Genomic DNA, 138469 nt, shown 5'->3' on the forward strand with positions numbered 1-138469 from the left:
AAAATTATATGATTGAATGTGGTCTGGCATTTGCTTTTGTTAATTGTTTACCTATGTAATCATTTTTAATAATCTTCCGTGTTTTTTTTTAAAACATTTTGACAGTCCAACCTCAGACCCAACCATCCATTCCATCCCGTAAAAGAGCACTGTCAGAATTTTGGTTCGAATCTCCAACACTCTTTCTCTTTCCCAACTCTCTCTAATGGCGCGTGGTTTTCGCCTCTCATCATTTTCAATTATAAACTATAAACCCCGCCCACAATTTCCTAAGTCATGCACAGTAAAACTCTCTTTCTCTCTCTCTCTCAGTTTCAAAGCCGAAGTACTACATCACTTTGGTTCTATAAAGACACGCAACAGATGCAACAAACCCAATAAAGCAAAAAACTGAAACAAGCCCATAACCCATAACCATAAGCAATTTTCTCTCTCTCTCTCTCTCTCTCTATCTCTCTGTAAAGTAATAATGGGGGATATGTACGAGTATGACAAAAAGGCTTCCTGTTCATCTTCAACTTCAGCTCCTCAGCTTCAACTTCAGCAGTTTCCATTAACTTCTGCAAGTGCTCCAGATGAAATCTCGCTTTTTCTTCATCAAATCCTTCTTCGTTCATCTCCTTCTTCTTCATCTTCTCTCATGGCCAACACAGTTAAACAAGGGACATCGAATGTAAATCCTGACCGTACTTGCCGATCAGCTCTCCTCCAAGATGGGATCTCAGCCGTTGAGTCTTTAAGTGGTGTCAGCACTGGCTTTGGTGGTGTTTTCCTCTCCAATGTGTCAACCTCTTCACTTGGAGGAGCGAGTGAGAATGAGACTGATGAGTATGATTGTGAAAGCGAGGTATAGTACTTTAATTTGTACGTCTTAAAGTTTGGAGCTTTCTGCCTGTCTGTCTGTTTTTTGTTTGGTTGCTCAGAAAAAAATTGATGTGTCTCTTTCTTTGGCGGGCTTGAGGAAAAGAAAAAAAAAAGTTGACTCTTTGATCGCTTAAACATGTCTTTTGCATGTTTTGTAATTGGGTTTTGTAGAGTTTCTCAACTTTCTAGGAATACCATGCTGTCGTAGAGATGGAGTTTGCATTTCGGTTAGTCCTCCGTTTGGTCTCTGAGAAAATATCTGAAAAGAAAAGGAATTAGGAATTCTTGTTCTTTTTTATATTTTGGGACCCGGGAAAAGTGTATAGCTCAAAATTGGTATAGTTAACCAAGGTTTTTAGTTTGTAGAAATTTTAACCAAGAGATCATAAAATTCAAAGTGTTATATATAGAACTTTACTTGGGTTCCTCTGCAATCAGAAAGAGAACTAAAATTCGTTTTGTTCTAAACCAATGGTGATTTCTGAGCGCAGGAGGGTCTTGAAGCGTTGGTGGAAGATGTGCCTGACAAGCCGGTTCATCCTCGTGGATCATCAAAGAGAAGCAGAGCTGCAGAAGTTCACAATTTGTCTGAAAAGGTTGTCTTGCATTTTGAGCTTTTTTTCTTTTTTCCTTCTAAATTTATGATAGGATGTAGTTTTAATTTTGCTCATTTTCCCCATGTTTATGTTTTTGGGTTTTTATGTGTGGGGTTGTTGGGCAGAGGAGGAGGAGCAGGATTAATGAGAAAATGAAGGCATTGCAAAATCTGATTCCAAATTCTAATAAGGTACACAAATACATACCCTACCAACTTTGGTCTTTACAAAGTTTGATTGGTTCCAATTTATTAGGATTGATTTTTTTTTTTCTTCTTTTTTAAATGTCGGCAGACAGATAAGGCTTCGATGCTTGATGAAGCTATTGAATACCTAAAGCAGCTTCAGCTCCAAGTACAGGTTTGTGGCGCTTTCTCTAAAACTTGCATCCTTTGTCAACAAAAGGATTCATATTTTCTTTCTAGCCTTCTTATTGTTTCATGGATACCTTATAATTTAATGTTGAGCACATATATGAATTGGTGCATACCGGTTTGCACCCATTATATATGATTTTATAGTGGAAAAAATTTCTGTGTAACTTTCTTAATGTAAGGGTCATAATCCAAGATTTTTATGGGAAAAAAAGTGTAATCTGATCGCAAAAGCTTCAATCGGTAATATAATAATAAGAGTCATGCTAGAAGATTTTACAAACTCTAGGGGAGGATGCGAATTTTTTTTACCTCAGATACAGAGGGTAACTGTACCACGAGAACTTTGAATGCTGTAAGCCTGTAGCACCTTTGTTAATTAATATATTTTATCCTTTTTTTTAATAAAAAAATTTGTGATGTATTTTGTGGTACCAATAAATCCAGTTATACAAAACTTTTCACAACCTATTGACATGGCTTGTTGCGAGTGGTACTAAGTGGTGTTAATGGTGGACCAATGTGAAAGTGATGTTCCTCAATCAAAACTTAACACCTTAGTAAAAAGGTCGTACCCAGTTTATATAACTTCCCACTTTAGTAACTTGTGAAAATTTTTGTGTTCGTGGTACTCAACTGTTGTGCTCTCCACAATCGCCCGGCGGGGGGGGGGGGGGGACAATTCAGCAGCCACATCAATTTGTAGGTCTTTTGCAGTATCTGAACCATTAGTAGAAATAAGTCATACAACAACACAAGTGACATGATTTATGTGCTTACGCCCTTAGAAGGGCGTAAAAGAACCCGTATACAAGTGAAACGGGTCACACTGTCACAGAGACTCACTGCTCAGTTTTTTATAACCCAATTTAAAAGTTCCCAATAGCATTAAGGACATCTGCTAAAGAAAATAAGCATTTAACCTGGCAATATTCAAGTCTTCATCACTCTCAAATCTCCTTACCTGAATTGGAAAGACTGGGAGCTAATTGTTTTCAAAGAGTTTTTGTTGAAGCTGAAAGAATGGAGTCAATGTGAGAAGCTCTTGCATGCCACCCCTCTCTCTCGGTAATAACTTTTTAATTATCCGTACCAATTTCTTCAGAGGGTTGATAAGGACAACATCTAGACTATTGCCCCTTGCTAGGTTGGATGATGTAGTCAATTGATGATCAAATTTGAAAGTGATGAAATCTCAGACAATGATTTCATCCAATTGCAGTATTACAAACTCTTTGACTCCCTATTTCAGCCCTGTTGGCATAGCACTTAATTATCTTTCTCTCATAAGCTGAGTACAGCTGCTTCCTAGTCCTGCCACTTATTTCCATCTGAATCGTAGATAGATTGAATTTTTTAGGCTCTGTGATATGTCCAACATAGTTCTTTCAATAACTTGCAGATTTCTAGACCAAAATAGATTTTTCTTCACTGTAAAAAATATCAATAATTACATCTGGAAGTTATTTTTGCATTATGCAGTTTTTCCAATTTTACAATAACTGAAGCCAACTGAGACATCTGTGTTAAAAAATTATCAGAGGAAGCTATTGGGAAAAAGGTTGTACCCCAGTGCCCCAGGCTCCCAATTCTGTGGGGTCTATCAAAAGACATGTGTGCTTAATTGCTGAGCTCTAATGCCGTTTGAGTTAGGTGTTGTTTTGTTTCTTACCTTGAATGTTGAATATCTCAGTTAAGGCTTGTTCCTCTGCATTGAAATGCCAAAACAAACACGCTGTTGATAGCATACTAAGTTAATTCTAATTTGTTTTCACTGTGATTCACATTTCAGATGTTATCAATGAGAAATGGGTTGAGTTTGCATCCTATGTGCTTACCAGGAGCACTGCAGCCCATCCAGTTCTCCCAGATGAGAATGGACTTTGGTGAGGAATATAGGCCCCTGCATTTGGACATGACAGGCACAAATCCTTTGAACAAAGAAACCCCATTGCACGATGCATTCACTCTACCCAACCAATGCACTGCATCAAACCAGACATCAGTATCTAATATGTCAAATATAATAAATTCAGAAACCTCATTTGGGCCTATTCAGGCTCATTTAGGACCCTTTCAACTGCACACCTCATCTGAGGTAAGTTAAAACCTCCCTGAATAAAGCATGCGATCAGGGAAATGATGCTAGCCATCTTACATTTGTTAAATGTGAAGGATCTTTGCAGGGAAGACATTTTGCGGCATCAGCAATCAATTGTGAACCATCCCGATACCAATCCAGTAGGTGGGTGTCCACGTCTCATTTCTTTTGTGTAGTTGAAAGATATGCTTGCTGCATATAGGAGCTAGACCCAAGGGGTGACATATATATATTTTCATGCTTGCAGTATTCTTAAGCCCTTGGTCTGACATGTAAACTTTTTGGGTGTCTGAAATGTGTTTGTTTGTTGAAAGAAATTGACATGGGAGCCCCAGCATCAGAATCACTTCCCTTTAATACACAAGCATCTAATCTAAAGGACAGTGGCTCTCTCCAAACATGCATTTCAGGAAGAGAGCGGTCAGAAGGTGTGCTTCTAAGGAATATAGAGCACAACCTTATACTTACGCCACATTTGAGGTGAGTATACTTTGAAGCATGGTATCTTACGTTTTCTTCATGATATGCATGCCTTAACTTTTATTCATGTGTACTTAATACCAGCATGAACACAGGAAGAAGTGCCTCCAATGACGATGTGAAGATGGAAAAATGAGAGATTTGAAGTTTGCTAAACTGTGCGTCACTCCTTAACTTTTTGAATATGGTTTAGCTAGCATAGCTTCTGTAATTCTTCATATTTGCTTAAGAGAGACTGGTATTTTTAACTTATCTTAAGCAGAGCCGTGATTGAGCAGAATTTGTCTGTCTCTTCAATGCATTGGGCAATGCTTGTAGAACTAATGGTACAAAATGGGAGATGAGCCATATATAATGTTATCCTCAAGCTGAGAATTGTGTCCATCTATGAGGATATAGGTATATGAAAAGATGTTAAAGTTATTGGATTTAGCCTTTAAGCTGAAAATGATGCATGATTATTGCCATTCAGTTTTACTTGTAGTTGGGTAAACCTGTCAATGACAACAGCAAAAACCTAACTAGGTGTCATCAAGGCACCAACTACCCCTTGCTATTGCCACTATCAGTGGGATGATTTTCTAAGACCCTGCGTGTATTGAATTTGTATTACTAATCTTTTATGGCTTTTCTTGGATGTGTTTGGGGATTCTTAAATTTTGCATAATTAATCTTTTTAATTTTTATTTGTTGAAGACATGGTGGTTCACTGGATCTTAAGACGAATGCAGCCCTATTGAGGCTATGTTGCCATGGGTTTCATAGGTGGTCCAATTGAATTTTTTTTTTTTTTTTTTTTTAAACTTCTGTCAGAGGTTGGGAGTAGAAATAATAACTGTTATCCCTCCTACACTTTCAAGATCAATTGTTTTAGAGGTCATATAACAAGTGTAGGAGCTAGAAATTTAATTTCCTTAAAAAGGGCCCAGCTAAAATATAACAAAAATCTTTGAGTGAAAAAAAATTATTAAATTTTGTGTGTAATAGTATGCCTATTAACACAATTCAACGTGTTAATTATGAATAATTTTCTGGTATCTTTATGATTTGTTATAGAAATAATGACACTTCACAATTAATTTGTTATATATGTTAGTAAGTTATGTTACATTTGAGTAGTTTCATCTAAAAAAAAAAAAATGTTACATTGAGTAGTAATTTCATGGTTTTGTATCATTTTTATGTCACGTCAAATTCAATGAGTTTTTAATTTTCATTTTTTTTTGTCAGGCAGTACTAGGTTCACGGTAATTTTGTTTTTTGTTTTTTGTTGTTTTTTTTCGAGAAACACACTCACGCGCATGTTGCATGAACACGCATTTTTTGGTTTTTTTTTGTTTTTCAATTTATTTTCACTTTGGACAACTAGTAACATGGTTATATATGATTGTAACTTTCTCACATCCGTTGATAACTCATGTCATATAAAACAATAATTCCATGTATCATACCCTTAAAAACATTAGAGGTTACCATGAAAGAACCCATGTTATTATTTCATATATGTAGTAAAATTTAGGGAAAAATATCATTTTTCATCCCTAAACTTTCAAAAGTTATTTTTTCATTTTTAAACTTTGCAAAAACTTCTACTTTTCACCATTTCGTTTTGACTTTTCAAGTCACATACCATGTCAACATTCCCTTAGACTACATAGGTAATAAACTAACAAATATAAATAGAAGGATGAAAAGTAGAAGGTTTTGCAAAGTTTAGGAATGAATTTTTTTTTTTTTTTTTTTTTTTTTTTTTAAGTTTAGGGATAAAAAACAAACTTTTCTAAAAGTTTAGGGACAAAAATGATATTTTATCTTAAAATTTATATCAGAATAATCTTTTTATGACTTTTACGGTAGATATAATCTTTTATAAATTAGTTTTATGGTACAAGTAAGCACACGCCTAAAAAGGAAAAAAGGAAAGTGGCGGCTTTTGCTTTTATAAGAGTTTTTAGAAGGGATTGGCTAATATATTTTTAGGGGCATATGTTTTTTGATGCACCTTCTTGGAGTGATGTTCATATGGCACAAGAGAATATGACATTAAAGGTTGGTTTGGATAGTGTTGAACGCGTTCAGCGTTTTTTTTTTTTTTTTTTTTTTTCCTTGCTGCCCGTTTCTGCTTTTAGTAGACAAGTCACTATGCATGCACAGTGTGTACTGTTCATGTACTGTGCATGTACTGTTCACGTACTTTTCAGTAATTTTTTAATTAAAATTGGATCTCATGGTATTATTTATACATTTAAAAATTATTTTTTTACAGTGTTTTTAGCTTTCAGTTTTTAGTTTTCAATTTTCAGCTGTATCTAAACGGACCCTAAACTTTTGTGGAATATGCTCGTGATTCTTATCATATAGGATTTATAAAGCATTGACTTAGAAGGTGACCCTTCATGACTGGGTAGCTTTTGCCAAATTTGATTTTGCGAATGGCATGGCAAGCAGGTCTGATTGTGTTTCACTTTTCAATTTCATGGAGTTTAAAAAGACATAATTATTGGTGCTTGAAAATGAAGTCAGTGAGGCACAGATGGAAGAATTTGTATCAGTTTTTTTTAGAATCCTTAAAAGATAGTCAAGTACAATTATAATACATTGAAGACGGCATGAGCATTTTATAGTGCCTGAGCCACTAAAACAAGAATAAAGCTAGCTGAAAAAGAATATGGTTTTTGTCTTAAATGTTAGTGGTTGCTGCTATGCTATGCTATGTTATGTTGCGAATCCATTATTTTCAGCTAAGCACAGCTCTGGCCTCTGAGCATGTGGGCATATACCCTTTGTTCAATGCAAGATCAGTAAATTCCTTGACAATAAATTGAAAGATTGCTTCTGAGATATTTGACCATTTTTGTGTTGCCGCGTTTTGTTTCAATTTTCAACCCAAGAGACAACCATTACTTCCAACTCGTCTTTCTCTATCAGACCAGAGGATAAATAAGATAAATTTTTTTTGTAAAACAATCAACTTCTCTGAAATTTTGTCTCCTCGTCACGATGAAAGGTCACCAGTTCATTGGATTCATCCCGTTCAATTTTAACATGATAATTTAGCGGAATAAATTGTGAAACAAGAGTCAGCGATACAGCTCTATTCTGATCCATGGGTTATCAAGCCATGATCAAGACAAATAGAATAATACAAAGCTTAATGAAAACTTACAAGTTTCGTTATAATAATCAAAGGGATAATACAAAGCTCAATGTCTTCCCAAGGTCCACGCTTCTATGGTAAAAGCCCATTTACTGTAGACTTGGAGAAAAAGGCTAATAATAATGATCAAGATAAACATGGAAAGAAAATCAATCTAAGCATCCTAATTTGAATTCAACTTCAACTAAGACTCTTAATCAACTAAAATTCTAGTGTTTGAAGTGCAAACCAATTTTAAGGATGTTTTTCTTATTTGGAAATTGCTCAAGAACAATTATACTTCGATCAAAATGGTTGGGTTTGGTAATTGTTGCCTAACTTAATAGGACTTAAACACGCACAAGTTACCAAAGTGAATGAGAGAATTAAACCAAATCAAGTGCACAAATGATCAAGCAAGGAATATTAAATAGGCTAAAATGCAAATTGCACTCTCTAAATTTGAATAAAATTTATTTTAGTCCTCTAACTTTACTTTCATTCAATTGAGTCCTTTAAGTTTTAAAAATTTTCAATTAAAGCTTTTCATCCAATTCCGTTAAAAAAAAAATGTTATTAAGTATGCAATTAACTAATGAAAATATATTTTATGGAAAAAAAATTCTCACATAAAAAACTATAAAATATTTTTATTTTATTTTTTTTAAAGATTTTTTTCATATGAGAAAAATATTTTTTTAATGGCAATTTTTTTAACAAAATTGGATAAAAGACCTTAATTGAATAAATTTGAAACTTAAAAAGGACTTAATTAAATGAAAGTAAAGTTAGAATACTTAGATGAATTTCAATCCAATTTAGAGAGTGCAATATGCATTTTAGTCTATTAAATAATGCAACCCACTTGATATTATAATAACATAAGTACAATGTCACTTGATTACAATAGAACACAAAACGATATGAAACAAGTACAAATCGAATTTGACAAAGATTAGAGTACAAGGCCTACTCCTAATTGATAAGCCTACTAAATTAAGTTACAAGAACCTACTCCTAATTGATAAAGCCTTTGAAGATGGATTGATCTCCCTTAATTAGAGGATTACACTGTTGAAAGATTTGTTGGAGAGAATTTGTTTGTAGATTTTAATCTTTCATTAGTAGACAATAGGTGTTAGTTATTTTCCTTCAATAACTACCCACAAATCAAGGAGGGTGGCTTATGTGTAGGAAATAACTACGACTTAGAAGTATTATCTTAAAATATGCCCTTATATGTTTTGACTTCCGCCGAAGATAGATAAGACCTTCTTAATTATTGTTTTGATTTTTGCTGTAGATAGATACGATTTTCTCTATTTTTTTCTTTTGGCTTAAAATGATACGATATTCTTAATTGTTGTTTTAACTTCAGCTGAAGATGGATATGATATTCTTAATTGTCACTTATCCAAATCTCTTTAAAAAAGGAATGTTATCTTGTTGATGTGCTGGCTTCCTAATATTTCTCACTAATTTCTATTGCATATTGCCATAATCTCTTTGATTCTTGCCGATTTCCAAATCTTTAGGATTACTGTCTTAGAACTCGTCTTTCTACCCCAATGTGGAATAGATACCCGACTTTTTGGACAAGCTTGTCTGATTCATCTAACCTGATTTGTTTATTTGTAATAAAAAAAAAAAAAAAAAAGAGGTCTTTGCTTTTGAGAGAGAAAAAAATCATAATAATAAAGTCCATTATGGAATAAAGTGTACACCAAAATGTTGTTGAAATTCAATGTTTCGAAATCTTTGAAGTCGTGAGCTTAGTCAAATTCAATTGAGTTGTCGACGAAAGAAACAAGAAAGAAATTTCGAATCAAATTAGTCTGATTCAAAACTGTAGGATCTAAGGTAATTGTCCAGGAAGATGGACCAGGGACTCAAAACGTGACTAACGGGCTTTCATTTTCAAAATGCGTATCCAACGGATACAAAGAACAAAATGCCAATGGTACCGGACCAGGATTTGACCACCAAAATATCTAAAAAAAAATAAAAAAAATGCTGAAACACATTTACCAATTCTTTGCTTCCACTCAAAAAAAAAAAAATGATAAGTTAATTCTGTAATCCTGATATGAAAGCCTCTTCCGAAATTTATAGTTGTATTGTGCCCATTCAAATATCATCCCAAAAAATAATGATTAGAAATATGATTGAGAAAATTAGAGACACGACAAAATTTTCACAATAACATTGTTTTTGAGCTGCGGGAATTTTGGTATAAATTTTTTACTCCTTTTATTATTATTATTATTTTTTATATATAAAATGTGATAATTATGATAGTTATTATTTATTAATAGTCTTTAATTTATTTTCTAAATATGAAATTTAATTATCATGGTAGTTATTAATAGGTAATTAAGGTATTTATTAATAGTTTTTATTTTAATTATGACAAGATAATATTAGAGATTTAAATATAAAATAATTTTTAAATGGAATTATATTATTAAAGTTTCAAGAAATTTAAAATTCCACACCAACTAAAATTTTATTACAAAAAAATTCAAGAATTTTTAAATTAAAAATAACTATTTATTTTAATGAGTTTATTTATCATAATTTTTTTATTTTTATATGATAAAACTCCTATAGTCTTATGTGTCGAGTGTTCCATGTGAGGAGGGCAAATAATAGAGTCTTTTGGGTAAATATTGGTAAAAATGAAGTTTTTTTGGGTTATAGTCACTGTTCGAAGTTATTTGGAAAAATGAGGAGAGAGAGTGAATTTCGGCAACAGTGTTGCCGAAATTCGAAGAAAAGTATGAGAGAGAAAATCCAAACTGAGGAGAGAGAAATTTTGAGAATTTCGGCAACAGTGTTGCCGAAATTCCTTCTGCCCAAACCCTGCCCGCTTCACTGAGTGCCCATGCGCGTGAGTGCCAAAAGGAAAAAATAAAAAAGGTTTGTGGCAATCCCATTGCCGAAAATGGAGGGAAAAGAAAAAAAAAAAAAAAAAAAAAGAGAATTACAGCAATGGGATTGCCGAAATAGGGGGGAAAGAAAAAGAAAAAGAAAAAAAAAAAAGTGGCCATGTAGTGCCGAAATAGGAAAAAAAAAAAAAAGGAAAATTCGCAATGAGTTGCCGAAATAGGGGAAAAAAAAAGTGGCCATGTAGTGCCGAAATAGGAAAAAAAAAACAAAAAAAGAGGAAATGTGGCAATGGGATTGCCGAAATAGGGGGAAAGAAAAAAAACAAATGTGGCACTACATAGCCACCTTTTTTTTTTTTTTGCCCCTATTTAGGGAACCCCCTTGCCAATTTTTTTTTTTTTTTTTTTTTTTCGGTTTTTCCCCCTATTTCGGCAACCCCATTGCCAATTTTCCTTTTTTTTTTTTTTTTTTTTTTCCCACTATTTCGGCAACCCCATTGCCATTTTTACTTTTTTTTTTTTCTTTTTTTTTCTTTCCCCACTTTTTCGTCAACCCCATTGCCAATTTTCCTTTTTTTTTTTTTTTTTTTTTTTCCCCCTATTTCGGCAACCCCATTGCCAATTTTTTTTTTTTTCCTTTCCCCCTATTTCGGCAACCCCATTGCCAATTTTCCTTTTTTTTTTTCCCTATTCGGCAACCCCATTGCCAATTTTCCTTTTTTTTTTTTCCTATTTCGGCACTACATGGCCATTTTTTTTTTTTTTTCTTTTTCTTTCCCCCTATTTCGGCAATCCCATTGCTGTAATTATTTTTTTTTTTTTTTTTTTCTTTTCCCTCCATTTTCGGCAATGGGATTGCCACAAACCTTTTTTATTTTTTCCTTTTGGCACTCACGCGCATGGGCACTCGTGAAGCGGGCGGGGGTTTGGGCGAAGGAATTTCGAACATTGCGAAATTCTCAAAATTTCTCTCTCCTCGAGTTTGAATTTTCTCTCATACTTTTCGAATTTCGGCAACACTGTTGCCGAAATTCACTCTCTCTCCTCATTTTCCCAAATAACTTCGAACAGTGACTATAACCCCAAAAAACTTCATTTTTACCAATATTTACCCAAAAGACTCCAAATAATAAACCGGCGTATATTTTTTTAACTCAATATGTCAAATGATTAGATAGTTAGGTAACTTGGGTAGAGAAATATCTAATTATTATTGAGTCAACATTGACTTGTGGTGTATTAAATTTATCTTCATCTTAATAAAAGTACGAGTCTTTCAAAGAAATTTGCAAAAATTATTTTGCTTTATATAAAAATCTTTAATTAATTTGTAAGTCGCATTGACTCACTACTAATTGGTAAGCTAAGAATATTCAAGAGTGATATTATAAATTACAAATTACCATTGGTTGAGGAACTGGTTTGAAAGCAAGTTGATGTACATTGAACTTATGGCTAAATAAATAAATATTTTTGTAATTTTTAAAAAGGGTATTAACGTGTACTTTTAGGGATTTGTAAATTATTAGGTAAAATGCAAAATTGACCCTCTAAGTTTCTTCATATTTCATTTCAGTCCTCTAACTTTGCTTTTATTCATTTCAGTCCTCTAACTTTCAAGTTTATTCAATTAAAGCTTTTCCATCAGCTTTTGTTGTATATTGTGGTTAATTTTTCAATTTTATAAATCTTTCTTCAAATATTTTTAATTAAAAAATTCAATTAATGATAGAAAAATATTTTCCATATTTTTTTTCCAAAAATTTATAACAAAAGTTAACGAAAATCTCTTAATTGAATAAATCTTGAACTTAGAGGACTGAAATGAAATTTAAAGAAACTTAGAGAGTCAATTTTGCATTTTAGCTTAAATTATTTTAGAGAGCTTTTTATAAAAAATAAAAAAGTGATTTACTGTTTTGACAACTTTTTCAATTTTCCTATAAAAACTTAAGAGATGCTACGTCCACAACATTTTTATAACAAATCACAGGTCACAAGTGGTTAGTTGTTATTGGTTCAAATTTGAACATAATACAAATATTACTTTTTTACCCCAATAATAACAATCAATAATAACCTGCCACTTAAAATTTGTTATAAAAATATTGTAAAAATATTCGTAAAATGGATGATTGAATGTAAAATGGATGATTGAATGTATGGTCTGCATGACACGCAGAAGATGACGCAAGCGTCTAGGTTCACTCTCAGCCACATCAGACCTTGTCTATCTTTTTTGTTCTTACTAAATTTAAGTAAAAAAAAAACAGAATTTAAGATTTTTTTAATTTTAATTTTATGTTTTTGGTTCTTAACTGTCTCTCCCAACAACTCGCACCGTGAACCTCAAGGAAATACAGACCCGTGTTTTTCTTTTCTTCTATTCTATGGTTCGTGTCTCCGTGATTTTCACGTTCGCGTTTCACAGTCTAAGTCGTTCACAAAGTCGCATGTATATAAATACTTAGATAAATCGCATAAACATTAAGAAGGAGCAAGAAACAACAACAACGACTACGAAGAAGAAGAACAAGAAGCCCTAGTAATCGTTGAAAGAGAGAGAAATGGAGAAAGCGACAGAGAACGGTCCGAACGGAGCTCACTCGGGTCGAGTTGGACCCACCAACCCGATGGTCACGCCTCTCCTCACAGATCAATACCAGTTCACCATGTTCTACGCTTATTGGAAAGCCGGGAAACACAACGAGCGAGCCGTGTAAGTTCTTTCTTTTCTTATGTTCTGTTTGGTTCCTGGGAAAAAAAAAAAAAAACATATTTATTAAGTTTAGGTTCCAAGATTTGAAATTTTGAATTCTCGAACTGCTTAAGCCGCCAAACGGAGAGAAAGTTGTTAATGTGTTTGTTTGAGTGGATTAATTCTATTCAGTATTGTAGAAACTAATTTATAAATTTGAAATTCGCCGTTAGTTAATCCATCATTTTTAAACCTTGCTTTAGTTTTTTTTTTAGATAGAGATTTTATTAATTGATTATTTAAATTTAAGTTGCGGGTTGACTATTTAGAATGAGAGACACTGAGCATTTCCACTGCTATGTCGACAAGTCTTTTAATTTAACTATGTACATAGTAACTTAATTTTTTGGTTATTGGGTGTGGAAAATTTGTCAATTATCGTTAAATAACGAATCTTTCTTTTCCAATTGAATAACACACGTCTAATTTCTTGCTAAGATCAATGGTTTGTATTTACCCCACTTGACTGGATTCCGGATTGATTTTCAAAGAAGGGTTTTTCAAGTGAAAAAAAAATGGATTTTTAATCAGTTAGTTATTGGGAACTTTCAAGAAGCCAAGCCCCGCTTTACTATTAGCATCTCATATTCTTTGTCCCTAAGCCGATAATTCTGTTGTTGCTTCCATATGGTGTGGCTATCGCCTTCAGGTTTGACTTATATTTTCGGAGAAACCCCTTTGGTGGTGAATATACAATCTTTGCTGGTTTAGAAGAATGCATAAGATTCATTTCTACTTTCAAACTCACAGAGGAGGAGATTGCTTTTGTCCGGGAATCCTTACCTCCTTCATGTGAGGTAAACTACATTATTTAACTCCTTGGTGGTATAATATTCTGGTTTTAATTCGGGAGAGTCTTATAATAATTATACCAATCTATTTTTAGAATTATATACTATTCATATAAGACCGGCATTTTTGACCTTTATAATACATATGAAGTGAGCTGAGTTAATCTTTCTCTTTTACATGTTATTGACATTATGACTACAAAGACCAACGGGTGAGTTTTACATATATTTATGTGTAGATAAAAGGAGAAATGCCAAAAGTTATGCATAATTATAATTGTGTAGAACAACATAATTGTTAGTTAATGTTTCTCCCGGAATCGTTGCAAGAAAGAACAACAGTGTCTTCCTGGTAGTGCTAAAAGTTTTAAAAGCATGCAAAGCAGTGCATCATTCAACATAAATGTTATTGGATTTTGCTACTAGGCTATCATAGTTTGTGAAGCATGTTAATTGCATAATACTTAATAGGTGCCACTATCTGGAGATTCTAAGTGCTTTGGATGTGAACAATGGTTGGGAGGAGCTTTACCATGCATTATCTTAGTTTTCCAATTGTTTTTGTTCTTCAACTTTGCACATCATTTTATTACATTTTTTGTTCCCCTCAGCAGTAATATAAAATCAGGTGTATCTCCAGATTGATAAGAAAGAACTCAAAATGAAGATTTGAAACTCATGATCTCTTTTTGGCGGTGGTCTCAAAATGCAATTTTGAGATATTTTGGTGCCGTGTTTAGTCCATGAATCCTAGCAACACCATAAGTGGCTGACTAATCCATTTCTATTTTATAAACTATAGGATGGATTCTTCGACTATCTTAGAGAAGTTGACTGTTCTGATGTTGAAGTATATGCTGTTGCAGAGGGATCGGTTGTTTTCCCAAAAGTCCCATTGCTAAGAGTCGAAGGGCCTGTTGCTGTAAGTACCATGAAACTGGTTTTCTCCACATTTTTACATTTTTCATAAAATTCATATCATGTTTCAATGCTAATTTCACAAGGATAAAATAGGAATTTAATTACAAGATGTTTTACTAATTTAAAAATGTTCCAATGCTAATTTCTTCTCAAGACAACACATATCTTACATAATACTGCTTTTTCAGGTGGTTCAATTGCTGGAAACTCCATTTTTAAATCTTATTAATTATGCGTCATTAGTTGCTACCAATGCTGCAAGGCATCGATTTGTTGCTGGAAAAGAAAAAATGCTTCTTGAGTTTGGGCTTCGAAGAGCTCAGGTTGCTGATTTGTTTTTATTTGTTTTGAAGTGCTTATCTGTGTTTATATTAATCAGAAGGATGTCAAAATTTTGTACGTAGGGACCTGATGGTGGAATAGGGGCATCAAAATATTGCTACCTTGGAGGGTTTGATGCAACAAGGTAGTAACAGATGTGAAATTATCACTACTTGCATTTTCAACTGCAATAGTTTTCATCAATATATGTTTCCTATAGCTGGAGTTCAACAGTGTTCTTCTTTTTTATATACTTTCTATGGTATATGTCGAATGATGCACTGTTTTAGCGTTTCTTGTCTATGCTAAGTTTCATTTGACGTAGCACCTCTGTATTTCAAATCAACTCCTAAATTTTTGGATGATAAATTTGGTTAAACAATGCATGTCTCAAACATCATAATTTTTTTGTTTATTTTAACAGTGTTTGCATTTCTTCAAATGATGAAGTGCAGGTGTATAATTAAATTAGATTGATCCCAAAATTAATGCATCCATGTAAACTCACAAGTAAAATGTGTTGTTATAAATTGTTCACTGAAATTCATAGAGTTGAATAAGGGATAACAGTAATCTCTTTTGAATCATCGTGTTTTTTTGACTTAGCTCATTAAATGTTATTATTTGACCATTCGATCTCATCTGGCTAGATTGACATGAAGAAAAGAAAAGATATAACTGTCCCTTTTTTGCTCAGTTTGGGGATTACTAGAGCCTCATTCTCTTTATTTTCTTCAGTGCTTTTGCTGTTGATCTGAGTTAATATTTGATACAGTTTTTTCTCTGTTTCTGTATTGTTTATTGACAGCAATGTTGCAGCTGGGAAGTTATTTGGAATACCACTTCGTGGAACACATTCCCATGCCTTTGTTAGCTCATTTATGGTTTGTATTTCTTGCAGTCAATTTCATTACACCTTTGTATGCCATTTGCAAAGAGAAAACTTTGATATGCATAAATTTGATTATACTAAGTCTGTGCTTTAAGAAATATGTTAGATTTTTTTTTATCTCAATTAAAAATGATATTAATTTGCCATAGATTTATGTCTACCTTCACACAGGAATCCATTCTTTGTCTGATTAATTCAGTGATTTGCAGAGCCCTGATGAGATCATAGATAAATCACTTCATAGCAGCAACAGGTCAAGTATCTGTGAGGATTTTGTAAGTCTAGTCCAGAAATGGTTAAGCAAAATTCAGGTATTGTTTTTGGCCATCAAATTTCATTGTTGTGTATTACATGGTTTATCAATATGTGTCCATGTTATTCTTGCTTAGTTAGGAAGAGATCAGTTTATATACTACTATTTTGAACTACCACCTAAGCTATTACTTGTAAGAGCATTAAACTTGGGCATGATCATTTACTTTTTAATACATACCAATTGTGTCTAATAGATTTAGGTTGAGATGCAATTTGTAGACTAGTGAAGGGGGGGAGAACATTGGTTGAGCCCTTGAGGTGATGAGATATGGTTGAGTAAAGGATGTGAACTTGAAAGAGTTGTGTGGCAAAAATAGGATTAGTGCAGCTGGAATGTAATGCTTTGTTGAGTTCAGTGTGTATAATTTTGGTTTTATGATTCTTTTCTTTTTATTTCTCTTTACTTATTAGAAAAGTATATGCTATGGTTTTTCTTTTAGATGATGTCCCATATTTGCACTTGCAGTTTGTAATGCATGAATTTTATACCTACTTATATTGCTGGTAATGTTTTTGTTTTGCCCTTATGAATTCTTTAAAATCATGATAACATTAAAATCTGTGCTTGCTTTACAGTGGTCAGGCTCATCACATGGTGCATTTGGTGAGACAAATCAAAGCGAGTTAGCAGCTTTCACATCATATGCCTTGGCATTCCCTAATAACTTTTTAGCTCTTGTAGACACATATGATGTAAGTGAAAATTTTGCTAATTATCTTCAGATGTTTAAATAATGTGGATGAGATCTACTTATCTTGCCTTGTTTCCTCATCATGTTTTAGCATCTGCTTTCAAATGTTTTTGTGTTGTAGATGATGCACAACCTAGAATCTTAATCTCCCTCATTCCATCTCTCTTTCTCTCTCATGATCAAATTTGGCTGGACTGGGTGCTCAGGCTGGTCATTTTTTTGTTTAAAGATATGGACTATGTTGCATTTGTCTGTAAGAGCTAAATCACTCCCCCCCCTTTTACCTTCTTCTTCCCCCCCAAAAAAAAAGGCAGCTCTATAACTTGGTCTCAAATTTTTGAAGGAGATCCTGAAATTTTTGTGTCCCACACACTAGTCTGATGACTATGGTGTGTGAAAGCTTAAGGTCATGTTTGTTAGGGAGGATGGAAAATATAGGGAGGATTGGAAACTAGAAGGTTTGAAAAGAAGGAAAGTAAAGATTGTTGTTTTCCTTCATGAGTGTTGGGTAGAGGGGATAGAAAAGTTGGAGGAGAGAAAATTTATATAACTTTCCCTTGTTTGGTTGGGGGGGCAAATGAATGAAAGAAACTATAATTGAGTTTATTACTATAATATCCCTATTATATAAGAAACTATTTTTTATATTATTTTCATAGTATTTAAAATTTATTACAACAATATATTGTATTCACATGAGGGGAAAACTGTAATTATGCTCCCTCTCCCTATTTTCCTTCCTCTTTTCTCTCCATTTTTGGGGGGACTAAATTTTTTGGGCCCACATGGAAAATGCCTCCCATCCCTTTTTTCTATCCTCCCAGTTTTCTATCATACATAACCTACAAAAATTTTAATCTCTCCCCCATTTTCCGTTCTCTAAAACCTTCCCAACTAAATGGACTCTAATGGTTCACCAAGTTTTGCATGGACAACTATATATTTGTTAATATTTAAGTTTTTTTTTTTTTCTAACTTAATTTTCAAAAAAGTCACTACATTGAATCTTTGAATGTTACAATGGTATAAAGTGCTAATTCTCAGTTCTTGGTTGTACTATTTGTTCGTGGATAGTAATACTGGTCAATATGTGCTATTTATTCTTTTGTTTTTCATGTCAAAAGACTGTAGCTATATATTAAGATTTCCACTCTTTTATCAGTTATACTTCATTTAATTGCAAACTGTATTTACTTGTTTAAAATGCCATTATTTAATAGCATGTCATTGACATTCATTGTGCCAGGTTATCAGGAGTGGGATCCCAAACTTTTGTGCAGTTGCTTTAGCACTTAGTGATCTGGGGTATGTCTGAAAGGTTTTGATGTGCATTCACATATTAAATCTCCTAATGTGAGCATGATCAGTGAACGATATCTTTCATTTTTCAATTGTCACTCCATCCATCCCCTTTTAGTTGAAGAGTAATGTTTTTGTTGCTTGCTTTAAAAATTGAACAAATCAATTGGTGAACTGGTACATCAGTACAATAACAAATGAGATCAAATAGTAGTAACAGCAATGAGAACAATAACAAAAGATGATGATGACTTCAACAAAAATTGTTTCAAAGATTATGGTCAGACTTCCATAGTTCAAATGTAAAATTTGGCCAGTGAGATCTAGCACAAATGGCACCTCCTCCTCTTATATGAGTAAGGTGGAGGGTAAGGTCGTGGGTTCAAGACCCTCTGGCTGGGTGGGTATTTACAAAGAAATAAATGTTGAATTTTTGTGCAATCTCATTTCAAAGCAAAATGAGGAAGGAAACAAGAAAATGGCTTAATCTTAGAAGACAATGTGGTATTGCTTATCGTTCCAAGGGGTTAAAGACAAAATGTGGTGCTGAAAACATTAAGCGTGTAGAAACTGTTCATTCCTTTTATCTCAAGGTGAGTTAACTGTCTAGTTTACAACTTCATTTTCAAACATGCCTTGGGTGTGATTCAGAAGTATCCTGGAGGCCGCCAAACCATAGCTCCCCTCCCCTCCTCTGAAAAATCTAGACTCCCCCAGGAAAAGATTACTTTCTTGTGGGGTGTACTGTATTGGCAGCACCATTAAACAAATGGTTACTGGTTCACCATTTGTCATTCTTAACCATTGTGTAGGCTTTAATTAAAAAAAATTTTGGGATAAAAGTAATGCTATTTTGCTTGTCCATTGCAAATTACAGTATTCCTTAAAGCAATCTGCCTATACTTATGCTTCTTAGGAGCCAATTTATTTTCATATCATGTGTTTTTTTTCCATATTGCTATTATCTCTTTTTTTTTTTCCAGACATTGTGTTGTTTTGCTGTTTTAAGGACTTCATGTGCATAAAATCTTGAAGACTCCTTGCTTCAGTGATTTGATCCTTGTGAATAGTAAAATATTTCTATTTCCAGTATGAATTTGGATGATGTGCTGTGCAGTTACAAAGCAACAGGGATTAGGTTGGACTCCGGTGACCTAGCATATTTGTCTTGTGAAGCCCGGAAGTTTTTTGTTGCCATTGAGAATGACTTTGGAGTGCCTGGTTTTGGAAAGACGTCTATAACAGCTAGTAATGACCTCAATGAGGAAACTTTAGATGCTTTAAACAAACAGGTATTGATTTTAAAACAATTTGGTTTAAGTAAATTATATTCACTTATTTCTCAGATCTGTACCAAATCCATGCAAAACCCTGAGGGAGTTTGTATAATAGAAGTCTTCAACTGTTTAGAATTTTCTGTATTTCATCTTTGCTCTAAGTAGGATGACCAAATTAGATTATGATATGCTACTAAACAACAGAGATCTCTCCATTGACAAGAGTGTTGCAAGGCAGTTATCACATTCAGCTAGCATGCTGAGTAAATGATACATTTAGCTGTTGTCCTTTGCTGATTTCATTATAGTGTACTCACTCATAGCTCTGGTTTTCTGGGTTGTCTTATTTATCCCATTATGTTATAAGTATGCAGATAGCTGTCTTAGCCCCTGAAAGTCCTAGAGAAATGTTACAGTTGTAATCTCTTTTTAAACCAAGATTGTAGTTACCCGACAAATTGATCACTTCTATACTTTCTCAAAAAGCTTGATTCCCTTAGAAAAACGTTGCAGGGAGAGTTCTTTTAACTGCTCATAATGCATGTATACATGATATTCACCTGAGCAGGTAGTTACTTGATACTCCCACATTCCACATGTAAGTTCTTCCAATAGTTCATAGCTTGCTCAAGTGAATGTCATGTAATTCAGCTTAGTATGTTGTATATTTCTTTCTCGTGTCTCTTACGTTTCTTCTTGTCTATATTTTCTTTTCACCTCCTTTCTCATAAAGAAAAAGAATAAAATATTTTCCCAAAATTTTGTGCATCCTAAGTGTTAGCCGAATTAGGATGTTATATCTAGATTTAAATTATATCAAAGTTGAATTGTGTTAACTGTGCAGGGTCATGAGGTTGATGCATTTGGAATAGGAACCCATCTGGTTACATGCTTTGCTCAACCTGCTTTAGGTTGTGTTTTCAAGCTCGTTGAGATAAATGATCAGCCACGCATCAAACTTTCTGAAGATGTCTCAAAGGTTTGATAATGCTGTCAAGAAATCTCAAGTGAACATCTACTTCATCTCTTAATGTTTTTCTTATTTGGTTCTAGGTCTCTATTCCATGTAAGAAACGGTGTTTCAGGTTGTATGGGAAAGAAGGTTATCCCCTAGTAGACATTATGACGGGGGAAAATGAACCATCCCCAAAGGTATCTTGTCAACTTGGTCTTCCCATTAATCATCCTCTGTGTGTGTGTGTGTGTGTTTGTGTTTATCCTATTAATTATATTGTATACATTCCAACTCTTCTTGGTAAATAGATGTTGGTTTTGTCATATGTATATAATTGTACTCTTTTATCATGATTCATATGAGCTGTAATTAGGATTAGGCAACCTGAGAATATTTTTTAATCACCATGTCAACTTGCGGATTTTGGCTGCATTGGGTGTTATGGAGTAACAGAATGGAATGCAAGAAGAAAGGCCTCTTTTTCATTTCCTTTTCAAACAAGTAATTCAATATTTTTATTTTGGTGTGAAAAAAAAAATTTGAAAGAATTAATCTACCATGCCATGCTCCGGGGTAGTTGTTCTGATGGTGCTTAAATATATGTTTTATCTTAATTCTCCTCCTGATTAGGGTGGCTAAAGTACACCCTCATGCATATTTTATGATTTGAATCCTTTTATCAAATATAAATGATTTTGAACTTTTGATGAGGAATACTGCATCCAGCTACACTTTCTGTTATGAAGCATTAGTGTTACCTATAGATGAATCATTTCTTTGCTTTTATTCTTTTACCTTTTCTAATCTGTAATTAAAATTTCTAGCATTGTGTAGTAGTCTCTAGTTTATACAAGTAGAAAAAAAACTGTTAAAAAAAGGGAAAGAAAAATTGCAACCTGCTACATCTGCTTCATTTGTATTAAGTGGACAATTTGGTAGTGTCTCAGCGCTTAGCAGTGTTTGGGGTGGGGCAGACCATAAGTAGAATTGAGAGGTTAGCAGTTCAGGAGATATACACGTACCCAGAAACAAACACATGGACTTCCAAATGAAAGAGCTGGTATATAACAGGGGATGGAATAATGACAATGTTCTGTGGCTGCCTCATTTTTAAATCTTTTCTAATAATAAATATTTTCACAGATTTTTTTTTTCCCCTTTTTGAACTTCTCTCCTGGTGGCAGTCAAGAAGTATAAAACTCAATCTTGAGTCCACTTGTGTCATGCTTTGTATCTTAATTTTTAAACTGCTAGCTCCAATCTGGGATAGAGAAGGGTTGCAGTAGGTTGACGGAAAATGTAAACAGTCACATCTTATGATCTTGAATCATTTTGAAGATGTTATTGAGTATATGACATTGTATAGGATTGACATATAGTCGATCAGAGCTACCGACGCATTGACTACTATATAGCCTTATTGCAACTTGTTTTCTTATGTACCCTCTTTTTTGCTTGCCCTTTCAATTCTATATAAGAGTTTACAGCTCACCCCATATTGAATCTTGTTAGCAGGAAGGTTTCATGTTGTGTCTTTTCTAACATACAGGTTGGAGAAAGAATCCTTTGTCGTCACCCTTTCAATGAGTCTAAGAGAGCATATGTGGTGCCACAGCGTGTTGAGGAGCTTCTGAAGTGTTACTGGCCTGGAACGTCAGGTGGGTGCCTAAGAATATGTGATGATCTATAATGATAAACAGCATCAAATAAATGGTTTTGACTATGGAGTCCTTACCCTATTTTTCTTCACAAAGTTGTGTGCATGCATATGCATGTGCATGTGCATGTGCATGTGCATGTGCATCTTTTATTGAGAAATTTTCCTAGAATGTTATCAACACCACTGATCTTTCTCTGACATCCAACTGGTCCAAAACCACTTGCCGCTTGTGCAAATAATGTTTTACATCTTCAGGACTTCATCAAAATATTAGGTTTGTAGTCTTGGTATTTAATGACTTGCAAATTGCCTTTGGAGGACAAGAAAGGGTCATCAGTATTTTATCAGCTACATACTTTGGATGCAGCCTGTGACTGATAATGCATTTTGTTTAGTGTCTAAACAATTTAATAACTCAAAGTTTTGTTTTTGAAGATAAAGCAAAAGAAGATTTACTACCTCTTAAGGACATCAGGAAACGATGCATGGAACAACTGGAGCAAATGCGTCCCGACCACATGAGGAGACTGAACCCAACACCATACAAGGTAGTACATGCTTTGATTTTTCTCATATATCAATTTTTATACTATTGCTACTGTTAACTGCTCCTTAGAAAAATGGTTTGAAACTTTTGACTTTTGCTGCTTAGCAGGTGAGTGTAAGTGCAAAATTGTATGACTTCATTCACTTCCTATGGCTCAACGAGGCACCTGTTGGGGAGCTACAGTAAGGATATCAAGCTGGATTGCATGAAGTAGGGTACAATTGCAGGGCAATTAATTATTCCAATAAGTTTGGAGGAATTTCAAATAGTCAGCCCAAACACATGTCCATATTACATATGTACATGAGATTGAGAAACAATTCTCTGTTCTTTTGTTTTATTTAATAAAATAATTGGGTTTTTTTTTCTTTCTTACTTGTAACAGAAAAGTTACTAAAATAATTGCTTTCTAGCTTCCATCTCTCTCATACAAAGAGCACATTGTGAGCCTCGTCGCTAACTCAAACCATTGCAAGTGGGAGCTGTAATTCAAAGTCGATGTGGCCCGGAAACTTGGTGGGCTTAAGTGTGAACTTCGGTTTCATTCTTGATGTAGCCAAACTCTGAATCCCAAAAAATAAGAGAGAGAGAGAGAGAGAGAGAGAGAGAGAGATTGCTAAGACATCCAGTGATACCCAAAAAAAAAAATTATACTACAAAAAGCTACTTTTTCTTACCATATTTCATTATCTTACTATTTTATTTAAATATTAGGAGAAAGTACCCTATTCCCTCTTAAACTATACCATTTTTTTACGCAAATTTAAGAACGCACACTTATTTTCTGAACTATTATCCACATAACACTTGTCCTGTTAAACTATGAGAATACATACTTTTCTCCTAAATTATTCCTCATGTAACGCTTTGCACCCCATCCTATAGATAATAGTTTAAGGAAGTAAGTATACATTCTCTTAGTTTAAGAGAATAAGTGTACAAGATATATAGTTTAAAGGATAATATAAGCATTCTCATAATTTAGAAGAATAAGTGTAGAAAGGAGCATAGTTTAGATGAGTGCATTGTAATTTCTCCAAAATATTATTGCTTTTATTTTGAAAGGAGAAAATTGAGAGATTGCTACAGTGGAGGGAACATGAAAAGTCTAAAGAGAAAGAATGTTTTATGAGATTAAAATAATTGGGGGTAGAATAAATAGTACCAGCATTTATTTAAGATATAGATGTTGCTACCGTGGATAATTATTTTTAGATGTTACTGTAGCAATATGTGAAAGTATTAACAGTGTTACATTACCGGGTGTGGGGATCTTTTTATGCATTTGGTGCTACAATGAAATGCTTTAAGTTTCTTAAAAAAAAAAAAAAAAACACTTACAAATAACAGATAAATAACTTGATCTAGAATATCTAATATATCATATCAATTATACTTCATTAAAAAATAATCGCATTATTTTAAGAATGGTTTGGAGGTTAGAACTAACATTAACAAGTCTCATCTCATCTACTATTTTTATTTCACTTAACTAAAAACAACAAATCATGATATTTTTCCAAAAATCGAGCAGCTCTGGGCCTAGTTCAGGCTAATAGCTTGAGCTAATAGTCATAAGATTAAATTAGATTGCAGCTCAGAATTTCCTTTACTATCAACGATATTTAATAAAGTGTCACTACGATTAAAACTATGTGCCATGTGCTTATTAATATCAACAGTATACAAATGATTTCTAATTCACCAAACTTGTTGAGTTTTACAAGCTCTCTTTGATTTTCCAGGCCCTATATTGTATAAATTTATATCCAATATATACAAAGCAGGAGGTAAAAGAAGAATAATCTATACTAACACGCCAAAATCTGCATCATTTAGAAATTCAAACTGTGATGATAAAATCCTGCAGCTGTACCCACCCATAGGCACAACGATCCCGTATCCCTTGAACAGTTGATGCAGCCAACTGGACCATCGGCCGAATTTTGGCCAACTCTCTCTCAAGCGGTAGTCTAGTGCTACCCTCTATCTGCAAGGCCAAATAGCAATAAATAATACTTGATGCATAAATAGATAATAGTGAAATTATAAAAATGGGTGCAAAAGGAAATAACCTTTTCCATGCAGCGTACAGTATCTAACAAATGGCAGAAATATGCCAGCTGCTTGTACAAATCTGCTTCAGTGTACTAGTGAAGGTATATTTTACACCCAAAAATACAGTAGAAATTAGTAATGGTGTTGTATAATCCTTAGATAGGAAAAAAAAAAAAAGGAGATTATTGCTAGAGCATTTTTTGTTATTGCCCAGAGCAACTTCAGGCATGCAATGTTTTACATTGTCATGGCCATAACAAAATATGCCCTTAACATGTTCACTAAGTTTGTGATGGATACCTTTCTAATGAAACGTCCATTACAGCGAGGATAGTTTGGACAGACTGTTCCTTTCTCAGAATCACCAACCAGATGGAGGTTGAGACTGCGTGTGGTGTATTTGCAAGTTTCATCATCACACTAAAACAGAAAAAAATTAACCCATGATAAGAGCTAATTAGCAATAACAAAAATTATCACTACTACATAGTCCAATGTTTTCCGTAGTAATCTGCAAGCAGTAGCTTACTGTCATTACGCCCTTGTAGTACTTTGACACGAACCCCTCTGCTTGCCTTTTAACCTGGCAGTTAAGCATATATTTTCAGTAAATATTCCACAAGGGTATCCAAATTCCAAAACTCAAGCACGGGCTCCCATACAGTGTAAATATTGGACAAAAATAAATTTATACAATCTAAAGTGTATAGATAAATGTTAGACTAAACACACTCCAAGGATAAACTAAAATCAGGCAATCTAGAGTTTCAAAGCAAGTGCACAAGATGAGGTTCTCATTAATTTTTAGGTCAAGATTCTACAGTTAACGTAAATACCTGGTTGGCAATCAGTGCAGGAGAGATTCTACCCACTGTGCCTTCTTCTGGGCATTTGGGACAGCGCAACCTTTGCCAAAAATTGCAGGGGGGATCCTCTACTTGTGGCTTTGCTGGCTTATCACTGATTGACATACAAATGGAACTGAAGACAGCTGGACAGTCAAATGTACCAGAGCAACTAGGACATGACAAGATCAAAGGCTCACAACCCCGATATCTGCAAGTCAATTAAATTAAATTCACCATAAGCATATATTCAATAATTTCATTTTCAGAAGTTCTGCTCGGTTTGATTCGTAACCTAGAAATTAGTAAACATCATGAAAGGTCAGGGAGACAGCACAACTTTAAATAATAAAAATGGAAACATTCGAAATTAGGGGGGAAGAGAGAGGAGGAGAAGAAGAAATAAGGATGAACCAGAACGGGGTAAAACTAATGCATGTTCTCTAACTTAATGTGATGGACATGGTAACAAGCACGGTCTTGAAAAAAATATAAGCATTAAAATAAGTAGTTCAACAAATTGAGAATAATGGCACATGACACACCTCTCCTCATCATCTACAGCGAATAAGAGTGAGCTGGAAGGATCATTGTTGACAGCTCCACTTGATTTGTTTTGAAACTAGAAGAAAGCATAGTTCACATGTCAGGAATACAATCAAGAGAAAATAAACCATATCTGGCCACCAGATGTCAAGCTGAATGGTTTACCTTAGATGAGTCCAGCCCTAAGCAGTCAGCCAAGCGTTCTGGGCTTGTACCTTGAATTGAAGCGCAAAGCCGTGATACCACAGGATGAATCTGCAAGGGGAAACCAAGCCTTCTATCAAACCTTAGAATGGAAGTGAAAAATGACCATGATTGTTTGACATGGGAATCCGCCAAAGAAAACAAAACCTGCTGTGATAAGTAGTAATCAATGTCAATCATCCATTTCCCATCTTCTCTTTTCAGTTCATCAGGATGTCTAGCACGCTGAGCAATCCCTGTCGAACTACCTGAACTAGTCCCCTGTCCACACAGAAGGAGAAATTATAGAAAAATGACATCTAAAACACAAGAGCAATATTTTCTCAGAGGTCAGCTACTGCTCATTCAACAACAAAAAACACAAATCAATGCATCTCAAACCTGCTCACAGCATATTATATAAGGGACTGTATCACCAACACTGCAGCCTGCAGTGTAACCACTTTGCTTCAACCGTTGTGCCACCTAGATAGGTGGAATGCATTAAATAAATAGGATAAGAAAATTTCAATTAATTGTGGAATGTGGGACTGAACTCACTTGAACATGTGGTTGGTTTTTGGCATCTGGGTAGGCTTCAGGGGGTTTAGTCAATGTCTTTGTGATGATGTATTTCTCAAGTGACACTTGTCCACTTCTCATATCTTCTTGTACCTGTTTGACATAGACTATATGATCAACTTAAGAATGACAATGGTTTTAAAGCTTGAAAGACACTAGTCAGTTCAACCCAATGATCATCTCATTGTGAAATTAGAGGGTATTCCCATCTTCCAAAGAAGTTGAGTTAATGATAACTTCACTTGTGTAAGATCTTTTAAAAGCTTCAAATGAGCATGGTTGGAGCACCTCAGCCACAATCAAACCCACATCAGCCAAAACGTCAAAGGATGGACAATTACAATTCCTAAGGAATAGATAAGGTTCAAAAATAAATTGTCATATCAAAGTTCTTCTATTCCAAATACAATCAATGATTGACATGTCACAAGCTTACTGGGATGAGCCTGTCCAATTAAAGAATTTAAATTGGTTCGTCAACAATTTGTGGCAGTCTTAAGATTTGGGTTCAATGGTAGTCAAATGACATAATCTAGGCTTGGGCTCAAGTATCATAGAAGTGCAATCATTGACTCTACATTCCACCTCTCCCAAGAAGTTCACCAGATAAAAATAGTCATTGCAACGGGAGAATAAAAATGACTATACCTTCATTAGAGAGTTATGTATTGATTCAACAACATCCTCACACGACCTGGGAGCGTAAGAGCCAAAACATGTAACAAAACAGATAAGTAAACCAGATATTATCTTGGATTGCTAGCTCAGAACAATTTAAAAAATAATAATCATAATCCAATTTTACCCTCCCGACAAAATTTGACTTAGGCAAAAATCCCCCAACTCCTTTGATAGTAAGCTCCAGTCACGACGAACCATATCAAGACCCTTACGTTCAATAACCTGCACCAACAATATAAACCCATTGCCGCGTTTTCCTAAATGGAACAACTAAAACCCAAAGGGCATTGTTTTATAACCTCGTATGGAGACCCATCCTTAAGCTGCTGCACTTTGACAGCTGCATATTTCTTTTTCTTGAGAAGCAGCATTCTCTTGTACAAACCATCAAGATCAATTTCTAAACACCTATACTTCTTGTTAACCTAGAGAGAAAGAGACAGAAAAAACACACCTTAATAGAACACAAGACAAAAACAGACAGGAAAAAAATTGAAAATAATTCTCTTATATTCAGTTTCTAATTCTCTATCCAAGTCATTTGGACAGCAAACATTTCCCAAAGAAATATTTAAATTGTAGATCTCCTATCCTGCTCCAACATGTTTATAGCACAGGATAGCAAAATGGTAATTATTTTGAATCTAGTATCCTCAAGAATATATCAAGTGGGCCTCAAGTATAAGTTTTTAACCATAAGATACTAAGCAAATATCCTACTGGTTCCAGGTTCAAAAATAAAGTTTCACCTCTTGGATGACTTTCTCTGCAATTGCTTTTGCTTTTGGAATATCATCAAGCCCACTGTAAATCATAATGGAATCTGTATCACCATATATTACCTGACGGATACAAAGCAAAACATCTTTAAGAGCTATGTTTAACATTTAATTTATAAAACGCAGATCTGAACATTAGAGGACAACAGTCAACTTCTAAATTTCAATACAAGAAATGACCTCCAAGTTCAAATTATTCTGAACAAGATCAACTGTACTCTGCAGAATCTCCCTTCCCTGCACAACAATTACTTGAATTGCTCAATATTTAAGAGAAGCACTAAATATAGAAGATAAAATCTCTGTTTAATTGAGAGAAGTTGCAATTTATGTATTTGCTACAAGTATCTCTCTTACTTGTAGTGTTATAAGCTCTGCCAGTGGCTTCGCATAAAATCGTGAATTGGAAAACCCCAGGCACCCATACATACTGCCGAACATAGTTGACCATATAAAGTGAAAAAGAATGAATAAGAGAGTCAAGTCTTGAAGTTATTAATGGGAGAATTAGACATGAAAGGTGCAACAAAAAAATACAAACCTGTTTGCAGTGAGCTTTAATGCTTGTTGCAGAATATCTAGTTGCTGGACTTTGAGACCAGATTCAGTCTTCATTAATTGCTTCACCCTTTTCCTCCTTCCTACCAGATATTTCAGCAACTACAAAAACGCAAATGAGATAAACAATCTGCACCTACTATTTTAGATGATAAAAGGAAGCAAAGTACAGTACACTTCCACTACAAACGGTGAGCTTGGTTACAGTGTAACTGCTAATGAACCAGAATAAAGTCCCCTTGTTTTATTCAACTGTTTACACACACAAATTCTTATAAACAAGCATTATGATAATTATAAAGAATGTATCTTTAAAAAAGGATAAATCCATAATTGAAATCTAGAAAATATCATATCTATCCACAATATTCAACAGGATTTTTTTTTTCCACAATATCAATGACTGCATTGGGTACAGCAGAACATAAGTTCTAAAAGAGGGTCCCAAATACTCTTTACTGACCCTCCTGTTCACAGCATTAGAAGTTCAAAAATCCATTCTAATATTCTAGATACTCCAAATTCATTCTAATATAATACAAACCTCAAATGATGGTAAAACAGGTTCCTTCGCTCCTTAAATCAGGCTGGTCACATACTAATCAAATTATATTGTTCCACCAATGCAAATTGAGCCTCTCAAGATAAGCCAAATAGAAATTATTCTAGTCCCATTAAGAGCATTTGCAGCACCAGCTCATGCAAAAATTACTGTATATTTTAGCATAATAACTTACTTTTTTCTATTTTACATACTCACTTTTCAAAACACCCCATATCAAATTATCTATTTACACTACATTTCATTAAAATATCAATTTTTCTTAATTTTTTTAATTGTTTCTTTTTCTTCACACATAACAACCACCATCCACTCGCTTCCTTCATCCTCAAGATATGTAAAGAAATAATAAAAAACTAAATGCAAAATGAATGGTGTCAATGTAAATTTACACAATTATACACTGACTAATGTGGGTCATTTTTAGACTAAACAATGCAAATTTTACACCATTTTCTATTATACACCCATTGATGTGAGTGCTCTAAATCTTATAAAGTACATGAAGAAATGTGAAAGAACAGATCAAAAGAGAAACAAGTCACTAGATGTGGTTGTAAGTACCATCATGTGCAGAAGTGGGGAAATTCAGTTTGACATCCAAACTATGATAGCACGAAACCACAACATCTAGTGGGTGAATCATCATATCACGAAGTTCAACTATGCTGAGAAAATAATAAACAAACTGATGATTCATTGTGTCTGATGTGATTGTACCTCAGGTAGCACTCCTGTCGTTTTACTAGAAGGTAAGCGGGGAACTAATCCATCCAGAGATCTCTCAACTGTTGTGAAGCAGATATTGTATTCCTATTAAATAAGTGAAAGATAACATAATAACACAGATCAGAAACAATTTTCATCACTTATAGAGAGAGAGAGAGAGAGAGAGAGAAGATATTATAGTAGACAAGGGGAAGGCATAAAGTGGGGGGATGGATGCAAACCTGAATGATAGAAGGGTAAAGACTATTGAAATCCAGAAGTAATATATACTTGTCATATAAACCCTTCTTTGGCTCCAAGACCAAGCCACCTGCATAGGCTGGACCTTTTTTGCCTTTTCCATGATCACTATGGGGGACATCATTATCAATATTTGCATCATCCGCTTCCAATTCATCAAAATTTCCATCCTCAACACCATGGTTAATTCTTCGTTTTGTTAATTTTGTCTCCTTCATTTGAGATGACATCTTGTCCGGGACAATATATTTCTTTGCATGAAATGCATGCAATAAAAGATATTCTACTCTCTGCGCTCTAGCACCCTGGAAAAAGTACAATTGAGATGTAAAGAAAATGTATTGTCAGAAAATGTCATTGGTCAGATTGTGTAAGGAAACACATTGTGAGGACTCACCTGAAGAGTTTTTCCCCAGAGATTACCACTGATACTAGTCAGCTGACGTGTTAGGGGCAGAACACTCAAGTGAAACATGAGTTCCATAGACAGCCAAGCATCGGTCTCGCCGTATTCAATCTGTATGTATTTAAATAAAATAATTAAAAGTTAAAACAGAGAGACCTAATACTATGAGAACCAGCACAAAGTGATCAACATTTTCCAGTTAGACAAAGCTACTGTAGAACCAATATCTGGATTCTAAGAACTCATCTCACTTAGCTAGGCTAGATCCTCAATTGAACAAGTGGATTGCACACCCACCAAGAGACAAGGCTCTAATATCACTAACAAACATTATGACCTATCAAAGCCTATAGTGGTTAACAAAAAAGATACAGGAACAGGAACTGCAATCAAGCTTATCAGATAATATTTATTTAGTGAATTACATAACCACAAAACCTCTCATTTGCAAAACAAGGTGACCAAGCACCACACAAGAAGGTCAACCTACGGACCTGACTTGCCTTTTACTAACAACCCTGAACTTTTTTCCAAGGAAAAAAAAAAAGCAATCAATATTGGTCTTTAATCAAACATGACAAAAAGAACAAGTATTTAAAGTAAAAATTTAGACCCTACGAGTTCCATGAGAGATTCTGAAGTTTGAAGCATTCCAGGAATATCATGTGGAGTGATCTCCTTCCGGTCTTTGTTCAGCTGAGTCTTTGCAAGTTGCGTCAAAGAATAACTGACCTGGAAGAATCAAGGTTGCATATATGAAATAGTAACCAGCAGTACCACATGTTATGATTTCCAAGACAAGCATCATACCTCTTTTAATAGGTCACGGGAACACAAATATGTATCACATAAGAGCCGACCAGCAATGCAAGACATGATCCCTGGACTTGCCCCAGACCCAAACATGTTGCTTCTTTTTACAAGCCTAGGCATCACAGAACGCTTGAGGCGACCTATTTTGGACCACATACTGCTAGGTACTCTGCAAGTCTGTAATTCAAATCTGAGCTTTTTTTCTTTTTTCTTTTTTTGAAAATGGCAGTTCATTATATATGTATCATATGGACATAGCAGCAGAATTTGCATTCTAAAGAAACTCATAAGGGCATCTTTACATGATGGTAAAATTATGATACATGCAAACCAGTGAGCTCTAGCTCAAATGACACTTCCTCGATAATGTTATGGGATTGAGGGTAAGGTTGTGGGTCAAACCCCTTTGGGTGAATGTGTGAATTACCAATAAAAAAATTATGATATATGAAACTTAATATTTCAACGAAACTGCATCTGGCCAGTGGTTGGTTTTGCTGGGCATTCTTGAAGATGCAATTTGACAGTAAATATCATATTCCTTGTTATAAACTACAAAAATGACGTGGTCATCATTTCTCCTGTACTTATTTGAACACTAATATAAGACATGTATTATGGATATGATTAAATTCTTTTGATTAAAAAAAAAGCATTGAAAAAAGGTTCCCACCTGAGCTCTGTGGAGAAGTACATCCAGATCAAACCCAGATATATTATGTCCAACCATAACATCACTATCCAACTTGTATAACTCAATCATCAGCCTATTTAACAAAGCCCTTTCACTGCACAACAGAAAGATGAAAATACCATAACTACAGGAACTGAAATTTAATTTTAGTATCAAAACACCATACCTTTTAAGAGGACACAGAGAAATTAATCGAAAACACAGCATGCAGGTTAAACCTACCTGCTTTCAGAGCTTATAACATTTGATCCAGCCTTTGAGTTTCTATCAGTAGCCTCTTTAGTGAATCCCATTGGAAATATGCCCCCATCAAGCTTGCGGACAACAGTAAAATGGCTAAGCATACCAGGTCTCTTCCATTCTGAGGCCAACATTGGAGTGTCAATCTGTATGGTCAAACAGCACAAGTAGTGGATTATATTCTCAAATGCAATAGCTTATATAAGATAAATTAGAATCAACATACTCAGTAACTTTGCAATAATATCAGCAGTTTGAGCATAAGAATAATTGAAACTGAACCTCAACTTCAGTCAAAATTTTGCTGACAATAGAAGAGGAACATGTCAATGGAACTTTATGAACATCCAATTATAAAGAAATTTCCTCCAAAATTTTGGTCTTTCTGATAGTAAAATTTATATTTCAAGCTGTAAGTGAAAACACTTCATAAAAATTACTCAATAATCTTAACCAAAAAACCATCAATACTTTTATCCTTTTTCTTTTTTTGTGGGTACGTAAACTCAGGCATCAACATGTCAACTTTTTCATACAAAATTCACACCACTCAACTGAACATAAAATACTGACCACTCCATGACACATAAGTGATCATTATTTGTTTATATTGCGTAAGACTTTTTTTTTTGTTGATAAATCAACAGTTGGGGGTGAGAGGACTTCAATATATGCCAATTGAGCCATGAGGTTCTTGGCCATGTGTAAGACCATATTACCAGAAATACAATTGCAAGAAGTAATTAATATTTGATCATCTCTGTGAGCCCAAATTCTGACTCAATTTAGCACATCAACTAACATCAACAATAGTACTGCTTACAAACAAAGGCTCTAGAACAAACCTTGGCCTTGTGACAGCAAACAACAGATGCAGAGACAATTTCATTTATGTTCTGCTTTTCATTTATAATAGTTTTCAAATTTATTGCTGTAACAACCACTGGAGGAATCTCCTTTGATGAAGTTGACATCTGTATGTCTTTTGGAGAGTCAACAGTCACCTCAAATTTGCACCAGCTCACCTGTGTAAATTATAACCAAGCTGTTACAGCTGAAAATGAGAGCACACACACACACACACATATGCATGAGAGAGAGAGAGAGACAGACAGACAGACAGACTTCATAAGCATTAACTAAACAACCTATATGTTGAGTACCGCGACTTAAAAAACTCACCCGTTGAGGAGTTGGACAACTGGAAAATTTTGAAACTGATAACCAGGAAGGCCCCTTAATCTTCCTTTTAATAAGAAAAAGCTCCAAAGCACTGCATATGGGGATATAGTCAGTTCACTATTTCATGGGTGCATTAACTCTTAAGTAGACCACAACTATTAAAAAAATAAAATTATAGAAAAATTTTACCAAAAATAATTAATTTCGATGATAATTACGATAATTCAACATTAGTAGTGAACTTCAAGTTAACTTGCGAACAATAAACAAAAGAAAGCAAATCTGTCATAGAATGGGTTTGCGACAACAAGAAACAACAGAAAGAAACAGAGAACCCAAGGTTTCACCACCTAAGGTTGCATGGAATCACCACCAAGCTATAGAGGAACATCTCTAATCAATTTTTTTATTAAATGTACTATCTCAAACCATTTTTGAAGCCTATTTAATTTTAAATAGGCTGCAAGAATTACATTAGAGCACAATTACATCCGAAGAAATTCTCAATCAAAGTAAAAGCCAAATTCAAAATTTAAAAAGAAATTTGCCTCAAATTTCTAAAATAAAATATGGTATCTCAAAATAACAAACTCTAAAATAATTTTGTTGGTGCTCTTTGTGTCATTCTCCCCTTGTTAGAGAAAACTCGACCTCAGGTTTTCAAATTCTAAAGGATAAAAACTTTGCGCTTGACACTTTCACCAACTCTTGAAACACTTATGACAGCACTAAAAAGAAAGAAACCTTCTACTCCACCAACTCATTAAATTCATCTAGAATAATGAAGTCAATGTGTGGAGTTAGTATTGCAAATGTCAGCACCTTATCTTGATCCTCTATTACAATATGTTTGGTTGGGAGAAAGAGGATAGAAAATGTGTTTTCTACCATATGTGTTTAGTACAGAGGATGGAAAAGTGGAAGCATGGAGAGTTAATTACTATTATACCCATATTATTTTAGAAGAGTGCAGGTAATCTTGACATTTTACCTTCCTCAAGTTTTCTCCATTTTGGAGAGAAAACATTTGTGGGCTAGGAGAGAAAACTCCCCCCCCCCCAACCCACCATTTTCCATTCACCTTATTTTCTCCCCTTATCAAACAAGGGGAAATAGCATTTTCTCTTCTCTTTTCCCTCCTCCCTTAAAAAATTCCAGCCAAACGCACTGTTTAGTATCAGGCCTTTTCACTTCACACGCCACGGAGGAAAGATGAGAAGCAAATGCACCAAACTCATTATTCACAACCTGTGCACCCTATAATTATTGGCTTTCTTGCTTTATTTTCTCCTCATCAAGTAGTGATTCTTCAACAGGCTGTATTAGGTCTGCCACACTTTGGTCTAGGTTTTCTTAAGTCTAATCTGTTGGCATTTATATTTCTTTTTCAGCAATAAGTTTTGGTGGTTCTTAACGTTCCTTTATCACCAGAATCTCATTACCAACACTATTGTATTGTCTCCCATATGTGAGGTTGTGGTTTCATTGCTGAAGGTCATCCTTTGGAAGGAAGGAGCCACTGACTTGATATTCTCAGTCAAGTCTTGGACGACTTTCATTATGGCTTCCATTGATACCAAAGTGGGCTTAAGACTAGAAACTGTCCTTTTCAAATTGTGTTACATAGCCAATAAAAGGCATGTTCCCTTGTCTTTGACTGTTTCATTGATTTGAAAATTCACCCTAATAGAATCAGGACATGTATTTCTCTTTATGGGATTAAAAAACATATTTCTCTCTAACTTTTTCTTTCATTTCTAATTCTACACAATCAGTTATGGTAGGCTTATTTTTTCTAAATTTAAAGCTCTCAATGAGATACCAATAATTGTTAGCTGAACCTATGAGTTTCATTATAGCAAACCTAACCTTCTTGTCACCTAATAAACCTACTTGCTCAAAGAATCAGTCTATCTCATATAACCAATTACTATAGATCAATAGATTTTGACATCCATCAAAAGTAGAATGCTTCTAATGTAACCATCATGGACTAAAATAATAAGCATCAAAATCATCTGAGAAGGATACATGAGACACTAGTGTCTGTTTGGGAACAGCTTATCTAACTTTTTAATTAAGACTTTTTGCTAAAAGTATGCTGAAGTATATTTGTACTTCGAAAAAGTGAGGTTTTAAAAAACTGTACATAAAAGCTAAAAGCTAAAAATTGACCTTATAAGCTAAAGCCAAACGGACAGACATGAGGAATCAAATTGCTGCTTTGGAAAAAACAAAAAAAAAAGTTTGCTGCCTACATCAAAATCCATCTGAGAAGCATACATGAGACACTAGGAATGAGGAACCAGTTCAGCATACTTATATTATACCTGCAATGAGTTCCTAGCAGAGCTGAGAAAGATTCCCCTTTTAAATCCACTGGAAGTGGCGGGTCCTGAAAGAATAAAAGATAAGTATTGCTCTGTAAAATACAGCAGTAATCTCCTAAACTCATGACTAAGTAGAAAGAATCAAAAAATAAATTAAAAAATTATCTAAAGAAAGAAAGAAAACAATACATATACCATTGACATGTGAAAAAACCAACATGCATGTCAATGTTCTAAACCATATTGCTGAATTGATTCAAAGGTTTTGAGTAATATACCTTGAATGGATAATTGATCTTAAGTACATAATTCTCCCCCATAGGTATGTCAGATCGCTCAAATGCATATTTCCTCTGTAACATGTACACATGACACAAAACAAGCAACAAAGCCGAATGAAGAACAGGAAAGAAATTTTTTTTTTGTAAGACAATTGTTGTATATAAATTTGACAATGAACGTCAGAATGATTCAATTTGCAGACCTTAACCGGTGCCATGCTAAAATTTGAGACATTGATATCTAACAACTTCTTTGCAATTTCACTCTTTAATCCTGAAGCCAAATGCTACAAATATGAAGAAAAAAAATACTTGAATAAATAACAACATCAATGGTAGCAAACAAGGAAAATAAAAAGAAATCATAAAGGACCAAAGAGGAAAACAAATACATATACAATTCTACATTATTTACAAAAATATATCTTACTTGCAGCCTTGTATGGAAAACTGTGGGAGAAACCCGAGATTCTGCCAAATCTTTCTCAAGTTTTATCATCTCTTCACTGTGAAACAAAGAGCCATTTGGAATTGCATAGACACATCTTTGCATGTTCTTAACAACAACACAGCAACTATGGTATGTACTTCCTGCTTTGACCTAAATGACAGCAAAAGGTATTTACAGTCTAGTTCATTGTTTATCTATATTTATAAGAGTCACACACACCACACCCACACAAACACACACATATAAGAATAAGACATTGAATCAACATAGCAGTTATATAACGTCCATGATGAAAGATGCTTGAATGAGAAAAAGGCAAAGTAAACCAACAAGCACTAGAAATCTAGAATGATACACATGACAAGCTAAAGTATCAACTTTTCAAGCTTTATTACCAAATAAATACAAAATTAGGAACCAAATGAAAATGTATGATCACATTCCTTCATGTTCTTCAACAAATGAACAGCAGTCTCCATTGACCTTGGGGCTTAATGAAATAACATATGCCAAAATTCAAGCTTACAGAAGACATCCCAATCTGCAACAATAGCATGATAGAGCAAACACCAAACGGATAGAACATGCTGAGTCACAAACTAGGGAATAAAAAAGAGAAATATTCCATAAAAAAGTGCAAACATCACTCCAATTTTGAATTGTGCAATACTTAACTTACACAATTTTCAAATTCTACCAAATGCCATGGGACCAAAAAAATCAGCAAACTGAAGTGTTTTAATATGCATCACTTGCCTTGGAAAAGAACTCATCAATCCTTAGGGATAGTAATCAAGCAAAGACTTTTAACAAAGCTAAGTAACAATAAATACACCCTAAATAAAATATTAAAAAAAAAAAAAACTCAAGTCATTGCCTTTGTTTTGCTCACTTTGTTCAACATCAAAAAAGTCACAATCTTCTATCACCATAATTTCATGCAATGCACAATGATATAATTCACATAGAATGCTTTCAATATTATATGACAAAATACCAATATCACCATTGTGTTACCTTCCCAAACAGATATACAACGCCCATATTAGCACCATAAAACTCCTCGTGCGCATCAAGAATGTAGAAAGGCATTGAGCCATCTGAGTCCAGATCGAAATCTGTCTTCTCTTCACAGCTTGAACCATTACTGACCTCCTTTGCAACACCACCATCAATGCTCCCATTCCCTCCACTCCTCACTGCCTGCCATCCCGCAGTCGCACTCAAGGCCGGATTGTTCTCTTCTTTTTTAATCTTCGCATTCAAAGCATAACCCTTACTCTCTTCCTTCTTCACCACTGGTTCCGCATTCATTTCAACACCATTCTCCATCTTCTCCTCAACCAAACCTTCTTTACTTGACAATTTATCCAATTCCACAATTGGGTCCTCGCATTTCAATCCTCCCCCATTTTCAGATTCCTTAATAAAACCCACCTTCTCATCCTCCTCAAAATTTCGCCGCTCCGAATTCAACACAGAATCACCATTGGCAACAACCCCACTTGCCAATTCACTCCTATCTACAAAATCAACTCCTCCAACATATAAACTCTCGCTCTTAACACCACCAAGCGGAGCAAAGCTCTTGGAAACCGGCACGGAACCCGAATGCAATTGCAATTGCGGTTGCGGTTGCGACCTTCTTCGCCTCTCTCTATCGTTCTCATCCGGAGCAAACTCTGCAATCACATCATCAACAATACTATCACAACCCGAAAACCCTTTCGCCTTCTCATCCTTGCCCTTTTTGAACACTGACGATGTGAACATCGACGAGAGCCTCTGTTTCCCCATCATAGCTGCGGCGGCCGATAAAGAAGCAGAAGAAGCGGAGGGTTTCTTCGGCTGTGACTCCCTCTTCTCTGCCTTCTTCCGCTTCGGCCTCTCCGGTTCGCCGTCCGACTCACCGGACGATAAAGGGAGGCTGGACTTGGACCAGTCCTCTTCCTCGCCCTCGTCGCCATAGCCGAGGCCGTCGTCGTCGACAATAAAAGCCCTACCCTCCTCTCGCCGCTTGGCCACTAGTGCATCGTACTCGTCCTCTTCGACGGTGTCGTAAATCGGTTTCTCCAGCTTGATCTGGAACCCTACGCCGGCGCCGGACTCTGATCGGCGGGATCCGCCCTGACGAAGGGCTTTCAGACGCTCTAGAGCCTCGTGGCGCGCCGTCGCCTCTGGGCCTCGGGTCCGCCGTCGAGCGGAAGCTGCGGATTGCTCGTCCGCCATTGTCTACTCTGGTTTTGCGAGTGTGAGTGTGTTTCTCTCTCTCTCTCTATTCGAATCTGAGAGGCACTTTCTTTTCCTTTTCTCACTCCTCTTTCTTTCTTTCTGAAATCGTTAGGGCGAAATGGAAAATGGACTTCAATGGGTGTAAAATGGCGGGAAAAATCCCTGGTTTTGGGCGCGAAAGTTTTTAATGGGCAATGGATGACTTTTTTTTTTTTTCTTACTTGAGCTGCTGACATTGGGCATTGGACTCACATAGTACCCCTCTCAATTTGAGGTCAACCCCACCTTTTCAACTCAAACTTATGGGATTTTTATATGATTTTGTTAACCCTTTGTTTGTTTGGAGTCAATTTTTTTTTTTAATTTAATTTTCATTTTTATGTGTTTGTTTGTCGGTAAATTAAGGATAAATTTGTAAAGCATTTTCCGTTAACAGTAAAATTCTTTAAACAAATATTGTAAAACATTTTACTTTTACAAATTTGATAATACTTTACAAAAAAAAATAGTGACTTTCTTCACTCCATTTGGTTACTAGGTTAACGACCTTGTGGGCAAGGCAATCTGATGGTCAAAGTCACCGCTCTAACAATCAGTGCCAGGGGCCAGGTCACTAGAGTCATCATTTCGATGATTGTTGTGGCACTTTAATCACTTGAAACACTATTCCAGCAACTAGTGTCAGAGGTCTAATAACTGAAATTGTAGTTCCAATTATCTGAGACACTGCTTTGGTAGTAGTCGTAGGAACCACGGTTCCGACACTTTGGTCACCAAACCTCCCGCACTAGCAACTCTGGTAGTTTGCTTGAACAATTTTAATTGTTATATTACACCTGAAAATGATTTTATTGAATATGTTTACATGTCAAATTTTTTATTTGTAAAATATTTTACTTCAACACAAGCAATGCGTTAATAACAGTAGTGGTTGAGGTTAGGGGTGTGCAAAAAACCGTAGAACCGAAACAACCGATTGACACCGCAAACCGGGTTTGGTTTTCGGTGTCAAAATTTTGTACACGGTTTTATTATATTAAATATATAATATAATATATATTTAAATAAGTGCAAACGAAAGTTTGGCCCAAATATTGTGGGCCTTGAGTTCGGTTTTTTTTTTTGTTGTGTTTGACTTTGAAAGTGATTTTGTACACGAATACGACCGAGATAAGTGATCGGCCCGAAACATTATTAAAATGAAATATTATTAAACTAATTACCAATAATTACCTTCATTAAACTAAATATAAATTTGTAGAGTGTGGGCTTGAAACCCAGGTTAGAAGTGTGTGGGGATTAAATGACAAACTAAAGATTGCAAATACTTAGAGACAACGAGGGATATTGTAAATCGGCCTCCTCGGACGTAAGCCAAGAGCTGTTCTTATATTATATATGTCTCCTTGTCTGTTTACTTTTTTAGATTACAAAAAGTCCCCCCTTTTCTATTCCAGGTTCCTCCTTAAATACTCATCTTTTGAACACTTTGTACACGTGTTGCCCCACCTCCCCCTTAGCCTAGATATTTCCCTTCTCAGTGCCTTTGAATAGTAACCAGAAGTTTCTCTTCTACTGTTCAGGTGTCACTTCCCCATAAATGCGGCCAGGGTGGTAGGTGCAGGGTCTTTAATGTGGAGGTAGCAGCCTTTATCTTTGACATTTCTTCAACACCGGTGCTTCTTGGGCGTTCTAGGGCTCCCCCCTTTTAACCATTGGCCTTAACCATGTCATCCCCTAATCTTTACTATGAAATCCCGAGTTCTTCGGTGTTCATCCGAGGGTAAGGTCACCCTCGGCTGGATCCTCGGATCCTCGGCGTATGGGCCGACCCATAGTACTAACAAATTCTAAACCTAGGATCAGGTCGGCCTTCTTTAACACGGCCCAATAGGCCCACGTTCCCATCAGGATCTTTTTGCCCCACACAGTTTACATGTCAAATTTTTTATTTGTAAAATATTTTACTTCAACACAAGCGATGCGTTAATAACAATAGTGGTTGAGGTGCATCTAATACTTTATTAAATAATATTTGTATCTATTTTAAAATATAAAAATAAAGTCGAACTATACACATATATTAAAAAAAAAACACACACACACACAAGCACAATGAAGTTTTTGCATATAAGCCAATAAATTTGTAACAAATGTAATTTTTTTCTTAAAAATGTATTATAGCTCATAATTGAACATCTATTGACCATTAGCATGTGCCCTTAAAACACTAGTTAATAGGACCCTTTTGATATATGTAATAGGGTAATGATTATCGCACGTGGTATGTACATACACGTTATGCCATGTAAGTTGAAATTGTGTTTTGAAAAAAAAAAAAAAAATTTCAAAACACAACTTCACCATTCACAATTTTAATTGAAATTGAAATTGTATTTTCAAAACATGATTATAACATTTTAAGTGAGTGTATATAAGCAATGTGTGATAAGTTGTGTGTAACACTATTTTTTGTATGTAATAACTTCACACATAATTACCAAAAATATTTGGAGTCTATAATCCCTTCTCCCCCCACCCAAATTTAAGCTAAGAATTTCTTTGGGCAAAATGCGCAAAGACCCTCGAGTAGAACCGGTTACAAACTAACCACTAGGCTATCAATTTTTTATTTATGTTCCTAAGATTTTAGAATTATACAAATTGACTTGCCCATCTCAATTCGGTTAAGTACTTCCGTGCATAGTTTCATTTAATAATTTTGGAGATAATAACTTTGTGAAAAAACTCTATCATCATGCAAAGAACCATAAAACTCAAACAAGCATAGCACAATATGGATATTCACGAGTTTTTCTCTATTAGTTTGTATTGGGTATGTCAAGAATTTTGTAACTCAATTGATTGACATATTTTGATATTTTCAAATAAGACATTCGTGATTCAAATTCCTTCTCCCCATTTTAACTATCAAATTACTAAAATATAAAATTGTACGTGGCTTATGTGTTGTAGCCATTAATGTATGTTGGTGTTGAAGCTTGTGACAACAAGTACCGTGAAATGTAGTGTTTGAGCTTCAACATTGAGTTGATGTGTATAAATGTGGTGATTTGTAATGAAATGATATCTTGATGCCTTGAAAATTAGGTTTTGACCATGAATTTTCATGTTTTAGCTAGCTTAATTTAGAGAATGAATGAATGTTTTGCAAGGTGGCTATAATTGAGGGAAAGATAAAAAGACTCACGTGGGTGTGGGTTTCTTAATTTAGGGAGAAAATTTTCTTAGAGTTCGCGGGCTTTAATTAGGTTACGGAACTTCATTTTTTTAAATGATAAAAAATATATTTATCTTATAAAAAAACGAATCAGTGATATATGTTTTAAAAAAAAAAAATAAGTTCAAAAGCTATATGTGTTTTGAAAACAACTAATTACATTTAGGCACGGCCAATCAAGTCCAATTTGGTTTGCCGATGTGTCATTGATGATCCAATCTGTTCTCTGTGCTCAAACCTACACGAGGATGTGCTCCATTCACTTTGGTCCTGCCCGAGTTTATCAACAATATGGGAGGAAGATCCACAGTGGTGTTTTAGGTGACATACAAGGTACTCGGATTTGGCACCGTTGCTGTCTGTTGTTTTGGAATTTGATTACAACACAGAATTGTTTGCAATGCTCACATGGACCATCTGGTTTCGGAGCAACAAAATCAAGTTTTCTCCACCAAGCTTCCCATTGGATTATGTCTCGCAGCGTGCAATTGCTTCCCTTTTGGAGTTTCGGGCAACACAATCATAGGCTTAGACACAAATAGCTAGGCTAAGAGCAAGGTGGACAATGCCACAAAGAGAGTTTTATAAAATAAACTTCGATGGGGCAGTGTTTACTGAGGATGACAGAGCTGGGATTGGTGTTATTATTTGAGATTGTCAAGGTTTGGTTTTGACTTCAATGTCTCAAAATATCCTTCTTCCGTTAACAGTTGTGGAACTCGAAGATTTGGCAACTGTAAAGGCTTAGAATTAGCCATAGATTTAGGTTTTTCTTTAGTTATTCTAGAGGGAGATTTAGAGATACTAACGAAATCTTTGATGGATAACTCGTCTTCTTTGGCTTCTTTTGGACTTTTGATCCGAGAGGTTAAAACTTATGCATAACTTTTTCAATGTATTAGTTTTTCACATGTTTGTAAGGAGGGTAATGTTGTAACTTACAATCTAGTTAGACCAACCTAGTTAGACATGTACATCATGTCACTAGTTTTTCTATGTGGATAGAAAATGTCTCATTGTACACCTTTGCTGTTTACCGGACAAATTTGCCTATTTCTTAATAAGATTTATTGTTTTGTTTTTCAAAAAAAAATAATAATAATAATTTGAGGCGTAAATACCATTTTGTAAAAAATCCCAATTATATTGTAAAGCTTATCAAATGTATGCATGTTCACCATCATTTTGAACTGAATCATTGAAAATCATGACATTAATTAGTTATAATTATTATTTTTCAATGACCAATCAAAATCAATTAACATTGATCATATGCATTAATGTCCAATTTTAAAGTCACTACTTACTTGATGACAACTTTCAAATTTTATCCAAATAATAACAACTTTACCCTTTAGATTCCAAGGTGATCTATTTTCATGTAAATTTTGTAATATGTCAAATTTTAAAATTTTAAAAACATGTAGGATATATTTTTTGCCCTTGGGTATGCATGTTAAGTGATCATTTTACCCCTCTTTAAGTTTTAATGAAAATGATTTTTCTAAAGTTGTAAAATGAAGTATTTACACTTGAAAATCAATGCCATCTGACACAAAAAGTGACAGGATCCATTAGATATCAAAGGAAGCAAATGCAATAAATTTGAATAATTATTTTGGACACGATTTATTAAAAATAAAATGCCTAGAGAAATTTTTAAAAAATTCCCAAATTTTTTTTTGGGATAAGCCGGATCCATTAGATATGGAAGGGGAAAAAAAAGAAAAGAGACTAAATTGATTGCTAAGAACTCATACTCACCATAATCAACTAAAGAGAAAAATATTCAGAACCAAGTTATACGTTCTCCCAAACAAGCTGCCAAATGTGTTTTAGTTGGATGATCTCGTCGTTTGTTTCTAATGTTTTATTATAAGGGAATTGATTTACTCATTAATTTCTTGAGAGCCTCAAGAGATGAGAAATTTGCAATAGATTAAGAGCAAAAATTGCTTAATCTGTTTGGTTTTGTTTACTGTAGACTTTTACAGATAAATAGCAGTTTATAACAAGTAGACAAGTAGTAATCGCTAAACATGTATAAGATATTGGTTTCTACATTTTTGTATTTATAGTTAAATCCTCTTAATTCGATGCAAGCCTTTAGCTTAAGCATCCAGTTCAAATAGTCAAACGGATCAGTTACGTGCTAAGTAAATTATGATCAACCTTGGTGACTTGGGATTCAGATCTTCTAGATTTCCTAGAGTACTCTACCAAGTAGATTTCATTAAATCTTAGCCATTCTTAAATGATTTAATGGTCTAGATTCTACCATGTCAACATTCCATTGACAATAATCTTAATTGTTTTGTTTACAACATTATTTTATTATTTTAAGAATATTATTAGTAGAATGCTGACATGGCAGAATCTAGACCATTAAATCATTAAAGAGTGGTTAGGATTTAATGAAATCTACTGGTAGAGTACCCTAAGAAATCTAGAGGATCTGAATCCGGTGAGTTGGTGTTTAATCTAGCTTGCATAGATCGTATCGGAATTTAATTTGCATGTACCAATATATTCTCTACATGCAAATTCCAATACGTATTTCCAACATCTTATCTGCATGCAAATTCCAATACGTATTAGCAACACCCAAAAAAAAAAAAAAACTTCTGGCTTGGTAATCAATACGACAGTTCACTTGAAAAATTGGATTAGATTCCAATCCTTTCAGTGCCTGCTGTATCCATAATTGAACTAGAATCCACGTCCCATGTTCATACAATTAAACAATTGTGAATTTTGGAACACTTTATGCTTATTTTGAACCTTTTTTCCGTATAATTTCTTTTAAGCCATTTCGCAAAGAAGATTAGTAAAAAAGCAGTACCAATCTCACTAGGAAATTAAGCATCTAATAAAGGTTGATAAAGCAGCTATAATTGGTCTGGCAACAAAGTAAAGGGCTAATTAATATCTTACATACTCTAATCTTTAAAATCCTACTAAGGGATACTCCATCATAAAAAAAATGGGTGTTGATTTAGTTTCACTCCTGGCTGCTGAGAAGGATATATTAATATGATATTTAGTTTTAATTAAGCAATTCTGTGGTAAATAGTTGTTAAATATTCAATTTATCAAATAAGCTAACCTTGCCCTTAAGGAAGAAAATGAGGAAAAAGAAGAAGAAGAGGGTACTCCATCTCCATGAAAATTAAACCACCATTGTTATTATGGGAAAAAACAAATGCTAATTGTTGGAAATGCACATGTGAGTGAAGTCCAACACTAAATAATAATAACAAAAATGAATGGTTTTTTTTTATTTTTTTATTTTTATACAAGATAAAATTTTTACTCTAACCTAATTTAAGTGTATATGTGTGTGAAGCTTCTTCCTGAAGACTTGAACCCCGACTCTTGCCCCCATACCCCCACAAGCATTTATACTTGTGGAATGACCACCACACCAAGGGTACGCGGTGGTAACAAAAATGAATGGTTACTATAACATAATTGGACTAAAAAGTAAAAACTCTTGCCCCCTTACAGGGATTCATTGCCTCTCTGGGGGCCTCGAAACAAATCCTATGAGATTTGGCTTGCCTATGAGATTTTTCCTTCACCAATGCGTCATCCATGACCTCTAATATGTCATCTATGAGAATTGCATTTCAACGTTGTACGCTTATCTAGAGTAACCTCACATCATACTCTATTGAGTAATTAATATAACATTTGGAGACACAGTATTGAGCTTTTTTCCTAGATCATCTCCATGCGGGCTTTATGGGCTTGTTTTGTTCTCACTCCAATTGCGAAAGAGACCCTTGTAAACTTTGCCACCATTTTGTGACACCACTTGATCCAAAAGTTTAAGCTTGTGATTTTTTACCTAATTATATTATTTAATCAGTTGCTCTTATCATTATTACGTAACAGAAGACTTCACCTATACATGCATACTTAACATTAAAATGCTTGACTTAAGCTTTTGGGTTAATATAATATACACTTTTTCATAAGGAAATAAAAGGGGTATGATAATTGATATGGACGAATCATGAATCATGATATGGCCTGTTGAAATTTGGAAATCATGATGATACTAATACAAAAGGTAGCATTCGACATTATTTTATTACAAACACATTCACTTCAAACAAACAAAGAAAAAAATACAAAAGGTGGCAGTTTGGCCCCACTATGAATTTATATTATGGGTCCGTTTGGATAGAACTTATTGCTGAAAACTGAAAACTGAAAACACTGTAGCAAAATAATTTTTAAATGTGTAAATAGTGCTACGGGACCCACTTTTAATAAAAAATTGCTAAAAAAGTACATGCACAGTGCGCGCTTGTCCCCCACAGCAGCGAAAAAAAAAAAGGGGCAAAACGTGGACGCAGCAATAAGCTGCATCCAAACACCCTCTATAGCATGAACATAGAAACACCCTTTGCTGGATTCATTTACCACATAACGTATAGAACAACTGAACAAATGCACGGTTCCAAGATCTATCGACAAACAAGACACTATGGACAATGCAATTTATTTTTGGACGTACAACAACAAACAAGTTGAAGTAATCCATTACTCCAAAATCTAACCACCACCATACTACAAGTTATGCTATACGGTACCAAGGCAGTATGAAATATCAAAATGCTACGACATTCAACAAATGCCTTGGCCATTAAAATAAATCAGATGTTATAATTAAGAAATTGTGAAAAGCAAATTATAATAGATGATATATATATATATATATATATATACACACACATATATAATATAATTTCTCGTTGTTTGAATTATGATAATTTCTCTTTATCATTAAACTCAAGACACTAATTGATTCTTTGTGTAGGCAATATTTGAACTCTAGATCTCTTATATATAATAGATTTTACAAGCTAAGCTGACTAGAACCCTCGTAAATGACTCATATTAATGAACATGAATTTCATAAAACGCAGCTAATTCCAACGTGCATTTTGATAGCTGTTGCACACCAACTGGTTGCCACTGTTGACATGGCTTGTACACCCCACTCGCATGGCTTACACTATTTTTTTCATGCCTCTTATTGTTTGTTCTTAGTTATTAGGTTGCATGATTTTCATTTTAATGAGTACCTTCATTGAAAGCACACGATAAACAAATTAAGACATCTATGATCATTAACAAATGTCAATGCTACTTTCTTCTTAAATAGCAGCTCCTAGCTTTTCATCCCCCACTCATTTATCTTCTTATAGAGCTAGCTCTTTATGCCCTGCCCATCATAATTACAAATGGACAAAAATCAAGGTTAGGTTTAATGATTCATTGTAGTGGCATAGTCACATGACTTACTTATATATGGATGGATTATTAGAATTGACTCAATTGAGTCTCATATTGTGGTATAATGGAAGTGCAAATTGATGAACCTTTTGATGTGTATCCCTTCATGGATATATTATCTAACACCAATGCATTTTTAACATAATTGTTCTCTTTGGATATCTGTGGATGATGAAATAACCGTAACAAAGAATTAATAATTCTGTTTTTTTTTTCCCCTAGTGGGTTTGAACCAAAATTCAGCTAATAAGGAAGATATAATAATACCATTGAGTTTAACAACTCGTTGCAATTACCAGATGACCATTCAATAAACTCGCTTATTGATTCATTGTCTAATAATAAAGCCTTATGCAGCTTATAACACTTCTTCTTCTTGTTATTATTATTTTAATTGCTATCTTATACAGCTTATTATTGCTAATATTATTGCTATCTGCAAGAGCATTTCATTCAAACCAAAATTAAGTAGAAAGGTCTTTATCCAGAGTAATTAGCACAATCTCTGGTCAAGTGCCTTGTAGGGTTTAATTTCCCTTCTCTCAACTATCTGAAAATATCATTTATAAAAATAATAATAATAACAAAAAACTATCTGAAAAAAATCCCTCTTAATAGGGAATGGGAAAACAAAGTACTAACAAATTCATATTGGCTGCACATTTACCCAATGCGCGCTACACTATTATTAGATCTGCACACCCACACAAATTTGCAATCTACAAAATGACTTTTTAATAATTTTGCTTTGAATAATAATAATAATAATAATAATTTTGCAATCTACACAATAATAATATTTTAATTATTATGAAATATGTCTAAGAAGAAAAAAAAATGATGTTAAAATTAACATTGTAAGTGCACAATTGCACCTGGACCCAAGAACAGTTATGGGCTCAGGCCCAATGAGCCTTAAACAATGAAAATTTGTAGAGAGTGGGCTTGAAACCCAGGTTAAAAGTGAGTGAAGATTAAATGACAAACTAAAGATTGCCAGTATTAGGAAACAGCAAAGAGTAATGTAAATAGGTCTCCTCGGACGTAAGCCGAGAGCTGTTCTTATATTATCTCTCTCTCTTTGTCTTTTTTTTCTTTTTAGGTTACAAAAAGTTCCGTCCTCATTTCTGTTCTAGGTCCTCCCTTAAATACTCTTCTTCTTAATACTTTATACACGTGTTGCCCCCAACTCCTCCCTTAGTATAGATATTTCTTTTCTTAGTGCCTTTGAACAGTAACTAGAAATTTCCCTTCCACTGTTCAAGTGTCACCTCCCCATTAATGCGGCCAGGGTGGTAGGTGCAGGGTCTTTAATATGGAGGTAGCAGCCTTTGTCTTTGACATTTCTTCAACACTGGTGCTTCTGGGGCATTCAAAGGTTCACCCCTTTTAACCATTGGTCTTGACCGTGTCATTCCCTAACCTGTACCATGAAGTCCCGGGTTCTCTGGTGTCAGTCCGAGGGTAAGTTCACCCTCGGCTGGGTCCTCGGACCCTCGGCGCATGGGCCGACCCATAGTATTAACAACTTCCAAACCCAGGGTCAGGTCGGCCCTCCTTAACACGGCCCAAAAGGCCCATGTTCCCATCAGGATGTTTTTACCCCCCACAAACATAATCTTTTTTGTCAATAATATTAATTATCAAAGGAGTTGACATTTGCTTTAATTGTTTTTGTTGTTGTTTTTTTTTTAATTCTTAACCCAACTCAACCCACATTGGCCAAGTTGGATTGGGTTGGGTCAGTGAGTTGTGCATATATATTTATGCTTTGTAAAAGAATGGACATTCATCAATTATCTAAAAACTTTTTTCAATAAATTATTTCAATTCATATAATATGCTTAAATTATATTCAAAATTTTTAAATTCATCAAAATACCAAAATCAATTAAACTATAATTTTAAAATAAGAATAATAAAATAAATTTATATTCATGATGGGTAAAATTGAGTAAGATAGGTTGAAAAAATTATCAACCAAAACTTGATCTGACCAAAGACTTAGGCTGTATTCAATTCACCAGTAATTGATCTTTGGAAAATTTTTACACCATTGATGGTGTTTGGCATCTTAGGAAATTACGGTCAAACTAAAAATACATCCAGTTGACTATAAAATACCCCCCTTAAAGTATAAAATGTTTTACACTTTGAGATTTCCTTCAAAGCATTTCCACTCCTCACAAAAATCTTCTCCTCACTCACGCCAAGCCCAAGCCAAAGGAAGGAGAGAGGTACTGCTAGTGAAGCCCAAAACTAGCCCTAGACCCACAGCCCCACCGTTGGGTCGGGAAGCCCCATCGCCGGAGAAGGAAGTTTCAGCATTTCTTTCTTCCTCCTCTCTCTTTTTTTACTCCCCCGACCCATCCCTCTTCCTCCCTCGACCAATCTTCCTCCATCTTTCTCCTTTCTTTTCCCTCAAGACCCACATCCTTTAATTGAGATCTAGGCTTTTATGGGATTGTTCCCATTTATAATGTAGTTTTCATGATTGGGTTGAGGTAATAACAATGATTTTTTCTTGGTTGCAATTGATTTGTTTTAGTATGTCATAAATTGAAAATTACAACTGATCCATTGGTTTTATAAATCAATACGCAAATGAATTTCTGTGAGTATATAAAAATATCCATGAATATTTGTTACATCTTGTTTTTTTGCTTGGGTTGGAATTTATATACTTGTTCATTTCAAAAATTGTGGATTTGGGCATTTTTTTTTGTTCAGATGAGATATATTTGTTCTATTTGGTTGTATGATTATTGTGCATTTGTGATGTTCAATTGTTCTATACTGTATTTGTGTTGTGCTGGAATTGTTGAACTTTTTCACACTGTCTTGTGTTGCAGGCACATTTCTTGTATATCATCTTGTTGCTTACACATTTGATTGAATGGTATGTCAAATAATGTCTTATGCTAAATATGTATGTCATAAGGCTAATTTTGGTTTTTAAATTGTTTATCCTATTGACCACCTAAAGGGTAAGACATATGTGATATTTGTTAGCCTTGTGTCTGGTGTGTATGACACATGGGAAGAAGTCTGTGTCCAAGTTCATCAATTTCCTAAAGCCGATCGCTAGGCATTCAAGAATAAAAGGGATGTGGAAGTTGCTTTTATGAAATTTTGGTAGATTGATGGTGGGAATATGTAGGAAGGATTTTCATCCAGTACATATCCCACTAATTTTTGCTCAAGTTCCAGTACTCCTTCAACAGAAGAGATTCCCTACTGCCCAGAAGATGTTAAATATGAATTATTAAAATATCAATTAGAGATCACAATTGAGTAGTGGAACCACTCAATGATGATTGCAAAGATGAATGCCAAAATGCTAAACACAGTGGCATCCCAAGTCCAGTAGAATGATGAACTAAATCAAATGACACATCTAAATTTAGGTGAATGACCATGAAGGTTGTGGTAGTAGATATTATTTTGTGTTGTGTTGGGATTTTTGTATGTGGATATCTGTGTAATTGTGATGTATGCAAAACTTGGATGTATATATGTTAATATTTTGAGATTAGAATTAATAGATGTGCATATGTGATGGGTTTAGATAGTTTGAGAAATCTAATTGTATCATAGGTATTTTTTGACATTTTTTATAGAAAATGTTTTACATTGGAGAACCAAACACCAAAAATACTTTCAACTAAAAATATTTTACACTCAAAAATCATTTTACAAATTATCAAACACAGCCTTAAAATAATACATGGACAATGAGTTAAATTGAGTCGGGTTGGTGGCTTGATACATCATACTCGTACATGGCCCTCATGCGCCTATCTTGCGGCCTTCAATTTTTTATATAATCACACGCCGGCCTTACCCAATGTATAGCTGAAGGTTTTGCTAGGTCAGTGGTCTTTTTCAATCCCAGTCCTAAAAAACAAACATTACAAAGCATCTACGAGTGTCTGTTTCTGCTGACAACGATGCCAAAGAAGATGCTCTATAAGACAAACTTCTCGAATTTAGCATATGTACAATATTCTTTATTATTATTTTATTTATTAATTTTTTGAGAAAAAATTATTTTATTCTAATTTTTGTAAGTAAGAAAAGAGAAGGAGAAGGATGGATAAAGTATAGGTATTTTAGTCCCCAGGTCCACCCTAAAAGAAATACTCTACATTTTATAATTGCTTCTACTTTATAGTGAAATTTTACATCTAAATTCTAGATATTGTTTTAGAACGCTCACGTCAAACTGTAAAAGTATCGCATTTTAAGTAACCAAGTAATAAAATTTATTCACATTAATTTATGTAAAATTGTGTAAAAATATATAGTTGCTATAGTAATTTATACTTGTATCATTCATTTTACATTTAATTTTTAATTTTAGAGAATGAATGATAATTTTGTTTGTGAAAAAAAAAACTCAAAAAAATTAAGAAAATTTGGTTTTTTTTTTTTTTGAGAAACAAGAAAAATTGGTATTTTAATTAAAAGATAAGTTCAAATTACACATTTTTTAGATCATTGATTACTATAAGATCTAAGGGTCAAAAAACACTCATAGTAATGTATTATTACTCCCTATAAATTAGTGATTTAAGCATTAACTCTTCTTATTAAAGGGGAAACAAACTACAGCATTAACTCTCCATTGTCTTCCATGTCATCATCTTCTTCATATCATCCCCTCTCACATCTTTCTTCTTGCACTATGTACTTTTTAGGTCATCACTATTGATTTCTTAACAGTATTTTGTCTTGAGGTACTAGAAATTTTAGAAATATATGACCAAAGTCACAATTATTTCTAAAACCCTTATGACAAATTTTATTCAAGATACTGCCAAAACTCAAATGGTTGAAAAAAAAAATTCGCCTTTTTTAGACCATTTACTATGGTTTAAGTAATGGCAAAATGATACTCCTTCCACAATAAATGAATTTACAAAATGGTAATCATGTTTATTAAAACAAAATAAAGATAATTTGTATTTACAATTTAATATTGAGAATTTTATGAATGGTGGAGGCCCGAAAATATAGTGCAAAAAAAAAAACAAGAAGAAGAAGAAGATGATGATATGGAAAAAAAAGTTAATGATGTGGTTTTTTTTTTCTTTTAATAAGAAGAGTTAATGCCTAAATCACTAATTTTTAGGGAGTAATAATGGCACTACTATGAGTGTTTTTTGACCCTTAAATTTAATAGTAATTAATAGTTCACAAAATGTGTAAATTTTGTGAAATTACACCAAATTTAACTTGATCTCATCTTTTTAATTAAATATAATATAAAATATGAACTGATATCTCATACACAATACGCATGAAACCAACCTCTTACAAGCAGTAGGACCTCACACGTGAAAGGTAAGTCTCACAAGCCCGATGAGATTTTTCCTTAAAATATACCGTATAAGCAAAACAAAAATAAAAATTATTTTTCTAAAATAAACAAATTTTTTTTTTTTTTTGATGGGAATAAACAAATTTTTTTGGACGAAGCTTATAGAATACTTTACATAAACTATTTTCTTTTCTTCAAAAAAAGGTCCCACGTACTCCCAAACGATCCCTCAAGAAGTCCCATCATTGCCAGCTGCCATGCCCTCCATCGCTCTCTTTCTCTCTCTCTTTCACTCTCTATCTCTCTCTCTCTCTCACTCTTTCTTTGCCCTTTTTTTAATGGAACTTGATATGCACCCACTGATCCACTCTCAGTGCAGAGCATTGTGCAGTGCATTGTGTATATTTATAAGTTAAGTTAAAGCTACCTTCTTTAACTTAGCTTCCATTGAAACACAAACAAAAAGACAACATTTTTAATATGTCTGATCACAAAGCAAACGACCAGCTCTCCAAGCCGACATCAATCTTCGGTCTTAAACTGTGGGTGATTCTTGGTGTTTGTGTTGGAGCTGGGTTTGTGCTCCTTCTCTTCCTCATTTCTCTATGGCTGGTCTCAAAGCGCTCCAAATCCAAGAACTCTCAAAGACCCACAATCCCACTTGTCTCCAAAGAGATCCAGGAGATCAGAGTCGACCATGGTCGAAACCACCACCAAGAGCCAAAGCCAACAACAAGGTCTCAACTTGAACCCGACCCATCTCCCGAATCCGACCCAGTTTCCGGAATAGTTGAAAGACAAGCACTGCTTCCACCTCCAGAGGAAGAGAGCCCAATGGGGTACCATCAAAGGATTCACATTGAAATTGGGAAGGATCATAGGATTTCTTACCCTGAGCGTTTCTGTAGGTCTTCTTCTTCGCATGGGAGTGGGGAAGCTCGTGGCGGTGTTGATCAGGTAGCTATAGTGGTTCCTGAAGTTTCACACTTGGGGTGGGGGCATTGGTATACTTTGAGAGAGCTTGAGGCTGCCACAAATGGTTTTGCTGACGATAATGTAATTGGTGAAGGTGGGTATGGGATTGTATATCATGGTGTTTTGCAGGACAATAGTCAGATTGCTGTCAAGAATTTGCTCAATAATAGGTGCTTTCTTGCTAGCTTTTTGTTTATTATTGCCATTAGAATTCAGTCTGTTCTTGGGATATTAATTGTGGTGCAATTTGCAGTATAATTCGTGTTAGATTAATATTAGACCAATTGGTTCGTGTTAAAGAATTGATGAATTAGATATTTGGTATTTGGCAGGGGACAAGCTGAGAAGGAGTTTAAAGTTGAAGTTGAGGCAATTGGTCGGGTTCGGCATAAGAATTTGGTGAGATTGCTTGGTTACTGTGCTGAAGGAGCTCATAGGTACTTACTTTGTTCTTGCCTAATTACCCCAGCTTCCTTCTTTGGCCTTTGTTCTATGTTATTGCATTTGCTGGCTAGAGTTTGTTAATGCCCAGAAAACGATTTTAAGTTGATTATGTACTTTTGTAAAGGGTGTTAAATATATCATCTTTAAGTCCTTAGAGATAATTGACTGTTCCCTCAAATGATAGGATGCTTGTATATGAGTATGTAAACAATGGGAATTTGGAACAATGGCTTCATGGGGATGTAGGGCCTTGCAGCCCTCTTACTTGGGAGATTCGGATGAATATCATCCTCGGAACAGCAAAAGGGTATGATCCAAATCACTCACATTTGAGCTTTATTTAATGATATTCATTCCTTTCACTGCATCTCATCCATGGCATTGATTTATTGGTCACTTGAATAAAGCATGCTTATTTACAATAACTGGACTAATAATGTAGGCTAACTTACCTTCATGAGGGGCTGGAACCCAAAGTTGTTCACCGAGATATAAAATCAAGCAACATTTTACTTGACAAGCAGTGGAATTCAAAGGTTTCAGATTTTGGCCTTGCTAAGCTCCTAGGTTCAGAGAGTAGCTACATTACAACTCGTGTCATGGGAACATTTGGGTATGTAGGGCTGTGTATGTGTATTTGTATGTGTATGTGTTTCTGTGTGTGCAAAAGAGGTAATGACAATCTTGTTTCTGTTTTTGTAGCTATGTAGCTCCCGAATATGCAAGCACAGGAATGCTTAATGAAAGAAGCGACGTGTACAGCTTTGGGATTCTTGTAATGGAAATAATTACTGGGAGGAACCCGGTTGATTATAGCCGACCTCCAGAAGAGGTTTGCACAATATTATTGATATCAATTTTGCTTCGAAGATATTTGAATTAGTCAAAGCATTTTTCTTCTAGATTTCTTTTACATCTTTCCTCTTCTATGTTTGCTTTGAACTAAAAAGCCTAGAATTTTCAGGTCAACTTAGTTGAGTGGCTTAAGAAGATGGTCGCAAACAGGAATGCAGAAGGAGTATTGGATCCAAAGCTGCCTGAGAAGCCTACTTCAAGGGCATTGAAGAGGGCTCTTCTTGTTGGTCTACGTTGTGTGGATCCCAATGCACAGAAGCGGCCAAAAATGGGACATGTTATACATATGCTGGAAGCTGAAGACTCCCCCTTCAAAGAAGTATGTATGCAGTCCTGCTCAAAATTCAAGTTCAATGTATTCTCATTTGTTCAAAAACAATTTATCAGATCATATTATATGTCATCAATTAGTCCTCTCAACAAATAATCTATATCTCAACAGAGTAATTAGGAAATGATGCTTAAGGCATTTGGACCATTATAAATTATACTATCAGTAAGCAATTATCAAGTTTGAAAAACAAGTACTAAATGCTGGTTAACTCTTCTTAGGTCTCAAACAGAAACAATAACTCCTAATGCATATGATCAAACAGCAACAAGAATTTAATAAAATTCAGCTAATGTATAACTTCTGAGGCAGTATATTTTCAATACCTTTTTTTTTTTTTTGGGTCTTTTGACCAGAAATTGTAATCAATTACTGTTACCACAACTTCCATTTCTTTGGTTTGGTCTTTATGATACTACAATTAGTTTACCATTTCCCTTTCTTGGCATTTCATTCCCCCCCCCCCCCCCCCCCCCCCCCAACAACTCCCCCTCTCCACCCCTCACGGTCTGTTAGCATCACTCCCTTTCATCTCCTCCACCCTTTATAGTTAGGTCAGTTTGAAACGAGTAAATTTTAGAATTAGATATCAAAGAATATAACAACTTCTTTGTTTTTCTAGTCAATAGAGTAGACATATCAATTTGATGTTACCACTTCTTTCATGTAAATGTTTGCTGATCATGTTCTGGTTGTCTTGTTTCAGGATCGTAGAGCTGGAAGGGATGCAGGACGTGCAAATGGTGACAGTGCAAAGGATATGTTGAAAGAGAAGCAGGTGATGGAACCAGGAGACAGTAGTGAACGCGAAAGCGTAGTGCATCAAAATGGGGCAAGACGGAAGCATCAAGAAGGCAAACTGTAAAAATATGCCAATCTTGTTTTATAGTTGATTGCACATGTTGTCTATAGTTGAATTAAACCTCAAATTCTTATTACACCAAAAATTGTACCACAAATGCCAAGAGCCTTGTGTCTCAATGGCATTCCTGGTTGGGTTCGAAACCTGCCTTGTTGTAAGCCAAAAAAAGAAGAAGGTACCACAAAATATCTAAACAAAAACAGTGAATTTTAATAGCAATAAATAGATGAAAGTAGCAAGAAGCGCCTATTATTGACAAATTCTTGTCAGAGAACCGGGTATTGTCCCCCAAAAGTGTGGAACAACAGGTACCATCAAAGCCACAACCCTGCTCAATTCCATGTGAGGAAGAATCATTCAGGCTACGAATCCTATGGTTAGTTACACCCACGACCCATTTGCTCTTGTCCTCCGTGGGTGGAACCGTGGAAGCAGTTCCTGTCTTTTGATTCTGGGTATTGGACTCAGATCCCATTCCGGAAATGGGTTAGTTTGGATTTGTGCCTTGGGCTTGTAGGTGGTTAGGGGTCCAGGAATGGTCGACTATGAGTCTATGACTCTTAGGGTACATGTGCTCAGGCCCACAGTGGGTCAATCTAAGGACACAGTTTTGTTTTGTTTTGTTTTGTTTTGTTTTTCTTGCTTTACTTTACTTTTTGTTTAAATTTTAAAGCAATGTATGTTTACAATATTTATGTAACACTTTTACAACAAATTTTAAGTGATAAATTGTTATTAGTTATAATTTGAATTCATAATTTAAATTACTCTTTGTCAATCCATAATAGTCAATAACAATTTATCATTTAAAATTTGTTGTGAAAATATTATAAACATAATATTTCTCTTTCGCTCAAGGGATAACTAATTTGGATTTATTTTACTAATGTGTTGATGAGGGACTATCTCGATGAAGCTACAAAATCAATGGTTTGATTTGAATATTTATTTATTTGATAGTAATTACAACAAGTGAGGGAGAAAAATTGTCATTGGGTTATAAAACTCTTCTATTTATATAATATATTGGTAAATTTTCATTAATATCACAAGAAATACTTATACAACTATGATGACAATCTTCCAAGACATCCTTTTTTTTTTTTTTAGAAACATCTTCCAAGATATCTAATTATACTCGTAAGACTGTCAATAACCAATTCTGGGTCTTATTTTACAAATGGAATGGCTTTTTGACACGTCATCTCTTTTATGGGATTTGTACCAAGGATTTTATCCCTTCTATTTATGTTTAAGCAAAAAAGGCATTTAAAATATATATTACAAATAAAATAGTCTAATTAATAATGATCTCACATTTATCTTATTTATAAAGGGTTTGCCTTATTTTCAAAACTTTTTTAACAAGAGGTTTCCTTTTGTTTTATATACACAATGGTAAATAGTAGTGAGTTTTAATCTTTATATTTTATTTAGTTAGTGGGTGATGTAATATTTTTTTATTAAAACAAAAAAAATTTCAATTAAAAAAGTACTAAAAGTAAGCTAAACTCATTTATAAATGGGTATGCCGTATGTACCCTTCCATAGAGTCACAATTCCAATTCTAACTAGAAAGAGTTATTTCTCTCTAAAACATCACCAAACAATACAACCATATTGTGGAACAAATAATTCTTTAATGGGTGGAATAAAGTACGTATAAGGGTGCACCAAGTTATGTATGATTTATTCACCATTGTATACTTACACAATACACAAGATTTTGTTTATTCCTTGAGGCTTTGGGCTCATTGGGCTGCTATAGGAAGTAAAACTTTAATTTGTAGAGCTTTTGTAATAAAGAGTTATTATTAAACGACTCTTCAACATTTTAAATGTTTGGCAAATTGTAGTGGTAAAGTGTTTCAAAAGATTTACAGCCATTTGGTAACTAAATTGAGTAAATTTTTTTTTTTAAATCGTTTGTATTGTCATAATTAAATCCAATTATTTTAAGTAAATGACAATGTTTATTTAATTATTATAGTATTAATCTATATTATTAGCACTTATTGGACAGTCTCTCCATCTCTTTCAATGTGTGGGCGTCAGAAGTTATTTTGAAAAATAAACATGGGCAATTTTGTAATTTACTAATTCTATTTAAAATTGTAAAAGTACACTAAAGAGCTTTAATGCTAAAGCATGTATAGATTTAAAGCTTCATGGAGTCTTAAAGCTCTTTTTAACACCCCAAACATAGAGCTAGATGGGCTCTTTGGAAAATTTTCACGGTTTGAATATCATAAATGTGATAGTGCTTGCCCTCAATTTCCATAGGTCTTTGTAGTGATCACGATTGCAAAGAAGAGATGACGTGTATGTCTTTTTTTTTTTCTTTCCCAAATATGAATATAATTGATATTTCATCTCCACTTCTTTAAAGGAAGTGCTTCTCCCACTTCTGAGAGAAATGCTTAGTCATGGCTCATGAATAGAATGAAATGGACATACTCTCATAGTCATTTCATTCATTCCTATTATACCATAAATGAAATATCCCAATTAGTAGTTTTCTTGTCAACAGCTACAAGGTGAAGCTACTTGTGATGAATCATTTAATTGAATGGCTGACTAATGAGTAGGGGTGACTATTTTTATCTATATTCATAAATCCATCCATAACCCATCTCATTTGGATAAGTCTTAACCCAACCCATTTGAATTTTTGGGTTAAATGGGTAAAGATCCATTAGGTTATTTAATTAGATGGGCTAAATAGATAAACCCACTAATACTTGTTAAACCCATCTAAAATCTAAAATTTAAATAAACAATATAAACTCTAAATATCTAAACCAAAAAATTTGGCAAGCTCTCAGTCTCACTTTCCTTAACGTTAAAATACATTCTTTCCTTCAAATTTTCTCAGTAACCAAACAAATTAAACTTCAAATTAAGGAAAATCTAGAGAGAGATGGAAGGTACCTAAAGAGCAGATTTGAGGTCAAGCTTTGAGGTGGCATAGAAGTGAGTGAAGGCATTGTTGAAGGTCATGTCTATTCGTCTCTCTCGCTCACTTTCCCTCTCAGAAACTTGTCGAAGGCCATATTAGAGTGCAACATGAACTAGGTTTCCAATCTTCACATTAGATTTCTCAAGTAAGTCACATCAGATTGCAATGAAAATTATTAAGCATAATTACTCATTTTCATTTGTAGAGCACAAGATTAATAAAGAGATTCATAGCCTTCTAAATCCTAATGTTAAGCCAATATCTAGGAATACAACAAAGTCAGATGTTTCGAAAATTTATAAAAGAGAAAAAGAAAATCTCAGACGTGCTTTAAAGTTAGTCCCAGGCAGGATTTGCTTAACATAAGATTTGTGGAAAACTTCCACAATGTATGAATACATGGTTCTTACTTTTTACTACACACTACATTGATGCAAATTGGGAGTTGCAAATGAGGGTTTTATGTCTTTCTCCTATGTCACCTCCTCGTTCTGGTAAGATTTTGGCAGAGAGATTGTTTATCATTCTAAAAGAATGGGACATTGAGAAAAAAGTATTTACAATCACTTTTAGGGGTGTGCATGGGTCGGGTTAAGAAGATTCTTTGACCTAACCCACCATGGTGGGTTAAAAAAAATTCAACCCAACCCAACCCACATGGGTTGATCACACTTACCACTTGAGTTGATAAACAAAATATACATTAATATATAAACTAATATTCCAACTCAGTTATACATTAATATATGAACTAATATACATTAATATTGACTTTTATATAGGATAGGAGGAAGAGCTGGTTATTTAAAAAAATGTATTAATTATATAATACATTTTAAATATATATTAAATATATAGGTGGGTCGGGTCAGGTTGGGTTTGGAATTTTATGACCCGAACCAAACCCGATCCACTAAAAAAAAAAATTGTAACCCAACCCAACCCACCAAGCCCTAAAAACTGACCCAACTCGGCGGGTTAAGTTGGGTCGGGTCGGTTTTGGCGGGTCGACGAGTTAGGTGCACACCACTTTAGACAATACTTCTTACAATGATACCTTGGTGAATACTTTGAAGAAAAAACCCTTCTTTTAGATTGTCTTTGCCTTGTAGTGGTGAGTTCTTTCGTGTTTGTTGTGGTGCTCATATTTTAAACCTTATTGTATAAGAAGGTTTGAAAATTATATAGCAAGCTGTGCATAACATATGTGAAAGTGTTAGATATGTGAGAGGCAATGATATGAGCAAGTTAAGATTTGCTAAATATCTTCAAAAACTCCCTAATATAACTAGTAAGAAAGTGTGACAAGATGTGCCAAAAAGATGAAACTCAACATATTTAATGATTGAGATTGCTCTTACATTTCGGGATGCATTTCACAATTTGAGTATGTTGATGGAGGCTTTTGCACTTGTCCCTCAAATGATGAATGAGATAAGACCTAGAAGATAGCAAAGTTTTTGAAGCCATTTTATGACATCATCACTCTTTTTTCGGGCCCTCACTACCCTACTGCCAACTTATGCATTCATGGTGTATGGAGAATTCATTTATGTATTTTAGAAGAGATGGAAGATGATGATATAATAATTAGTAACATGGCAAAAATCATGAAAGAAAAATTGGATAAATATTGGGATTGTTACAACATTGTGCTATAAGTTGCTATAACTTTAGATTCCCGGTACAAGTTGCAGTTTATGGAGTTTAGTTATAGATGACTTTATGGCACTAATGGGACAAAAATGGTGATGGATCTTTGTTACAAGTTATATTCCCTTTTGTTCATTAGTGATATTAATCAATATATATTAATGGTATTTGATCCATAATCCTGTTTTTATAATCTGTGGCAATCAAGTGGGTAAAAATCAAAAGTATGATTGATCTTTGAATGGCTTTAGAAGTAGATTGTTCATAGCCTAAGAAATTTAACAAGGATAGATTAAGTATGACGGTTCTTTGAATGGCTTTAGAAGTAGATCGTTCATAGTAACAAGTGAATACTTGCAAACACATAAAAGAGCTTGCAGGGGCGCTGATGTGGCACTGTCCTAATTGCTCTGATACTTAAGTCAATAGGATTTTCTTGAGGATCAATCTAGTGAAAGCGAAGGAGTTTTTGTTTATACCTATTTCACATGTGGATTCTCAATATTTAGAAATGTTCTAGTGTATTTTCCTCTAACTTCAGCCATTTTGTTGTCATGATCATTACAGGCTTCTGTAGTTTTTGTTTTGAAAGAAAATAAGCAGTGTGGTTATATCCATCATGGCCAAGATTGTGGGCCTGTAATCAAAGTTTTTCATAATGTGGCTAATGGTTTTCTGGATATAATGTGGGTTTTCAATGAGGTTGAGGGATTTTTATGTTGCCATTTTTATATAATTCTCTGAATGTGTGATAATGTGGCACAGTATTACAATATTTTATGAAATTTTTATATATTACAATAAGTGATATATCAATGATGATGACATTTTTTTTTTGGTGTGAAATCTCATGGAACCTCAAGAAAGGAAAAAAAACATTATTGAGAATAGAGGTTATTCGCTGGACAGCGCACATGCTAAGAAACTAGGATTTCCTCCCACTGGGTCTGGGCCACCGGGCACATTCACATGTTCATTGATGCAATTTGATCTACCCACTGACCCAAGATTCCCGACACACAATAGTAGATATGCTAACTCTAACTTGGAATGGAAGTATCCCTGATTTAATTAATCTATGCAAGTACTCCTAGAATAGGATTATTTCATATTCATGCTGGACTAAAAATCTGGCTCTAAAATACTTGCCAAGCAATTTGGGCTGAAATAATCACTTATTATAGATTGCTTGGAAATCACGTTTATGTCAAATAAATTAAAATCATAAATGATAAGAGCATTCTCGTCTGAAATGCAAAAAAAGAAAAAACCCTATCAAAAAACCACTTTATCTATATTACACGATCACTTATACTACACAACTTACATCATATTCTTTATTTTGCATTCCCTCACATTCGATTAATACATTTTCTACCCACGCCAACAATAACTCATGCCTCATTGCAAAATCAGTCGCCACTACTACCACCAAAACATGGACAGACCTAGGGGGTGCCCAAAGGAGCTTGGGCCCCCTGGCCTTATGAAAAAAATGGTGGGTATGTTTTCAGCCCAAAAATTTTATATTTAGGCCACTCTTTCCAAGTAGCTTGGCCCCTCCTCTCCAAAATCATTAGCCCAACCCAACCCAATCTAGTCCAAACCCATGTAAATCCTTAGTTAAAAACATAACAAATTTTATTAAAAAACAAAACAAAAAATTAACAAAATAAAAACCAAGCTAAAACATGAAAGAAAAAAAAAATTAGAGAGAGACTGAGAGAGTTGTGTATTTGTCTTGGTTGATAGTTTATTATTACTTAGTATTATATGAATACTTATTTGGAGTTATTATTATTATTATTTTTTGCTTATACTTTAGCTCTCTTTAACTTGAAATCCTAAGTCCATTTCTGCACCAAAACCCGACCCAACAACAATCCACATCATGCCAATAACCACCAACAACATGCAGCAGCACCACATCAAAAGAACCTATCTAATACACAGTACACATTGATGCCAAGGACCAGCACAACAACTGAAATGCTGGCGTTTCGCAAAGTATTTAAAGAGGAGAGAGAGTGCAAGAAAGGAGGGAGAGGGGCAGAGATTGGATGATGGAGAATAAAACAAATAAAAAGGATTTGTATGTTCCTTAAGTAGTCATGTAATTATACATGACAATGTAGCAAATTGTAAAATTAAGATGCAAAATGCCTCATGTGATGGAGTGCATTTGTGTGAATGGTGTTATACATTTTGCATTTTCTAGAGTTTTATCAACCAATGTAAATGCTTTGAGTAAGTACTTAGCTTATAAGAAAAATAATTTAGAAAGTTCTGCATTTTCTAGAGTTTTTGACCCCATGAGAATGCTTTGAGTAAGTACTTAACTTATAAGAAAAATAATTTAGAAAGTTCTCACCTTAAAACTACCAATGTGGTCAAGAAATGTGTAGAATTTTCTATTAATTAAAACAATTATTAGACAATAAATGATCCACTTCAACTTAATACGCTATAATTCCTTCCAGTTTTTAGCAGGATATATAAGATGTGATATTTATTTGATTCTTAAATGCCACACGTCTTACATGTTAATAAAAATTGGAGGGAATTTAAGGAATCAAATGAGAGGATTCTTATCCCAAAAAAAAACAAAAGAAAAGGCACAATTTTGGTTTTATAAATCCTCTTATGGTTGCCGAGAAAATTGTCATGGTAAAAGAAGTGAAGACTAGAAACTTGTGATGCGTACCAAACCAAAATGGGCTAAAGTGTAAGAACAATTTAGAAAGGTCCGTTGGGGGATAAATGTATGTCTCCACTTTCATCCATTCTGCATATTTGACAACTTTGCGCATGAGATTAGCTTTTGAGGGTCAAATACGCAACAAAAAGGATTAGATTAAAAAGAAGAAAAAGAAAAAAGAACATGGAGTCCTGCATATATATATAACTCAATTGAGCAACGTATATTACAATGGGAACAAGTAGTGCCGTGCGTATATAATTCTAATGTCATTTTCAGTCTAAATCCCAGATGAAAGAGCCATCAATCTCATCCAAAAATTACCCACATGTGGTTCAAAAAAATAGGACAGGAAAGTTAACAGGCAAGATGCTCTAAATTGCAATTTACAACCATAATAAGGCCAAGATTGCCCCAAACAACCACCGCAGTTGCAATGGTCTACCACCCAAGAAAGCAGCGTTGGAAGTTGGACTTTGTGTGGATCCTGGTGTTCCGGATCCCGCGGAAGCAGGCGGAGGGGGAGAAATGGGAGGTACATCACACGTTCCAAATGTAGCATTTGCCTGCTCATATGTAACAAGGGTCAAATTACTGGTTACACTTTTAATTTAGCCTCCCCTTAAATTCAATCTTTTGAAAAGTACCTACAGGCTAATCTATCTAGTCATGTAATGGTATAAGATAAAAGAGAGAGAACTAAGGAAAAAAGTAATGGTTGCAAACCTTGCAGTAGGCAATGTTATCACACCCACAAGTCAAATGACCATTTGCTTCATCTACAGCTTCGGGGGCTCCTCCACCATCACTCCTCTGCCACAACAAGTCAATATATTTAGCAAATATTCCTCAAATGTGTTCTTTTTCCTAGTTTATGGTATATGATTTTTTGAAAGCATGTATACCACCACATAAGCCAATACCTGGTAAAAATCTACAGCAATGAAGTTTGGCCAGCGTTTGCCATCTGCTTGATAACAAGTTTCCATCATGCTAATTAATGGAGCTGAATTGTCTGCACAAGACTGGGATTCATTGGGATTGGTAGGAAAATAATTCTGAAGAACCAGGGATATATTTAATGTGTTCATGGGTGGCGATTCAGCACGGTTTGGACATGAACCAGCTTTCATGCCATCATCTCCATCTACAATTCAAGTACACCATCAAAATTGATTCTTACCCTTTAGTAAACAAGAAATTTTTATAAAGAGGGAAACCTTTGCAAGCACATATTTAATCTATGTTAATTTACCTTGCAAGTTAATACTTAAACCCAGGCAACAAACTCAAGTATCAACTATCTACCAAAGGAAAAAAAAAGAGAGACAAGATTTTGGACCATCTGATTTTTTCCCATATGCAATTTACAAGATGTTTCTTTTTTTCCTTATGCTAAATTAAATTATACTCTTACTGAATGTTTGATTTTTAGAACTTAATCTACCTGACTAAGCACTATTGCTCAAATTTTAACTAATGCTTAGGGTCCAAAACTAATTGACATTAACCATTCTTTTCAGTAAGCATTTATAAACAACTTTAACAGGTTTATTAAGAAAAGATAAAACTCACACTGATTTTCAACAACATATCTCCACTGATAAGCAATGCCCTCAGTGGCCTCCTTGGATGATATTGAAGTGAATACCACCAACCTCTGGTTCTTCTGGACCATATCATCCACTGTTGGCCAATCTCCGCCATTTTTGGGCATCCGGGACACTGGGAACCAGTAAGTACTCAGGCCAGAGGCATTGAAGATCTTTGTCAAGCCCTGTGGAGATGTCACATAATCCTCAATAAAAATGGTGACAATCTCTGATGGTTTTGCCTCCAAAAACACTTGGATCTCTTTGAGGACGTTAATGGCAGGTTGCTGGAAATCAACAAAGTGCACAATTAATCAATTAGAGGAGGAAAAATTAACCTTAGCAAAGTATCAAATATTAAGTACACAAATGCAAGAACAATGTAAATTAAGTACCAATACAAGACGCACTTACAAATGCAGTAAAATTGAAACATTTGCCGCCAATAGAGTGACATAACCAGATGTCATTCTCGAAGTCATACATATCTAGCATGAGCCCTCGAACGCCATTCTACAAGGGGATTAGAGTGTGTACACACGTGTTAGTTGAAAATTCACCTAGACAACAAAATAAATAGTAGCACAAACCTAAACATTAAAATAATGTGGTAGGTTCTTAGTTCTTGAGTCTTTTGGCTAAAAATTGCAAAAAACGAAGTTTATTATTGTTATAGGTACTGTTCAAAGTTATTTGGCAAAATGAGGAGAGAAACTGAATTTCGGCAACTGTATTGCCGAAATTGCAAGAAAAAGTAGAATGTGTCAGGGGAGAGAGAAAATTGAATTTCGGTAATGACATTACCGAAATTCTTGTCTCGCTTGCGTGAAGTGCCCAAAATACTGAAATGGAAAACCAATTGTGGCAATGGCATTGCCGAAAATGGGAGAAAAAAAAAAAAAAAAAAAAGAATTGTGGCAACCAAGTTGCCGAAAATGGAGGGAAAAAAAAAAAAGATGCTACGTCCACAATATTTTTCACAATAAATTACAGGTGGTTAGTTGTTATTGGTTCAAATTTGAACCTAACACTAAAATAACTTTTTTGCTCCAATAATAACAATAAGTAATAACTTGCTATTTATAATTTGTTGTAACAATATTGTGAAAATGTTGTGGACGTATCATTTCAAAAAAAATCGTGGATCCGAAATAGAAGGAAAAGAAAAAAAAAAAAAAAAAGTGGCAATGTGGCAATGCCATTGCCGAAATAGAGGGAAATTTTTTTTTTCCCTCTATTTCGGCAATGGCATTGCCACATTGCCACTTTTTTTTTTTTCTTTTTCTTTTTCTTCTATTTCGGCACCACAATTTTTTTTAGAAATGATACGTTCACAATATTTTCACAATATTTTCACAACAAATCATAAATGACAAGTTTTTACTTATTGTTATTATTGGAGCAAAAAAGTTATCTTAGTGTTAGGTTCAAATTTGAACCAATAACAACTAACCACATGTAATTTGTTGTGAAAAATGTTGTGGATGTAGAATTTTTTTTCCCCCCTCCATTTTCGGCAACTTGGTTGCCACAAAATTTTTTTTTCCTCCCATTTTCGGCAATGCCATTGCCACAATTGGTTTTTCATTTCAGCATTTTGGGCACTTCACAGGCAGGCTCGCAAGTAAGGGCAGGACAAGAATTTCGGTAATCTCATTACCGAAATTCAATTTTCCTCTCTCCCCTGACACATTCTACTTTTTCTTGCAATTTCGGCAATACCGTTGCCGAAATTTAATCTCTCTCCTCATTTTGCTAAATAACTTTGAACAGTACCTATAACAATAATAAACTCCGTTTTTTACAATTTTTAGCCAATAGTCTCTGTTAAGTTGCCTTTTTATAAAAACAGTTTTTTATATTTAAATTTATAAAAATAGAAAAACAGCATTTAAAAAAAAAAAAACCTTCTTGGAAACTACTTTATTTAGAGTTTGGGAAAAACAAAACAATCAAAATAAGTGGGCTAAATGCAGAGCTAGAAAATTACATGAATTAATATATAGAGAAACTAAACTCACTTTGAGTTGATTGGTAACCGTGTCTTCCTGGTTGAATTCAGTGATTAGAGCCGAACCCGTGGCCGACTTTGCACTATTGAGAGCGTACGAGTTATGTGTGGTCAGCCAGGTATAGTTGTTAAATGCCAAACCTTTCACCTATATTCATATTCGTCATAAAATTCATAATTCATAAACCAACAAACCCATTCTCATAAAAAACCAAAACCCACATGCCACATGCAAAACAAAACATAAAACAAGAAAAAAAAAAAAAAAACTGTAATATCAGTACTATTTTTTAATCGTTAAAAAAATGAAAAAGAGAGAAAAAGGAGCCAACTTTTGATGTGGGGTTGAGTGGTTGGATCCGAACACATCTGGAGCGGGTGTTCCCATTTGCAGCGCAGGTTTCGCAGAGTAAGCCGGCGTCACATTGACTGTTGGCCGAACAAGTCTCTCCAATCTGTTTTGAGTTCCAGTACGTACAGCAAGGAAATCAAAATCATCATCATCACAACTTGCTCTATCTTGGTATTGCTATATTTGGTTTACAAAGAATGAATCTTGAAAATGGGGAATTGAAGGGAAAAACTAACAAAAGGGAAACATGCGTGTGTACCTGGAGACCGGAGGAACAGGCAAAGAGACAAACTGTGATGAAGATGAACACAACTTGGATTTTGATATTCATGATGATGAAGTTTTTTCTCTGAATTAATCCAAAAACAAAAACAAAACCAAAAAAAAATTGTTTAACCCAACAAAGAAAAATGGATAAGAATGTTATTAAGGAGATTGTAATTGCATGCCTTCATCTGGGGATTTATGAGAGAGAGAGGGAGTGTGATGGTTATGTCTATCTTTCTCTGGAGTTCTTAAGCTTTTTAAATCAAAGGTTGCGAGGGCCCCAGGAGTGGTTTAAGAATTGACTTTGGCTCTGTTAAAGAAAAGTGAATGAGAACGTATGCGTTTGGTTCATAATATAAAGAGAAGGAACCGTGTCTTCTACTCTTCTTTGTTTGTTTGTTTTTTTTTTTTTTTTTGAAGTCGAGGCAGGTGATAGTTTTCTATCATTATGTTATGATATTAATTGATTTATTGTGTATACAGAAATTAAGTTTTAAATTTTTTATTTAACTATTAGAGACTTTATTGATTAATCTAACTGAACCTACCTTTTCTTTATCTTTTGTATTGCAGCTATTTTTTGTCTTTATTCTTCACACTATTTAATTAATTGGCTTTTACAAATTTTCATTTTGGCCAAAGAATTTTCTTTACGAGATTCTATAACAAAGAAAAAAGAAAAGAAAAAAAAAAAAAGTAAAAGAATGGTTATGAAAAATTTTGAAACAAAATAAATTTCCAAGAACTTCTTAGCTCAATTGGCAAATCTTGATACTTAAAAAAAAAAAAAAAATGTACATGTTCAACCAGCAGGTAGTGTTATTGTGGATACACCCAAATGGAAGACGCCAACTCAAGTCATCTCCTACTCATTTTTTGTTCATTAAATATATATATATATATATATATCTCCAAAAAAAATATATACTGAGTAACAAATACTTAATAAAGTTTGCCTACAAACTAGTTAGTAGCAAGGGCTACAAATTTTCCCTATATTTTTTTATTAGATATTAATTTTAATAAATTCACTATTAGATTGCTTTATAGGTTGAGACTCTATAAATATGCATAATTTTTTGTTTAACCCATTCCAAAATTAACTAAATCCACCTTCTAGAAAGACTAAAAACAGGCGCAAAGAAACTTCCAAAGGAGTCGACCAGGGACGGAGCCAGAACTTAGAGTTAGGGGGGACGGCTCTGCTGTTGGTTGTGTACAATAACTTTGGCCTTCGACTTTGTTGCTACTTAGTCGCTTAGTTAATAGTTGTTTAAAATTTTTTAAAGGGTTAAATTTTTTGTTTTAAGTAAAATTGGCTGATCAGGCTTAATTTTTTATTTTTTTTAGTTTTACTATTGATAATTTTTGTTGTTGTACTAATTTTTTTGGACTTGTATATTTCTTTTTTAGATTTTTGACATATAAATATTTTTTAATGGTCTTTAAAATGTGGAAAATGTTTGAACTGCAAACCTTTTTACAAATTGCTAATAATGTAAATGGTAAGCCCAAATGCGAATCAATAAGAATTTGTTACCTTAACCGTTTGTAAAAATATTATAGAAAAATTTGTGACTATAACAATACTCTTAAAAGAATCAATGATATTTTTAAGGGAGCAAAAGTGTAATTTTCTAAAACAAAATTGCTAAAATTAGTACCTAATATATATAATAATAATAATTTTTTTTTTTAAAAAGGGAGGGGGGCCATTGCCCCCCAAGTCCAAACATGGCTCCGTCCATGGAGTCGACTATTCGTCTTATAAGAAAAATTTTCAAATCCAAATGATCTTTGATATCTTCAGCCCATCACAACACAAGGAGAAACTTTCCCTTACGTTAATACTATGACCAACTTAGATAGACAAATATAATAATAATAAAATCCATCATACGACATTGTATTTGTAGTCTCCTATGACCGAGTTGTCTAAACTAAAAAGCTGTCTCTTTTTGATTTTATTGTTTCATTTTAATTTGACCTATTCTTCTTCATGTCTTAAGTGTTCATTTGACATGAATTATTTTTGTCAATTTATTTTACTATTTAGTTTATTTTCGCTATTATTTATGAATTCTATTGCACTTTTTAATACTAATCATGAGTTTCATTAATTGTACAATTTCACCTAACTTTTACCCTTATTTATAATACTTTTAGCAAAAAATTTTTAGTTTCAATAAAATAAACGGATTTCAAATGGATACTTAGTCAAAGAAAACAAAACTTCTCTTAGGCCCCATGTAAACTAGGGTACCTGGGATTAATTATAGACAGTTTCTAGAATATATACCAACGTCTTAGATAAAATAAGATTAATCATTATTTTTCTTTTCTTTTTCGGAGCCAACTGCAACCAAGTTGAGTAGGACTGCAATTATTAATTTATTTAAATTTTAATTTAAGCTTGAGTGCAATTAGTCGTATTATGACAAATCGGAGTATTCAATTGCATGATACAATGACAAAGACGGGAGCTGTAGACAATGGGGGAAAAAAAGGTGACATGAAAGAATAAAAAAGAATTGATTAAGGAGTTAGATGCATCTGGACTCGGGAGAAAATGAACTTTTGTTCTTATTTTTTAAAACATCTAGTGATATGTTTTTGTTTTGAAACTATATAGTGTTATATCTCTATTTTAAAACTCGCTTTTTTCAAAATCAAGTTATAGTCAATCAAACTTAAAAAAAAAAAAAACTCGAGATCCACTTGAAAATTTCAAAGAACTCGAGTTCCATGAACTCGAGTTTTACTTTGAAATTTGATTTTAAGAAAATTGAGTTTCAAAACAGGGACATATCCATATATAGTTTCAAAACAGGGACATATCGCTAAATATTTTAAAAATAAGGGCTAAAGCCCATTTTCTCCTATGGACTTGTGGTGGTTCTTCCATATATATATATATATATATATATATATATATTTTCTCAGTTGTTTATGTTATGACATATGGCTTGCCTTTTGTGTTTAAATTTAAAATTGGTTGTCAATTTGAAATCCAAGTTGTACTAGGTTTCCATTATGCCTAAGTTTATTTATTTATTTTGAAAAACAAACGCGCACACACATAAAGAAAGAGAATGCAATTCTAAAATAAAGGCACATCAGAATTGAATCCAAATAGTATTACACTACTTCAGTCATCCCCTTTTGGGTTTGGCAAATTTGAAGGCAGTAAAATAAAATTTTCAAAATGAAATGATTATAAACTAAACTACCATGAAAAACAGTTTTTAAGTCAATATAAACCCTTTAGAATATCATCAAACATGATCTGGATGAAGGCAGGATTATATCAACACTCTAGAGATGCATTAGAAGAAGGGCGTGCAACCTTCCTCTTCAATCACAGATTCACAGCTAAGTTAGTTTGAGCGTCAAACTATTTTTTTTTTTTTTTTGATAATGAGGTCAAACTAAATTTAAATTAAACAGGTTTGGGCACTGGTATAATAAAACTTCGAGACTTAAATATTAACGTTAGTGAATTGTACTTGCATTAAAGTAACTCGCTATCTAATTACAATAGAGGGTTTCTTTTTAAAAAAGTTTGATTTTTTATAGAAGAATTGCAGTGGAGACCTTTTTCTTTTTCCTTTTTTGGAGAGGAAATTACAATGGAGACTTAATCCTAATATACAAAAGGAATACTATATGGCTAAGTAGGTTGAAATATAATTGAGTATGCCCATTTACGGAATGTAAAAGCTTTATTTATATTTAGTACATTTGGTTCATTGTAATTTTACATTACATCTTAATATTACATTATTGTAATTTTACATTAACATAATCTCAATAGAAAATACTATATTATATTGTTTAAGAAGGTGATAAATTAAGGTGATGTGATATATTTTGTAATTTTATATTATAATAATATTAAAATAAATAAATTAAAAATTTTAATATCGCATCATCGTAATATGTATCACATCAAAACCAAATAAAACACTTAAAAGGCTTCAACGGTGACCAGTAATTGGCATCGATCCGTAATTAGGCACTTACTCCTTTTTATTCCAATTTCATAATTTTGAACTGCTATTGGTGCTGCCCATTAAATGACTGTCACATCATTTGTTAATTGTTTAATTTGTTGCGACCTTTTCCTTTAACGGACTTTTTAAAATTGTAATATTACGTTTGTATTTGGCAAAAACTATTTTTGCTAACTTATTTTACTATTCAGCTTATTCTACTATTTATGGACATATTGCACTTTTTAGTACTATTTATAGGTCCTACTGTATTATTTTAGTTAACTTTTACGTTTATCTACAGTACTTTCAGTAAAAAGTTTTTAATTTCAGCAAAATAAGCGGATCTCAAATAGACCCTACGACCCTTTAAAATACTTTTATTTGTGTTGCTCCCTCTAATGCCATTTGTCCATCTTTTAAATTTTATTTTTATACAAACTAATTGTCTACTAACACTTAAGTGTGACATCCAATGAAGGATGTCATACTATCCTTCATTTTAGTTAATTTGGAGCCTTATTTCTTACAAAAATTCTTAAGTACTTTCGAAGTACAAAGAAATTGTGCTCCATTTTCTTATATTTGTAGTGGACCTTACCATAATTTTAATGAGTGAACTCTCCTATGAATATGAGAGAAGGAAGTATTATTTTCCGTACTCTAGAAGTACCTAAAATTACTCTAGTTCTTCTAATCTCAATATTTTCTTTACTTCTTGTTTTCCTTAGCCTCTCCAACTATGGTCGCCACTAAATTTGTTTCTTTTAAAAATTGCACTTTTGACCTCGAGGTGATGTCCAGGTTGGGATTTTTCTTTTTTGTCTTAAGGGTTTTGGGGATCACCTCAACTCAGAGGACTTTGTCAAAACAAATTTGTTTTTGTCAAATTCATGGGAAGTAAAGTAAATTTCTTGATACAAAATGATTAAGAACTAAATTACCATGACTTAGAGTTTTGAAGCTAGGCGAATCAAAACTAAGTTATCTAGAGGCTAAACTGAACTGAAATTAAGTAACTTCTAGGTATGGAATTGCAGCAAAATAACTTGGAGACTAAAGACTACCAATAGTAACTTGCATTGAAAGAAAAATTCACTTGCATTAGATTAACATGCTGACTACAATCGAGGCTTAATCCTGCTCTATAGATGTAAAAATGGAACAAAGTGGACAGAATAGGACCAAATGGACCAAAAAGGACCGAATTGGACCAAATGGACCAAAAAGGACCGAATTGGACCAAATAGAACAAAGTGGATCAAATGAAATAAAGTTGACAGAATAGGACCAAATGGACCGAATAGAAACATGGTGGATTGAATAGGACCGAATGGACTGAAATGGAAAAAATGGCCTGAAATAGATCAAATTAGACTGAAGTAGACTGAATAGAACCAAAGTGGACAAAATGGACTGAATAGGACCAAAGTGGAGCGAATGACACAAATATGACTGAAGTAGATCAAAGTGGACAGAATGGACCGAATAGGACCAATGTGGATGGGATAGGACCAAATAGAACTAAAGCAGACAAAATAGACCGAATAGGACTAAAGTGGACAAAATGGACAAAAGTGGACAGAATAGGACCAATGTGGACCGAATAAAGCCAATGTGGATTGAATATACGGAATTGGACCGAATAGAACTTTAGTGGATAGAATAAACTAAATAGGACCAATGAGGAAAAAATGGACCGAATAGAACCAATGTGGACCAAATAAGACTTTGAATATTTATCATTTTTGTTGCATTTTTAGGGCTTATATTTCTAATGTCTAATGTCTATTTTAGTAATATCTTTGTATTTTTTAACTCAAAACTACAGAGTTTAGCCCAAATATAATAAAATTTCATACTTTTCAACCCAAAATAAAGAGCTAAATTTGAAAAGAAAACCTACAAAAAGAATCAATTTAAGACCCAATTAGTCTAAAATGGACTAATCAACGGGATTGAAATTGACCAAGTGGAACAAATTGGACCGAATACAAATTGTTTGATTTTTAGGGAGAATAAATTATCTTTAAAAAATTTTGGAGAAAAAATTATTCATCAATTATTTATTCCGACGCGTGAGTTTGAGAGGTTCCATAATTTGTGTGTCACATTACTTGTCACGTTGGCCATTAAATAGCTGCCACGCCATTGTCACGTGCTTAATGAGTTGTTGAAGTATTTGTTCATCTTTTTATTTTATTTTTTATTTTTTTATAGGTATTTGTTCCCTTATCTCATCCCCTTCCCCTATATATATATGTGTGTGTGTTTTCCTCAAAAAAAAAAAAAAAGTATTTGTTCATCTTTTAAATTTATTTATTTTAAATAAATAATTGGTGCAAATAAAAGGCAAATATATAAAATTTATAAGATTTTTATAGGTTTACATAATGCTAGCCATGTAAACTTACATTGTAGAAACAATATTGTACTTTTTTTTTTGTGTGGTAAATATGTACAATAATTATCACATTTGAGTGTCTACAATATAAAATAAGAACTTTCCAAATTTCTAACTCAACTTAGTAAGGAACTGCTAACAATTTGATATTAAATTTGTGGCGAAGGAAAAATGATATATATATATATATATATATATATATATATATATATATATATATATATATATATATATATATTTTAAGGAAAAGTAGGAAAGGAGAGAAGGGAGAGTGGCATGCCACAGGTATATTCTAATACAATATCTTAGCGCCTGGAGCTGGAGCCCAGAGGTGCTCAATTTTAGGCTATCTTCAAGATCTTTTTTTTTGTTAAGAACAATGCCATCTTTGATTCTCTTCCCATTTTACCTGACAAAAAGGGATAAAATGGAAAAAAGGCAAAAGGATACGACAATGAAGGTGGAATTTTTTTTTGCAACTGGCAAACAATCATAGTCTTGTCACTTTAATTTGGTGGTCCAGACACAACAAAGTGAATATTTTTGTGTATTTATGTTCCACATGTGAATGTGATCGAATCAAATTTTTTTCACCCATGGCCACTCAAACCCTGCAAGTTCTATGTTCAATTCTGTTCACTTTCACCTACCTCTCCTCCAATTTGGCACAACATGACACATATATCATTCACATGGATTCATCAGCCATACCCAAAGCTTTCTCTGACCACCATAGCTGGTACTCAGCCACCCTTTCTTCTGTATCAGGCAATTCTAAAGCACCCACCTCTAGTCTTATTTATGCTTATACAGGTTCTATTCATGGCTTTAGTGCATCTCTCACTCCTTCCGAGCTTGAGGCCCTACAAAAGACCCCTGGCTATATTTCCTTTACTCCAGATCGTCCTCTTACCATGCACACAACCCACACTTCTCAATTCCTTGGTCTAAGTTCTGCGTCTGGTGCATGGTCAGCTTCTAGTCATGGTCATGATGTCATAATCGGTTTAGTTGACACTGGAATTTGGCCTGAGAGCGAGAGTTTTAAAGATGATGGAATGACTCAAATTCCATCTAGATGGAAAGGAAAATGTGAGTCTGGCACCCAATTTAATTCTTCCTTGTGCAACAAGAAACTTATCGGTGCTCGCTATTTCAACAAGGGTCTACTTGCTAAGAATCCTAAGGTAAATATTAAAATGAACTCTACTCGTGACACAAGTGGGCATGGAACGCATACTTCATCCACAGCCGCAGGCAACTTTGTAGAAGGCGCATCTTACTTTGGCTATGCCACTGGTACTTCTAAAGGCATGGCACCACGGGCTAGAATAGCCATGTACAAAGCAGGTTGGAGATATGGTGTCTATTCATCTGATGTTCTCGCTGCAATAGACCTGGCAATTCAAGATGGGATTGATATATTGTCCTTGTCCTTGGGTTTTAGCTTGGATGAGAATGTCTTACAAGATGATCCTATTGCAATAGCCAGTTTTGCAGCCATGGAAAAGGGAGTAATGGTTGTTGCTTCAGCAGGAAATCAGGGGCCTTTGTATGGTACCTTAAGCAATGGAGCTCCATGGGTGCTAACAGTTGGTGCGGGTACTATTGATCGTGAATTTCATGGAATTTTAACTTTGGGAAATGGTGTGCAAATCACCTTTGTGTCCATGTATCCAGGGAATTCTTCTCTAACCCAGGTGTCCCTTGTTTTCTTGAATGGCTGCAAGAGTGTAGAGGAAATGAAGAAAAACAAAAACAAGATTGTTGTTTGCAAAGACAATCTAAGTTTAAGCAATCAAGTTTACAATGCCAAGTCCGCAGGAGTTTATGGAGCTATATTCATTTCCAATTATTCATTACCGGAATTCGCCACTCGAAGCTCATTTCCAACAGCATTTCTTGGTCTGCAAGAAGGCCAAACTGTAATAGACTACATAAAAAGGAATAACAGTATTCCAAGAGGAAGCTTGATATATCATAAGACAGTTATTGGTACAAAGCCAGCACCAATGGTGGATATCTATAGCTCAAGGGGACCATTTCCAAGTTGCCCATCTGTCCTAAAGCCAGACCTTTTGGCACCTGGGTCATCAATCCTCGCATCATGGTGCCCAACTAGTCCAGTTGCTGAGGTTAGATCACACCCTTTGTTTAGCAGATTCAATCTAGAGTCAGGTACATCAATGTCTGCCCCTCATGTGGCTGGTGTAGCTGCACTTATAAAAGAAGTGCACCCAGATTGGAGCCCTGCAGCCATTAGGTCTGCCCTTATGACAACAGCAAGTTCACTAGACAACACTTTGAGCCCCATAAAGGATAGAGCATACAACAAGAGGGAAGCCAGCCCTCTTGACATAGGAGCTGGCCACATTAATCCCAACAAGGCACTTGATCCTGGACTTGTCTATGATGCAACAGCAGAGGACTATGTAAAGCTTCTTTGTGCAATGAATTACACGGCAACACAAATCAGAATCATTACAAAGTCTACATACAACTGTGAGAACCGGTCTTTAGATCTTAATTACCCTTCTTTTATAGTTTTTTTTAATGAATATGAATCCAATTCCGAGGCAAAGGTTGTACATGAATTTCGGAGGACAGTGACTAATGTGAGAGAGGGAAGGTGGACTTACACTGCAAATGTAACAGGAATGAATGGTTTAATTAAGGTGAAGGTGGAGCCAGAGAAGCTGGTATTCAAGCAGAAGTACGAGAAGCAAAGCTACAAACTTAGTTTGGAAGGACCAAAGCCTTTGAAAGAGGTGGTGGTCCATGGCTCCCTTAGTTGGGTGAATGATGATGGTAAATATGTAGTGAGGAGTCCCATAGTGGTGACAAGTCTTGTCCCGGAATCTCTTTTAAAGGCATAGCTATGAGTAGTGAGTACTACTGGGCAATTCTAAAGTTCCTTTACTCTGTATTTTTTTTTATCTTTCCTAGTTCCTTCCTTTTTGAGTACGCAACATTTTTCGCAATAAGTTCCGTAACGCTTTAGTTGTTTATTGGTTTTCATATACACTGACATCACCTTATTGTTTATCGTTTACAACTTTTTTTCGTGACTCTAGACTTGTTATTTCCTTTTTCCCTTCTTAATTACAAGGCACTGGGGGTCACTCAGGGTGCAAATGGCTACAAGCCAGATGTTCTTGACGCAATAGACCAAAAAAATCATAGATGATGTAGATGTCATTTCGTTATCAATTGGCATAGACAGGGCTTCTTTACATGATGATCCAGCTGCCATTGCTAATTTTGAATATATATATAAAGAGGGATGATTTTGTTGGATCATTATTGAAGGACCCTTTGGTTTGAGAAGGTGCGTGGTGTTGCGGCAAAATTTAATGGCAAGGAATCATATATGTCTTGCAAACGGCGTCACAATTATTGGACGTAATCTCTCTATGATGGAAATTTATCTTCACGCCAATTACCCTTTTGTTTCATGAATCTTGAATCAATGTGGTAGAGAGAGTGTCATTGTCTCCGAATTAATAGCCATTCATATAAACAAATCAAACAGCTCATATTATTGCTAAGTCAAGAATTCCATAACTCAGTTGGCAATTTTTGGTGTTGCCAAAAGAACTGTCTAGTGTTTAGGTTCAAATTCTTCCCAACCATTATAACTATGGAATTTATAAAAAAAAAAAAACACATAAAAATCTCATACTATTGCTAAGACAAAAAGAGTCACTTTACACGATGCACTAATAAAAGTTTTGGTGATGTCTTTCTTTTCTAGATGTTACCGACGAGATTAATTACGTTGCTACCACTTTGTACAAAATTTTCAATAATTCGTGATCACAAAACAAGATTCTTCAATCCTTGCAAACTATTTTCATTAGATTAATATTTATTACTCACGTAAAAAAACAATTAAAACTATAGCTTAAAATCACGATTTTTATGAAAACTGTTTCAATTGTTTTTTAATCGAGTGTAATAGCTTTTATCATCTCCACTGTATTGTTTCATCGAGACATATGGAGGCTAGCAATTATTATGGCCCCATTATCATAGATAATATAAAAGTGCATCAAGACATGCATGTGAAAGAGCAACCCAAGACATAAATGAGTCAGCAAAAGTGGTTTTGAGGCCAATTATGTACAGTCTTCGCGGGGAAAAAAAAAGGTACAATCAAGATGGGCTGTGCTTTTTTGTTTTGGTTTGGCCCGTGGGGAGAGGGGAAAAGGTCAACCAACTTCATAACTGGTTTGTCTAAATATTGAAAAAGATGTGTTCGTTTGGATCCAGCATTTTTTCTAAAACCACCTAATATGTTTGAGAGTATTTTAATTTTTAGCTATTCCATGTATTATGATTTGGTCCGTTTTTTAAAGTTTCAAAGTAAAATCTAACTTTGTGGTTAAAAGGATGTGGTTCAAATGTCCTCTCAATTAAGAGCCCTTTTGAGGTTTAATGGAAAAGATGAAAATAACAATAGAATATGGAAAGCAAGTAAGTAAGCCTTAAGTTATCAAGTTAATTTCTAAGTGAAGTCTAATGCCAGCATACTTTTAGAAACTTTTTTTTTTTTGAGGGGGACTTTTAGAAACTTAGTCATTCATGATCACCCCAAATCTAGCAATCTGAAGCCTAAATAATCAAACTAAGAATTCAATTAAATTAAAGGTGCATAATAAACAGATACAAGCCTAAAGCTAAATTTCAAACTAGATTGAAGATGCATTACTGATCAAATTGAGATGAACTTATATAAATTGGATTAAACTACAACTTACAAGGTTGCAAAGAAGCACTTACAAAGTATGTACAAGTCATAAAGCCTTATGAATTATAAGAGAATCTCTTAAGGAACTAAAATTACAATAATCTATATGTAAAATAAGTTTTCTAGATGTGCATGTCTTTTTCTTGAGAATGACCCCTCTATTTATACTTAAGGCTCAACGGTTATTTGCAATTGTTCATTTCACTTATCTTTTTCTTGTTGGGCTTGAATGGCACTTGTCACAAAGTGATATACTACTTGTAAACTACCTTATTGACACTGATCTTCTTTACACGCACCGATAAATAACATGAGAATTCTCATCTTTGCCCCATGTTTTTCTGGAATTATTACAAATGTAATTCCCTTATAATTGTGCCACTTGTCATACCTCTAACAATTTAGGAAATTTTAAATTAATATCAACATGATCAATTACATGAACTGCGTTCATCATGAAGTTCAACAGATTATTGTACCTCAGGAAGCACTGTAGCACTGCTGTTGTTTTACTAGAAAGTAAGTGAGGAACTAATACATTTGGAGGTATTGTTTCCTGTAAAAGTAATTAAGCATTAATGATCACAAAAATGGTACAGATAACTAATGGTTGCCATCACTTTGCATTGTAGTAGAGAGTAATTGACTCTTTAAATAATGCTGAATAGGATGTCACGCCATTAATTATATATCACTGATTTCCGGCCTAGCTCTCCTCGGCAATTTTGATGTTATTTTGTTTCTCTTGCGCCAGATTCCAAAATGAGTCTGCATAAAACTTAGAGAAACGTTTTCTTCATAATATTTTCACAAAAAATTTTAAATGATAAGTTTTTATTAGTTTTTATGGGTGGGTCAAAAATAATTTAAGTTGTAGATTCAAATTAAAATTAATAACAATTTTTTTCTTATAATGTTGCATCTTTAGTAAGATGACTACTTTATAAACAAGGACTCGAAACTTTTATTCTTATATTTTATTTTTTCTTCTTATAAGACAACTTTTGTTATAAATAATTACACTCTTTTATAATTTTTTCTACTTATGTGTTTGTTGTAATTGAAGGGTGAAGATTATTAAAACATTGTGAATAATTTTTATGATTTGTGAGTAGAATTTACAAGCTACTTAAGGGGGAAAAAAAAGGAAAGTAGTTGTAAGGACCAAAAATCATGCAAGGAGCCTAAGCCCACTTCGAATACAATAATTCAAGGCCCAACACAAAGAATTTGTAGAGAGGGAACAACACAATAAAGGACGATTGCGTCCCGAGGATTCCACTCAAAATAACAGAGGAATGGAAATGCTTGTTCACAGGTTTTCTCGAGGAGAAACCCTTTACATTCAAATACCAATATTCTTTCTATTTTCAGAGCCGTGTCCCTCTTTTATTTTCATCCTAGCCTCCTTCATCCCTATTTATACTCCTTGCCTTTGTCATCTCAACTCTTCATCTCCCACCTAACCATTTTCTTTTGTTGAAACTTGTATGTTTGCTTGTAGAAAGTGGTGGAAAGAAGCTGCCTAGCTGTGATTTATACTGTTCAGGTCACCTCCACATCAATGCAGTTGATAAAGCTGGTGTTCCTCATTTAATGTGGCTAGGAAACTAGGTACAGAGCAATCAATGCAGAGTTCACAGTTGCCTATCCTCACACCCGATATTTTCACTCTCTCTGCCATATATCACCAGCTTACCCTTTGTACTTCTCCCTGCAAACACATATTCACATCCTCGGGTCCTCAGCTCTCATCCTAACTGAGATTTCCTTTATTCTTTAATCTTCACACTTGGTCCTCGGGCTCCCACAATAGCCCTTTAAAACTTATGCTATTAATTCTGAATCAAAAGCCAAGTTTTAACTTTGTAAAATAGCTTCCCACGTGCCACTTGTTTTCCCACTTGTTAACGTCTTTTCGCTTCCTATGACACGTTCCTGACGCTTCGGAATCCACGATCGATCATTTATGGTGTCAAGCGGCTCCCTGTCTCCCCACGTTCTACGGCTCGATCAGAATTGTACGGCTCAGATTGTCTTCTTAGTTATGAGCGGGAAAATTACCGTGCATTTTTACCTCTATATAAACAAGACCTGGGGCTGGCTGAGGTTCATTTTGGGCATTTTGAAGAAAAGGGACCTCCCAAGGAGCAATTTTAGCGTTCATTTAGAGGTGTGTTGGCTTTCTTGTTGATTCTTCTTTTTTGATTCCTTTTCTTTTTTCTTCTTTCCATAAGATTTAATGGGTAGATACGCCAAGTTAGTAGATACTAATGAGGCGAGAGCAGTTTTTAAGGTCCAATATAGAATCCCTAACGGTGTTGAAATTAAACATGTGAGGAGGGAGAATGGTTAGTCTTACCCGGCCTCCTGAGTCGGTAGTGATTGCTATGATCGCCTTTATTGAAGGTGTGATGGAAATTCCTATGGGGAGAGTAACCCGAGACTTCCTCTTAAACTATAGACTAACCCCAACCCAATGCTCCCCCAATATTTTTAGGATTTTAGGGTGTGTAGATGCCATAAACCTTAAGATGGGGACTAACCTTTCCTAGCATGACGTAAATTGGGTATACAATTACCAAAAAGGAGAGAAAACTAAATACTATATGAAGTGTAGGGTTCCTGCAGTTAGACTAATCTCCTGTCTGCTTGACTCGAGCAAGGGCATGGACGAGGATTTTCTTATTGTTTCGGGGAATTGGTACGATGGGTTACATTGCCCTACCCAAGAAGGGGAGCCAGGTAGGGTTAACTGAAGCAAGACTAGGGATTTTTAGTGGACTTCTTTTATGTAAGGATTCTGCACTTAGTAATTTTTACTAACGATATTTTAGTTTCTGTGGCAGACGAATATCACACCACTCCAGATAAACACTTGGTCAACTTCCAAGATCTGAACAGAATCCTCCGGTCGGAGATAATTCTATATACGGACAAACAGCTCAGAGCGGCACACGTCATTCTCGGCTACAAACCCTCTACTAAACGTTTTTAGAGCCCAAAAAACGTTATTAGAGCTAAGGATTTGCGGTTGGCGAAAATTGACGTGGCCGTACCAAGATTCCTATTGACCGAGCCTTCACCCGCGAGGACCCAAGACGCCCAGCTTCCAGCACCTTTAGCAGCCCGACTCCTTTATTCCTAGGAGCCCCCAATTTCTTCTGTGGACAAGGAAAAAGAGACTACACCCAAGCCCATTCATCCCGAGGTGACTAAAAAAGACTTCGAAGTCTTCTATCGTGCAGATGCTCCTAGTACTTCTGCAACTCATTCTTTGAGAGATATGAGTTTTCAAGAGAAAGAACCGAATCTCCTCGCTATACTAAAAGCCTATGCTGGGGATTCTTCCCCAGCTGTAGTAGTACCACCTCGTCCTGTGACTCCGTCAGTGCTACGTACCTCGCCTGCCGAGGTTGTAGACAAGAAAAGGAAACATAGTCAGGGAGGAAAAAACTTCGAGGAGATCGAAGAAGGAGAGACTGCCGAGCCACCCACCAAAGAATCCCGAGCAAGAAAAGGGCAGCAAAAGAAGTCTACCCACATTGGGACTTCTAAAGAAATGAGCGGTGACCAATCTAAGAGAGCTTCAATATGGAGATCCATCTTCACTCTGAGTTTAGGTAATCCAGTGCTTGATGACGCCAATTTGAGGGACCCCAAGAAAGGCAGGTCAAGCTTGGTGGCAGAATGCCTGAAAAAGGCGCTATACTTACCTGAGGACATGGCTGAACTGAGATCCTTTAGAAAAAGAGAGGTCTTTCTGTCTTTGAAGCAAGACCTAGCCAAGGTACCCCATTTTATTGATGTGTTAGTATTAATGATTTCATCTCTACGTGTACGTCATTTACATTGTTGTTGTTTTTACTATCTCTATGTTTCGCAGGTTGTCCAGGCTGCCTTTATGGTCGAGGAATGGGTAGACCATTCCTTGGACATGGCAAGGAAAGCCAAAAATGGCCAGGAAGCAGCTATAAAGGCCCAAGCTGAAGCAGAACAAAAATTGAAAGATACTCTCCTCCAGCTATCCGAGGTTGAGAAGGCTCATAAGAACACGGAATCCACACTTCAGAGCTACGAGACACAAGCAACCAATGCCTTGGAAGCCCAGAAAAAAGCCCAAAATAGACTAGCTCTTATGGTGGTGGAGCTGAAATAGACGCAGAAACAACTAGAGGCTAAAGACTAGGAGAAAGCTGAGGTCGAGCAAGCAGCATATGATGCTGGCATGAAGAAAAAAGCTGAGAGCCTCACTGCCCAACTCGGGGATGTTGCCCGTGCGTTCCGCCTGGAAGTGTGGGGCCATGCCTTGGATGCCGCGGTAGTATCTACTGAGTCTGAGCTTTGGGCTCCAGAAAAAGTATATTACCCTTCCGCATTATAGTTGGCACCCACTCCTCCAAAGCTTCCAGCTAACTCTAGTTCTATTCCCCCTTCTTCCACAATTACTCCAGATCAAAATCCTTCTTCCGCTTCTGCCAAAGGCAAAGGAAAAAACCTGCCACCAATAACTAATGTGGTTGTCTTGGAGAATGAAGAGGATGTGGTCAAGGTTGTGCAGTCTAAAAGAAAGAGGAGCCAGAAAAAAAAGACGCTAAGGAAAAACAATCAACTGCTTGAATCTTTAACCCTAGGAACTTTAAGACATTTTTGTAGTGGGCCAATGGACTAATGTTGCCTTGTTTCTGTGTTGTACCGATCCTTACTTTTTATAAAAACAAAGCATTGAAATTACTCTTCATTATTTATAGTATTTTTTTGTCTTTTTAATTTATATTTTCATTTTTGTACATATTCTATTGTCATCCTTCTTGCCTGGTACCCATTCCATAATTCCTGGCCATACTGTCACAACTTCAATAATACATTAGCTTTCAAAGCTTAAGCAAACCATTACATTATGTTTATTTGAAACTGGGCTTCGAAATAGGCTCCTTGGCCATACTTTATAATTACAACCCAAGAAATTGAATGGTAAACAGGTTGCGCCTTGCTCCCAGCATGTGATCCAAGAGGCCGGACAAGGCCTAGGTTTAGTTAAACACTTAGAAGATTTTGCCAATGTGTTAATTTTCCCTAGGCTTGTGGCCCGAGGAGCCGAACAAGGCCTAGGTTCAATTAAACATTTAGAAGGTTTTGCCAATGTGTTAATTTTCCCTAGGTTTGTGGCCCGAGGAGCTGAACAAGGCCTAGGTTTAGTTTAACACTTAGAAATCTTAGTTGTAACGATAACTAAGTCAATACATCAACAAAGAGTAGTAAAGTAAGACAGACTTCCAGCTTATACAACAAAAGAAGATCTTATATTATTAATAATAGTAACGACGAAGATTTTTTACATTCTAGGGGCGGGGGATTACTTTTTCATCTAAGTCTTCCAAGTAATAAGCCCTAATACTTGCTACAGACGTGATTCTATATGGCCCTTCCTAGTTAGGACCCAACTTACCCCATGTGGGATTCTTTGCTGTTCCTACTACCTTTCTTAATACTAGATCTCTTGGCATTAGTGGCCTCAATTTCACCCTCTTGTCATATGTTTGTTTGAGCTTCTGCTGATAGTTGGCCATCTTCACGCTGGCTGCCTCTCTTCTTTCCTCAATAGTTTCAAGATTATTGAGGAATATGCGATGATTTCCTTGAACGCTATACTGTTCAGATTTCAAGGTTAGGAATCCTGACTCCAGAGGGATTACCGCTTCCATCCCGTATGTCATTGAGAAGGGCGTCTCACTAGTCGATCTACGAGGAGTAGTGCAATAGGTCCATAACACATGAGGCAACTCTTCTACCCATCTTCCTTTAGCATCATCTAGCCTCTTCTTCAATCCGGCCAAGATTACCTTGTTAGTGGCCTCGGCTTGACCATTTCCTTGAGGATAAGCCGGCGTTGAATACCCATTTTTTATTCCTAAATCTCTACAGTACCTTCTGAAGGCTTTACTGTCAAATTGAAGGTCATTATTAGAAATCAACGTATGTGGGACTCTAAAACGAGTAACAATATTCTTCTAGATGAATCTCTTTTCATCTACATCTCTAATGTTGGCTAGTGGTTCAGCCTCTACCCACTTAGTAAAGTAATTCGTGCTGATGAGAAGCCATCTTCGATTACCAACCGCCTGAGGAAAAGGTCCAACGATGTCTAAGCCCCACCGAGCAAATGGCCATGGGCTGGATAGCGGATTTAAAACTCCCTCTGGTTGATAAATGTTCGGCGCATACCTTTGACACTGGTCACATTTTTTTTGCGAAATCTTGGGAGATTTTTTGCATATTTGACCACTAATATCCCTGGGTTAGAGCACGATGAGCTAGGGACCTCCCACTAGTGTGACTTCCGCATATGCCTTCATGTAATTCTTCTAATATGGGCTCAACTGCTTTAGGATGTACACACAAAAGATACGGTCCCGAATAAGAACGTTTGTATAACCTCTGTTCCTCGGAGAGCCAATAACGGGGAGCATTCCTGCGCACATTTTCTGCCTTAGTCTTGTCTTCGGGCAATATACCTTGTTTTAAAAAGGTCACAATAGGATCCATCCAACTCGGTCCAACCTGAATACTGTGAATATCGACTGCTGGCATGCTGGCAAGATTGGAGTTTATCATATCTTCTGCTAACACTACCTGCGGAAGCTTCGATCCCAAGGATGTGGCAAGCATAGCCAATGAATCGGCGTGAGGATTCTGTCCTCTAGGGATTTGCTTCACCACAAAACTCTTAAACTTGTTTAAAGCACACTTCACTCTAGTGAGATATTTCTGCATCCTCTCATCCCTAGCTTCAAACTCCCCTTTCACTTGCCCGACGACTAAACGGGAATCACAATATAATTCTACCACCTTTCCCCCTAACTGACTAACCATTAGAGCTCCTACCAAAAGAGCCTCATACTCGGCCTCATTGTTAGTGGCCGTAAAACCTAATTGTAATGATTTTTCCATGATCAACCTCTCGGGAGTAATCAACACAATCCCAACTCCTGCTCCTTTTCGGTTAGACGTTCCATCTGTATAAACTTCCCATAGGGGAGCACTAATGGGTAAGACAAACGTCATCGTTAAGATTGCCTCTTCTTTCCTGAGGTTTTCCTCGGTGAACTTCGCCATGAAATCAGCAAGGACTTGTCCTTTGATGGCTGTCCGGGGCATGTACTTGACATCATAAGCTCCAAGCCTTGTTCCCTATTTTGCTACTCGACCTGTATAATCTGACTTCCTTAGAAGAGTTTGTAAAGGAAGCTGGGTGAGCATTACTATCGAGTGAGCTTGAAAATAATGCGGAAGCTTTCTCGTTGTATGCACAATAGCTAACACTGCCTTTTCCAAGGGTAAGTAACGCATTTCGGCTTCTTGTAGAGATTTGCTAACATAATACACAGGCTTTTGGATTCCATCTTCATTCCGTATAAGGACAATGCTGACAGCATAATCCGTGACTGCCAGATAGGCGTACAACACCTCCTTCTTCTCAGGTCTAGAAAGTATTGGTGGACTAGATAAATATTGCTTTAGATCTTCAAAGTCCAGAGCGCATTCCTCAATCCACTGAAAATATTTCCATTTATGCAGGAGCTGATAAAAAGGACGACACCTGTCTGCGGATTTAGAGATGAACCTATTTAATGTAGCCGCCATACCCGTCAACCTCTGCACCTCCTTGGGATTCCGAGGTGGATGTAAGCCAACGATGGCCTTGATCTGGTCGGGATTAACTTCGATTCCTCTATGCGTTATCATATAACCAAGAAACTTGCCTAAACTGACCCTAAAAGAGCACTTAGAGGCATTCAGACGCAGCTTATGCCTTCTCAAGATTGAAAATGTTTCTTCCAAATCCATCAAATGATCTTCCACCCTCTTGCTCTTAATCACCATATCATCAATATAAGCTTCCATATTCCGCCCTAACTGTGACTCAAACATTCGAGTCACTATTCTCTAATAAGTGGATCCTGCATTCTTTAGACCAAAAGGCATTACCCGATAATGATAATTGCCATTGGGGGCACGGAAAGCCGTTTTCTCCTGATCAGATAATGCTAAAGGTATTTGATGATAACCTTGAAAAGCATCCAAGAAACTCATCCGTGGATGTCCCATAGTAGCATCTACCAGCTGATCAATTCTTGTAATGGGGAAGGGGTCCTTTGGGCACACCTTGTTTAGATCAGTAAAATCTACACAAACTCTCCACTTCTCGTTCTTCTTTTTACTACCACAGTATTAGCAAGCCACTCAGGATAAAAGATCTCTTTAATAGCTCCGGCCTGTTTCAACTTGTTTACCTCTACCCTTATAGCCTCGGCGTGATCTTGAGACGCACGCCGAGGAGGCTGTTTGCGGGGCATAGCCTCGGGATTGACATTCAATTGATGACAAATAAATTCAGGGTCAACTCCCGGGATGTCATACATCGTCCAAGCAAAAACATCAATGTTGGCCTCCAAAAACTTTACCAACTTTATGTTTTCCACTTCAGGTAACTGGGATCCCACTTGGAAATACCTTTCCTCATCTTTCCCTATTAATACCCTCTCAAGGTCTTCAGACGAATCTCCACCCATCTTGGCATCATCTCCCTGGACAGGGCTCTTTGATTGCTATAAAGTTTTCTGATCTGCCCCTACCTCTATACTCTCAGCTGTCTTAACGATTGCAGATACCACACATTGCCTGGCCATTGACTGACTGCTCAGTAACACTCCTACCCGTCCACGGGTGGGATACTTGACCTTTACATGCAAATTCGACGAAACCGCACCCATGGCATGCAGCCATGGCTTGGCTAAGATGGCCGTGTAAGGTGAATAGGCCTTTACAACTATGAAGTTAACCTGTACTTCCTCGTCCTCAACCTGTACGGGCAATCTAATCATTCCCTGAGGAATCACCGGCTTTCCATCAAAGCCTACCAACGGTGAGTCATACTTTTCAAGGTCCTTCGCTTTTAAATTTAAAACATTAAACAAATCGGGATACATAATCTTTGCTCCACTTCTGTCGTCAACTAGGATTCGTTTCACATCATACCCCCCGATCCGAATGGTAACTACTAAAGCATCGTCATGCGGTTGGCATGTTCCCTCCTTGTCCTCTTCAGAGAAACCCAAAATAGGAACTGCCGACAACTTCGCCCTTTTAGCAATTTGATTACCCATCTCCACGACCTTATCCCCAAGGCCACCCTTCACGGACATGATCCTGGAAGATGTCCCACACTCTCCCCCCAACTTTGCTAGAATGACGTTATTGGTGCCCAATGCTGGTCGAGGAATATTACCACGGTGCGATCCATCCCTAAATTGTCCTCTCAATTGACATAAAAAATGGTTAAGCTTCCCTACTCTTACCAACTGGCTCAAATGATCACGTAACGTCCTACATTCCTCTGTGGTATGTCCCTTATCCTGATGATAATGGTAGTGAAGGCTTTGATTTCTCAGGGATGCATCTCCACTCATTTTATTAGGCCATCTAAAATAAGGCTCACTTTGTATTTATTCTAATATTTGATATACCGGCTCTTTGAACAATGAATTAACTAAAGGAGTTCCCATCGACGATGGATGACAAGGGGGCTCTCTTCTGGGGTGATTGCCTTGATAACCCACTCCCCGAGGATCTTTTCTCTCCAGGAACATTTTTGTTTTACCTTTACCTTGAATCTGATCCTCCTCAACTTGTTTATATTTATCTATGCGATCCATGAGTTGGCGCATATTTAAGGCAGCTTTCATTACCAACGATTTTCGCAGACCATGTTCAATGGGGAGCCCTACCTAAAAAGTCCTCACAGCCACATCTTCAACATCACCATCAATCTTATTATAGGTTTCCTAGTACCTATCTGAGTAAGTTTTAAGAGTCTCTCCTTCTCGCATTGCCATAGATAACAACGAATCTAAAGGCTTAGGGACCCTGCTACACGTTATGAAATGAGCCCCGAACGCTCTCATCAGCTCCTCAAAAGATCCTAAAGAGCCTTCCTCTAAAGCATCAAACCACTGCATGGCTACTGGCCTAAGGCTAGAAGGAAATACTTTACACATCAAAACTTCATTATTTGAATGAACTACCATTTTTTGATTTAAATGGCTAACATGCTCCACGGGGTCAGTCCTCCCGTTATGGATGGTAAAAGTAGGTTGAGAGAAACGATGAGGAGGCTTTGCTTTATTTATCCTTCTTACGAAAGGTGATTTAGAAATTTGCCTTAAGGACTTTACTCATAGCATCATTCCCCGTACCTTGATATGACCATCCCCCTATTCGTTTACCCCCACATTTTTTAAACTTGTCTAAAGAAGCAGAAACAGAATGGGATTCGCCAGGGGGGATTTAGACCCATGATAATCATCCTAATCCTTCCCAACCTCCGAGCCATCACTAGATGAATCGGAAGGGCTCCTTCCCCTACTCCGCCTTCGTTTCAGCTTTCTGCGCAAGTGATCTATTTCTGACTGCATCTTCTGCATCTCTTCATCATAAGAAACACGATTCCAAGTGTGTGAATGTCTCCTTCTTGCACGATCACTATGATATGACTCCACAACCACACTTGGGGTGTGCAGTCTATTACCTTCACGCTGCATGCTTAAAGATTGGTTCTCCCTCTGTGAACCAACCGATTCTTCCATAGCTTGGTTTGCGCTCACCATTTATCCTTAAGACAGAACTCCCTCTTTTATTGTTCTCATAGACGGCGCCAATTGTTAGGACCAAAAATCACGCAAGGAGCCTAAGCCCACTTCAAATACAATAATTCAAGGCCCAACACAAAGAATTTGTAGAGAGGGAACAACACAATAAAGGACGATTGCGTCTCGAGGATTCCACTCAAAATAACAGAGGAATGGAAATGCTTGTTCACAGGTTTTCCCGAGGAGAAAACTTTTACATTCAAATACCAATATTCTTTCTATTTTTAGAGCTGTGTCCCTTTTTTCTTGTCATCCTAGCCTCCTTCATCCCTATTTATACTCCTTGCCTTTGTCATCTCAACCCTTCATCTCCCACCTAACCATTTTATTTTGTTGACACTTGTACGCTTGCTTGTAGAAAGTGGTGGAAAGAAGCTGCCTAGTTGTGATTTGCATTGTTCAGGTCACCTCCACATCAATGCAGCTAATAAAGCTGGTGTTCCTCATTTAATGCTGCTAGGAAACTAGGTACAAAGCAATCAATGCGGAGTTCACAGCTACCTACCCTCACACACGATATTTTCACTCTTTCTGCCATATATCACCAGCTTACCCTTTGTACTTCTCCCTGCAAACACATATTCACGTCCTCGGGTCCTCGGCTCTCATCCTAACTGAGATTTCCTTTATTATTTAATCTTCATACTCTGTCCTTGGGCTCCCACAGTAGTATTTACAACTTACAAGTTAGGGAAAATTTTGTAATAATGACTCACTAGTCACTACTTTGGTTTTTAATTAGTATAAATATAAATACTAAGCGTATTGTCTCATAGTAGCAGCATCAGAAGATATACCAAGCCCAACCCTTTTTCTCATAAATGTATCCATTTATGGTAAGCAATTTTTAGTTTTTACAGAGAAAATTCATTGTGTTATTGCCCACCAAAATTAATTTTCCCTTGAAAAGAAGGGGACCATTTGGAATTCTTGTTATCAATTTTGCTTTAAATGGGAGAAAAGTGTTATGTACAATTTTGCTTTAAATGGGAGAAAAGTGTTATGTACCAATGCAGTGTTCCATATACCCAACTCATTAGAATCGTTTCTAAAAAAAAAAAAAAAACTCATTAAAATCAATTTAGGTAGCTTTTGATGAGGAGAAATCACCTTGGGACAGCTAGCTAGCTTGAGGTAACCATCTAATCTTCCAAAAATAAATGATGTAACCATTGCCCACCCTACATTTTCAATCCTTGCACAATTAATTCTCTGGAGCCCTTAACAATTTTATGTGCATATAAATAATTTGGCCTCAAAGTGGCATCCAACAAAGAAAAATTTGCAAAGTACTTTACTTTGAATGCCTTATAGACCAATGAGATAGTATCATGAACAAAAATCCATCCTTATTTAGCCAATAGTGCCTTTGTATACACCTTTTTTAAGTTTTAGAAGCCATTCCCAATGAAAGATAGGGTACCGCTTATCATCACCGGTGTCAGACCATGCTCCCCTGGTGTTGTGTATGGTCCCAAAGCAGAGGGGCAAAAGACAAAAGAAAATATTTCGGTTTGAATCAATGTGGTTGAAAGACCAACGGTGTGAGCAGGTGGTGTTTGATGCATGGCAAAAAGGATTGAGTTCAGGGGAAGGCAATACATTACATAACTGCCTGGATTAGTGCAGGTCTAGTTTGGATGACTGGAATAAAAGGGTTTTTGGACATGTGGGTAAAAAGGTGGCTGAGCTCCAAAAGAAAGTAGAATGGCTAGGGTTTCAGCCTTCATCAACTGAGACTAACCAAGCCTTGAGGAGTACTAGGTCCGAACTGAATAGTTGGCTTGACAAGGAGGATGAAATGAGGAGACAACGGTCAAGGCTTAATTGGTTCCAAGCTGGGGATAGGAACACAAGTTTTTTCCATGCGAAGGCCTCTTCTAGGCAAAAGAAGAACCTCATTACAGGTATGTTTGATGACGAGGCAGAGTGGCAAGAAGAGGAGATGAAGGTTGAGGAAATGAAGGTTGAGGAAATTGTCGTGGGACACTACCAAAATCTTTTTCAGTCAAACAACCCCACGGAATTCACGGAGCTACTTGCTGCCATCCAAAGAAAGGTAGCCCCTGCCATGAATCACCAGCTCACCAGAGAATACAGTGTTCAGGAAGTGAAGGCTGCTTTAAAGCAAATGTATCCACTTAAAGCACCAGGATCGGATGGGATGCCTCCCCTGTTTTTCAAGCACTTTTGGCCTACCTGTGGGAATATGGTCCCTAAGACGGTACTGGACTTCTTAAACCAAGATATCTTTCCCCCAAACTTTAACGAAATGCATATTGTATTAATTCCTAAGGTCAATGAACCTAAAAGAGTGACGGATTACAGACCCATAAGCTTGTGCAATGTCATTTATAAGATTGCATCAAAGGTTATTGCAAATGGGCTAAAAAAGATTCTTCCCTCTATCATTAGTGAAACCCAAACTGCTTTCGTGCACGGTAGGTTGATCACCGACAATGTACTTGTTGCCTTTGAAACTATGCACCACATTAGCAATAAGAAGTCAGGAAAAGTGGGGGAGATGGCGCTTAAATTGGATATGAGTAAGGCATACGATAGGGTAGAATGGGGGTGTTTGGAGAAAATTATGGAGAAACCGGGCTTTGATGAGAGGTAGAGGGGACTGGTTATGAGATGTGTGAGGACTGTCACGTATTCTATCAAAATCAATGGTAGCCCGAGAGGCCATATTATTCCGTCAAGGGGCATCCGTCAGGGAGACCCATTATCACCGTATCTTTTCTTGCTGTGTGTAGAGAGGCTTTCAGCTCTTTTAAAAGATGCAGTGGCTTGCGGCAACATGAAAGGAGTTTCAATGTGCCGTGGGGGTCCCAATTTATCTCACCAATTTTTTGCAGATGACAGCCTATATTTTGTAAAGCTTCCTTGGCCAAATGTGATGCACTCTAGAAGGTCCTTCAAGTGTATGAGAAAGCTTCTAGTCAACAACTGAATAGAGCAAAAACCTCCCTCTTCTTCAGTAGCAATACCCCTACCTCTATCAAGAAAGACATTAAAGGGCGATTCGGAGCACAAGTGATCAAATAGCATGAGAAATACTTACCTTCCTTGGTGGGCAGGAACAGGCGTAGCTTTTTCAATGACTTAAAGGAAAAAGTGGGCAAGAAGTTGGCAGGTTGGAAGGAGAAGATGCTATCCAAGGCGGGTAAGGAAGTCTTGATTAAGGCAGTGGCTCAAGCAATCCCCACCTACACAATGAGCTGCTTCAAAATTCTAGACACCCTTTGTGACGACCTAGCTAGTTTGATAAGGAATTTCTGGTGGGGTCAAAAAGTGGATGAGAAGAAGATTGCTTGGCTTAGCTGGGAGAAAATGTGCCAACCAAAATCCAATGGAGGCATGGGTTTTAAGAAGCTGAAACAATTCAACTTGGCCCTCCTAGCCAAGCAAGGGTGGAGGCTACAAACGGATCACACTTCCTTGGTCCATAGGGTACTCAAGGCTAAATACTTCCCCACCTGTGAGTTTATTGAGGCATCTATGGGAAGCAACCCATCATATTCTTGGCGGAACATTATGGCTGCTCAGGCCGTGGTCAGGGACGGGATTAAATGGAGGGTTGGCAATGGTAGGAACATCCGGATATGGGTGGACAGGTGGCTGCCTTCAGGCCCAACTCACAGAGTGGCTTCTCCCAGGTTATTTTTGCACCCGGACACACTGGTTGGAGAGCTCATAGACCAAGAAAATGCTAGATGGAAATCAGATGTCCTGGCTGCCTTATTTCTCCCGTATAAGGTTGACATCATATAGAGTATACCCCTGAGCTCCTATCTTCCGGAAGATAAACTAGTATGAGCAGAGTCACCAAATGGAAAGTTCAGCGTCCGCAGTGCATACGCAGTAGCAACAAGACTCTCATTACACCCCAACAGAGGCGCTAGCTTGGATTTGGGTCTAGGTCGGCAATTTTGGAATAAGCTATGGGCCATTCCCCTCCCACACAAGACTAGACACTTCGCATGGCGAGCTTTCCGCGACATTCTGCCCACCAAGATAAACCTCCTAAAGTGAAAAGTTGTGTAGGACAGCCTCTGTGATTGTTGTAGGATGGAAGTCGAAACAACGGGGCATGCTTTCATCACCTGCCCAAGAGCACGTGAGGTGTGGGCTTGTTCAAAAACTATGTTGCTAGGTGATGCTCTCTCTTTGACCTCCTTTTATGATTTAGTATGGAAGATGCTTATGGTGGACCAAGTAGATGTGGATAGGGTGGCCTGGTGGTCACTTTAGCATGGGTAATGTGGCATAACAGAAATGAAGTTAGATAGGGAGCTTAAAGGAAACCAGGCAACATGTTGGTGAGATGGGAGGCATCCTACTTAGAAGAATATAGTGTTGCCACTACAGCACAATCAAACTTGGAGCCTATCATGCAGAGTACGGTGGCATGGTCCCCACCCCTCGGCCTTTGTTCAAAATAAATGTTGATGGTGCGGTAGCTACAGCAGCAAAGAAGGCAGGTGTTGGTGTGATTGTTAGAGATGAGCTGGGTAGGGTGGAGGCTGCGATGTGCAGGAATTTGAATGCCCCTTTAGGTGCCATTGAGACCGAATCCATGGCTATTGAGGCTAGGTTGTTGTTCGCAAAAGATATCGACATCCGGGACATTGTGGTGCAGAGTGACTCTTTAATCTTGGTCAAAGCTCTGAATGGAACTTCTGTCCCACCATCTGCAATCTCGGTAGTTGTACAAGGTATTTTGGACCTCAGCTTGAGCTTCCGTAAGGTGGAATTCTCACATGTTAAAAGGCAAGGGAATAGGTCGGCTCACGTAGTAGCAAAACATGCTCTTAGCATTGTTGACTTTATTATATGGATTGAAGAGACGCCTTGCTTTCTAGAGCAAGCTCTTATCCACGATGTAACATCTCAAGTTTTTCATTAATATCATTCTCACTAGTCCCATAAAAAAAAAAAGAAAAAAGAAAAGAAAAGAGTACTACAGCTAAAGAATAAAGAAGGGTTTTTTTTTTGTTTGGCGTTCACCTTATGTTCCGAAATCGAGATTATTGTTGCTGAATTCGAGACAAGTATTATATCTCTTTTAATAAGTCACGGGAACATTAACATGTATCACGAAAGGAATATATATATATATATATGGGCAAGTAAAATTATGGGTATTTGGTGGATTCAAGATAACTTTTGGAGTATGAAAATCAATAATTAATATTGCAAGAAATAGAGATGGGCAAAACATTCCAAGAATGTGTTATTGTATTATATTAATTTTTTTGTTAAATTATAAATTACACTCTTTAATTTTGACTAGTTTATTAATTTAATTCTTAAAATTTTATTTATTTTTATTTTAGTTTTTTAACTTTTTTTTTCAATTTATTTATTATTATTATAGTTTCCCACGTGGATTAAGTATAAACTTAACATGTGTTTATAAGCTCTTGGACGCTCTCCTCTTATTAGCCGGTTTTCAAGAGTGAATTCAATCTATGAATTCTTAACATTTGGTATATGTCCTTGCCTATATGGAAACAAATAGTAATAAATCAATAGTAATCTCATTTTGTTGCAATTAGTTCCATGAGCAAAAGCTCTTGTCAGCATGAATCTGACTAGTTTCACTCTAAACTGAAACAAAGACTTGGGTTCTTATTTCTGACTCAATTACTGCTTGTTTTCATGGATGGATTTCTAATTGCGGAATTTGGTACCTAGCTCCATCACTCACGCTTTTCTTAAATCATTAAATTGTGGTTTGGCACATAACAGTCCAAGAGTATGTGGCATTGTGAAGTGTGAACTCGAATCTGGTGTCAAACAAATATGAGGGTGTTTAACATGCTTTAACGCTCACAGCAGCGTTTTTTATGGCCCATTACCTGCGGAACAACCCATACCATATCATATCCTAGCCTTACAGTCACATTATAAAGCAAAACTTGTCCACTACAGCCAAAATACCAGAGGGGTCATGACCTCATGGGTTTAGAAATTTGAGATTATAAAATTATAGCCTGTGACATTTGTCATCTTTAGCTACAAATCCACGCTATACTTATGTCACAACTCGTGATTAGTGCATAAGTTGACACAAAATATTTAGGTATCAATTGTGAACTCACGTAAAAATGATAAAATCTAATCATGAGTTTTCACATTTGATTGTGAAAATGGGTGTGTGAGTCTGCCTACAGGCCGGCAGACTTTTTTGCATATCTCAACATTTTCATCCACTATTTTGAAAAATCTTTTCAAAATGTTGGGGTTATCATTGAGAGAAGTGTGGACCGGAGAAAACAAATAGAGAATTTGCAAATTAAACAATTCAAAGAATAGGGGTGGGGGAGTTTAGAACAGAAATGTCTTCAGGTTGTGCAGGGATCAAGATATTAGAAAAGAAATATTAGCTTTACCTGCCAAGCCAAGGGCAGGGTTTGCTCTATGCCCAAAGTTGGCCCGTGCTTTAGATTTTTGGGCCTGTACATGTTTTTAGCTAGTGTTGACAGAGATTGGATATAAATTAACAGTACTGGCAAGATGGCTAATCGGAGCTTACCGTAGCCATTGATTTGGATTGGTTTTGACTTTAATGAACCACTATTTCTTTCTTCTTCTTCTTTTTTGAGAAATTTAATGAACCACTATTTCTAATCTTAAATCACACAAAATGGGATGCTTTTTTTAACATAGTTACTCCAAAGTAATTAAGATCATGAAACTTGTGAAGTCCAAGTAATTGTGGGAAATATGCAGTTAGCTATGTCACATCCCCCCCTCTTATATAAGATTCTTAATTCCAATTGTATCAGGATCTACTGATGATAGAAATGAAAAAAAATGGAAAAAGATTTTTTTTTTTTTTTTGGGAGGGGGGGGGGGGGGGAAGTGAAAGATAGAAAAAAGAAGAAGAAGAAGAAGAAGAAGGAATAACTATGTCTTTATTTATCTAATTGTTAGTGACTTCTGACTAATTAGATTATTCATGTTCTCTTCTAAGAATTGGGTAAATGGTAAAGTGGTAGGTTCAACTGTTCAAGTTCAACACCCATTAGATATATATGTAACTTATAATTAAAAACAAACATATTATTATTCTAACATTAATTTTTAATATTAATCCTTGAAAATCTACAATTAAGCTAAGCCCAATAAATGTAAAGAGCACATAAATAAAAAACAACAAATTGTTTTACTAATTTATACAAACTTAAATAATTATGAATTTAATTTTTATTTGAGGGAAAAGGAACCATCGTCTATAAATTTTAGGAACTTAGCTTATATCTAGCATATTGTATACTAAAGCATCAGACACCAAATGAACAATACATGTGTTATAAAACTGATCATATGTTGCTTCCATATCTCATCTAGTGCGCTCGATGGAAGTTTCACTCTCTCATAAATTATTCACATCTAATTAATAATATGGTTATGGAGATCATAAGTAGCTAATTGTGTGTTATCTTTCGCTTAAATCATAAATAAATACTAGTACGTACTTAAAAAAAAAAAAAAACTCAAACAAAAAATGAGAAAGTCGACAGTAATTAAACCAAAATCAGCTAGTAGACAACTGCCATTACACTCTATGTCGAGTGATCCACCATCCCTTATTAATTGCTTTCACAAAACAAGACTTCGTAAACAATAAAGAAAACATGTACCCAACGTGCACTACCAAGTCGTACGTTCTAGAGATTCTATAACATTTTCACACCAAAAAAAAAAAAAAAAAATCCATCAAACAGTCATATAGTCCTCCATCTCCATCTAAATCTCTCAAATTTGCTTTGCATATTAGTACTCATTAGCTCCACCACCACCACCACCTCATCGTAATCATCAACAAAAATGTCAGTGTTGGTGAAGACAGACTCGGAGGTGAGTAGCTTGAGCCAATCCTCACCAGCAAGGTCTCCTCGGCGACCTGTGTACTACGTGCAGAGCCCATCTAGGGACTCTCACGATGGAGAAAAGACCACAAACTCTTTCAACTCGAGCCCGGTGCTCAGTCCTATGGGCTCTCCTCCTCACTCTCACTCCAACTCTTCTCTTGGTCCTCACTCCCGTGAGTCCTCCTCCACTCGCTTCTCTGGTTCCCTCAAGCCTGGTTCACGCAAGAACAACAACAATAACAACAACTCGCAAAGGAAGGGTTGGAAGCCATGGAAGGATCAGTTTGATTCCATTGAAGAAGAAGGCCTTTTGAACGATGAGGATGGAAACCAACATTTCCTCCGCCGTCGTTTTTACTGTCTTGCTTTTGTTGTCGGCTTCTTGGTGCTTTTCTCTTCCTTTTCTTTGATTTTGTGGGGTGCAAGTCGTCCTCAAAAACCCACAATCACTATGAAGGTACATTTTTTTTCTAGTATATATACTTTTGATAATTTGATAATTATGATAGGAGATGTACAATTTGAACCAAAATATCTCTATTGAAAACAACAAGAGGGGGTTTGTTGAGCTACAAGTTCTTAGTTTTTTTTTTTTTTTGGTTATATATAGTGATAATTTAAAGAAACTAATAAGATATTGAAATTGCATTTTTACGATGTGGTGTTGGTTTTCTTGTGATTTAAAAAAAAATATAAAAAATTGATGATGTGGGTGTTGGTGATTTGTGATTGCAGAGCATTTTATTTGATCAGTTTGTGATTCAAGCTGGTGCGGATGCATCAGGAGTAGCCACTGCGATGGTGTCCATGAATTCCACAGTGAAGCTCACATTTCGTAACACTGCCACATTTTTTGGGGTCCATGTCACATCAACACCTTTAGATCTCACATACTCTCAACTGAAAGTAGCCACTGGAACCGTATGCATGCAATCCCAAGACATGTTCTTTTCATGTCCATTATTTTATGGCTCTTCTTATTTTTTTAGTTGAACATTTTGATTGATTCTGGTTATCTGGGTTTAAAATTTTCAGATAGATGAATTTTATCAATCAAGAAAGAGTCAGAGATCAATAGCAATCATTTTGAAAGGAAGCAATATCCCACTGTATGGAGGAGGATCTAGCTTGGGCAGCCAAAATGGTGCACCAATTGATCCAGTGCCAGTGACATTGAACTTCATGGTTCGGTCAAGAGCTTATGTTTTGGGTAAACTGGTCAAGCCAAAGTTCTACAAGAGAGTTGAGTGTTCGGTGATTATGGATCCCAAGAAAATGAACGTGGCAATTTCGCTGAACAACAAGTGCACTTACAAGTAGAGATTAATCATAGCATTTCTTTGATTATAATGATGTATTATATACATATGAAGGGGAGCAATATTTTGTTTTTTTTTGTTTTTAATTTCTTTCTTTCTTTCTTTTTTCCCGAATAATTTAAGGGTTAAACAATGTTAGAAGTATTGACTAAAACAAATAACAAATGCAGTTTTTTGGGGCTTACGGGCAGGAGTTGACTGCATGGATCCGATCATATAGCTGACTGACCATGAAATCCAGGGAGTAGCGAATACTGAATCAGTGAATCTTGATTTGATCAGTGGTTTTATTTTATTTTTCTCCCACCTGAACTTTATTAATGTTCAGTAGTCTTCTACTCTTCTCTGTCACACTTAATTCGGATTTTTTTTAGGTGCCATTTATTAACATGTAGTAATAATGATGCCAGAATTACAAACATGAAACATGGATGTTTAATTCCTATTGTATTAGTTAGTCAATTATTGCAACCATATCCCCTTTTTATTATTGTTATTATTTTTGGGTTAAACCAGTTTTTCTTTCACCCACCGTTTCCTGCTTTTATAATGGATACACATAACACACACGATCCCACTGGTAAGAATTGACTTCTTTTTTTAACTTTTTCTTTTTTATCAAATTAGTCAAACTTGAGATTATCCTAACTTCTCTGTACAATTTTTTTTTTTTTTTTGGTGGTAGAAAGAAGGGATGTTTTATTTGAATAAGTAGTAGTTATAAAAGTTGGTCCATTAGTCATCGTTGGACAGTATATTAAGGAACTCTTTCTGGGAGTTTTTTTTTCCCCCCAAAAGATACTATATACAGGGATTATTTACAAAAGTAGGATGTTGTGCATATTCCAATAGGCTGCTTCTTTGCATTACTCCTCTTTTGGCCAGACCATCTGCAGTGTTGTTAACTTCATGGAAGACGTGATGTGGTAGGCCGGTTCACGCTCTGCTTAATAAGGCCCTAAAATCACAAATTAATGGAGCCATAGTTGGAGTCATGGACCCATTTAATGTTAGCCAACATATCACAATTTCATAACCATTTTGTTGGTCTATAAATTTGTAATCAAATTCCCAGGCAATTAATAAACCTTATCTAATTGCCCATAATTCTACAGCATTATTTGTGACAAGACCAATATGCATTGAAAAGCCATTAATCTAGTTCCCTTGGCTATCTCAAAGGACCCCCCCCTCCCCCTACAAATCCTAGATTACCTTGTACCAGGGCCAGCCCTTCCCCTAGGTGAGTTAGGCAATTGCCTAAGGCCCCTAAGTGGAAGGGAGGCCCCAAAATTTTAGAAAAGAAGGGGTAGGAGGGAAAAAAAAATTGGTTTAAGATGAATCTAACAAACTCCGGAACATCCTTTTGATCAAAAAACAAAATTTTTGCTATACACTTATACCCAGTTAAACATTGGTAGCACAACAAAATTTTTTGGTCTAAATAAAATCAATTGTCCCAAAAACAACATCATTATCCTCTAGACAAACCAAAATCCAACCAGATAAACTACAAATCCAGTCTAAAAAATTAATCACAAAACAATCAATAATCAAAACAAATAAAAAACCTTAAATCCCTAAAATTTTTACCGTCTCTTTCTCATTTTTTCTCTCAACTCTTGCTCTCTGCCTCTCTTATTCTTTCTCTCCATTGTTGCTAGGCCTGACTGCCTGGCTCAAGCTTCCTTTCCTCCTCCGACTACCTTTTTTTTTTCACTACTATCATTAGTGCTACGTTTTGATTCTAGCTGGGTAATGGGTTTTGACTTTTGAGCTTCACTGCTTCAGGTATAACTAATAGTCTAATAACTTATAAGGCTTAGGCTTGCTTTAAAATAACTTATAAGAGCATCCACAGCAGTGGAGCTAAATAGCTATATTGCTATTTTAGTTTCGCTCAAACCCCAAAAAGCCTCCTGCAGCAGTGGAGGCAAAGCTAAAAAATTTTAGCTTTGCGCTACAGTGCTCATGTATCAATACATGAGCACTGTAGCTGAGAGTTATAAAAAAAAAGAATTTTTTATTCGGGCCCCGATTAAAATAATTCAAAAAAAACGCCTCTCTCTCTCTCTCTCAGTCACTCTCATCTCTGTGTGCACTGAAGCTTTCAACTCTCTCAACTCTCATCTCTTCTCTTTCAACTCTCTCAACTCACTCAAGCTCACCGCCGCCGGCCCGTCACCGACCCACCAGCAGAGACCCACGCCGTTCGAAGCTCTCAACTCTCTCAAGCTCATCGTCGCCGAGACCCACCAGCTGAGACCCACCACCGATCAACCCTCTCAACCTCAGACCCACTCCGTCCCAAGCTCTCAAACCCACACCGTCACCGACCCTCCAAGCCGCCGATTAGCTCAGACCCATGCCGCCGATCCTTATGAGTTTGATTTGGGTTTTTGGTTGAGTTTGACCGCCGATCCTTCTGAGCTCACCGCCGATCCTTCTGGGTTTTGCTCCATTTTTTTTCCTTTCTTTTATCACCGTGCCTCTCTGTCTCTCATTCACTTTCAGAAAGAAAAGTTCAGAGGATTGAAGAAATGAAGCAAACAAAGAGGAAAAAAAAAATACGTGTATTTGGATGAAACCAACAAATAAGATAAATAAGAAAAATAAAATAAAGAATAATAAGAAATTAAAATTAAGTAATGTTTTATAATATTTTTGTAATAAATTTTAAGCAGTAGATTATTACTATTTAATATTGGTGAGAAAAAAATAATTTTTTTTATGGTGGCGGTTGCAGTGGTGGTGGCAGTTGCAATGGCGGTGGTGGTAGTGACAGTGGTGATGACAGTGGTTGTGATTGTTGTTTATTGTAGAGAATATATTATTCTATTACGTGGCGGCGGTGACGGTGGGTGGCGGTAGCGATTGCGGTGGCGGTGGAAGAGTCGGTGGCGGTGGCAGTAGTGGTAGCGATAGCAGTTGCGGTTGGTTGTGATTGTTATTTATTGTAATGAATATATTATTTTATTGTAGTAGATATATTATTTTATTGTGAGGTTTATATTATTTTATTGTGTTGAAAGTTAAAATAGATCCACTGCTGCAGCATGTTTTGTAAAATGTATAGGTAAAATAGATAAAGTAACTTTTTATGAAGTTAAAAAGCTAAATTTTTAGCTCCACTGCTGTGGATGCTCTAAGGCTTAGGCTTGATTCTGGTTGGGTAATGGGCCGTGTTGCTTTTTTATTTTATTTTATTTTATTGTTATAGGTGTAAATGTAATATGATATTAGGATTTGTTTTATGTTTTTTGTGGTGGGTGGGTCTTGGTAGGTTCTTGGTTGGGCTGGACTTGTTTTTGTTATGGTTGTGATAAATTTTATTCGGTGAAACTACACCAATACTTTTTTTATAAATCAAGTTCTATTTCTCATTTGTTCTACACTTGAAAGTTATTTTTTATTTTAGTCTTTATAAATGTATTGTTTGATTAAAAATGTCTACTAAAAAATATGCATCTGAATATGAAAAACTTAAAAAAAAAAGAAAAATTAATTGAATCTTAAAAATGATCAATGGATAAATTTGTTATTAGTAATAAAAAAAATATAGGATTAGATTCATTTCCAAATACATGCATTGCTTATAGGATTTTACTAACAATACCTGTTACAGTAGCTTCTGCAGAAAGAAGTTTTTCGAAATTAAAATTAAAATTAATAAAATCATATCTAAAATCGACAATGTTCCAAGAAAGATTAAGTGGATTATCTATATTATCGATTGAAAATGAAAAGTTAGAAGAATTTGAATACAAAAATTTAATTACTCAATTTGCATCTCAAAAGGCAAGAAAAATAGATTTTAAATGAAATATATTATAATATAAAAATATTCAATAAATATTAATTTAATTAATACATAAGTATAAAAAAAGACCCCATTTTAATTCTCGCCTTAAGCCCCAAAATGTCTAGGGCCACCCTGCCTTGTACACTACCATCAGTATTCAAAGCTATAAACAAATTTTGTGGGGGCTGTCATAAAATATGTGTCGTGATTTTAGTTTTTGTAAGAACAAAGGAGCGTGCTAAATAGAAATATTATGAGAATAGTTGTTTTGTCTTGTGAATACATTGATGGAGAGAAGCTGAAGGAGGACGAAAAATCCTATCATTAGGAACAAGCCAGAGGTGCCAAAGACCATAAGCAAATATAATGGAACGTGTAAAAAAAGAACCTACAAGGTTTGTATTGGTGAGATTTTCTTTTAACCAAATAACCGTAGGAGAGTGAAAAAAAGAGAAATTTCTCTTTATCCTGGTAAATTTATCCAGAATTCTTCAACCCAAGGACAATTTCTAATAACATGGGAGATCTTCTAAATGCTACTTGCCGTGATGATATAAAGAGTCCATGTTTCGAGAAAATTTAGTAATTGGTAAAGGCCCCTCACTTAAGCTCCTAATGTGCCATTAAGCAGCCATTTATCCTTCCAAACTTGGACATTATTACCATTACTTATAACCCATCTCATAAGTTGGATTAAATGTCGTTTTCCATGTTGAATAGCTTTCCAAATGTGGTAAATGTTTCTAGGAGATTCACAAGATAGGTAAGATGAATTGGGAAAATATATAGCTTTTAGAACTTTTGCCCAAAGTATATCAAGATTTTCCCAAAGTCGCCAAGCTTGATTCATCTGTTATTTACACTGGTCTTTATTATCACCCTCCTGAACCGTGTTGAACCTCCCAAGTTACTTATGCAAGTTACATCTTTATTATCTTCAAATTAATTTATTGTTTTTCATCGTTAAATCCAATTTTTTTCCTTTTGAACAGAATTTGCCACTACACTTGACGGGTTAAGACTTGAAGAGTTGGAAAACCTTTTCGCGCATGTTATGCAAAAGGTTAATAGAAGTTTATGTGGCAATATAATTTGAAGGTTAATAAAAGTAAAGTGAAATTTCTCTTTGTCCTGGTAAATTTGCTAAACTTTAAACACACATGAACATATTCACATTTACTTGCTCTTTACTTTTTTTTCCCCTAAACATCCTTAAATTACTATAATCTATAATCGATAATATATATATATATATATATATTTATATATATATATATATATATATATATATATATGTATAACATAAGTTATTTGACTTTTAGTTAATGTCAAATTATATTGCCACATAAACTTTTGTGTTCTCACAATTTTACTCATCAATATTCTTGTAGGGGTGATAGGTCTAGGAATACATATTTATGTATATATTGGGCCAGGGGCCCGATCCGAGGATATTAAGTAGTCCGAGGACGGATAAACATCTCTCTAAGAATCCATGTTGGTAAGTAAAGAGGTAAAACCTGAGCATGATCATCCAAGAAGGTTGTCCGAGGAGGAATGCTGTCTCGGCTGAGCAAAGCCAACATCAGGAGGTGTGGTTTGACATCAAGAGCAACGTTCCGGATGATTCCATTGATAAGGATAAGTATCAAGAAGGGACAGGATAGAGGAAGGCCATGAAATATGTAAAGGGAAAGCTGCTACCACCGTATTAAATGCTCTATAGCTAACTCTCTGACCGCATTAATGAGAAAGTGATACCTGAGCAGCAGCTTTCAGCCTTACAGCTACTCCCAAAGACTTTAGGAAGGTGCTGATGGGACATGGATGAATACCAGCAGTTTGATCTACACGTGGAGGGTAGAGACAGAGGGGAAAGATAGTATAAAATGGAGAAAGGACCCATAGGAGAAGGGGGGAAAAGGAGGGGAGAGAAACACTGTAGACTGAAGAACAATATTTATAATCTGTCATTAAGTGAGATATATAGAAGAACCAGCCTCCTTGGATTGAGTCCGAGGATGATTTACCTTATATAAAATTGTTTCATCTTCATTCTATTGTCATCTTGACCCACTACAATTGATGTACAAACTCATTAAAACCTAGACTTCAAATCCACTCTCTACAAATTCATTGTATTGGGCTCTTTGGGCTTATTCCCTTTCCTCTTTTGGACTTAAGTACAAATTGTGTCCCTACAATTCTAATATAATTTTTTTTTTAATTCAACTTAAAATTTATTTTATATTAAACCATCAATTAAATGATATAATCATATAATAGATTAGATGGTTGATAGTTCAGTATACAAAAACAATTCTAATAAATATCTATTAATAGTTATCATAATTATATGTTTAATAGTTTCATATAGAAACAAAATAATAATAAATACCATAATTATAAAATTTATTATTTAATATACAAATATAATCAAAATAAATGTCAATTAATTACTATAATAATTATCAAGTTTCATATTCATATATAAAAAATACTTTTGACTTTTAGTTATCCTCATAATATATTGCTATATAATCTTTTCTATCCCACAATTTTAACTATCATTATTTTAATATTTTATATATTTTTAATTAAAATTATTTTATATTTAGAGCTTAAATTAAATGAAAATTTTTTATAAAAAAAGAAGTAAATGATAGATTAAATAGTTCAATATACAAACACAATCATTATAAATATATTAACAATTATTATAATTATATATTTAATGATTCCATATAGAAGCACAATCATAATAAATAATTATTAATTAATACCATAATTACCAAATTTCATAGTTAATATTTCATATGAAAATACAATTAAACTTATATTTATTAATAACTATCATAATTATTAAGTTTTAAATTCATGTACAAAAGAAAAGAGAGAGAAAATAATTTTTTAAATAAAATAATATTTTATTGAACTTTCTCATAGATTATAAGTGCTGTTGACCAGTAAAACACTAAAACTGCTATAATAAAATGAAAAATGTGCAAAGTCTGCTATACCTTTCCTCGATCCCAAGTTTTAGTATTAAAGAAAAAAGAGGAAGAAAGTAAAATTTACTAATTTTTAAGCACACAAGGACAGGTGCACTTTTTTATTTATTATTTATTGAGGAACCAGACGCATACACTTAGCGAGTCTTTTGGCTAAAAATTGCAAAAAATGAAGTTTATTATTGTTATAGGTACTGTTCAAAGTTATTTGGCAAAATGAGGAGAGAGACTGAATTTCGGCAACTGTATTGCCGAAATTGTAAGAAAAAGTAGAATGTGTCAGGGGAGAGAGAAAATTGAATTTCGGTAATGACATTACCGAAATTCTTGTCCTGCCCTGCCTGCCCATGAAGTGCCCAAAATACTGAAATGGAAAACCAATTGTGGCAATGGCATTGCCGAAAATGGAAGGAAAAAAAAAAAAAAAAAGAATTGTGGCAACCAAGTTGCCGAAAATGGAGGGAAAAAAAAAAAAAAGATGCTACGTCCACAATATTTTTCACAATAAATTACAGGTGGTTAGTTGTTATTAGTTCAAATTTGAACCTAACACTAAGATAACTTTTTGCCCCAATAATAACAGTAAGTAATAACTTGCTATTTATGATTTGTTGTAAAAATATTGTGAAAATGTTGTGGATGTATCATTTCAAAAAAAATCGTGGAGCCGAAATAGAAGGAAAAGAAAAAAAAAAAAAGTGGCAATGTGGCAATGCCATTGCCGAAATAGAGGGAAAAATTTTCCCTCTATTTCGGCAATGGCATTGCCAAAGTGCCACTATTTTATTTTTTATTTATTTTCCTGCAATTTCCACACCACGATTTTTTTTAGAAATGATACATTCACAACATTTTCACAATATTTTTACAACAAATCATAAATGACAAGTTGTTACTTATTGTTATTATTGGAGCAAAAAAGTTATCTTAGTGTTAGGTTCAAATTTGAACCAATAACAACTAATCACCTGTAATTTGTTGTGAAAAATGTTGTGGATGTAGAATTTTTTTCCCCCCTCCATTTTCGGCAACTTGGTTGCCACAAATTTTTTTTTTTCCTCCTATTTTCGGCAATGCCATTGCCACAATTGGTTTTTCATTTCAGCATTTTGGACACTTCACGGGCAGGCTCGCAAGTAAGGGCAGGACAAGAATTTCGGTAATCTCATTACCGAAATTCAATTTTCCTCTCTCCCCTAACACATTCTACTTTTTCTTGCAATTTCGGCAATACCGTTGCCGAAATTCAATCTCTCTCCTCATTTTGCTAAATAGCTTTGAACAGTACCTATAACAATAATAAACTCCGTTTTTTACAATTTTTAGCCAAAAGACTCTACACTTAGCTCTTTTCCTAATTAAACCTCTTTAAACTACTATAATAAAACTTCTTAGTAGACTATTCCATGCATTTAGAATGTACCCAGAGGATGATATCATAAATATATAATATCTTCATATAATACTTTAAAGAGACTTTAATTTTTTTTATTTAATGATTTTAATAATCTATATTAAATTATAATGTTTGGTTTTAGGAGAAAAAAGAAAACCTTGTCTTTCGCAATGTACTTTCATCATGTAACTTGAAGTATTTTTTGTTTTTTTTATTTTATTATTCAATTTTAATATATTATTTTTTTTATACAATTTTAATTATATTATTAAAATATCTTTTAATTTACATATTATTTTTATTAATTCGTATATTGCAAGGGAATAATGCTTCTTAAACCAAGAACTTTGGAGGATAAGCCACAAATTTTATTTATAGCTTTTCAATCCTTGCAAAGTGCAACAGGACTTTTCTTTTCTTTGTTGAAATGCTAGAATGCGAATAAATGTAAAGTTTTCTTCTAAATACCTCTGAGATATGCAAGTACCTAATATGATCAAAATAATATATCAGAAGTGTTTTATACTTTAACATTTTATTTATATTAGTTAAGAAAAAATATAGTTGAATATTGCCTCAAATTCCTAATTAGTTAAGGTTTGAGTTTCCTTAATATAGACCAAAATGTTTTTCCTTGGTATAGAAGAGAATGAATTTACTTAGTGTAAAAGACAGAAATTCTACTTGACATAAAAGGAAAAGTGTTCTTTATTAAAGAAGTAACGAGTACTCTTATCTATCAAGAAATGTGTTTGGAGTCTTATAAATAAGTACTATTGTAAAGGGTTTGGTAACTTTATCCAAGGTTCCTCCCACATAGGGGGAGGAGAAAGACTCCTAGAAGAGTGATTTGGTAGATTTTTTGGAGTTGAAAGGTTACCCGTAGTTGTATTTTGAAAGTTTATTTGTTTTGTGAGTGCGAGAAGTTATTGGGTGTGTCAAAGTTTTGGGTTTATGAGTTATATTGGTGATATCTGTGAGTGTTGTTTTTGTGAGTTGTAATGCTAATTAATGTTGTAATAATTCATATGATTGATATTGGATATTTTGGTTAGCATTGTTCTTGGATGTAAGCATGAAGTTGGATAAACTATGTTAAATATTATTGTCTCTTGTAGATATTTTATTTTCTTATTCATATGAATGTACTTGTGCAAATCTCGAATCATTTTATTTTCTTATTCATATGAATGTACTTGTGCAAATCTCGAATCATAATAATTGATGCTAGAACTTTTTGCATGACAAAGATGTAACACAAAAATCGTCCCAAATGAAAATTTGGAAATTATGTTATTTTATTTCCAAATTGTGGAGTAATCAGAAACTGGATTCCAAATTGTAGCTCACTTGACAATAGTTTCTTCAAATCCAATATCATCCAATCCAACCCGTATATGAAATTTTAAGCCCAAGGAACCACAAATCGAGATGCATAGGTTTCACAAGACTACCCATTCACACTTGTTATTTCCCTTTTCTTTGTTAAAATAAAGTTCTGGGCCTGGAAAAATTATATATAACGTTTTGGGCCGAGCAGATAATGTAGGCTTTATCTTTTCCCCTTGAATAAACGAGATTTTATTAGAACGCAAAGGAAACAATAAACGCATTACAAAAACAATTTAGCTTCTAAATGTCAATTACTTATTATACTTTGAACTATAAATAAAAAATAAAAAATTACTGAATTTTTTTTTGAGGGGACTTATTTATAGATAAATATATTACAACATGAGAAGTTTAAGGGTGTGATTTGTTGGAGTGAAAATAGGTAAGATAAAAAAGGAGAGAGATGAGTGTTTAGTTGGGAAGGAGAAGGGATGAAAAAATGGTGGAACTCGACCGTTTTCTCTTCAGGCCTACCAAATTTCACCCCCCAATTTGGAGAAAAAAAAAAGAGGGAGAAGAGAGGAGGCTAATGATAAATTATCATTCTACCCCCCACTCCTTCTCCCTATTGTTTAATGTTAGTTTTCTTTTTCTTTTTTCTCTTTTTTTTTCCACTTAAGGAAAACGTTTGGTACGATTTTTATACCCAACTCTAATTTTTTTCCTAATAGAATATTTATATAAAAAATTATTTAATTGGGCCATGTGAATAAATTTCTATAAGCAATATTTTCTATCCTAATAAAAGAGTTTTTCATTTTTCCACCCCGAAACCAAATACTATGAAAGAAACTAAAATATTTCTATCCCTCCACTTTTCTATCCCCTCCTTATTTTTTATTTTCTTACTTTTTCATCCCTCCAACCAAACGGACACTAAATACAAGAAGCGCAACATAAAAGACAACAACTGGCTAACTCAAACTGCGATCACAAGGGAGGGATGATAGCCATATTACAACACTACTACTACCTTACAACACAATAACATATTATAGACCACAACACAAACATATTACAGAACATCATCTCCATTAGTGATAGGAATGGGCTATATAGAAGAATCTTATTGTGTCCCAAAAAAGACAATTAGCAAATATTTATTTCATAAAATTTAGGAGAAGGTATACCATATTACGGATATATATATCTTCTCACTCACAACATATGAGTCTCACTCATCAGTGAGAACCACTTGCCTGAAGAGAGAAAATATTTATACCGAAATAAAGTTACCAATATGCTTAACAATCTTTTTAGCACACAAAGTTAAGGTTAATGTACTAATAGAAGACCTTCTGAGGCCTAGTACAAGAAGCTGGCTCCCACACGATTGAGAATCAGTTTAACAAAAACAACCAAAACCCCAAATCCAAATTGCGTACTACTTATTGCAAATTTAATAGTAGCAAATATTATATTCCCAGAATAAGTATTTGACCATTCAGGGATCTTGAATACTTGATCCTTGCAACGAAGAATATTCCCATAATAAGAAGATCAATTTGCTAAGGAAAGTCTGCCTTTAATGATACACGGTGTACCTACTAGTTTCACCTACTGAGAGCATCTACAACTACTTGGGTTGTTGGATTTGGGCATCTCTCTACCTTTTTTGGCAATTCAATGTTTTATTGTCAAACTTTCATGAAAGACTCAAAGCCAAGCCAACCAGTTGACGATTTTGACTTGTTGCACTTGCTTGTGAATTTATTTTTTACTTTGCTTCCTATTGTAACATTGAAATCTTTTTTTTTTTTTTTAAGCTATTAACTAATAAAGGATTTTGTTAATTTTTAACATGTTTTCTTAAGGAGACCCCAATAAAATACCAACCAAAACAGTAATTCAATCTCATCCTTTATTTTCGGAAGAGGAGAGAAACTTTAATATTGAGCGGCTGAGCCTGACGCATTGAATTATTAAAGCAAATCTTGCAAAATCTCGAATTATATTGGAGAAGAAATTGACGAACTTTAATTCACTAAAATATAATTTTTATATACAGAGTCAGCCACCTTTGAGGGTGCCATTGCCAATCAAAACTGTTCAATAATTCTTTCTATGTACTCCAAGTATTTACAATAAAAATATCAGAATCAACAAGATTAAATCAGAACCGTCAGATGTAATGAAAATTGAAAATCTTTGAAATTAGTCTTTGTCCTCTGTTCTAGCTCTTCTCCTACTCTGCTAAAAATTGCCCAATTCCGGTCACCTCACTGTGACCCAGCTCTCTGAAAAAGGCCAATCAGGTTCCTCATCGGTCACCAACTGCCACAACCGATCTGCCGGAGAACATAATGGCGAATAAGCCGACGAACCAAGCCTGGAATTCAATTCCCATTCAAAGAAATTACCGGAATCCGGTGACAATTCCGGTGAATCCAAAGATGGTAACGAAACCCATTCTGGGAAATTGAAAGGACTTCTTGGTGATTCATCTAATAGAACAGTGTCATGATCATGATCATCATCAGAAATATCCGCCACAAAAGAATGTTTCAAAAGCATCTCAGCCGTCCATCTTTTTCTTGGATCCTTAACAAAACACTTGCCGAGAAAATCTTGACAGTCATCAGACAATTCTTTAGGGACTAGTGGTACTTCATCACCCTCCCCAATTCGAAGCAAAAGCTTCCAAATATTCACATTGGGTTCACAATTCCATGCCGGTTTAGCAGTCACCATCTCCAACACCGCACACCCAAAAGCCCAAATATCCGCCGGCGATTCGTACTCGTTGTGATTAACTGATTCCGGCGACATGTACAAAGGAGTTCCTCTAAGCTCTGCTCTTTTTACTTCGTTACTCTGTTTTTCCTCTGCTTTTTTTGCAAGTCCAAAGTCGGCGATTTTGATTTTCCCATTGTCGAACACGAGGATATTCTGAAGCTTCAAGTCACAGTGAACAAACCCTTTAGCGTGAACATCACGAAGCCCTTTGAGTATCGACTTGGCGTAGCGTTGAACATCGAACTCTGGCAACGGGCCGCCGCGGTTCTTGAGTTGATCAGATAAAGTGCCATTAGAAGCGTATTCCAACAACAAGTTGTAAAACTCCGCGCCGTTCTCGAAGCTGTGGTTGTCGCCGAGACACTGAATGATTTGTGGGCACTTTATGAATTGATCGAGCACTTGTTTCTCGTTCTCGAGCGTCGAGCAATTGAAAGACTCACAAGATTTCACAACCATTATAGGAGAATCTTGAGAGTAACCATCTTTTGGTAGAGCCAAATTGACTGTAGCGAAACTGCCATGGCCGACTGGGTCTCCTCGAACCCACTCCATCGTTGAAAATATCTATCTGGGTTTTGAATCTTGTGAGGGTTTGAGAGTTGTGAGAGCCTTTTTTGTTTTCTTGGTGGGAAATACAGAGGTTGCAACTGAACTATGTGTTCTTAACCTGGGTAATAGGTTTAAGGTAGTCCTTTTATATGTGGGATTAGGTTTTTATATTTGGTTAATTTAATGTAGAGCGGTTTAATATTAAAGAATAGAGAGAGAATTAAAGCACGTGATCCGCAAGGATATTTTGGCAATAGGACTTGATTTCTGATTTCCTAACGTGGTCGATATGATCCCCCGTTGAGATTTTTTTACTGAACCTCTCACGCGGATTGGATTGCGATAGTTTGGAAATTAGCGTGCAATGACTAAACTGCCTAGTCCACAAAGTACGGAATTAAACATTTGCAAATCAAACTAGTTATTGACTTGTGTGTTTTCATTCTTTTATGGCTCTTGGGATTAGTCCAATGGATCTCAAGGTCTTATTATTATTATTATTTGAAAATCAAGAGCATTCACTTCTCGATAAAAGAGAGAGAGAGAGAGAGCATTCAGATCAGTCTTTTGCCTATCAAAAAAAAAAAATCTAAGCCCTTTTTAGTATGACAACTCAAACACATGTTTTCAGTTTTTAAACAATATTACACGTATTTTTATACATTTTTTTCACCCACACGTATTTTCACACATATTTTCAAAAAAAAAATTATATGTTTTTAAGTGCTTGTACCAAACACCCCCTATATTTTTTCCAACTAATTTCCAAAACCTCTTCTTCTCAAAAAAAAAAAAAAAATTCCAAACCCTCTCACATCAGTCTATGTATAATTTCATAAAATTCATTCATAACTACAGTAACATGTAAGAACATTCATATCAATGTAGTTATTTTAATATTTCAGCAAATACATAACTAAATACTCAAAAAATTAGTCCTTCCCCAACAAAGGGTTATCCACGCGTTCCGTGAAACCAATCAATACGCGGATGCGCTAACTAGATTAGGGGTGAGATCAGAACCGTCTTTTGTTGTTTTTGTAAACTCACCGCTTGTAGTGGCTAGCCTTCTGACTTTTGACTTATCTGATATGTATTGTAACAGACTAATTTGGTCCTAGTTTTTTGATGTAAGTCTCCGGTTTACCAAAAAAAAAAATCACGCATCATTCTAGTCAAATTAGTCCAAAACACTTGGTGAGGAACAATGCCACGCATCTTGTGGTGAGAGTTTCCTCGCCAAGCCAAAAATTTATTTCTTAAATAATTTTTCTACTCCAACTTTGTCTCTTTCCCTCTCTCTTTCGTCAGGAAAATTATTAGGTACTTCCGGAGTACCATAAATACATACTCTCCCCTCTCACATAAATGGTGGATTCTACCATGAATTTAATTAGTGGGACCGACCATTCATGTGAGAGGAGGGAGTATGCATTTATGGTACTCCAGAAGTACACAATAATTTTTCTGTTCGTCAGTACCTTGACTTCTCTATTTGTGTCTGTGTGCACTAGTGAGAAGTGAAGAAGGCTTTATTGCTGCTTTGGCAAGATAGTTAGGAATGTTGCTAGATCTAGTGGCTCAATCTACTTCTCCGGCCAATGGGACCTTCGTTGGATCTAGAGCTCCATCAAGATCCGACTTCAATCAATTTATTTCACAATTATCTTTGGTGTTTCTCCCTTTTTTTTTTGGTTTCCAACATGTTGGTGGTTTGGCAGTGGTGGTGTGCTAGGTGCGATCTTGTGATGATTTGATCTTGGGTGTTGTTTATGATGGTGTAGTGGTGGTGGTGGTTGTGTTTGGATTTAACCTTGGGTTGTATATGGTGGTGGTGGTTGTTGTGGTGGCTGTGATGCAGTGGTGGCTGTATACGTGGAGAGGAGAGAAATGAGAGAACATATAGAAAAAAATAATTATTTAAATGAAGTAAAAAAAAATGAAGTAAAAAAAATGAAGTATTGAGTTTGATGTTTATGCATAAAAAACATGTATAGCTAAACAAAACAAGATGCAAAAATAATTGTTTTAATTATAATCGTGCATATAAATAAGATGGGAAATGCTAACGAATGCCCTTAGGGCATTGGTTAACAATCCATTTAAAGAAAGTTTTTATGAGAAAATGAAATAAAACAATTAATGTTTTGACAGATTTTTTCATTTCCCATAAAAGTGGTGTTAAAAATTTCCTAAAATGGATTGTTAACCAATGCCCTAAGGGCATTCATTAGCATGACCCAAATAAGATTACACACTAGTATATAGTTAAAGCCAAAACTTAGAGAAAGTTCAATTAAATTCTAGATTTGAGTTCAATTTTATGTCACGTGTCCCATCTAATTTTTAAAATTTTATGTCAAGTGAATTATTAGATGCAGAAATTGAATAGTATAAATCTAATTAGATTTTAAATTGGAGTTCAATTTTACATCATATGCCCTATCTAAATTTTTAATATTTGTGAAAAGTGAATTATTGAGTGCAAAAACCGAAGAGTCCAAATCCAATTAAATTATAAATTATATATATATATATATATATATATAAATATATAAGAAACTATTACATATTTTAGAAATACATATATGACTTAAAAAAATGTGTAAGTTGTAACTCTAGAACTAGGTATAATTTGAACTCATATATATGTGTAATTGTTATTGGTTTTAAATGCACTCGTTCATATTCATGGAGTTTATACACTAGTTAGCATGATGCACACCTCTTTAATGGCAATTTCAGGAAATCATCTCTTTATTTAATTTATCAAATCAACCTAGCATGATAAAGGGTTTAATGGTAGCTCTTTAATGGCCTTAACGCTGGTTTAGACTATCCTAATGACAGGTATTAAAAAATGTGAGGTTGGTGAAGGGCAATCTAGATTCTAGTAACGTGATTGTTGCACAGAGGAGCTAGGGGGGGGTGTCCAAATTGTTCAAACTTCAAACTCCATGCAATTCATAATTTCACACGGGAAAAATTGAAATGTGTGAATTGCTTGTCAATCATTATCCTAACTGTGTAATGAGTAGTAGTTTGGAAAACCAAGTGATAATTATTTCTTGCAATTATTATTTTGGCCACAATGCTTCCAATTATTGAGGTCAGTATGACACTGATAATTGACCAACCATAGATGCTCCTTGCTTACATTTCAGTATTTTTATTGCTTATTGATAGGGAAAATGAAAAGCATTGAAGAGTTAAATTACTAATTTAAGGGTTTGGGCAATTGGGCCATAATAGCCCCCGAATTTTTTGAAAGAAATATTAGTGTTTATATCTCCCTGAAGCACACATGAAGCATCTGTTTAATCACATGTAGAAAATGTGTGATGGATTGGTATGTCCATGTCCAATAAAGAATCTTTCCGTAATGTAATTGACAACACGAGGTTCATATATGAGTATATGCCCCAAATAAATAAAAGAACCACGAGGCTCATAGCCGACACTAGCAAAACGTGCATGTGTGCATACAAAATTGTCCCTCTCTCTCTCTCTCTCTCATTGTCAAGGAAGGTAGGTGCCTCTTATATGTTACTTCAAGAAATAGAAATGAGCTAACTTTCAATCAGTGATTAATTTCTCTTATTTGTTAACACAGGGTAGGGCCTCTTGTATGTTCAAATGCTATTTACTTCTGTCTGGTGACAAAATTTCAAGGTGTGTCTCATGTGTAATGAGCAATGATATCTCATTTGTTAATATGCTTGGATAACTGGTTTATTGGTCAGGGACGTAACGTAATCCAAATGTCTCAAGTCATTTAATTCAGTTCAATTCATCATACTATCAAATCATGAATTATGAGTTTCTAGAGAATAAAATAGTTTTGGCCAAATTTTGAAAAATGACCCACAGTTTTGAAAACCCTGCCTAGTGGATTTCATATAATGTGCACAAGATTCATTTGTACAATTTCAAATCATTTGAGTGAAGATGAAAATCCAAAAAGTTCTGGGATATAATCACACTGTGACCGGTTCACAAAAGATGGACATAAATTTTCATTGAGTAGAGGACCCAAAAAAGTTAACGAACATCTCTATCACAGCTTTTAAATCAAAAGTTGTTGTTGTTGTTGTTGTTGTTGTTGTTTTTTTTTTTCATATGACTTAAAAAAGATGTTTTTGGTGCAAATGTACAATACAATGACCGTGCGCCAAGGGAAAAAAGTACAATGACTATATTTTAAGAAAATGATATCTTATCTTTATCTTGATTCTCTCTAACCTTTTTTTTTTGGGTACAATATTCGTGCGATTCAATGTACAGTTTTCTTCGGTTTGTACAATGAACTGACCCCAATTTGCATGTTCTGTGTGATTCAATTTCAAACCACAACGAAAAAAGAGTAATTTGAAAGGTACCCTTTATTTGCTTGGATGAATATGGAAACATTGTTATACACTTCAAGACTGGGTCGTCAATGGGCCGGGTCGGGCCGGTCCAGTCCATTTTTATTAGACCCATGGGTACAATGGGCTGGGCATAATCGGTTATTAACTAGTTAACGGGCCGGGTCGGGCTGAGCCGAAAGAGAAAATCTCAACTCATGACCCTGCCCATGGGCAATGCCCATTTTGTCTTTAGGGAGCTGGGCTATGGATTGGGCCTAATGGGCTACCCATGAGTTTGTGTTAGTATATTATTTTTATAAGGAAATAATCAAATTTTTATAAGGGAATAATCAATCTATTTTTTTAAATGAAAGAATTAAAGAACTTAATACTTAATTACAAATTTTTTACATTCAAATCTATTTAATTTTTTTGTTTTGTTGATGGAAACCTATTTAATTTTTTTTATTAAGAGTTTAAATAGTTTTTTATTTTATCTTTAATAAAAAAATGTCAAATGGTTAATTCAAATTTGCTAGACTACTAGAAAAATATATATTTTTTCAACTAAGTTTAGCACAATTACTATGAGTATCTTAGTGGTTGAGGGAGTTCTCTTAAGAAATTCCTCTATAATATCTCAAGATCAATCTTTAATACACTTCCTATATATTTTTGTTATGAATTATGAGCTATTGGGCTGAGCCAATGGGTTATGCTAATGGGCTGGGCAACGGGTTGGGCTACTGGGCTAGCCCACCAGGTACCCATAGGCATAAAAACTAGCCCATGACTTGACCCACTTGGCTAGTGGGCTACCCATGAGTTTCAATAACAACGGGTCGGGCCGCCCATTAGCCCGATGGGCTGTTAGGTTTCTGAGTCGAGCTATGGGCTGTAGGCTATTTGATGACCCTTGCTTCAAGTCTACAACATGGATTTGTTGTTTATGGTTCAAAAAGAAATTAAAGCTGATAACGCGGCAAATATAAAAAATAAAATAATTACGTAAGATAATAACATGTTGCCAATTCCAAGCCTGCATTAACAAGCAAGCCAACCAAAATTTACTATCAACTATCTTAAAAAAAAAATCACTATCAACAACATGGATTACGAACACTCTCAATCAAACTTCACATACTCACATACTTAAACAAATAACACTCATAAATACAAACTAACTCGCAAATCTAGCTTACACACACAAACCTATCACTTTTTCATTCACTGTCAAAGAAACTCTTTTACTTCCACACCAAGAAAAATTATTTCCTTACATGCCAAGAAATATAACCAAATTGAATTCTGAATTCGTGACAATTTCTAACACCTTAGAATTAACCTATGGTGTTTAACTTTTGGAAGTCTAATAAAATAATGTTATAACTTCTTTTTTTTGTAAGTGTAAGATTACATACATTTTTTAGAGAAAAGTAATGTTGCAAGTTGATTCAACTAAATATGAACTTTATGATATAATGCATATTTTTATCTTAGGGATTTATTCAATTATATTACCCTCTAATAAAAATTCTAACAAATCAATCCCATTTTGGTATGGCAAAACAATTTAATCTATTAAAAATTATGGAATATAAATCGTAAACTACAAAATCACTCCCATTGCATAAAAAAACCAGACTATTGACTCAATTGAAGAACACATCTTAGCCAACAAATTCAATTGATCATATGTTTTCATTAAAATCGAGAAAGAAGTAAAAAAAAAAAAATTTAAGAGTTCTCTTCCTCAATTGCATTGGTTTCTCTTAAGTAAAAATTCCCTAATTTGAAACTTGTTTTAGTGTTTGCAATAAGATAAATACCCAATTTTTTTCTAAAATTTTGAACTAACCCTAAGTCAATTAGAAAATTCAGCAAGGACAATTAAATGTAAGGGGCCCTGGCTAGGGCAATTTTATTATATTTTTTGATAAATTTCTTAAAACAGTGAGGGAGAAAGAATTTGAAATCCAAGCATTTTTATTGGAAATATCAGAAGATGTCAGTTGAGTTGCAACTTATAAGGCTTTTGGCTTGACTACTGCATTTTTAAGTTGACTCTTATAGTTTGTAAAATACACCAATTATATAAAGTATGTATTAACAGTTTCTTGTATTATACTTATACATAAATATTTTAAACTAATTTTGGCGTGTCGTTATATACAAAAAATAAAACTATAAAAATCAATATTTTTAAGTCTATAGTTTACTATTTACATTAAACATCAACATTTTAATATCTTTCTTATAATTTTAATTTTTTTCTTAATTTATTAAGAATTTTTTAAATAATTCTAACAATCTTTGGTTTAAGATTGTTTTACTTCTTTTAAACAAAGTGAGTGAAGAAAGAACATGTTAAACATCATCTTATTTATTCACTTGTTATTTTACTTTAAGACAACTAAATTTAATCTATTTTTATAGAATATCTTACGAAATTATACTATAGGATAACATATGTATATATGTCACCAAATTGAGATATGATAAAAGAGATATCGTAATATATATATATATATACACACACATGCATACATGCACACACACAATTATTCTTCTTGTTCTATTTTTTTTTTAATTCAAATTCGTAATATCCACAAGTATGTGTGCTTACATTTTTTTATTCATTTCTGTTTTTAATCCCATATTTAAATAAAAAAAATTCTAAAATCTTAAACCAAATGAATTGCATACATATTTTGTATTGTGTACATATATTACTAGAGATGCTAGAACTATATTGTAGGGACATTGGGCCCAGTAATTTATAAAGGATGGCCCAACAAAGTTTATTGGGCTAAAAACCCAATCCGAGGACGTCAAATGATCTAGGAGTACATTAGTGTACCTCATAAAGAAAATGTCAGGTAAAGATGTGATAAATGAGTGAACAATTGCGTTCGAGGAAGATATTAGTCCTCGGATATTAAAAGCTGAGGTCATAGGAATGAGGTTTAAATATCCCCAGGCTATGTTATAAACAATCTTATGGTTACGGGAAGATACAGTACACGTGGAAGACAGTAGAAGAGCGGTGGAATATCTAAGGTAAAGCTGCTACCATTGCCCACACATTAAAAACTCTGCAATTGATATACTGACTGCATTAATGGAGGAAGGAGACCCGAGCATGAGGTTTGGAACTTGGTCCCTGATCCTAGAGGAATTTGGGGAAATTTGATGGGACAAGTATTCAAAGCCAGTGTTATAACCATGAGGTGGAGGATGATAAATAGAAGAAGGAGTATAAATAAGGGAAAGGACCTTCGGAAGAAGGGGGGCTTTTTCTTTTGAGAAGAAAGACAATAGTATATGATAATCTAACGATCTATAATTGTAATCACCCTTGAGAAGCAATACTATAAATTATTCTCGGATTGTGTCCGAGGAAGGGTTTTTCATTCATATTCTTATAGTTAATTCCTTATTTGTGCTATTGGGCCCGAGGCCCGTTTATTTTTTGTTGTCTGAACCACCCTCAAAATCTAGATTTCAAGCCCACTCTTTACAAATTTATTGTAAAAGGCATTTCAAGCCCATTCCCATTTAATTGTGGATTGAAGGTTCGACTTGTGTCCTTACATATATCATTACAGATTTTTATTTATTTATTTAATATAAAGTAATTCTTGTCTCCAAACATGATCAAACATTCATATCATCAAGGATGATATGCCAATTAGATTAGTAGCTCATTCATTATCATGAAAATTTATCTTGTAAGATGTTCTCGTCAGACCTTTCTTTCACAACACGTATAGAACTCACAACATGTATAGAACTCACAACATGTATAGAATTCGTATGCTGTGAGATGATGGTTTCATGAAACCTTCTCATAAGATATCATTTCTACTATCATTAACTATTTTGGTCTATTTATATTTACTTAGTAGCTAGATATGGGTATACACTTTATATTAAATTAATTTTTTTTAACATACAAAAAATCATTTGCCACGTTAATTCCAAGGGGGAGAGAGAGAGAGAGTAAAAAAATATTTCTCAATTCAGCCAATTGTAGATATTTCTCAATTCAGATGATATCCTAAACTGTGAGCTGATATCATGAAACAGTGTGTGGCAGCTGCAACAGTACCTATACATTGGATGAGTAAAGGGCAGCGAGCTCACGTTTTTTATCAGCCAACTTTAGCCATCACATGTGGCCACGTTCTACGTATCATAGAATGTATATTATCAGACTCTGTTCCACCGCGCTTTCAGCCTTGGGACCCATAATCTAAATATACGAGTCTTCTGGTTAAAAATTGTAAAAAATGAAGTTTATTGATGTTATAGTTACTTTTTAAAGTTATTTGACAAAATGAGAAGAGAGATTGAATTTTGGCAATGGTATTGCCGAAATTGTAAGAAAAAGTAGAATGTGTCAGGGGAGAAAGAAAATTTAATTTCGGTAATGAGATTACCGAAATTCTTGTCTTGCTCATACTGCCTAGCTTGCCTATGAAGTTCCCAAAATACTAAAATGGAAAACCAATTGTTGGTTGTGGCAATGGCATTGCCGAAAATAGAAGGAAAAAAAAAAAAAATTTGTGGCAACCAATTTGTCACAATTTGCCACTTTTTTTTTCCCTCTATTACGGCAATGCCATTGCCACAAAACAATTTGTCACTTTTTTTTTTCCCTTCTATTTCGGCACCAAGAGTTTTTTTAGAAATGATACGTCCACAATATTTTTATAACAAATTATAAGTGACAGGTTGTTACTGATTGTTATTATTGGGGCAAAAAAGTTATCTTAGTATTAGGTTTAAATTTGAACCAATAACAACTAACCACCTGTAATTTATTGTGAAAAATATTGTGGACGTAGCATATTTTTTTCCCTCCATTTTTGGCAACTTGGTTGCCACAATTTTTTTTTTCCTCCCATTTTCGGCAATGCCATTGCCACAATTAGTTTTCCATTTCAGCATTTTGGGCACTTCACAGGCAGGCTTGGCAGTACAGGCAAGACAAGAATTTCGGTAATCTCATTACCAAAATTCAATTTTCTTTCTCCCCTGACATATTTTACTTTTTTTCTTACAATTTCGGCAACACTGTTGCCAAAATTCAGTCTCTCTCCTCATTTTGCTAAATAACTTTGAATAGTACCTATAACACCAATAAACTCCGTTTTTTGTAATTTTTAGCCAAAAGACTCCTAAATATACACATACGATATATCATTATATCTCTATTTTGTACTCTCTTTTTTTTTTCTTTTTTAAATGGTTACTCATCGAGTAATATGATGATAAAGATAATATCATGTATATTATCAGGATTTTAAAGAAATTTATTGCCGTAGACACAACACATTTGTTATTGTATCTGCATTCTATGCTTGCTTTTTGCTTACTGCTTATTGGTTGGACATTTCTCCTTTTTCCTTTTGTGTCGCAAGGTCAGAAATCAGAATCGTGTGGAAGCTGTTTCGACTCGAGTAGTTAAATTCCGAGTACCATAGACTGACACACGTGATTTAAGTATTTAACTATCTTATGCTTATTTTTTAGTAGATGAATTGAATAAATATATAAGGGCAGCCCACTTATTCAGCAAAGAAAAAAATAAAAAATAAGGGCAGCCCACTTGGACCTGTAAGTCTGAGTGAGACTGTGACCTTATTTTTGCATCACTTCCACAATTCACATGAAGACAACGTATTGGGCCAACCAACTTTTAATGTGTTTAACGTCACATACAGTATTAAAACATTGAATAAAAATAAAGCTTTGCTTGAAACATGATGGGATTACATTTTCCTATCAATCTCTTGCAATTCCTTTACTTGAAAGTGTTAGGGTTTGGGTGGATTTTTTGTAATTTGGTGCTGGTCGCTGGATCTAAAGGCATATCCTATTCGCCATGAATCATGCGTCTCGAATTCACAACTCGAGGAAAATGATTTCAACTTTCTTGCTTGCTTGCGTGCTTGACATGGTTAAATTGAGCTAACCCAATCTTCGGAATTTCCTCGTTTGGTTGTGTAGACGTAAGACATTGACATAAAGATGTTGAAAATCGCAAATCAAGCAACAGCCGCAAAAAAACTTATCAAAAAAAAAAAAGCAACAGCCGCAAAATAGAACTCTTTTTTCTTTTTCTTTTTCACAATTTTCATAATTTTACGGTTAAAGCCGTGGCCATGGTCCAGCTAGCCTCTTACTAAATAGTCAAGATCTTGATTAGTATTACACGGATGTTGACTACGTGGCATACTTTAACCGTTATTGCATAAAGTTCACAATCACTGGCCGGCAACACCAAATTTAATACAAGAAAATTTGCAAATTAAATATGCAATTTTAGGAAATCTAATTAATTCATTAAAAGAAAAAAGATGACCCAAATCTTGAATTATAAGGAAACAACAATAATTTCCAAAATTTTGTTAAAATGACCATTCACTACCTAAATTTTGTGATAATCATAACATACTTAAGGCTAGCTAAAATGAATATTGCACTTGTGGGAGGGGGAAGCCCGAAGAAGGAAGATCATCAAATGGCCTCAACTCAAGGAGCAGTTGGGCCCAACTATTCATCAACTTAGGCCCAACACAGTTATAATAATTCAAATAGTGAAACCGCGGAAGATGGCTTGCTGGAGGAGCATACACTCCTCGGGAGACTTTAGACAAACCACCAAGGCCATAGGACTAAAGGTCGAGGAAGGAAGTAGAGACGTGCAAGAAATGAGAGGAGGAAACTTCCAAATAAGGCATCCATTACCTTCTCATTTGATGCACTGTACCAACTCAGCCTGTCGCATTAATGGTAAAATAACCCCTAAACTAAATAGTTTCCCCACAGCCTGCATCCTACTTTACCATAATCAGCAAAGCAACAACGTAACAAATATCCAAGGAATGATCAACAATCATCCAAGTGGAAGGCTAGAATGCAATCCCACTAGTTATATACTTATATATAGTAATGAAGATCCTCCTAAAAGGGGGATTAGAAAAAGAAATAGAAAGGAAAGAGAGAGGAATTAAGAATTGTATAACCAAGAAGTATATGATCCTAAGAACTATTATTACTCCTTGGCCAGCCCGATGAAGAACTTGAATAAGAATCCTTTTTTTTCTCTCTATCATCCTCTTCTTAAATTGTTATCTTAGACAATTTTCTTTCTTTAAATTACCAAGTGAAGCTGTTAAGGCTCGAAGGGTTGGCCTTGATAACCCACCTCTACAAATTAATTGCAACAGGTTTGCTTTTTAGCCTATTCCTCTTTTGATTGGGCTTGATAAGTGGTTATGCCCCCTACAACACCCGTTAAGTTTGATTGATATTCATTTCAAACCTCTAACTTTACTTTCATTCAATTGAGTCATTTAAGGGGATGTTTGATAGAGTAGTTTGAGTTATGTTGTTTGGGTATTTTTGATATATGTGTGAGCGAAAAAATGTGTGAAAAAGTGTGTAATATTGTTTAAAATATGAGTTATTGTGTTAAAACTCACCTGTCAAATAGGTCCTAAGTTTCAAATGTATTCAATTTAGGCATTCTATCTAATTTCATTTAAAAAAAAAATCTAACATAGGAAAAATTCATAAAATTAATATTTTCATGTGACCAATTGTTTTTTTTGGGGGGGGGGGGGGGGGGGGTGGCGGCGGCGGGGTTGGTATAAAACGACAGGAAAGGAAAACTTTCACCATCTTTCCTTAAGAGCTACTTTTCACAATTGGGTCTCGGAGAATATTTTTTGAGCCCCTTGTTGCAACTTGTATGAAAATTGAAGATACTTGGTTGAGATTTGCTCTACTACTAGACCACTAGTACTCAAAACTCAACCTACTATTCTTTCAAGTTGAACTCAAAAAATAAAAGATCAGGCTCGCCGTCAAAGTGTCAATTCTGATGAGACTTTGATAAAAATGGTGGGATTTTGTCAGTTCGTGTAGAAGCCCACGTGAGCGCAGGCAGTGCCACCGCTAATGGTCAATTACAAAGATTCATGAACCCACGGTCCATAACAAATAACATGAACCCATCATCATGGCGCACCAATAGAGGTCAGGGCTTGTGTCGTGTTTAAGTCAATGTTCCAATTGTACCTTTGTGTGATAAAAGGGTCCCATTAGCTCTAATTGGGCTCATCTGGGCTTCAAGGATTTTCAGTGGTGGCCCACTAGCCAGCCATGCTTGATTTTGACCCCCCGAGATCAGCTCTCCCCTCATTTTTGCTTCAGTACAAAATACTGAAATAGTGAAAATACTCTATTGTGTTTGCTTTCGGCTTCCATTATTAATTGGTGGGGTTTTCGGCTTCAATTTGGGCACAATGTTACATTGGGGCCCGGTTATGATTTCAATTTTTAAACTTGGGTCCACATCATTTGGTTTTTCAATCTATCTTCGATGGGCTTTTCCATTTTTTAGATTTTTTTAATGCTAAAAAGACAAAAAAAAAAAAATGAAGAAAGAAAGTTTGATGAAATAGTTGCAGCCGTCTATTTGGCTTAGATCTTTTTATAGGTGAAAAAGAAATGCTTCACGTTATTGAAGATGTAGTGTAACTATTGGTCCAACTTCACGTTACCCATGTTTGGTAATTGTTCACACTTGACCAAGTTCAATGCTCTCAAACTCTTATAAGTAAACATGAACTTTCCAGGAACTACAAATTGTTAATCTGGGTCAAAGTTTTTTTTGGATTGCAGCCCTTCTGGTTCTCTGGCCCAGTGTGTACATAAAGTGGTACAAGTTTGGTAGGAATCTTCTTTCTACTACTATATACATATATTGGTCGAGACTGTATGGAAAGTGAAAATAGATTCAGCCGCTAATTGAGGCCTTTTTTAACTTGGCCTTTGGTGTTGGCCGAAAGCTGAGACAACATAGGAAGTGCATGTATGACATTGATTTTTCGAGTCCAATGTGTATGTTCCTGTGTTGACCACGAATAATCAAACCAACGAGACTACTCTAGTTAGATAAGTCAATGATGTAATAGATTAATATAATTCTGTTTTTCTTTTTCTTTTTTGGATCAAATAAATATAATTATGTTATTATGACTTCTATCCTGATAACTTTCATTAGTTTCAAAAAGATTTAACTAATATTTTTGTGGCGTAAATGCATTTTTAGTCCCTACATTTTGACCCGATTTCTATTTTGGTCCCTATATTTTATTTTTACCACTTTTAGTCCTTAAACCAATTAACGCGTGATGTTTAAGTCCTTACCGTCACCCAATTAACAGAAAATGCTGACGTGACTAACGGCACAGTAAAATAATAATTAAAAAATCTATTTTCGCATTAAAAAATTGCCACGTCAGCATTTAAATTAATTTTAATTAAATAAAAAAATAAAAAATAAAAAATTACATGAATTGAACATCAAAGAACATGAACAACAAACCCAGCAACGACATCAGACCCTGAATCAAAGAACATGACCTACAGGAAAAAAAAAATGAATATCACTAGATCAAAGAGCATGAACAAGAGCAAACACAGAAAACTCACACGAAACCACACCCAAACCAACAACAACAAACCCACACCGATCATCCGATCAAACCCAGTCAAACCCACCAATGATCACCGATGAGAAAGCCCAGATCCCAGCAAACCCAGTCGAACCCAGCACCCACCATCTCTTTCTCTAAACTCAGATCCGATCAAACCCAACACAGAAACGAAAAGCCGGCAACCCCAGTGGTGGCGGCACGTCGAACTCTCCCTCTTCGTCGACGCCGTCAAAGCGCTTGAACAAATCACACAAATCAACAATCACCCTAGCAAACCCATTATTTCAGCACCCACGCGATCAAACTCCGATCTCCACAGAACCCACGCGATCAAAACCCCATCGGAACGAAACCCACGCAATCAAAACCCGATCTCTATATACACCGATCAAAACTCCGATCTCCAGAGAACCCACGCCGATCAAAACTCCATCGGAACCCACCCGATCTCCTTCCGCTAATCAAAACCCCATCTGAACCCACCCAAAAGCTGTACGAGTTCGCAAAAATGGCCCTGATAAAGATATTCGTGCACCCATATGTGACCGTGTGTGACTTGTATTGCTGTGGAGGAGGAGGATTCGCGCATCAATTCTTCTCTCTTTCTTTTTCTCTTTCTCTTTTGCTATTAGTTTTGGTTATTGGGTTTTAGTGTTTGTCGTTTTGGTAGCTGGGTTAGTTTTAGTTGCGGCGGATCTGTTAGTGAGTTTTGAAAAAATTTGGGTTTGTTAGTGAGTTTTGATTTTATGCATACAGAATAATTTTGTTTTTAATTTTTTTTATTTAATTAAAATTAATTTAAATGCTGACGTGGCAATTTTTTAATGCGAAAATAGATTTTTTAATTATTATTTTACTGTACCGTTAGCCACGTCAACATTTTCTGTTAGTTGGGTGACGGTAAGGACTTAAACGTTACGCGTTAATTGGTTTAGGGACTAAATGTGATAAAAATAAAATGTAGGGACCAAAATAGAAATCGGGGTCAAAATGTAGGGACTAAAAGTGCATTTACGCCTATTTTTGTTGGAATCAAAAGTGGAATAAGAAAATATTATAGATGTAAAAGGGAGAGAAAGACACAAGAACAAAGAGAATTACACGGCTTACCTCCACGAAGGAAGTCCTTGATAGCTACAACTTAGATATTAGCACTATATGTTTACAATGAATCAATTCCTACTAAGATAGCACTTGTTACTTCCACTTTATCTAATTAGCAAATCAATAGTTGGATCTTTGAAAAATATGAGCAAGCCATTTTTTCAAAAGAAAAGATAAATTTGTAGCCTCTGAAACACCACATGCATTGGGCGATTGGGCTAGACCGAGTAAATAAAAAGAGGCTAAGATGACTCAAAGTTTATAGTAGGGAAATGAGAGTAAGGGATAAGGGGGGGGGGGGCAATAGACATACAAGGTTTTGTATTCAAAGTAGGGCACCCAAACTTCCTCGGCACTCAAATCACAAGCAAACCTTTTCTTCCTACCAAGCACAATCACTCAAGCAAAACCAAGGATGTGCATAGGCAGGGTTGAGATTTTTTTTTTTTTAATCCAAACTAACATCCTTGGGTTGAGAATCTCTAACCCAAACCATCATAACTCTAAAAACCAACCCAACCCAACCTATAGGGATTTGGTTGGGTTGGATTGAATCATTGAGTCGCATCATTTTCTCAAGCTTAGTAAAAAAAAAATTGGGTTTTCACTCAACTATTTAAGCCTAGTAATCAATAAATTGTTATAATTTACACAATTATGACATGTACACCAATTCTAACAAAATGACTTCAAATTGCTAAAGCCGATGATGATTTATATTACTTCCTCCCAAGATAGATTACAATTATAGATAGTGAGGTCTACAGTCTATTTTCTCTCCTTTTTTCGACCCCCTTTGCTTAAGGTCCCTTCTCTCTTTTATACTCCCTACTTCCTTTCCTCTTCATCCTCCACGTCAGGGTTAGATTGCTGGTTTAGATACTTGTCCCATCCACCTCCCCTGAAGTCTTTGGAGATAGGAGCAAAGTTCCACACTGATGTTCAGGTCTCACTTCCCAATTAATGCGGCCAGAATAGCTGTTGCAGAGCATTCAATGCAGGGGCAGTGGTAACAGCTTTATTTCAGATATTCCATCGCCCATCTTCTTATCCTCCACGTTTACCGTATCTACCCTTATTTGTAGGATTTTCGAGAACATAGCTTGTGGATGTTAACCAACCATTCTCCTACCTCGGCTTCACGTAGCTGAGGACATAATCTTCCTCGGACTAACCTGTTGGACATATTTTATTCAGACATTATCTCTTCTTTATTTAGTATTTTCTTATGAGTTAACATTCATACATCCTCGGACCATTCTGTATTCTCGGACAGGGCTTCTAGCCCGAAGAATACTCTTAGGCCACCCCACATATATTCTTGGGTCCAATGACCTTACAATAGCCCATTGAGATTCTCATTTCGTTACCTCGGGAGGAAAGGAGGATCTCGACATCTGTCACCGTTAGCTTGTGTACACCATACATCTTTGCTGACAGGGATGATGACCTTTGAACTGCCTCTAGCACATTCCTGACGTATCGGCATGCGAAGCGTCCTCAAATTAAATTCTGACGTCTTTTTATCCCCCACGCCTAACGACGTGATGCACATCCAATGGTTGAGGATGACATAGAGACATAGGCGGGAAGTTTCATGCCTTATGACTTTCACTGGTATAAAAACTAACAATTCAAACAATCTTACACATTACAACACCCATTCAAATTATCTGCCAACCTTTCACAATCTACACGTGCCCTCACTTTTACCAAGAACTAGGCCGAGGTGACTTTGTTGTTCTTAAAGTAAGTTTTTCCAGACTCCATCTTTCATTATTTCTCTTATTCTTTCTCTCTCTGGTGCTTTACTTCTCCTCGGCTCATCTGTTTTCTTAGTTTTTTCCATCGTACCCACACCTCACTCTCAAAAATGGGTAGATTTGCATCCTCAGTAGATTCAGACAAAAGAATAGAACAATTTAAGGCTAGGTATAGGATTCCATCAAGGGCGTCCCTTAAACACTGTAAGGAAGGAGAATGGCTTCTAAAAAAGCGAGAGGGAGAGGTAGTAATCCTGATGATCGCCTTCATAGAGGGAGGGATGAAAATCCCCATGGGGATAGTTATGAGGGATTACCTTAGGGCCTTTAGGTTAGCTCCTACCCAATGCGCCCCTAACATGTTTAGGATCTTGGGGTTCCGTAGATGCCTTAAATGAAAAGATGAATCTGGGACTCACCCATCACGATGTGAACTGGGTTTACAACCTCCACCATCTAAAGGGACAGGGGTACTACTTAAAATCTAGGCATCCCGAAGTTAGATTAATCCAATGCCTCCTTGATTCCAACAAGTGTTTAAAAAAAAGACTTCCTAATCATATCAGGGAACTGGCATGATGGTCTTCCCTGTCCGACAAGGGAGGGGGAACTAGGTGAAGTGCTGGATTCAACTGATCTAATAGTTACTCTTTTTTAAACTTGGGTTCATATAAAGCATTTACTTACTCTAATCTTATTTTTTCTTCTCAACGCCTTTGCAGACCCACACGCAGCAGATCGCCATTCTCATCTTGTTGATTTCGCAAGATTGGACAGAATACTGCAAGTTGAAGTGTTTGTGCACTTAGACGTCCAGCTCCGAGCAGCCCACTTAACCCTCGGCTACGATCTCATCTCCAAAGCTTTCCAGGCGTTGAAGTGTGTGATCAAAGCCAAGGACCCATGTCTACACCGGATAAGCTTTGCCTTTGAAGGTTTTTTGTTACCTGAGGGAGCTCATATTCCTCAAGGTACCTTGGTTACCTAACCCATACAACCCCAACAACCTATACCAGACGGTATTCCCCTAGTCCCTCTTCCAACTCAACACACATCGGGCGAAGCAACTTCTTCTCAACCCAATATAAAGGAAGAAGAAGAGATTGTTGAAGTATCTGATTCTGAGGACGAGTACGAGGTTTTCAATTGACCTCAGTCCCCCGAAGACCAAATTACTGTTCTCAGCACATTCTCCTCAATCCTACAAGACACCACACAACAATCTGACATCATGGGTATCTAATGCAAGTCAAAGCCGAGTCTTAAGGATGTACTAGAAGCTCAGGTGGGATCCCAAGAGCTTCCAAAGGTACCCCAAACCAAGGCCAAAGATAAAGGAGTCGAGAAAATCCCTGAATCTAAGCTCCCTCCTCCTCCTCCTCCTACCCAATCTCAACGCACTAACCAAGCTAATCACAAAAGAAAGAGGGATGGATCTACAGAAAGGGAAATAAGTGATGGAGGGAGAGAAAGACTCTCTTCCCAAGTAGCTTGAGCCCGAAAAAGGAGGAAATCCAAGCCCGTACAGTGCAGACGAGGTCAGATAGACGGACGAAGTCTTCTGTGGCTGTACAGGCCCCAATCTGGGCCCTTGAGATGACCATGCAGTCACTATCGACGCATCGATCAGGAATTCCGATGAGGGAATAGCCGCCTGCGTAGCAGACGCACTGGAGCAAGCACTACTGTTACCCGAGGACATGGGTGAGCTTAGAAGGATGAGAGATCAAAATGTCTTCATGACTTTGAAGAAGGAACTTACTCTAGTAAGGATCTTTCCCAAGCTTTGTTTACCTCCATTTCTGTTATACTTGAAAATTCTAATTTTGCCTTATTACTTTGCTATTTTCTACACACAAGCCATTCAGTCTGCTCACAGGGCAGAGGAGATCGTCATCAGTAGGTATAAGTCCTTCAAGGCTGAAGAATTAAGGCGCATCAACACCCAGAAGATCTTTGACCTACAGGAGAATAAACTAAAAGAGGTCACGGCTAATTTGGGCAAAGCAGAGAGTGAGAAGTTCGGCTTGGATGCTGCTCTAAAAACAGCCGAGAGGCAGGCCGAGGACCAAAGACTACAGCTTAGGCAAGCTAATGAGAACTTTGTTGCCACAAAGAAGCCGATCGAAGATCTTAAAAAAGATTTAAAGGAGTCTGAGAAGGCAAAGGAGGAGGCCATCAAGGCTAAGGAAGAGGCGATGCAGGCAAAAGAGGAAGCGGAGAAAGCAAAGGATATAGCTGAGCAAGAAGGTTATGAGGTTGGCGTGGCTGAGACCACTGAAACTTTCAAAGCTCAAGTCCCTGAGGTATGTAGGCATTACTGCCTTTAAGTATGGAATGAGGCACTTTCCTGAGCTGGGATTGATGCTTTTTCTACCATTTGGAAGGCAGAGAATGTTTACTTCTCTCTAGCCATCTGAGCTCCTGCCCAAATCAAGGATGGTGTCGCCATTCAAGGAGCAGAGGACAAACAAGGTGATGTAGCTAAAGATCCTGCCTCTACTGAAAGTCAGCACCCAAAGCATGCTAAACTAATAGAAGGGATGGCACCAGAGGATACACAGCTTTCAAGTGATCCCAAAGAATCTTCTAAGGACAAGCAGAGTGACCAAACAATGGAGCTTGTCTTAGCGATAATTCCAATAACTTTGAAGGAAGATCTGAAAGGCAAAGGGATAGCTGCTGACTCTTCGGGGCAACCTCAGCTTCCAAAAGATCCCAAAGGCCCCTTGAAGATAAAGCTAAAGCCATGATTGCTCTCTTCTCCCCTGTTTTCCCTTCTACCTCAGCAAGTGATTGTATTTCCAAAGAAATTTGAATCAATGAAAAAACAAGTTTACCTCTTTTATTTGATGCTTGTTTTGTTATCTTGTTCATATTGTCTGATGCTTGTTTTGTTATCCTGTTCATATTGCTTGATGCTTGTTTTGTTATCTTGTTCATATTGCCTGATGCTTGTTTGCCACACTTAGAAAAATAGATTGTTTCCTTTCATAATTTGATTAATAATTCTAAGGAAGCAATCTGGAATGAATTAGGCAATAAATTTGTTCAATATACTTGCAAATGCTTTAAGTGATGCTCATGGGCTTCTATCCATTTATCACTATATTTGGGAGTCTTCAAGTCTTGCAAGCAAAAGTGCAAACTTAGGCCTAGATTCAAGTTAAACATAAACAGACCGAGGATCAATCATAATTAAATTTTAACCAATGCTCTATAGAAAATCAATATGTATGAGGTACACGGATAACAAGAAGTGTTAATTTCCCTAAAGTAGATGATCCAAGGACCAGACATAAATAAGGTTTTTGTCCAACACTAAATAAAATATCAATTTAGACGAGGTATGTGGTCTAAGAATCCAAGCATGACCAAGTTTCAATTTGATACTTAGAAAAAATAAACTGAAGTGTTAATTTCTCCAAAGTAGATGATCCGAGGACCACACATAACTAAGGTTTTGTTCAATCACTTAATAAAATTATCAATTTAGACGAGGTATGTGGTCCGAGGATCCAGGCATGACCAAGTTTCAGTTTGATACTTAGAAAAGTAAACTGAAGTGTTAATTTCCCCAAAGTAGATGATCTGAGGACCAGATATAACTAAGGTTCTGTTCAACACTTAATAAAATATCAATTTAGACGAGTTATGTGGTCCGAGGATCCAGACATGACCAAGCTTCAATTTGATATTTAGAAAAGTGAACTGAAGTGTTAATTTTCCCAAAGTAGGTGATCCGAGAACCAGACATAACTAAGGTTCTGTTCAACACTAAATAAAATATCAATTTAGACGAGTTATGTGGTCCGAGGATCCAGACATGACCAAGCTTCAATTTGATATTTAGAAAAGTGAACTGAAGTGTTAATTTTCCCAAAGTAGGTGATTCGAGGACCAGACATAACTAAGGTTCTGTTCAACACTAAATAAAATATCAATTTAGATGAGGTATGTGGTCCGAGGATCCAAGCATGACCAAGTTTCAGTTTGATACTTAGAAAAAATGAGTTAAAGTGTTAATTTTCCCAAAGTAGATGATCTGAGGACCAGACATAACTAAGGTTCTGTTCAACACTTAATAAAAATATCAATTTAGACGAGGTATGTGGTCTGAGGAGCCAGACATGACCAAGCTTCAGTTTGATACTTAGAAAAATGAAGATAGTCAACGTAATATAGTGTCAATGGAAATAAAAATAGCAGAAGTGTCTTTCATTTAATAATAGTACCTTCGTAGGTTATTTACATTCCAGGAACGTTGTATAACATATTCATCTAGATCTTCAAGATTATAAGCCCCTATGCCCGCGATTGAGGTAATACGATAAAGTCCTTTCTAGTTGGGCCCCAGTTTTCCCCATGCTGGGTTCTTTGTAGTGTCCAAAAATTTCCTCAGTACCAAATCTCCAGGTGCAAGTGGCCGTAACTTTACATGAGAATCATACTCCTGCTTGAGTTTGTGTTGATAATAAGCTAGCTGAATCATGGCACTCTCTGCCGTTCCTCAACTAAGTCTAGGCTTTTTTCCAATAGATTGTCATTACTGCCTAAAGTGAATGAGCTCGTCCTTAATGTTAGGAACCCAGTTTCTAGAGGTATTACAGCCTCGGCTCCATAAGTCATAGAGAAGGGTGTTTCTCCTGTGGACCTTTGTGGTGTAGTTCGATATGTCCACAAGACATGTGGCAATTCTTCCACCCATCTTCCCTTAGCATCATCTAACATTTTCTTGAGCCCATTGACTATCACTTTATTGACCGCCTCAGCCTGCCCATTCTCTTGAGGATAAGTTGGAGTGGAATATCTATTCGTGATGCCCAGATCACAACAATATCTTCTAAAGGCCTTACTATCAAATTGTAGACCATTAAAAAAATGAGAGTATGAGGGATTCCAAACCTAGTGACGATGTTTTTTCAGACAAACTTCTTCGCATCCATATCCCTGATATTCGAAAATGACTCAGCTTCAACCCATTTAGTGAAATAATCTGTTCCAACGAGTAGTCACCTCCTATTCCCTGCTGCTTTCGGGAAAGGCCCTACGATGTCCAACCCCCATTGAGCAAAAGGCCATGGACTAGACAGAGGATTAAGGACACCCCCTGGTTGATGGATGTTGGGAGCGAACCTCTGACATTGGTCGCATTTCTTTGCATAATCCTATGCCGCTCGCTGCATATTGGGCCACCAATACCCTTGGGTAAGAGCTCTATGAGCTAAAGATCTCCCTCCTGTGTGACTACCACAAATTCCTTCATGCAATTCTTCTAAAAGTAACTCTGTTGCTTCTGGATGTATACATAGCAAATATGGTCCTGAAAAAGAGCACTTATACAATTTCTAGTCCTCAGATAGCCAGAACCGAGGTACTTTCCTGCGTACCTTATCTGCTTTAGACTTTTCTTTGGGCAAGATATCATCTTTAAGGAATGCCACTATGGGATCCATCCAACTAGGTCCTACCCAAATTTGATGAATTCGAATGGCGTCACTACTCGTCCTAGTGGGTTTCCACAGATCTTCAACAAGGATGACCCGAGGTAGGTTTTGCGCCGAGGATGTTGCGACTGTGGCCAAAGAATCAGCATGGGTATTCCCACACCTAGATACATGTAATAAAGAAAAAGACTCAAATTTTGATTATATATATCTAACCTGGGTTAGGTATCCTTAAATTCTTGGATCTCTTACCTCTAACTTCCCTTCCACTTGACCTACTACCAATTGTGAATCCGAGAACATTTGCACCACTTTTCCTCCCATTTTATGAACCATGTTCATTTCGGCCAGTAGAGTTTCATATTCTGCCTCATTATTGGTGGCCGAGAACCCCAATCTCAGGGATTTCTCAAAAGTAATTCCCTCAGGGGACACCAAAACTAGCCCCACACCACATCCTCTTTGATTCGCTAACCCATCAACATACACCCTCCATAACGAAGGTTCATTGCACGAGATCATGCCAACTGATTTTTCATCCATGCCTGATCCCTTAACATTCTCTTCTATTGAGGGCTCAGCAAACTCTGCCACCAGATCCGCAATGACTTGTCCCTTTATAGAGGTGCAAGGCATATACTTGATATCAAAAGCTCCTAGGATGGTACCCCATTTAACAATCCTTCCTGTGTAGTTAGCACTCCTAAGTATAGACTTAAGAGGGAGTTGAGTTAGAACAACAACTGTATGAGATTGAAAGTAATGGGGAAGCCTACGCGTAGCGTGCACCACTACTAGGATTGCTTTCTCCAACGGTAAATAATTCACATCGGCCTCATGCAGAGAGTTGCTTACGTAATAAACTGGCCTCTGTACATTATTATCATCTCGTATAAGAACCAAGCTAATGGCATGATTAGCCACTGCAATATATGCGAACAGAACTTCATCAATCTCTGGTCGAGACATAATGGGCGGTTGTGAAAGATAATCCTTAAGTTGCTGGAAAGCCAAGGCACACTCCTCGGTCCATTCAAATCCCTTCCACTTATTCAACAATTAGAAGAAAGGTCTACACCTGTCCGCGGATCAAGAAATAAACCGGTTAAGGGCAACAGTCATCCCTGTCAACCTTTGAACCTCTTTGGGATTCCGAGGTGGGTGTAAACTGTTAATCGCCTTGACCTGAGCTGGATTAACCTCAATCCCCCGGTGAGTTACTATGTAACCTAAGAATTTACCTAATCCAACACCGAAAGAACATTTAGAGGCATTAAGTTGCAACTTGTACTTCCTTAGCATCTGAAAAGTATCATCAAGATCTTCTTTATGCGTGGAAATTTCTTTGCTTTTCACCACCATGTCATCCACATATACTTCAATAGTCTTTCCGAGCTATGGCTCAAACATTCTTGGCATCATCCTTTGATAGGTAGCCCCAGCGTTCTTCAAGCCGAAAGGCATTACCTTATAATGGTAATTTCCCGTAGGAGTCACAAATGCAGTTCTCTCTTGGTCCTCCAAAGCTAAAGGTATTTGATGATAACTCTGGAAACCATCCAGAAAACTCATCCGAGGATGCCCAACCATAGCATCCACCAATTGATCTATCCGAGGCATTGGGAAAGAATCTTTAGGACAAGTTTTGTTTAAATCTGTGAAGTCCACACATACTCTCCACTTCCCATTCTTCTTCTTTACTACCACTGTATGAGCCAACCATTCAGGATAAAACACTTCTTTGATAGCTCCTGCCTTCTTGAGTTTTAGCACCTCCTCCTCAATAGCCTCTGAATGCTCTTTAGAGGAGCGCCGAAGTGGTTGCCTCCTTGGTGCTACAGCCGGATTGACATTTAAATGATGACAAATGAAACTAGGATCAACCCCAGAGGCTTCGTAAGCTTTCCATGCAAATACATCTACATTCTCCTTTAAAAACATAATCAACTCCACCTTCTCTTCAGGTGGCAATTGATCTTCTACCTGAAAGAATTTCTCAGGGTCGTCGTTTATAAGAACCTTCTCCAATTCCTCACATGCAGGTTCTTTTACCGATGGTACCCTGGTCGAGACTTTGATTACTATGGCCTTCCGTCAGCCGAGGCCGAGGACTCCGGTTCTGGCTGATGCAGGATTGCAGCCGTTATGCATTGTCTAGCCACAAATTGACTTCCAAGCAGTTCTTCTATCTGATCCCCAGACGAAAATTTGATCTTGACGTGCAAGGTTGAGGAAACGACACCTAGAGCATGCAACCAAGGTCTTGCCACAATGGCTATGTAGGGAGAATAGGCGTCTACCACAATGAAATTCACGTTTACCACTTCTGGGCCTAATTGCACAAGCAACCTAATTTGCCCCTTTGGTATGACAACCTTCCCCTCAAAGCTTATTAAGGGTGAATCATAAGCTGTAAGATCTTCAAACTTTAAGTTTAACCCTTAAAACAGGTCAAGGTACATGATATCTGCACCACTACCCTGATCAACCATCACCCTTCTCACATCGTAGCCCTCTATCCTCAGGGTAACAACCAAAGCATCATCAAGTGGTTGGATAGTCTTGATTTTGTCCTTTTTTGAGAAACCTAAAACTGGTAGGATATTTGATTTAATCCTCTTCGGCTGATCCCTAGATTCCTCGGCCAAGGTCCGAGCCACAGACATCACCCTGGAAGGATGTGAGCCAGTTCTTCCAGGTGCAACAAAAATAACTTTGATCGTACCTAGAGAAGGCCTTGATGAAGTGCTACCCTGGTTCGCCGCCCCTGAGTGGTTTCCCTGCCCATTAGGCCGATACAAGAATTGCTTTAACCTTCCTTCTTTAACCAATTGCTCCAAATGGTTCCACAGAGTCCAACAATCCTCAGTGGTATGACCCCTCTCCTGGTGATAATGGCAATGGAGGTTTTGGTTGCGTCTCAAGGGGTCCCCCGCCATCTTATTAGGCCACTTGAAGTATGATTCATGCCTGATTTTCTCTAACAGTTGTTGCACTGGTTCCCTTAAAAACGGTGTTGACCACCTATGGGGCAGTAGGACCAGCTTGCCTGGCAAAATCTCTCCCAGTCCTATTACTGTTGTATCTGTCCGACCTGAAATCCCTCATCTCTTGGGGGATAACCTTCGCCTTTCCCTTCCCTTGCTACTGATTTTCCTCAGCCCTTTTATATTCATCAATGTGATCCATGAGTCGACGTATGCTCCTGACAGGTTTTTTGGTCAAAGATTTCCTTAAGTCGTGCTCCGCAAGTAGGCCGACCTTGAAGGTCATCATCGCCACATCATCAAAGTCCCCATCAATCTCATTGAACATCTCCCAGTATCTGTCTAATTATGTTCTCAGGGTTTCCCCTTCTCTCATGGCCATGGATAATAATGAATCCAAGGGCCGATGAATCCTACTGCATGTGATGAAATGAAAGCCAAATGCCCTAGTAACCTTGAAAGAATTGATAGAACATGCCCTCAAGCCATCAAACCATCTCATTGCCACAGGTCCTAGGCCGGAGGGGAAGATCTTGCATATCAAAGTTTCATTTTTAGAATGTACAGCCATCCGCTGACTGAAATGACTCACATGCTCCACAGGATCTGTTCGGTCATTATAAATGGTGAATGCTGGTTGTGTGAAGCGCCGAGGGAGCCTCCCTTCTTCCAACCCACGTGTGAAGGGTGACTTGGAGATTTGATGTAATGCCCAACCCATAGCATCATTTCCCAAGCCCCTAGATGAAGAATTTTTAGCCTTCCGTCTATGCAGGTTGTCTTCTTCGTAGGAGAAAGATTCATTCGGGGAGTCCTTGACCTCTGCCTGTAATTGTCATCCCCCGAGCCCTCAAAAGAGGGATTGGAGAAAGGAGTTCGCCTTCGCCTCTCGTCACGTAACTTCTTTTTCAGGTGATCAATTTTCTTCTGCATGGCCTTAGCATTTTCCTCGTGAGGAACTTTGCTTCCTCCTCGTGAATGACTCCTACTTCTGCTAGTGTGCATAGTATGTACACTAACCTCCCGGTTTTCTTCGTGCTCAAGATGCAAGGAATGATCCTCATGCTAGGACCCCACAGACTCTACACAGTGTTGTGGTCTTGAACCTATCATAATGTTAAACCTCTTAAAACACAAGATTTCCCACAGACGGCACCAATTGTAAGGACACAATTCGAGCCCGAACCCACAATCAGAATGGGATGGGCCTGAAAGGTCTTTTTACA

The 138469-nt window shown here is 35.7% G+C and overlaps 12 protein-coding genes and 1 pseudogene across 15 annotated transcripts; 8 read left to right on the top strand and 5 right to left on the bottom strand.

Moving 5' to 3' along the window:
- The first annotated feature begins 271 nt into the window (after positions 1–271).
- LOC142624763 (transcription factor SPATULA) lies at positions 272–4892 on the top strand. 3 transcript variants are annotated; one of them, XM_075798508.1, is made up of 8 exons: positions 272–847; positions 1356–1460; positions 1586–1651; positions 1755–1820; positions 3627–3932; positions 4010–4079; positions 4250–4415; positions 4500–4892. In XM_075798508.1, exons 1-8 carry the CDS (start codon positions 470–472, stop codon positions 4549–4551), a joined length of 1209 nt encoding a protein of 402 aa, XP_075654623.1. In that variant the 5' UTR covers positions 272–469; the 3' UTR covers positions 4552–4892. The 3 variants fall into 3 exon arrangements, 2 of the variants coding, with proteins under 2 accessions (XP_075654623.1, XP_075654624.1); XR_012842370.1 differs by having other exon boundaries at positions 367–847; positions 4183–4415; positions 4511–4884; XM_075798509.1 differs by having other exon boundaries at positions 368–847; positions 4511–4892.
- A 7825-nt stretch (positions 4893–12717) lies between these two features.
- Positions 12718–23239, top strand: LOC142624761 (nicotinate phosphoribosyltransferase 1-like). Of its 2 annotated transcripts, none has more exons than XM_075798505.1 (15): positions 12718–13158; positions 13847–13994; positions 14791–14910; positions 15098–15232; positions 15314–15375; positions 16039–16114; positions 16332–16433; positions 17014–17130; positions 18376–18434; positions 19546–19720; positions 20550–20684; positions 20759–20857; positions 22210–22318; positions 22756–22868; positions 22973–23239. In XM_075798505.1, exons 1-15 carry the CDS (start codon positions 13007–13009, stop codon positions 23051–23053), a joined length of 1683 nt encoding a protein of 560 aa, XP_075654620.1. In that variant the 5' UTR covers positions 12718–13006; the 3' UTR covers positions 23054–23239. The 2 variants fall into 2 exon arrangements, with proteins under 2 accessions (XP_075654620.1, XP_075654621.1); XM_075798506.1 differs by having other exon boundaries at positions 22976–23239.
- A 1268-nt stretch (positions 23240–24507) lies between these two features.
- LOC142624760 (DNA polymerase alpha catalytic subunit) lies at positions 24508–39404 on the bottom strand. The gene is made up of 31 exons (XM_075798504.1): positions 38045–39404; positions 37007–37177; positions 36780–36863; positions 36574–36648; positions 36296–36360; positions 33966–34056; positions 33629–33808; positions 32766–32929; positions 32523–32637; positions 31847–32026; positions 31655–31768; positions 31028–31147; positions 30612–30935; positions 30382–30474; positions 29083–29201; positions 28899–28971; positions 28722–28778; positions 28512–28604; positions 28062–28187; positions 27887–27984; positions 27730–27775; positions 27061–27174; positions 26902–26985; positions 26668–26781; positions 26482–26571; positions 26316–26392; positions 25762–25981; positions 25455–25508; positions 25226–25345; positions 24943–25017; positions 24508–24857 (listed from the first exon to the last, which is right to left on the bottom strand). Exons 1-31 carry the CDS (start codon positions 39254–39256, stop codon positions 24711–24713), a joined length of 4695 nt encoding a protein of 1564 aa, XP_075654619.1. The 5' UTR covers positions 39257–39404; the 3' UTR covers positions 24508–24710.
- Positions 39405–53467: 14063 nt separating this feature from the next.
- Positions 53468–56857, top strand: LOC142624762 (putative serine/threonine-protein kinase At1g01540). The gene is made up of 7 exons (XM_075798507.1): positions 53468–54275; positions 54438–54542; positions 54734–54856; positions 54992–55162; positions 55252–55381; positions 55514–55723; positions 56442–56857. Exons 1-7 carry the CDS (start codon positions 53611–53613, stop codon positions 56598–56600), a joined length of 1563 nt encoding a protein of 520 aa, XP_075654622.1. The 5' UTR covers positions 53468–53610; the 3' UTR covers positions 56601–56857.
- Positions 56858–57079: 222 nt separating this feature from the next.
- Positions 57080–61388, top strand: LOC142625379 (zinc finger BED domain-containing protein RICESLEEPER 2-like; annotated as a pseudogene).
- Positions 61389–64075: 2687 nt separating this feature from the next.
- LOC142625747 (PI-PLC X domain-containing protein At5g67130) lies at positions 64076–68458 on the bottom strand. Its single transcript, XM_075799457.1, has 9 exons — positions 68312–68458; positions 68122–68211; positions 67843–67965; positions 67521–67658; positions 65914–66012; positions 65483–65786; positions 64831–65054; positions 64634–64720; positions 64076–64473 (listed from the first exon to the last, which is right to left on the bottom strand). The coding sequence occupies exons 1-9, from the start codon at positions 68315–68317 to the stop codon at positions 64294–64296; spliced, it is 1251 nt and encodes a 416-aa protein (XP_075655572.1). The 5' UTR covers positions 68318–68458; the 3' UTR covers positions 64076–64293.
- Positions 68459–75107: 6649 nt separating this feature from the next.
- Positions 75108–77545, top strand: LOC142623629 (subtilisin-like protease SBT1.9). Its single transcript, XM_075797072.1, has one exon. The coding sequence runs from the start codon at positions 75122–75124 to the stop codon at positions 77399–77401; it is 2280 nt and encodes a 759-aa protein (XP_075653187.1). The 5' UTR covers positions 75108–75121; the 3' UTR covers positions 77402–77545.
- Positions 77546–84704: 7159 nt separating this feature from the next.
- Positions 84705–86433, bottom strand: LOC142625380 (uncharacterized). The gene is made up of 2 exons (XM_075799050.1): positions 85712–86433; positions 84705–85218 (listed from the first exon to the last, which is right to left on the bottom strand). The coding sequence occupies exons 1-2, from the start codon at positions 86431–86433 to the stop codon at positions 84705–84707; spliced, it is 1236 nt and encodes a 411-aa protein (XP_075655165.1).
- A 1451-nt stretch (positions 86434–87884) lies between these two features.
- On the bottom strand, positions 87885–88745 carry LOC142625381 (uncharacterized). The gene has a single exon (XM_075799052.1). The coding sequence runs from the start codon at positions 88743–88745 to the stop codon at positions 87885–87887; it is 861 nt and encodes a 286-aa protein (XP_075655167.1).
- A 1391-nt stretch (positions 88746–90136) lies between these two features.
- LOC142625382 (uncharacterized) lies at positions 90137–93761 on the top strand. The gene is made up of 3 exons (XM_075799053.1): positions 90137–90156; positions 91614–92600; positions 93068–93761. Exons 1-3 carry the CDS (start codon positions 90137–90139, stop codon positions 93759–93761), a joined length of 1701 nt encoding a protein of 566 aa, XP_075655168.1.
- A 637-nt stretch (positions 93762–94398) lies between these two features.
- On the top strand, positions 94399–94896 carry LOC142625383 (uncharacterized). Its single transcript, XM_075799054.1, has one exon. The coding sequence runs from the start codon at positions 94399–94401 to the stop codon at positions 94894–94896; it is 498 nt and encodes a 165-aa protein (XP_075655169.1).
- Positions 94897–97673: 2777 nt separating this feature from the next.
- Positions 97674–99270, top strand: LOC142626295 (uncharacterized). Its single transcript, XM_075800107.1, has 3 exons — positions 97674–98327; positions 98606–98791; positions 98906–99270. Exons 1-3 carry the CDS (start codon positions 97827–97829, stop codon positions 99188–99190), a joined length of 972 nt encoding a protein of 323 aa, XP_075656222.1. The 5' UTR covers positions 97674–97826; the 3' UTR covers positions 99191–99270.
- An 11474-nt stretch (positions 99271–110744) lies between these two features.
- Positions 110745–112208, bottom strand: LOC142625748 (mitogen-activated protein kinase kinase kinase 20). Its single transcript, XM_075799458.1, has one exon. It carries the CDS (start codon positions 112079–112081, stop codon positions 111005–111007), a length of 1077 nt encoding a protein of 358 aa, XP_075655573.1. The 5' UTR covers positions 112082–112208; the 3' UTR covers positions 110745–111004.
- Between the last annotated feature and the right edge of the window lie 26261 nt (positions 112209–138469).

The sequence above is a fragment of the Castanea sativa genome, chromosome 2 (assembly GCF_040712315.1).
Source record: "Castanea sativa cultivar Marrone di Chiusa Pesio chromosome 2, ASM4071231v1".
In the NCBI taxonomy this organism is placed as follows: Eukaryota; Viridiplantae; Streptophyta; class Magnoliopsida; order Fagales; family Fagaceae; genus Castanea; species Castanea sativa.

Coding starts and splice junctions, on each gene's coding strand:
- LOC142624763 (XM_075798508.1), top strand. CDS start 470: ATGGGGGATATGTACGAGTATGACAAAAAGGCTTCCTGTTCATCTTCA. Junction 1,461..1,585: donor TTCACAATTTGTCTGAAAAG/GTTGTCTTGCAT, acceptor GTTGTTGGGCAG/AGGAGGAGGAGCAGGATTAA. Junction 3,933..4,009: donor AACTGCACACCTCATCTGAG/GTAAGTTAAAAC, acceptor TTAAATGTGAAG/GATCTTTGCAGGGAAGACAT.
- LOC142624761 (XM_075798505.1), top strand. CDS start 13,007: ATGGAGAAAGCGACAGAGAACGGTCCGAACGGAGCTCACTCGGGTCGA. Junction 13,159..13,846: donor AAACACAACGAGCGAGCCGT/GTAAGTTCTTTC, acceptor TATCGCCTTCAG/GTTTGACTTATATTTTCGGA. Junction 20,685..20,758: donor TTTCTGAAGATGTCTCAAAG/GTTTGATAATGC, acceptor ATTTGGTTCTAG/GTCTCTATTCCATGTAAGAA.
- LOC142624760 (XM_075798504.1), bottom strand. CDS start 39,256: ATGGCGGACGAGCAATCCGCAGCTTCCGCTCGACGGCGGACCCGAGGC. Junction 31,769..31,846: donor CCCGTGACCTATTAAAAGAG/GTATGATGCTTG, acceptor TGATTCTTCCAG/GTCAGTTATTCTTTGACGCA. Junction 26,782..26,901: donor ATATAATATGCTGTGAGCAG/GTTTGAGATGCA, acceptor CTGTGTGGACAG/GGGACTAGTTCAGGTAGTTC.
- LOC142624762 (XM_075798507.1), top strand. CDS start 53,611: ATGTCTGATCACAAAGCAAACGACCAGCTCTCCAAGCCGACATCAATC. Junction 54,276..54,437: donor AAGAATTTGCTCAATAATAG/GTGCTTTCTTGC, acceptor GGTATTTGGCAG/GGGACAAGCTGAGAAGGAGT. Junction 55,163..55,251: donor CGTGTCATGGGAACATTTGG/GTATGTAGGGCT, acceptor CTGTTTTTGTAG/CTATGTAGCTCCCGAATATG.
- LOC142625747 (XM_075799457.1), bottom strand. Junction 67,659..67,842: donor CACTCAACCCCACATCAAAA/GTTGGCTCCTTT, acceptor ATATGAATATAG/GTGAAAGGTTTGGCATTTAA. Junction 65,055..65,482: donor ATATGTTGTTGAAAATCAGT/GTGAGTTTTATC, acceptor CTTGAATTGTAG/ATGGAGATGATGGCATGAAA.
- LOC142623629 (XM_075797072.1), top strand. CDS start 75,122: ATGGCCACTCAAACCCTGCAAGTTCTATGTTCAATTCTGTTCACTTTC.
- LOC142625380 (XM_075799050.1), bottom strand. CDS start 86,433: ATGCCCCGGACAGCCATCAAAGGACAAGTCCTTGCTGATTTCATGGCG. Junction 85,219..85,711: donor TGGCTCTCCGAGGAACAGAG/GTTATACAAACG, acceptor TCAATTTGACAG/TAAAGCCTTCAGAAGGTACT.
- LOC142625381 (XM_075799052.1), bottom strand. CDS start 88,745: ATGAGTGGAGATGCATCCCTGAGAAATCAAAGCCTTCACTACCATTAT.
- LOC142625382 (XM_075799053.1), top strand. CDS start 90,137: ATGGAAATGCTTGTTCACAG. Junction 90,157..91,613: donor ATGGAAATGCTTGTTCACAG/GTTTTCCCGAGG, acceptor GGATTAGTGCAG/GTCTAGTTTGGATGACTGGA. Junction 92,601..93,067: donor AAACCGGGCTTTGATGAGAG/GTAGAGGGGACT, acceptor CTTGGTGGGCAG/GAACAGGCGTAGCTTTTTCA.
- LOC142625383 (XM_075799054.1), top strand. CDS start 94,399: ATGGTCCCCACCCCTCGGCCTTTGTTCAAAATAAATGTTGATGGTGCG.
- LOC142626295 (XM_075800107.1), top strand. CDS start 97,827: ATGTCAGTGTTGGTGAAGACAGACTCGGAGGTGAGTAGCTTGAGCCAA. Junction 98,328..98,605: donor AACCCACAATCACTATGAAG/GTACATTTTTTT, acceptor TTGTGATTGCAG/AGCATTTTATTTGATCAGTT. Junction 98,792..98,905: donor TGAAAGTAGCCACTGGAACC/GTATGCATGCAA, acceptor TAAAATTTTCAG/ATAGATGAATTTTATCAATC.
- LOC142625748 (XM_075799458.1), bottom strand. CDS start 112,081: ATGGAGTGGGTTCGAGGAGACCCAGTCGGCCATGGCAGTTTCGCTACA.